The sequence below is a fragment of the Mobula birostris genome, chromosome 1, assembly GCF_030028105.1.
Source record: "Mobula birostris isolate sMobBir1 chromosome 1, sMobBir1.hap1, whole genome shotgun sequence".
In the NCBI taxonomy this organism is placed as follows: domain Eukaryota; kingdom Metazoa; phylum Chordata; class Chondrichthyes; order Myliobatiformes; family Myliobatidae; genus Mobula; species Mobula birostris.
Window position 1 is genome coordinate 157,998,674 of NC_092370.1, and position 144,179 is coordinate 158,142,852.

General features: G+C 43.4%; 1 protein-coding gene and 1 long non-coding RNA gene across 2 annotated transcripts; both read left to right on the plus strand.

Moving 5' to 3' along the window:
• The first annotated feature begins 9,844 nt into the window (after nt 1-9,844).
• Nucleotides 9,845-85,918, plus strand: LOC140201153 (uncharacterized). Its single transcript, XR_011886785.1, has 3 exons — nt 9,845-9,921; nt 26,656-26,733; nt 85,835-85,918. It is a non-coding gene; the product is annotated as an uncharacterized lncRNA (long non-coding RNA).
• A 10,384-nt stretch (nt 85,919-96,302) lies between these two features.
• LOC140201143 (regulator of microtubule dynamics protein 3-like) lies at nt 96,303-103,326 on the plus strand. The gene is made up of 4 exons (XM_072264793.1): nt 96,303-96,356; nt 97,648-97,701; nt 102,627-102,707; nt 103,040-103,326. Exons 1-4 carry the CDS (start codon nt 96,318-96,320, stop codon nt 103,097-103,099), a joined length of 234 nt encoding a protein of 77 aa, XP_072120894.1. The 5' UTR covers nt 96,303-96,317; the 3' UTR covers nt 103,100-103,326.
• The last annotated feature ends 40,853 nt before the right edge of the window (nt 103,327-144,179 follow it).

A 144,179-nucleotide genomic window follows, 5' to 3' on the forward strand; every position in this document is an offset into this window, starting at 1 on the left:
TAACTACTGCGACATTTCCTTTGCCACATGCCATTGTTAACTCCCTATTCAACTTGCACCCAATATCCATGCTACTGTTTGGGGGCCTGTAGATAACACCTATTAGGGTCTTTTTGCCCTTATTGTTCCTCAGTTCTATCCATACTAACTCTACTTCTCCTGATTCTATGTCCCCCCTTGCAAGGGACTGAATCTCATTCCTCACCAACAGGGCCACCCCACCCCCTCTGCCCACCTTTCTGTCCCTTCGATAGCACGTATACCCTTGTACATTCAATTCCCAGGTCTGATCCCCCTGCAGCCATGTCTCCGTTACCCCAACAACATCATAGTTACCCATTCACACCTGAGCTTCAAGCTCATCCGCCTTATTTCTGACACTTCATGCATTCAGATATAGAATTTTTAACCCATTTCTCCTGTCTCTGTTTAAATCGCTGCCTATTGTGCATAACCCAGCTCCCCGAACTCTCACCGGGCTATACGCCCCTTGAATTTTGTTGCCCTTCTTAAATTTACTTACTCTTTCTGCACATTTAACTCCATGCTCCGTCAGACCATCCCTCTGCACATGTATCCTCCTTATCACTCGTTCCGCCTCACCTTTCTCTACTTCACACAATATTCCGGAACCGTGTAGTTCCCACCTGTCCTTTATACTTCATCTCGCTATCCTCTCTCACATTCTGGATCCCTGCCCCCTGCAAATTTAGTTTAAACCCCCCCAAGCAGCACTAGCAAACTTTCCTGCAAGAATGTTAGTACCCCTCCATTTCAGGTGTAAGCCGTCCCGTCGGAACAGATTCCACCTTCCCTGGAACAAAGCCCAATTATCTAAAAACCTGAAGCTCTCCCTCCTGCACCATCCTCTCAGCCACGTATTGATCTGTATAATCCTTCTGTTCCTCGCCTCACTCGCACGTGGCACAGGTAGCAATCCTGAGATTGTTACCCTGGAGGTCCTGCCCTTCAACTTCGCACCTAACTCCCTGAACTCACTACGCAGGACCCCCTCACCCTTCCTATCCACGTCGTTGGTCCCTACATGGACCACAACATCTGGATTCTTGCCCTCCCTCTCGAGAATAACCTGCACCCGATCTGAGATGTCCCGGACCCCGGCACCAGGGAGGCAACATACCATCCGAGACTCCCGATCTCCCCCACAAAATCTCCTATCTGCCCCCCTGCCCCCATGATGCAGCTCTATAAAACTCTGGTTAAGTCACACTTGGAGTGCTGTGTCCAGTTCTGGTCGCCTCACTATAGGAAGGATGTGGAAGCATTGGAAAGGGTACAGAGGAGATTTACCAGGATGCTGCCTGGTTTAGAGAGTATGGATTATGATCAGAGATTAAGAGAGCTAGGGCTTTACTCTTTGGAGAGAAGGAGGATGAGAGGAGACATGATACAAGTGTACAAGATAATAAGAGGAATAGATAGAGTGGATAGCCAGCGCCTCTTCCCCAGGGCACCACTGCTCAATACAAGAGGACATGGCTTTAAGGTAAGGGGTGGGAAGTTCAAGGGAGATATTAGAGGAAGGTTTTTTACTCAGAGAGTGGTTGGTGTGTGGAATGCACTGCCTGAGTCAGTGGTGGAGGCAGATACACTAGTGAAGTTTAAGAGACTACTAGACAGGTATATGGAGGAATTTAAGGTGGGGGGTTATATGGGAGGCACTCCTTCCAAAAATGTAGCACAAGCTGAATGAACCAAATGATCTTCTGTACTCAGGTTCATTTCTATAAAATATAAATATGCTGCATTTCTACCACTTAGGAAATATGACATTGTTATTATCTGTTCTTCTGTATGCATTATTAGCATTACTGGCAAGCATTTCATTCTCATCTAGTCTCGTCAAGAAATAACAGTGCTATATCATCTTATTGTGTACAATATCATCAATATCATCTTATTATATATCATCAATATCATCTTATTGTGTACAAGATGGTTGATAGTTGCACCTACTGTATATAATAGTTATTATTACACTTCAAGGTTTTTGTGACGTATTAAGGAATTATTTTAAAATACTGATTCATTTTCATAGGGTAATTACCTGGTTACTGAAGGTTAATGAAAATCAATCTCATTTTCATGCAAAGCAAGTGCATTTTTTAAAAGCCTTATCTTCCCCCTTTGTGATTGTTGGCGATCTATTCTGGCAGCTCCTGTATCACAAAGAAACACAAGTTGTTGAATAAAAGAAGCATGATGTTTACCTTGGAAGAGAGTGTCACTACCATATTAGAGGTGCAAGACTATGGAGAGCAATATTTCTTGGACTTGGGCAGTCGGGGGTATAATAAAATGTGATCAGAACCAGTATGAAGGAAGTCAGCCAAAGTGCAAGCCTCAGAGTTCGGTAAAGTATATGGTACTGTAGGTCCCAGCTTTATAATCTAACAGACAGAGTGGCTCCTGCCTCCTTTCCTACCCCCAATATCCCCCCCCCAATTAACTCTATTGCAAAGGAAGTCATGGTAAAACTCCCTCCCCAGCTCCTTCATACTTTTTCCAATTTCTTTGTCTTTTCAAAGGAATGCAAAGGAAATTTCAGTTTCAGGAGAAGGGAATAGATGACCAGTTGTAGAACAAAATGTACCAGAGTAGGAAGATTACTACTGACATGATGCCAAAGTGTAATTAAATGCTTTCAGTTGTTTAGGGTTTTAGCTCTACCTTTTAAATGATAAATACCATGAGTTGTGCTCCAGTTGTTTAAGTTCAAAGTAAATTTATTGACAAAGTATGTATATGTTATTAATACTAACTGGTTTAACAGTATTTGTTTATTTTCTGTTCTACCCTTGTAACTTGTCACTATTTTGAAAGCTTGTTTGGCACTCTATACCTGTCTTTGTGGAGTTAATTCTACACAAACTTATGTGGTATATTTATATATACAGTGCATGTCCTTTACATATCCTTTACATATATCCATATATTTAGTCTTCCATCTATATTTGATATCTTTTTATTCATGTGTGCTGTGTCTCAAATTACTAACCAATTTTCTATCATAAGATGTATCTTTGAATGCAGATGCACATTTGTTTAAAAATATACATAATGAGAATTTGTTAATTCTGATTTGCTCTTGAAGCTAAGCTTTAACCAGAGTCCAATAGAAAATGAAAGATGCTGCAGTTTTCACACTAACATGGATAACTTCCTCAGATTCACTTTGTTTCCAACTGAGCATCATGATCCATGGAACTGTCTTGCAGTTGATCATTTATAGCTATAAGTTATGGTTCCCATTCAAAAGGAATTCACAGTTACAGATTCTTTTGATGTTAATAGGAGATGATGTTAGATGCCCTCAAAATGCACAAGGAGATTCGTTGGAGGGATTCACCGGTGTGCATAAAGAAGTTTTATTTGAAATGCTAAGACATTTTATGGACTCAGGAAAAAAAATCACTTAGCAACCTTTTCCCTGGCCAGGCTCTCAGGGTCATGACTAAATTCCAGTCCATTTCTATGGTTACTTATTTTATTAATGACCATATGTCTGATTTTATTGGCACTATTATACTTCATGAGGTTTTCCAACAAGATTAATTCAATATTGTTGTTGTGTCTGGTTTATATCAATATGCAAGACAGTAGGCCAAAATTAGAGAATCGGGTTGTAGAGTTTTCATCCAAGTAACAACTTCAGTAACAATCTACTGAAGAAACTCAACAAATTAAGCCGCATCTGTTGGAGTGGATGGGATTTTTGATATTTCAGGACAGCTTTGAATTTTATTTTCCAAAACTAATTTCCATTAATGTTGATCCAAGTAGCTAAGCAGATTAGTTCTTAATCGTATGCAGTATTTAAGAATAGTGCTAATGAAATTTTTGCACTTCTCAAGCCCAACATAAATCCATGTTAGGTAGAAAAGCTACTGGTGATTAACATTCAGAAGAGCAGCTACAGCATTAATACTTCTGTGCTATTGGTTCTATGGGTTGAATCAAAGACATCTCTCTACAATCTGTGTTCTATTTACAAACAAGTTTAAAGGTTCCATGAGTGCATTAAGCCCTTCGAATTGCCCTTGTCGTCTGTTGTAATCTACTGACAGATTGAACTAATCATAAAAATTAGGCTTTTCTTGGGATTGTGGAATAGTAGCACGGCTGGTAGAGCTGCTGCTTCATAGTTCCAGTAGCCCAGGTTTGAATCTGACCCAGTGCTGTCTGTGTCCACCTTCTCTCTGTGTTAATATGGGTTTCAGATTTATTTATCACATGTACATTGAAACATGTGTTGGAGGCAGCCCACAAATGTCACCACACATTCCTCCAGGTGTTCTAGTTTCTTCTGCGTTCTAAAGACATAAAAGTAGACAGGTAAATTGCCCAGCTGTAAATTGTTCTAAGTATGTGGATAAGTTATGGAATACAAGCTAATCTTACTCTAATGTGATTACCAGAACTGCCATGATGCCATTTCTACTCATTAATATCAAGACAGATTGTACTCATATAGCGGTGAAATAATCCATTAAATATTTGAGTAATATCTTACTATACTGTAGCTCCTAAACATTGCAACATGCAAGTCATATGTTAGCAGATCTTTTTATGTTGTGTACTTCTAATAAATGAGTTTACAGTGAAACTTTGATAATCCCCCATCCAAATTGAAATGGTCATAGTTCAGCATCTGTCTAACTCATCTGTATGGAGAATGAACTGGTAGTCCACAGTATAAATGGGGTCTGGACGATGGGCCAATTGTGACGCTAGAGATGGAGTTAGGGTCTAGGGCAAAGTTAATATTTATGGAAAATGAAAGTAAAACAGAGTTTGGCAAAAGATTTTATATTGCTCTTAATGCCATTAAGGGCTTTAGTAACTACTGAACTGATGTACTAGCTAGTGATGACTTTAAGATATAGGGTCTGGAATCAAATATGCTCTGGAATATGCTCTGTGACTCCATGGGAGCCTTCTGTGAAGAGTCACTGCTTTTAATAAGTAAATACAGAACATTATGACTGTGAATCTGGTGTTTAATTAACAAATGTTGTGCTTCATGTCAATAACCAAATACCTTTCTTTAAAAATGCAAACAACAGGAATTCTGCAGATGCTGGAAATTCAAGCAACACACATAAAAGTTGCTGGTGAACGCCGCAGGCCAGGCAGCATCTCTAGGAAGAGGTGCAGTCGACGTTTCAGGCCAAGACCCTTCGTCAGGACTAACTGAAGGAAGAGCTAGTAAGGGATTTGAAAGTTGGAGGGGGAGGGGGAGATCCAAAATGATAGGAGAAGACAGGAGGGGGAGGGATGGAGCCAAGAGCTGGACAGTTGATTGGCAAAAGGGATATGAGAGGATCATGGGACAGGAGGCCCAGGGAGAAAGAAAAGGGGGAGGGGGGGAAACCCAGAGGATGGGCAAGGGGTATAGTGAGAGGGACAGAGGGAGAAAAAGGAGAGTGAGAGAAAGAATGTGTGTATAAAAATAAGTAACAGATGGGGTATGAGGGGGAGGTGGGGCATTAGCAGAAGTTAGAGAAGTCGATGTTCATGCCATCAGGTTGGAGTCCCTACGTGACTCCCTTGTCCATTCGTCCCCCCCATCCCTCCCCACTGATCTCCTTCCTGGCACTTATCCGTGTAAGCGGAACAAGTGCTACACATGCCCTTACACTTCCTCCCTTACCACCATTCAGGGCCCCAAACAGTCCTTCCAGGTGAGGCAACACTTCACCTGTGAGTCGGCTGGGGTGATATACTGCATCCGGTGCTCCCGATGTGGCCTTTTATATATTGGCGAGACCCGACGCAGACTGGGAGACCGTTTTGCTGAACACCTACGCTCTGTCCGCCAGAGAAAGCAGGATCTCCCAGTGGCCACACATTTTAATTCCACATCCCATTCCCATTCTGACATGTCTATCCACGGCCTCCTCTACTGTAAAGATGAAGCCACACTCAGGTTGGAGGAACAACACCTTATATCCTGTCTGGGTAGCCTCCAACCTGATGGCATGAACATCGACTTCTCTAACTTCCGCTAATGCCCCACCTCCCCCTCGTACCTCATCTGTTACTTATTTTTACACACACGTTCTTTCTCTCACTTTCCTTTTTCTCCCTCTGTCCCTCTGAATATACCCCTTGCCCATCCTCTGGGTTCCCCCCACCCGCCCCTTGTCTTTCTTCCCTGACCTCCTGTCCCATGATCCTCTCATATCCCTTTTGCCAATCACCTGTCCAGCTCTTGGTTCCATCCCTCCCCCTCCTGTCTTCTCCTATCATTTTGGATCTCCCCCTCCCCCTCCAACTTTCAAATCCCTTACTCACTCTTCCTTCAGTTAGTCCTGACGAAGGGTTTCGGCCTGAAACGTCGACTGCACCTCTTCCTAGAGATGCTGCCTGGCCTGCTGCGTTCACCAGCAACTTTTATGTGTGTTACCTTTCTTTAAAATTATTTTCTATGTACAACAAAATCAATAGTTAGAATATGCTGATGAAATTGTTAAGACTGGTGAATCTCCGGTATGTTTACTCACATGATGAGTTTGAAGGAAAACTTGGGTATTTAATGTCCGAACTGATCTACTCTTTCTATTATGGTAAAGCAAAGTGGCTTACCTGTTACTAACATGTGTTCTTGAAATATTGAAAATGAAAAACAATGCATCTTGAAATGCCAAGATATGTTTAGTAGTATCATTGTGAAATGATCAAACTAAAATTGAAGTCATCATTTACCACATTTGAATAAATAAAATGATATGGTATTAATGAATTCAATGTAAAAACAATATCGTAAACAAAAAAATATTTCTCTTGATGAGGGAAGCCAAAGCAAGGGAAGCCCATCTGGATATATGGTTGAGGCAGTTGGAATTATAAGCCTGATCAGAATTAATTTAATAAAAATCACACTGGCAAATGCAAAAAATGGATGCTAAAGTAAATTGAAAACAATTATTTGCAATTCCAGTCCCTTATCCTATGATTTTCCTTCCAACCTCTGAACTTCATCTACCAGGGATAGTATCCTCAGAGAATGTATCTTGTTAAGCATAGACCTCAATGCTCTTATTCATTCACCCAACATTACTTACAAGAAAAGTGTAAATAAATTTTAAATGGAATTGAAGAGGGCTGAATTTTGTAAATGGCTATTTAAATTCAAAATATTTTTAGATTCCAAAATGTTGTTAACACGTGACTTAAATATTAAACATTGGTTTACTTTATTGGAAAGCACTTGGCAGAATGTTGTGTCACAGTAATCTGTATGAACTGAGAATATGCTAATAAATACACTAATAAATAATTTTGCATTATCTTATGGCTGAATTCCTCCAGCAATTCTTATGTTCTGATATTAGAAAACAGAATTTAATTATTTTGATAACTTCTACCATTCATCTTACTCATTCTGTACTTGTTTTTTCTATGTTTAAAGTTCGTGACCTTTATTTCATAGCTAGTGAACATCATTATCCCTCCCACATGGGTTCCTCCAGGTGGAAATGTTCTGTTTATTGTTTTAGATTGTAGCGATTACATACAGAGCTCTGACATTCCATTTAGAACATTTTTAATATCCATATAAGCAAACATAGTTTATCTCCTGATACCAGTGGAATTACCAGAAGGTTTTGTACTGATGTTATCTATTATCAGATTAAAAATGGATAAATAATAGTGCAGGGTGCATGGTAATGTAGCAGCTATAGTGACATTTTAGAGCCCCATTAACTGTGATTAAATTCCAGTCACTGCCTGTAAGGAGTTTGTATAGTTTCCCCACGAACACATGGGGAGTAAGCCGAACACATGGGGAGTAAGCTGGTGTTGGGGGAAAGCTATGTTGGTGCCAGAAGCATAGCAATAGTTGTGGGCTGCCCCCAACACATCTTTGGACTTTATCAGCCATTGATGCAAACAACACATTTCACTCTATGTTTCGATGTGCATGTGATAAATAAAGCTAGTCTTTATCTTTATGTAATATCTGCATTGAAAATTTTGGAAATAAGCAGAGCAAGGAGAAATTTGTATTAAGCAAGTTTGCATTAAGAGTAAACAGTTGGTGGATGTCATTTCATTTTACAACGGCTATTTCTGAAAATTGCACATTAATAATTAAGCTACAAACGTTAATAAAACACTCAAATTTCTGTAGTCTATTCTTACTTTTATTTTTAGATGCCATAAAACTTTATCAGATCATTTTGAAATGTCTATGTAGTTTGCCGTGTTCAAAAAATATCATACATTAGGCTGAATGTCAAAAAGCAATACATTTTTGATAAGATGCTTGAAGAATTTGGACCAGGTAGTGGCAAAATAATTTTCTACTCAGATTATAACTTTCCTTAGCGTCTGATTGCATATTGGTCGCACAACATCACACTAATGGTATATTGTATTACAAGGAATTTAGCAGAGCTTCTATAGTTTTCATCATTAACCCAATTAGTTATCATCCTATTATGCATAACTTTAAGTAATCATATCTTTATGAAAACAGTATTGATGATCACCTGATTATCAATTTTAAAAGTAATTTGGTACCTCCCAAATATCTGGAAATAAATGTGAGATCTTGTGAAGTTAGCTTTTGCTTCAGCCAGTTTGCAGTGATCAGCCTCATTTGTACTTTGGCATAATTAAAATTTTTGGTTAATGTCTGTTCTCATAATAAGTTGTTGCAAATGTAACTTTGACTATTAACTATTTCACTTTTATCACTTTACAAAATAATGAGTGATTCTGTTTCTTGTGTTAAGCAAAGCTTGATATGTTGGTTTTGGTAACTATGCCTGCAGCTTAGCTCCTAAAACAAATCCATATAGCTTATGTTCTTAACATGAATAAATAGCTGTTCAATATCCCCTCTCTAGATCTGTGGATTATATTTACTCAGACAACATGTAATGGTTTGAATTTTAAGAAACCAAATACATTGCCAATTTCTTTTTTGAAGAGTAAACTTTGCTCCTTTTCCTGAAGATATATTTCCAAGCTTGTTTTCTATTGCTCCCAGGCTGTGTGAACTTGTGTCAGGTTTCTAACTGGGAAAGTTCTGGAAAATCAACTTGTCAAATGTTGCAAAGGCTGACAGGTTAAGTCCATGCCTGAGAGTTTGTTATTCCTTTCATTCCCAAAATATTACACAGATGTGAAAATACAGAGATTATGAGACAGTAGGTGGCAAAACAAGCGGCACTGCAGTACATTTCAGAAGACACTTTATACTCTCTGAAATATAGGTGAAAGAATGTTTTTAGCTATGGTGGTTCTAATTATATTGTACTGATTCCAATCAGCTCACTGCAAAATAAACAATGGAAGTTTTATTGATTGTGCAAAGGAATGCAAAAATGCTTCTCAATGGGGCAACAAGCTAAGAGCAAAATGAGAAAACATTAAAGTTTCTAATCTAGAAAGAGAACATAATGGCATACCTCACGAGACACAGAATAAAAAATGTCAGAAAGCTGGATGACATCCATCTTGATAATGAGAAATAATTCTAAAATATTACTTCATATGTTTTTATAACTCACTAATATTTCAACAGCTAAAATTGAAAGTTGATATTATAATTCTAAGAAAGTTAGACCTGTGTTGTGTAAAATAATAGATCGTGTTGTAGAGGATTCAGGATACTGGAGCGGCGAGCTCTAATGGATCAAATGGCTGCCTCATATCCTAAGTCAAATTTGAAGTCCAGGTTCACTATAAAAATAGGCAAAACTTGTTTGATCTTACTTACCAACCTCTGCAAATGTGCATGTTATAATCCTTTATCAAGGTCTTGTTTGGATAGCTTTTCAGTACATATGATGTGATTCTTTTCATTTCAGGTATGCTATTATATCTGGCCAACAGGCTGACCGTGAGACTGTCCAGAATCGAATCAAAGCCGGATATACTTTCAAGGTAGGGCAAGTTATAACAGATGTTTTGTCCACAAAGAGAATGTGGTGTTTTTAGAGTAGTAACAATGATCTGCAAAACTAATTTCTGCCTTTTGGCAATACAGTAAACATCCTTGGCAGACAGCAGACCAAACTCATATGTTACTGCTGGATTTTGTGCTGTCCAAGGACATCATGAAGTGAGAAAAGTAGGTGAGGATTGCTGAACTGAATACCAAAAGCTATTCTTTACAATATTGCAGAGATATAATATCAAGAACATTGCCATGGAAGATTCTAGATCTTAAGCCAGTACACCATATTTATGCCAGGAGCTATTGCAGCTGTCCTTGAAGACTACTTTAATCCAAAAATATTACATGAGATATTAGTAAAAGTTCCAAACTCATCATGCCTTTATGTGACCAACCTTATTGCAGCTGATTACCAAAGTTCATTTGGAGCATTTACTTTCAATCAATTGGCTATGGTTATTCAGTTGTACCTTAAATCATCTGGAGCAATCGCCATGCCTCCGGGGACTATAGCTGCTCCTAAAACATAGTGAAACTAGTCTGTTAGAATAGAAGTCATTGCTTACCATTTCTCATTTGATAGTAATGTGTTGTTATACTACTTCATCAATATGCAATGGCAATCTTATGACATCACCTCCATCATACGCACTCAGTTTATTTATTATATCCTGGTTGCGGTGCAGTTTATTTTGTACATCTTTTAAATTCACAACACATCAATATCATTTAATGCCCACTTCCAGGTAAGGCAACCCTCCTTTTTGAAGGACTGCAGTCAGTTCTTGACTCAGTGATGGAGGATTAGTGACATACCTCCAAGTCATCGTAGGGGAACTCAGAGATTATAGTAGTCCCTTGTTCAGTCTGCCATTGTGTTTCCAATGTAAAGGTTAAAGACTTGTTTAATGCTCTAGCAGAAGTTTCTTCTATTCATTCTAAATGAAGCAACAATTGTGTGTCAATGGTGGAGGAGTGGTTGTTTAAGGTGGTGGATGGGTACCAATGAGTGCACGATGTCAAGTATCTCAGCTGCATGCATCTGTATTACATCACATTACTTGTGGGAATCAAGTAATGAACGGTATTTTCAGAATATCATATTTCAAAATGTTCCAGCACAGTATTTGAATTTCTGGTCTTTGAAGATCCACAGAATTTCTTGGGTAAATCAATACAAGCAAATGCCACTAAGAGTCAAAGATAGACGAATAATCCCTCTTTAATAACCATATAACAATTACAGCACGGAAACAGGCCATCTCGGCCCTTCTAGTCCGTGCCGAACTCTTACCCTGTCCTAGTCCCACCAACCTGCACTCAGCCCATAACCCTCCATTCCTTTCCTGTCCATATATCTATCCAATTTAACTTTAAATGACAACATAGAACCTGCTTCAACTACTTCTGCTGGAAGCTCATTCCACATAGCTACCACTTTCTGAGTAAAGAAGTTCCCCCTCATGTTACCCCTAAACTTTCGTCCTCTAATTCGCAATCCATGTCCTCTTGTTTGAATCTTCCCCACTCTCAATGGAAAAAGCCTGTCCATGTCAACTCTATCAATCCCCCTCATAATTTTAAACACCTCTATCAAGTCCCCCCTCAACCTTCTACGCTCCAAAGAATAAAGACCTAACTTGTTCAACCTTTCTCTGTAACTTAGGAGATGAAACCTAGGCAACAAACCTGAGGCACACCGCTACATGCCGTCCTCCAATCTGACACACAGTTATCCACCACTACTCTCTGATGTATCCCATCCAGCCACTGCTGAATCCATTTTACTACTTCCATATTAATGCCTAACAATTGAACCTCCCTAACTAACCTTCCGTGTGAAACCTTGTCAAAGGCCTTACTGAAGTCCATATAGACAACATCCACCGTTTTACCCTCGTCAACTTTCTTAGTAACCTCATCAAAAAATTTAATAAGGTTTGTCAAACATGACCTTCCACGCACAAATCCATGTTGACTGTTCCTAATCAGACCCTGTCTATCCAGAAAATTATATATACCATCTCTAAGAATACTTCCCATCAATTTACCCACTACTGACGTCAAACTCACAGGCCAATAATTGCCAGGTTTACTCTTAGAACCCTTTTTAAACAATGGAACCACATGAGCAATATGCCAATCCTCTGGCACCATTCCGTTTCTAATGACATTTGAAATATTTCTGTCAGAGCCCCTGCTATTTCTACACTAACTTCCCTCAAAGTCCTAGGGAATATCTTGTCCGGACCCTGAGACTTATCCACTTTTATATTCCTTAAAAGTGCCAGTACTTCCTCTTCTTTAATTGTCATACTTTCCATAACTACCCTACTTGTTTCCTTTACCTTACACAATTCAATATCCTTCTCCTTAGTGAATACCGAAGAAAAGAAATTGTTCAAAATCTCCCCCATCTCTTTTGGCTCCGCACATAGCCGTCCACTCTTATTCTCCAACAGACCAATTTTATCCCTCACTATCCTTTTGCCACTAACATAACTGTAGAAACCCTTTGGATTTATTTTCAACTTATTTGCCAAAGCAGCCTCGTATCTTCTTTTAGCTTTTCTAATTTCTTTCTTAAGATTCTTTTTACATTCTTTATATTCCTCGAGTACCTCATTAACTCCAAGCTGCCTATATTTATTGAAGATCCCTCTCTTTTTCTGAACCAAGTTTCTAATATCTCTTGAAAACCATGGCTCTCTCAAACTTTTAACTTTTCCTTTCAACTTAACAGGAACATAAAGATTCTGAACCCTCAAAATTTCACCTTTAAATGACCTCCATTTCTCTGCTACATCCTTCCCATAAAACAAATTTTCGCAATCCACTCCTTCTAAATCCTTTTGCATCTCCTCAAAGTTAGCCTTTCTCCAATCAAAAATCTCAATCCTAGGGCCAGCCCTATCCTTCTCCGTTATTACACTGAAACTAATTGTATTGTGATCACTGGACCCGAAGTGCTCCCCAACAAATACCTCCGTCATCTGCCCTGTCCCATTCCCTAACAGGAGATCCAACACTGCCCCTTTTCTAGTTGGTACCTCTATGTATTGCTTCAAAAAACTATTCTGCTCACATTTTACCAACTCCAAACCATGTCCTTGCTTATGACCAATGTGTCACAATAGTGAAAAAGGCCAAATCTTGAGATAATGCTTGTTGTAAATTAAAATAGAGATCACCTCAGTAATGGCTTAGCAGTTTCATACTTGGATCAAATCAGAAGGGATCAAAGCAGTCCCTTTGAATATTAACCACACTAGCTGTAGATTATTCAGTTGGTCTGAAGTTCAATCTAAAATCAACATGATCTAAATTGGTTATAGGTAGCGATTTACATAATGGGGAAATAGCGATAAATTCTGAGGAATCTTGAAAAATGATCTACATTAGATTCCAGTTAATTGGAGCAGATCGAGACCAGTACATTTTGGCCCAATTAAACAGCTGCCCTGATTAGTTGAAGTTTCATGGAAGTAATTAAAAAGGTATTAAAAAAAAAGAAACTACCATTTAAAAGAGTAATAAATTATGTATTTCAATAAAATACAGAACTAATTAGAGTTCTACAAATGTGATTACAGTGCTAAAAAATTGTGTATTAGCTCTTAATAATTATTGATGGAGGAACCTGGTGTACGCTGCTGTGTATGGGTATCCAGAGAGGGGTAGCAGCTCCAGTGAAAGGGCTAGTCGTGTCAATTCTTGGGTAGTTCACTCACATTTGGTCCCATTGGACACTCACCTCTCAACTGTGGCTCCAAGTAGCTATTGCATGCGACAATAGCCATACCCCAGTACACCACTTTGACAGGTGGGCTAAATCAGGTGAGGATAGCTGGCAGGTATCATACCCCAGTCAAATAGGGACATTTCAAGTAAAGTCAGCTCCAATGGACAGGGCAGAGGAGATCAATAGTGAGATCCAACAGCCAAGAAGGCGATGACAGTGAAACATGTGCATGGAGAGTGAAGTGCATGATAAGCACAGAAGAAGTCATGGTTGTCCAGTGTGACCGTGGAAGACGCCAGTTTGTGGTGATAACTCATACTACTGGACCCGGACATTCCGAGGTTGAAAGAGTAGAATTGTCCCAGTGCAATGGTTTTTTCACTTTTGAAAAATCTCCAGCACAGGTTTCGCTGTCAACGTTGGATACAACAGACAACCAACATACTGTTGTTCTTTTTAAAAACCAACAGGAGGAGTAATGATCTTTCAAGAATTGCTAGATTCTGCAATGGTTCCAGAGGGCTGAAAAATTGCTAATGTCACTCCATTCTTTAAGAAGGGAGGGAGGCAGAAGAAAGGAAATTATCGGTCTGTTAGCGGAAGCTGTTGGAGTCCTTTATTAAGGATGAGGTTTCAGGGTACTTGGAAGCGGGTGATAAATTAGGCCGAAGTCAGCATTGTTCCCTTAAGGGGAAATCTTGCCTGACAAACCTGTTGGAATTCTTTGGGGAAATAACAGGCAGGATAGACAAAGGAGAATATGTGGATGTTCAAGCAACACACATCAAAGTTGCTGGTGAACGCAGCAGGCCAGGCAGCATCTCTAGGAAGAGGTGCAGTCGACGTTTCAGGCCGAGACCCTTCGTCAGGACTAACTGAAGGAAGAGTGAGTAAGGGATTTGAAAGTTGGAAGGGGAGGGGGAGATCCAAAATGATAGGAGAAGACAGGAGGGGGAAGGATGGAGCCAAGAGCTGGACAGGTGATTGGCAAAAGGGGATACGAGAGGATCATGGGACAGGAGGTCCGAGAAGAAAGACGGGGGGGGGACGGGACCCAGAGGATGGGCAAGAGGTATATTCAGAGGGACAGAGGGAGAAAAAGGAGAGTGAGAGAAAGAATGTGTGCATAAAAATAAGTAACAGATGGGGTACAAGGGGGAGGTGGGGCCTAGCGGAAGTTAGAGAAGATGATGTTCATGCCATCAGGTTGGAGGCTACCCAGACGGAATATAAGGTGTTGTTCCTCCAACCTGATGTGGATGTTGTTTATTTAGATTTGCAGAAGGCCTTTAACAAGGTGCCACACATGAGGCTACTTAACAAGAGAAGAGCCCATGATATTACAGGAAAATTACTATCACAGATAGAAGATTGGCTGATTGGCAGGAGGCAAAGAGTCAGAAAAAAGGAATAAAGGGGGCCTATTCTGGTTGGCTGCCAGTGACAAGTGGTGTTCCACAATGGCGGGGGGGGTGGGGGGTGGAGGTGGTATTGGGACTGCTTCTTTTCAGGTTATATATCAATGATTTGAATGATGGAATTGATGACTTTGTGGCCAAGTTTTCCAAGGATACAAAGGTAAGCGGAGGGCATGTGGTGTTAAGGAAGTAAGGAGTCTGCAGAAAGATGGACAGATTGGGAGACGAAATGCAGTGTAAGTAAGTGTATGGTCATGCACTTTGATAGAAGGAATAAAGGCATAGACTATTTTCTAAATGGCAAGAAAATTCAAAAACCAGAGGTGCAAAGGGACTTGAAAGTGTTGGTACAGAATTTCCTAAAAGTTAACTTGCAGATTGAGTTGGTGGTAAGGTAAGCAAGTGCAATGTTAGCTTTTATTTCAAGAGGACTAGAGTATAAGAGCAAGGATGTGATGTTGAGGCTTTATAAGGCATTGATCAGACCACACTTGGAGTATTGTGAGTAGTTTTGGGCCTCTTATCTAAGAAAATATGTGCTGGCACTAGAGAGGATCCAGAGGATGTTCACAAGAATAATTCTGGGAACGACAGGGTTAACGCATCAGGACCGTTTGAATGCTCTGGACCTGTAGTTGCTGGAATTTAGAAGAATGAGGGGAGATCTATCAAATATCGAACGGCCTAGACAGAGTGGATGTGGTGAGGATGTTTTCTATAGTGGGTAAGACTGAGACCACAGGGCACAGCCTCAGAATAGAAGGACGTCCATTTAAAACAGAGATTGGAAGGAATTTCTTTAGCCAGCAGGTGATGAATCTGTGGAATTCATTGTCATGGACAATTGTGGAGGCTAAGTCATTAAGTATATTTAAATCAGAGGTTGATAGGTTCTTGGTTAGTCAGGGAGTCAAAGGTTAAGAGGAGAAATCAGGGGAATGGAGTGGAGAGGAATGATAAATCAGCCATGATGGAACAGCAGAGCAGACTTGATGGGTCAATTGGCCTAATTCTGCTCCTGTGTCTTATGGTGTTCTTTTGATAAACTGTAAATGAACAAAATAATGAACTTCCTTCAAACAATGCTTTCAATGATTGCATCCTCCAAATCTTCATTGTCATTGTAACATTCAAGGTGACTGTTAATACCTTCAAATTCTTCGTACCTCCTAATTTGTTTAAGTAGTGAAATCATTTCATTTTCATTCCTGGCCATTTCTTGCATCTCCAAGACTGAATACTTCAACACAAACATGAGCAAATTATGCTATTTATAAACTGCTTGCTCTAAGAACGGTCTTACGGCCACACAAGTTCATGCAACTGACGCTAGTTAGAAACAAATCAGCAACAGTCTTCTGTCCCAGTTAAGCAACATAGTATCTCAAATATACAAAGGGAATTCCAGCTATTTTCTCAATTAATTTTTGTTCTTTAAGAATTATCCCAAATAAGCAGCTGCCCTGATTAACTGATTTACTATTAACCAGAATTCACTGTATTTACATTACTGAAGGTAGTTTTTCCCCTAGCTCATTGACTTCAAGTTATTAAACTTTAAAGCAAAATTTATAAAATAACAGTTACTTGGATGATGAAATTATGAAATGTTACCAGCACTGCGAGAGGCCATCTGGTCTCTTGAAAGAGCTGTCCAATTTATTCTTTTATTTGCTGGTCTTTTTCCCATTTTCCTGTTAAAAGTTATTATTGAATCTGTTTCCACAAGCTTTTCAGGCATTGAATTCCCAGTCATTACCATTTACTGTTATTCTTCATATATGATATACTTCATATTCAGATTCTTTTGGCATAGAGCAAGTGAAATCGGCAATCGCCTCTGATCTGGGCCGACATTTACGTGCCAGGCAGCACCTAATTAATTAGCTTGTTTATTTTGGCTTTTTTCTTAAAGATGTGCTGAGTGCGTCCCAGCTACTACTGCACCACTGCATGCTTCGCGGCCCGGAGGCTGGGGACCACTGTCTTATACAACTTCAATATAAATTCCCCAACTCCTGTGCTCAATACTTTGATTTATGAAAGCCAATGAGCAAACATTTCTCTTTACAACTCTATCAACCTGTACTGGAGGGTCTTGGCCCGATACATCGACTGTACTCTTTTCCATAGATGCTGCCTGATCTGCTGAGATCCATCCACTGACTTTCCTTCATCAACTTTCCTGGTACCCTCCTCAAGAAACTCAATAGGATTGGTTAGGCACAACCTTCCATGTACAAAGCCATGTTGAATAACCCTAATCAGGCCCTGTCTATCCAAACACTTACTTATCTGGTCCCTTAGATGAGCAATTTTTTTAATTTGTCACTAACTTGATGTGGGAATGCACTAGTAAGCATTAGAATATATATTCTGCACTTGTAGTTTTCGGAATTGTACAAGGTAAGGTTTAATATGGTACCTGAAACCCCTGTAGTACATATTTACTATTGAACTGAACTTTAATGTTTATGGACAATTTAATACTTTAAATGACTGAAGGCTTTTCTGTATAAAGTACAATTATTTAAACTTCGTAACTAAAATGATATTTCCTCCTCTAGTCCCGTGCATAAATTCAACCTATTTTCATTGCAATTTAATACCATAATGTTCTTAAAAGACATTTGAAAAAAACTTCATAGCAACTTTTTTTGTGAAGAAAATTAATTGCCTGTTTCATTTGGCACAAGGCAAGTTACAAATATATTAACAAATCAAAGGCCGGTACAGCAGAACAACACATTTGTAGGACATTCCAGAGGCTCATGATTACACTGACAAGAAATAATGTTTTCAGCTGAAATTTGAAGACTAGCAAAAGATTATTAAATAAGCATCAGATAAAAGCATTAAATGGCCAAGCTGTCATATAATATGACATATAAAGTCTAAGTAAGAACATGTATTTCAAAATATAAAGACAAATTCAAATACCTTGCATTTTTAATTAAAAACATATGCAAAAAAGTGTAAATCTTTAAAATGTGTCTGTCACTAAAAGCGTAAATGCATTCAAAGTTATAAATAATAATTCAAATGTAGTCAGTTAAATTGTATGAGACTTTGGTGTAATAGCCTAGTCCAGCAGTTCTGAATTAACTATTAAGTTATGCAATATGACTAAATAATTTTACTTGGTCAACATTTGTAGACATGGTAATGTAGTTATGCTGCTGAGCTGGTACTCCAGGACACCTAATAATCCTGAGAGCCTGAGTTCAAATATGAGATTTTGAATAGAGTTTCTTTTCTCTAGTGTTTATTGTGGCTTAGTTTATAGCACCATTACCTCTTAGATCTTTGAGTGTAATAATCTAGGCAGGTGTTACTGTCATCAATGCCATCTTTCATGGGCTTCACAAGCTAAGCCAGCATTTACTTACCCATCTTGAGTTACTGTTTAGAAGGTAGTGGTGAACTGCCTTTTTGAACGGCTGTAGTTCTTGAAGTGTTGTCAGGGAGAGAATTCCAGGATTTTGGCCTGCAACACTAAAGAAATCATGGTGATATATAATTCCAAGTCTGGATAATGCGTGACTTGGTGGGAAACTTACAGTTTGTGGTGCTCCTCTTTTTAATACCCTTGCCCTTTTAGCTTATAGAGGTGGCAGATTTGGAAGGTGCTATCTAAGGAATCTTGGAGGGTTGCTGTAGTGCATCTGGTAGATGGTGCCAACTGCTTGTTTTTGCTGATTGTTGGGTGATAGAGTGAGTTCAATCTTTTATGATGTTGAGCTTCATCAGTATTGTTGAAGATGAACCTTAGGCAAGTGGAAAGGATTTTTTCACACTCCTGAGTTGTCTTGTAAATAATAGGCAGATCTTGGGGAGTTAGGAGATGAGTTGATCACTGCAAGATTCCTAGCCTCTGACTTGCTCTTATAGCCCATTGTATATATAGCTTCTCCAGTTCAGTTTCTGGTCGATGGACCCCACAAATACTGCTCAACCTATTGAACTCCTCTGGCAGATTGTTTGTTGCTCTAGATTCCAACAGCTACAGTCTCTTGTCTCTCCCTTTTGGTTTCTAAAATATTTTGTAACATGTGTTATATAAAAATACAGTACAAAGAAGAGTCTATCTTTTATGTTTGGCTGATTGTTGTGTCATCTCAAGCACTTTGAATCTAAGTTGGCACAATTCTTGAGAGTTTACTTTTCTTAGACAGTCAAATTATCCAGGACCACTCAAAAATTGTGAGATTTTTAACATGGTTGGTACTTGCCACGGTAACTCAAAAGGCAAAATGAAAGGCATCATTATTTTAATTGTATGAAATAAAATGAACTGCTCCAATGTAAAGACAATTTATTTTCTTATAAAATTCCCCATTCTGTAGAATATTACTTACTGTAATGTTCATGCACTGGGATGGCAAAAGAAGCACCAAAATGAATGATTTCAAAGTTAGAAAGACAGATTTATCTTCATTCATTCCTGTAAGTAGTTGAACAAATTTAATGTGAAGAACAGATTAGACTGGATCTGTTGTATCTCCGTACTTCATATCAGACTAAGTAGCCCAGCAGTGTCCAATTTCCCACAGTTTTCATTACATTAATTGTGACAAAGTAACAGCAGCATCTTGTCTATTTTTTTGGAACACCAATCTGTCAGCACATTAGGGCTGATAACTGCAAGACATTTGAGGCAAAGAGGAATCTTAGCAGAAAGTGCTAGTGGGGAAATTATAAATCTGTTATGCCTCATTTTCCTGTCATAGAACATAGAATAGTACAGCACAGTACAGGCCCTTCAGCCCACTATGTTGTGCTGACCCTCAAACCCTGCCTCCCATATAATCCCCCATATTAAATTCCTCCATATACCTGTCTAGTAGCCTCTTAAATTTCAAAAGTGTATCTGCCTCCACCACTGACTCAGGCAGTACATTCCACGCACCAACCACTCTGAGTAAAAAAACCTTCCTCTAATATCCCCCTCGAACTTCCCACCCCTTACCTTAAAGCCAAGTCCTCTTTTATTGAGCAGTGGTGCCCTGGGGAAGAGGCGCTGGCTATCCACTCTATCTATTCCTCTTATTATCTTGTACACCTCTATCATGTCTCCTCTCATCCTGCTTCTCTCCAAAAAGTAAAGCCCTAGCTCCCTTAATCTCTGATCATAATGCATACTCTCTAAACCAGGCAGCATCCTGGTAAATCTCCTCTGTACCCTTTCCAATGCTTCCACCTCCTTCCTATAGTGAGGCAACCAGAACTGGACACAGTACTCCAAGTGTGACCTAACCAGAGTTTTATAGAGCTGCACGACTCTTAAACTCTATTCCTTGACTTATGAAAGCTAACACCGCATAAGCTTTCTTAACTACCCTATTTACCTGTGAGGCAACTTTCAGGGATCTGTGGACATGTACCCCCAGATCCCTCTGCTCCTCCACACTACCAAGTATCCTGCCATTTACTTGGTACTCTGCCTTGGAGTTTGTCCTTCCAAAGTGTACCACCTCACACTTCTCTGGGTTAAACTCCATCTGCCACTTCTCAGCCCACTTCTGCATCCTATCAATGTCTCTCTGCAATCTTCGATAATCCTCTACACTATCTACAACACCACCAACCTTTGTGTCATCTGCGAACTTGCCAACCCACCCTTCTACCCCCACATCCAGGTCGTTAATAAAAATCACGAAAGGTAGAGGTCCCAGAACTGATCCTTGTGGGACACCACTAGTCACAACCCTCCAATCCGGATGTACTCCCTCCACCATAAACCTCTGCCTTCTGCAGACAAGCCAATTCTGAATCCACCTGGCCAAACTTCCCTGGATCCCATCCCTTCTGACTTCCTGAATAAGCCTACTGTGTGGAACCTTGTCAAATGCCTTACTAAAATCCATATAGATCACATCCACTGCACTACCCTCATAGATGCCTGGTCACCTCCTCAAAGAACTCTATCAGGCTTGTTAGACACAATCTGCCCTTCACAAAGCCATGCTGACTGTCCCTGATCAGACGATGTTTTTCTAAATGCCCATAGATCCTATCTCTAAGGATCTTTTCCAACAGCTTTCCCACCACAGATGTAAGGCTCACTGGTCTATAATCGCCTGGACTATCCCTACTACCTTTTTTGAACAAGGGTCAACATTCACCTCCCTCCAATCCTCCAGTACCATTCCCGTGGACAACGAGGACATAAAGATCCTAGTCAGAGGCTCAGCAATCTCTTCCCTCACCTCGTGGAGCAGCCTAGGGAATATTCCGTCAGGCCCCAGGGACTTATCCGTCCTAATGTATTTTAACAACTCCAACACCTCCTCTCCCTTAATATCAACATACTCCAGAACAACAACCTCACTCATATTGCCCTCACCGTCATCAAGTTCCCTCTCATTGGTGAATACCAAAGAGAAGTATTCATTGAGGACCTCGCTCACTTCCACAGCCTCCAGGCACAACTTCCACCTTTATCTCTAATCAGTCCTACCTTCACTCCTGTCATCCTTTTGTTCTTCACATAATTGAAGAATGCCTTGGGGTTTTCCTTTACCCTGCTCGCCAAAGCCTTCTCATGCCCCTTCTTGCTCTTCTCCGCGCCTCCTTAAGCTCCTTTCTTGCTACCCTATATTCCTCAATAGACCCATCTGATCCTTGCTTCCGAAACGTCATGTATACTGCCTTCTTCCACTTGACTAGATTCTCCACCTCACTTGTCACCCATGGTTCCTTCACCCTACCATTCTTTATCTTCCTCACTGGGACAAATTTATCCCTAACATCCTGCAAGAGATCCCTAAACATCGACCATATGTCCATAGTACATTTCCCTGCAAAAACATCATCCCAATTCACACCCACAAGTTCTAACCTTATAGCCTCATAAATTGCCCTTCCCCAATTAAAAATTTTCCTGTTCTCTCTGATTTTATCTTTTTCCATGATAATGCTAAAGGCAAGGGAGCAGTGGTCACTGTCCTCCAGATGCTCACCCACTAAGTGACCTGACCTGGTTCGTTACCTAATACTAGATCTAGAATGGCATTCCCCCTAGTTGGCCTGTCAACATACTGTGACAGGAATCCGTCCTGGACACACTTAACAAACTCTTCCCCGTCTAAACTCTTGGAACTAATCAGGTGCCAATCAATATTAGGGAAGTTAAAGTCACCCACGATAACGACACTGTTATTTTTGCACCTTTCCAAAATCTGCCTCCCAATCTGCTCCTCTGTATCTCTGCTGCTACCAGGGGGCCTATAGAATACCCCCAAGAGTAACTGCTCCATTCCTGTTCCTGACTTCCACCCATGCTGACTCAAAAGAGGATCCTGCGACATTACCCACCCTTTCTGTAGCTGTAATAGTATCCCTGACCAGTAATGCCACCCCTCCTCCCCTTTTTCCTCCCTCTCTATCCCTTTTAAAGCACTGAAATCCAGGAATATTGAGAATCCATTCCTGCCCTGTAATTGATCACACCAAAATGGAGACACTTTATCTTACCTTGTGAAAATATAAGGCAGGATGTCTGTGGCACTAATTGCTTTGATGTAAATAAAGTTGGGCCTAGAACTACTTTCAGATATTACACATTTTTATATACTACTTTAGCATAGGCCAGACTCTGCCTCATGGGTCAAATTCAGTTAGGGGCACTTCTTCTGCACTGCGCCCTGAAGGCCAGCATGGGGTCCAGAGTTGGTGCCATGAAATAGGATGTTATTTTGTCATGTTTGTTTCACGTTACTTTTTTCCAACTTCCTCTTTCTGTTTCTTCTCTCTCCTTTCTGTATTCCCAATAAAGCTACCAACACCCCTTCTGATTTTATTTAAACCTTCTACAAATCGTGCCTTCTCTATATCTATACACTTCTTCCCCCTTTGCTTTTGTCCTCATTTGCCTTCCCTCTCCCCATCCTCAATGCATACAGTTCACTGTTAGTATATTTAACACAGATATGTATTCATAACATTTCCACATAAATATCATAACTACAGGCATTTAGTACTTCTAAATTCAGACTCTTACTGTGGCTGCACTTGGTGAAAGCTTACAATCAATTGTGTAACACACATCAAAGTTGCTGGTGAACGCAGCAGGCCAGGCAGCATCTCTAGGAAGAGGTACAGTCGACGTTTCAGGCCGAGACCCTTCGCAGGACTAACTGAAGGAAAAGTTAGTAAGAGATTTGAAAGTGGGAGGGGGAGGGGGAGATCCAAAATGATAGGAGAAGACAGGAGGGGGAGGGATGGAGCCAAGAGCTGGACAGGTGATTGGCAAAGGGGATATGAGAGGATCATGGGACAGGAGGCCAAGGGAGAAAGACAAGGGGCGGGGAGAACCCAGGGGATGGGCAAGGAGTATACTGAAAGGAACAGAGGGAGAAAGAGGAGAGTGAGAGAAAGAATGTGTGTATAAAAATAAATAACGGATGAGGTACGAGAGGGAGGTGGGGCATTAGCGGAAGTTAGAGAAGTCAATGTTGATGCCATTATATCCCCGTTCGAATATAAGGTGTTGTTCCTCCAACCTGAGTGTGGCTTCATCTTTACAGTAGAGGAGGCCGTGGATAGACATGTCAGAATGGGAATGGGATATGGAATTAAAATGTGTGGCCACTGGGAGATCCTGCTTTCTCTGGCGGACAGAGCGTAGGTGTTCAGCAAAGCGATCTCCCAGTCTGCGTCGGGTCTCGCCAATATATAGAAGGCCACATCGGGAGCACTGGACGCAGTATATCACCCCAGCCGACTCACAGGTGAAGTGTCGCCTCACCTGGAAGGACTGTCTGGGGCCCTGAATGGTGGTAAGGGAGGAAGTGTAAGGGCATGTGTAGCACTTGTTCCACTTACAAGGAAAAGTGCCAGGAGGGAGATCAGTGGGGAGGAATAGGGGGGACGAATGGACAAGGGATTTGCGTAGGGAGCGATGCCTGCGGAAAGCGGGGCGGGGGGGAGCGAAAGATGTGCTTAGTGGTGGGTTCCCGTTGGAGGTGGCGGAAGTTACGGAGAATGATATGTTGGACCCAGAGGTGGGGTGGTAGGTGAGGACCAAGGGAACCCTATTCCTAGTGGGGTGGCGGGAGGATGGAGTGAGAGCAGATGTGCGTGAAATGGGGGGATGCATTTGAGAGCAGAGTTGATGGTGGAGGAAGGGAAGCCCCTTTCTTTAAAAAAGGAGGACATCTCCCTTGTCGTGGAATGAAAAGCCCCCTCCTGAGAGCAGATGCGGCGGAGATGGAGGAATTGCGAGAAGGGGATGGCATTTTTGCAATAGACAGGGTGAGAAGAGGAATAGTCCAGATAGCTGTGAGAGTCAGTAGGCTTATAGTAGACATCAGTGGATAAGCTGTCTCCAGAGACAGAGACAGAAAGATCTAGAAAGGGGAGGGAGGTGTCGGAAATGGATCAGGTAAACTTGAGGGCAGGGTGAAAGTTGGAGGCAAAGTTAATAAGTCAATGAGCTCAGCATGCGTGCAGGAAGCAGCGCCAATGCAGTCGTCAATGTAGCGAAGGAGAAGTGGCGGGCAGATACCAGAATAGGTACGGACATAGATTGTTCTACAAAGCCAACAAAAAGGCAGGCATAGCTAGGACCCATGCGGGTGCCCATAGCTACACCTTTAGTTTGGAGGAAGTGGGAGGAGCCAAAGGAGAAATTATTAAGAGTAAGGACTAATTCCGCTAGACGGAGCAGAGTGGTGGTAGAGGGGAACTGATTAGGTCTGGAATCCAAAAAGAAGCGGAGAGCTTTGAGACCTTCCTGATGGGGGATGGAAGTATATAGGGACTGGACATCCATGGTGAAATTAAAGCGGTGGGGGCCAGGGAACTTAAAATCATCGAGAAGTTTAAGAGCGTGAGAAGTGTCACGAACATAGGTAGGAAGGGATTGAACAAGGGGGGATAAAACCGTGTCGAGGTATGCAGAAACGAGTTCGGTGGGGCAGGAGCAAGCTGAGGGAATAGGTCTGCCAGGACAGGCAGGTTTGTGGATCTTGGGTAGGAGGTAGAAACGGGAAGTGCGAGGTGTGGGAACTATAAGGTTGGTAGCAGTGGATGGGAGATCCCCTGAACGGATAAAGTCGGTGATGGTGTGGGAGACAATGGCCTGGTGCTCCTCAGTGGAGTCACGATAGAGGGGTAAATATGAGGAGGTATCCTTGAGTTGTCGCTGTGCCTTGGCAAGGTAGGGGTCAGTACGCCAGACTACAACAGCACCCCCCTTATCGGCGGGTTTAATAGTAAGGTTAGGATTAGTGCGGAGGGAGTGGAGAGCAGAGCGTTCGGAAGTACTGAGGTTGGAATGGGAACAAGATGCGGTGAAGTCGAGACAGTTGATGTCCCGGCGGCAGTTAGCAATAAAGAGATCCAGAGCAGGCAGAAGACCAGAGCGGGGTGTCCATGAAGAAGAGGAGGGTTAAAGACGGGAGAAGGGGTCATCGGTGGGGGTGGAAGAGTCCTTGCCGAAGAAGTAGGCTCAGAGACGGAGACGGCGGAAGAAGAGTTCCGCATCATGGCGAACGCGGAAATCGCTGTGGTGTGAGTGAAGGGGGACAAAGGTGAGGCCCTTACCGAGGACAGAGCGTTCTGCCTCCGACAGTTGAAGGTCGGAGGGGATGGTAAAGACCCAGCAGGGACCAGGAGCTGACGATGGGATCTGAGGGAGACAGGATTGCAGAATATTGGTGGGGTAAGGGGAGACGGGAGTCACAATAGCAGCAATTATGTACTCAGTTTCATGGAAATGCACAGCTGATCTCGCCCTGCAATGAAAACTCTTGTCTCTTACAAACCTGTTCAGTAGCCGTAGCCAATCCCGACTCACTCTCTCTTATCTCTCAGCTCTCTAACAAGTGACAAGTGGTCCCTTAAAAGATACATAGAATACTTACAGAAAGATGCATGCTGAGGTAGAGATGCAAGTGTTTTCTTTCTGAGGCGTGCATGGTGCTGAGATTTAATATTTGAAGGTGAGTATTGTTGCAGCAACATCTTTTCAGGATTTCTGCAAAAAAGTGTGACAGAATAGAAGGTGAGCTATTTTCTTACGCTGGCATAAGTGAGCCCTGCAACAAGAAAGCATGTAAAGGAAGACTGTTGGATAAGTTCTCAAAAATAATTGAAGCAATGTTGGCCTGTCATTAAGTTAAGGAGTCACCATAGGAGTTCGTAATGACCAGAAGAACTTCATTCCCTCTTTGAAATTGCATTGTTCTTGCTGGCCAAATTGCTTTGGCGATGGAGAAGAAAATGTGCTTGTCTTTGTACTTCTCTAATAAATAACCTCCCAAATGGTGCCTTGGGATAAATCGTAGTTACCTGAACAAGCTTGAACAAGAGAAGCCACCTCTTACATTGGAGTCTTTGTTCAGCAAAGTATTGAGTATTAGCCTGGAAGTTGTGCAGAGGGCCTATGGAGAGGTAGAAAAACAAACTAGACCAAAGTACAAAATAGAGATGCCAGACTGAGATGCACTTAAATTTGTGTAGTAATTTCAATTAACCTATAGTGAAGTTATCAGATTCTGCTGATTCCTCAGCTGCAGCAGAAATTTACAGTCTCATTCCTATTATTATTTTTCTAGGAGCATATTGATAAGGCCATTAAACTGAAAAATGATGATCCTTCTTTATACTACCTGTTGGGAAGATGGTGCTATGAGGTAAAATTAGTTTATATCCTTCCTGTTTTCTCTTCCTTATCTGCAAAAATATTATGTTCTGTGACTTCATATCTTAAAGAGGATATCATTGCAAATTCAAGGTTCATTCGGATGAGTATTTGTTTTGCCTGCAGAGGTACCATGCATGATTCTGAGTTTTGTCAAAAAAGATTATGCTCATGCTACCGAACAAGCCTTTTCTCCACAGTCTCTGTTTATTTCTTCTTGCTATCTCAGTAAAGCGGCTAGCATAATCAAAGACCCCATCAACCCTGGATTTTCATTCTTCTCCCTCTGTATAGGGCAGGTGATACAAAGGTCTGAAAACATCTGCACCAGGCTCAAGGATTGCTTCCATCCCATTGTTATAAAACTATGGAATGGCTCCTAGCATAATGAAATGAACTCTTGATCTTCACAATCTACCTTATGATCTTGCACCTTATTGTCTATCTGCACTGCACTTTCTCTGTGACTATAATGCTTTCAATAGGTTTAATAGGTATATTTAATGTCAGAGAAATATATACAATATACATCCTGAAATTCTTTTTCTTCACAAACATCCACGAAAACAGGAGTGCCGCAAAGAATGAATGACAGTTAAATGTTAGAACCCCAAAGCCCCCTCCAGCTCCCCCCTCTCATGCACAAGCAGCAGCAGGGCAATGACCCCCACCTTCCTCACCTGCAAAAAAGCACCGCACCTCCACCAAGCACTCAAGCGTGCAGCAAGGCATCATTAAAAACACAGAATTGCAGTACACCAGAGTCTATTCGTTCACCTGGTATTTCAACATACCACAAGTTCTCTCTCTCCCTAATAAGGGAAAAAGAAGTGCATTATAATGCATTCTATTATTGTTTTACATTGTACTGCTTCAATGCATTTTGTAATGAATTGATCTGTATGAATAAGATACAAGGCAAGCGTTTTACTGTACCTCAGTAAGTGTAATAATAATAAACCAATTCCAAAACAGGAATGTTATACATAAGAACATAAGAAAATAGAAATAGGTATAGGTGAGTCAGGCTCTCAAGCCTTCCTTGCCATTCGTGATCATGGATGATTTATCAATGCTCAGAACTCAATTCTCTGATCTTCCAAAAAATTTAAACACCTCCAATGATCTAGCCTCCACAACCCTCTGACATAGAGATCCTCCGCTTTCTGTGAGATCTTCCTGAGTATTTCGTGTCTATTCTCTAATCTTATAATTGTGTTTCCTCATTTGAAAATCCTCCAATATTGGAAACATCTTGACTTTTGTACTGTCATGTCGAATTAGGCTCTTGTACATTTCCTTAAAATCACCCCTCATTCTTCTGAATTCCAAAAAATATTGATCAAATTCCCTTAGCTGCTCATGATAGAACAACTATCTCTTTCTAGGAATTAGCCTGGTAAATTTCTTTTGGAATTCCTCTTAATGCTAGTCTATCGTTAGGTAATCTGACCAAAATTTTGCAGAGTGCTACAGATGGTACTTCTCTAGTACCTTGTGTAAATATAACAATAATTCTTTGTTTCTATACCCCAACCTTTTTTAAATAAGGACCTATATGCCATTTGCCTTCATAACTTCTTGCTACACCTGCCAGCTAACTTAAACCATAAGACATAGAAGCAGAATTAGGCCATTCTGCCCATCAAGTCTGCTCCACCATTTCACTATAGCTCATTTATTATCCCTCTTAATCCTATTCTCCTGCCTTTTCCCCATAGCCTTTGACACTCTTACTATTCAAGAACTTAATCATATTCACTTTAAATATACCCATGACTTGGACTCCACAGCCATCTGTGGCAATAAATTCCACAGACTTACCACCCTCTGGCTAAAGAAATTCCTTTTCATCTCTGCTGTAAAGGAACATCCTTCTAATCTGAAGGGCCTCCTGGTCCTAATCCCTCCACCCCACTACAGTATAGGAAACATCCTCTCAACATCCACTCTATCTAGGTCTTTCTATATTCAATAGGCTTCAATGAGACCCCTACATATTCTTCTAAACTCCAGCGAGTACAGGTCCAGAGCCGTCAAATGTTCGTCATATGTTAATCCTTTCATTCCTGGGGTCATTCTTGTGAACTACTTCTGGACCCTCTCCAATGCTAGCATATCCTTTCTCAGATAAGGGGTCCAAAATGGCTCACAATACTCCATGTACATTCTGACCAATGCCTTAAAATGCTTCAGCATTACATCTTGCTTTTATATTCTAGTCCTCTCAAAATGAATGCTCACTTCTTCTGATTCAATGCACATAATCCTACAATTGTATACTCATCCATAATCTTTCTCCATTTATATAATCGTCTTTTTTCAGATTCTTCTTACCAAAGTGTGTGACCTTAATTTTTGCCACACTAGATTGTATTAACCATGTTTTTGCCTACTTACTCAACCTATTAATGTCTTGTTGCAGTTCATGTCTGTTCATCACAACATACTCTCTCATCTATTTTATGTCATTAGCGAACTTGGATACCTTACATTCTGTCTTTCCTCCAGGTCATAAATATTTGTAAATAACTAAATCGAACCTTGGCATACCTTGCAGCATTTGATGCCCTGTCTTTTGTGTGGTAGCTAATCTTCAGTCCATGCTAACACAGTCTCTCAATATCATATGGTTTTGTTCCTAAACTTTTATGCGCCAGCTTGTATACAATATATCGTTTCTTGGATCCTCATTTTAGACACAGTTTTATCTACTCAAATCCAACTTTTCGACAAAAAGAAGATTACCGTTTAAAATTTAAGAATGTAGCAAAGGAAAAAAAAATTTAAGTACTGAAATTCATGTAAAAATTCAAGGTATGATGGTTAAGTTACCAGACTTGTATCATGGATGCACAATCTAGAGACCCGACCACAGCAGCTATGGAATTTAAATTGATAATCTGAAATTTGGGATAGGGAAAAACAACTAACCTTAGTAATGAATGTTGTAAGAATGCAAGATGAAAATATAAAATACTAATAATACATCACAAGTCAGCCACATCTTTGAGCAGATAAATAGCATTAACATTTAAAGCCTTCAAACTGAAACATCAACTCTTGTTTCTCTTTCCATAAATGCTGCCTGACCTGCAGAATTTTTGGAATTTTCTGTTTTTATTTTGGATTACCAGCGCTGGCAGTTTTTTAAAAATATTTTTATTTATTGTACTGAAGTCCGTAAGAGGAGAACGGCTGCCAGCCTTTCTCTATCTGACTTCCTTGTGCTTCTAGGCACTTGTGTCATAGAGCCAAAACCCACAACAACAGGTCCTCAGCTCACCAACAAGTATTCATTTGTATCAGGGCTTCCCAACCCTTTTAACGCCATGGTCCCCTACTATTAATCAAGGAGTCCATGGACCTCAGGTTGGAAATCCCTGTTATATACCAATCCCATTTACCAGTGTTTTTACCTGTAACCTTTTACGGTGTAACCTTTTATCTGTAACCTTTCATTTCATCTCCAACAGTTTTTGACATCAGCACCTCTCTGTAAAGAAAGCAGTGTGTTGTGGCAATATCAGGATTTCCTTTTCTTTACAAAAAAAACAAAACCTCTCATGGAGCCAACCATTGATGGGGCATAATCAATACAAATGACAACACAGTTCCTTCAAGGCAGACCTTTTATTTTCAGACATGAAGACAAAACGTTAAATATATCTTGGCCTTTGCTTTGTTTCGAACAGTTCTTTGCAACAGAAGAAGTTTTCTTGAATTTCACCATCATTTACAAATCTTAGAAATGTTACAACATGACATTTATTGGTGAAATCTATTGACTCATCACCCTGGATAGAGAAGCTGTTGGTTTTCAGTTTAACACACAAAACCTCCTCAGCATCATGTGCCATGTCATCAATACAGTACATCGACTTATCGTACCATTTGAGAGTGGCCACCTTCTCACCCAAACAAAAGTCATGCGAGAGCCCATTCTTGAGCTACTATATACAGATGACTATGCTCTTCTCATGCACGCACAGGACATGCTACAGGCTGTGGTCATTCAGTTCGCCGAGGCTGCAAGGGCTTTCAGGTTAATGGTCAGTCTGAAGAAAACAATGATCCTCCATCAGAAGCCCCCTCATGGCACTTACAACCCACCTTGGATCACCATTGACAACCACCCGCTCACCATGGTTGAGCAGTTCACCTGCCCTGCCCGGGCGTCATGTCAAACAATGCTACGACAGTAAGGGACAATGACAATCAACTCACCAGAGCTAGTAGTGTCTTCGGGCACCTCCAGAAAAGTATGTGGAATAACCAACAGCTCTGTCTGTCCACAAAAATCCAGGTGTACAGGGCTGCTGTCATCACAACACTGCTATATGGCTCCGATGCCTGGGTCATGTACCACAAGCAAGTCCATTTGCCGGAGTACTTCTATCAGTGCTGATTCTGTTCCATCATGGGTATCAGCTGGCAGGATCGTGTTTCCTGGAGAAAGCTCAACTTCCAAGTATTGAAGACACTTTGCTGCTCAAGCAGTTACACTGATCAGGCCATGTGTCTCGCATGGACAACTCCAGGTTACTGAATGCAGTACTCTATGGAGAACTCTCTCAGGGCAAGAGAGATCGTGGCACCCTGTGCAAGAGGTACAAAAACTAACTTAAGCTGCAGCTCTCTCAGGCAAATATCGAAGTCAATGACTGGCAGCAGCTGGCTTGTGACAGAGACCGCTGGAGAATGCTGTTTCACGGTACAGCCAGTAATTTTGTGGAATCCAGAAGAGTGACTGCTGAAGAGAAGCAGAGGTGCAGGAAGGATCCTACTACCCAAGCACTCATGTTCCAGCTGTTCCTGTGTCCCTAATGCTCCAGAGACTGCAGGTCCAGAATTGGCCTCGACAGTTACCAACGATCACGCTGTCGTTCCTGAGGACTCTTCTTCCCTCCTGATCTTCGCAAGCAAAGAACCAGCTATCATCATCATCGAGCGTGAAAGCTTTTCAATTTCTTGTACTGCATCATGTCCTAACATTTTACCCACTATGATTTTACATTCTGGCATTATTAGGTTCTTAACAACTGTGTGACTTTTCCTTTTCTGGATAATAAGTTCTGCTACTAAATAACTTGCTTCCTGGGTCTTTTTACTGACTGTGACTTTATTAACAAAAGCTTTTTTTCTGTTTGTTTTGAGATTCCAATAACCATTTAAAATAATCAGCACTTTTATATGTCAACACAAGAAAATCTGCAGATTTTGGAAATTCAAGCAACACACACAAAATGCTGGTGGAACACAGCAGGCCAGGCAGTGGTTCAAATCTCTTACTATCTTTTTTCCGTTAGTCCTGATGAAGGGTCTGACCCAAATCGTCAACTGTACTTCTTCCTATAGATGCTGCCTGGTTTGCTGCGTTCCACCAGCATTTTGTGTGTGTTACTTTTATATGTCATATGGCTGTGATTTGTAGTTAAATGTCTTTTCAATTTTTCTGGAGCCAATCCTGCATTAAGTTGTTTGCCACAGACTAGGCACAATGGAATAGGACAACTTGGATCACCAGTCTATGTAAAACCCATTGATAAGTAGCCTTCATTGTAAAGACAGAACTTTTTTGTCTCCGTTGTTGCACTAGTGCAGTGAAATGACTCAGAAGATTGTAATTCAAAAATCGCCACATTGGACCGTCAGACATGTCCGCAAAACATAGGAGTTAATAAAGTATAAAAATGGGCAAGTCTATTCAATGCTCAGAAAATGCACTTCACACTTCTTATCAGACTACGGTCCTCCCCTGCATTCAGTACAGGGCTCACTAATCTCGCATCAAAAACTGAGAACAGACTCAACCAAATAAACATGGTCCGTCCTACTGTGCATTGCCATACTGGGCTGGGAGACCTCTAATGAGATTGTTAATGGGCTGCTTGGTCACTTTCCATCACTGCGAGTGCTAGCATCGTAGTTGTGCAAAGCTCAAAAAATGATGTTTTTTATCACTATCTCTCATGGAGCCCTGAGCAACCCCTCACGGAACCCTGGTTGAGAAACCCTGTTCTATTGTGTTATGTAGCATTACTAAGGCAGGATTCCTTAGGATCATTGGAGAGAAAAATCCAATTCTTTGGGATCTGGGCACATTGGGACCACAGTCTAAGATTTCGAAAGCGAGTGAGAAGATGCTGGAAAAAAATTCTTCTGCACCCAGCTTTAATCAAACAGCTATAGGGCAGAATATGGAAGAAGAGCTTGTAATCTCACAAAGTTCTTCATAGCCATTGACATTCCTAAAATCATTAATAGTATGGCACCTTTAAGGAATTCTTTATAAAATTCTTTACAGTAAAACAAAAATCCCATTTTTCTCTACTGGTCCTGTTATTAACCTTGAGCTAGGCACCATTTTTTGCAACCCTGAAGTTTGAAAAGTGTTCTGCTCATTTTCTGCCATACTGGCACATTTCCCCCAATCAGCAAATCTCAACCTAGAATCTGATCAAGTTCCTTATGAAAAGCTGATGTACGATATCCCTTTGTGGCTGTGCTGTGTGAAATCTGTTAAATTTGTTAGACGTGGCTCGTTTTACAAATTAGAATTCAAAAGTGTATTCTAAATTCACTCTGTATTCAAGTATCAAGAAAGATTCAGTCTGGAAGTTTAGGGCTGACTATAGTTACCTGGCTTCTTCAATGAACAGAATTTTGTATAGCCTGTCCTCTAGATGTTGAACGCAATCTCAAAAGAAATGTTGAAATAATGTAATCAGCACAACCACCTTTCTTCTCTGATTTCCTTAAGAATTAAGTACCTTACTATTCTGAGTTGTGTTTCTCCTCACTGCTACTTCTCCACACTTGCTTCATTACTTTCATTTGTCTCCAGTAAGTATGTTTCAAGTGAAAGTTGAAGTGCTCATGTAGAACTCTGCAATTGCTTATGCTTATTTCTTTTTATCGAGACAAATCTTTAATCATTTTAATCTTTTTAATAAAATTCACTTTATATTTCTTTTTGAACCAACTATTGCTCATAACATACCAGTTATAAGATTTCATAAGTGGAAATAATGAAGTGTGAAAAATACCCAAAGTGGAAAGGAATGATAATTAGAAACTGTAGTTATTTTTAAGCATATATCTAGAGCATAAAATAAAGTCTTGGTTTGCATTGACTGATAGCAAATGCTTGAGTAAGTATCATTTTCACCAAAATAAATATTCAAGTTTATTTGTTAACTGTGGTGAAAATATCAAGTACAGAAAATATTGTAAATTGAAGTTATCACGTGTGGCTTTAAATTTTTGCAGCTCGCAGCCGAACTTAAAAGACTCAATAATATACATGTTGAATTGTCATTTCCTAAACATCTCACATTATAAAATTGATGCCCTTGCTATTAGTTGAGGGTAATATAAAATTATAGAAAACTGATAGTATTCTTATTGTGGCCCTAGAGAGGCCCATAATTGGAGCACCACTTGTCTCTGCTTCTTTGTGTAACTGACAAATCATAAATTCGGAGCATTTTCTCAAAGGACATAAAATTACGTTGTTCTCAGAAGGCACAAATTCTGGAAAGATGAAACTCTTAGGCTTTTAGATCCTAAAATTATTCTTACTCATCTTGAGAACCTAGAGATTACAGCTGTGTTTTCTCTGGCCTGTATACTGATTTTGACAGTACATTGAAATCTACAGAGGAAAGAAATTTAAAACTGCAGTTTCTTATAATTTGAGTCAAAACAATGATTTGTGAAAGGCTATTTCTCTGGAGTAAGATTTAACCTAGTGTGCTCCATGATCATTAATGAAGTGCTATTGGCTTTTTAATTAGTTTAGTATTTCTTTTACATTTTGTTCCATGAAGTAAACTTTCTCCTTAGTTGAAGCTGCATCCAAGAAACCAAAGCTCCTCTTACTTTTAATTCTCTGTAAAGCCCAAGGCTATCGCTGTTACTACTAAATTTAGTAGGTCTTCTTTGTCCACTGATGTGGATTTTCCCTTCTCATGACCATACTGTACCCTCTTTATCTTGACTATATTTTATTTTTACCAACATGGTACAAATGTAGTTGTTAATTCTTCTGTGAGGTTTTTTCTTTAGTTCACCCTAAACTCTAAATATGCTGTTCTTCTTTCCCCTTTTTCTTCCTGTTTTGAAATTGAGGCTCACCATACACTTTGTCCTCAGTTACGGAATCTATAAATTGAATTTTCTGTTCCATCATGGCCATTCAATATTTTGTAATTATAAAGTTTTTAAAACCTGTCTTTATCAGGTTTGTTTCCTTAACAGCCTTCAATTATCATACCTCCCTTCTGAAAATCAACATGAGAAGACTTCTGAGTCCTGCAGATCAATAATTTTAGGAGCGCATTATTAATTTTGGAGAATGACTTGAACATTTCTTTGTCATATCTCAAGTGAGGTTCCTGGGATTATGTATGAGAATTGAGCCAAGTATTTCGATATAGAAATGAAGCACAAGGGAAGGGTACTTTTCCATGATTCAAAATTGTAGAAATGCATCTGACTTTTAGAACATGGTTTTGGGTCTCAGTTCTCTGCACAGTTTTTTTTTCTTGATCTTGGACAGCTGTTAGAGAAGTCCCAAGATGTGGAGAAAGCAAAAAAAGAGTAAAGTGTTTCGACATAGTCTTATGCATCTCTGCAAGTGCGTGAAGGTTAGGAGCAAATGGAACCTATCTACCTTTTTAATCATGGAATAATACGGAAGAGATGGTTTGAGATGCAATATAGAACCAATTGGTGCATTAGTGCATCAAAATCTTAAAAAAAAAACGGTATATGCTAAAAATCTGAACCCTTCACAAATCCAAATGGCTGACTGTTTCTCTTTCCATAAATGCTGCCTGACATGAAATTTCTAGAATTTTCCTTTCTTATTTATATGTGTTGGTACAACTGGTTGTTAAAAAGGATGAATTAAAGAAAATGTATTCTCATTCTTTGGCATTGTTGCAGAGTTGGATTGGCAATTTCACAAAGTTCACATAACTTTAAAAGCTTTCACTGCAGATGGACTACACAGCTGTATAATAAGCGCCATGAAACCCAACTTATTGCTTTTAAGATTTGTTTTAATGTTTTCCTTTATTGTTCAATGACTGGACCACTTTGACATTTGTCTTTCTGTGAAAGGCCAGATGGCATCCCTGTGGACTATCATAAGTTCAGCATGTGTAACTTGTACATGTGGCAATGCCAGAGCTTCTTAGGCCAAGTTGCAAGGAATTGATTCCTGCATGCTGGAGGCCAATTAACGCAATTATGCAACAATGCTAACTCTTCAACTTTAAGCACTGCTGAGATAGTTGAATCTTACCATATACCATACCTCCAAATTCCCCAGTGCATAGTTTCAAATATAAACAAGGATATTCTAAATGCAATTGCAGTTGTCACCAATATTTCAGTGCAATAATAATACTTTTAATAGTCAAAATTAGCTCTCTAAATGGCTTTGTGTGTCACAAAAGGGGGCATTGGGAACGGACCCAAATGCAAGACACAGACACTGAAGTACTGGGAACAGGACTTGACTAGAGTAGAGACGCGACAGGATACAGACAAGGAGCAGGGACAAGAATGCAGACTTGGGCTAGGACATGGACTAGACAGACAACCTGGACAAGGAGCTATGAACTAGGAGCCTGGGCTTGGGAAAATGGGACCAGGACTAGGAACCATGAACTAGGAGCCTGAGCTTGGAGTCCAAGCTAGAGACTGGGCAAGGACCCAGAACCTGGGTCTTGTCTCACGCTCGGACCCCAGAACCAGGCAAGGACATGACATGGCTATAGGACAGGACGTGGCTGGGGTCTTGAGGCTGCAGGCTGGGGCTTGGGTCTTGGGGCTGCAGGCTGGGGTCTTGGGTCTTGGGGATGCAGGCTGGGATCTTGGGGCTGGAGGCTGGAAGCTGGGATCTTGGGGCTGGAGGCTGGTAACTCGGAGGCTGGAGCTCGGAGACAGACTGGGAACCGTACATCAACATAGAGCCAGGACTTATCCTTTGAAAAGCCGGACTCATCTTTAACACGATTCTAACATGAGACTGGACAGTACATAGACATAAAGCCGGGTCTCAACTTTATCTCCACACCAAGGTGGGATAGGTCCATCTGTCGGATAATGGCAGAATGGCCGGACTTACTCAACAGAGGCAAAGACAAGACAAGACAGATCCCCCCACAGGGCAACAGCAGAACGGCCTGACTTACCCCACGGAGGTGAGGACAAGACAAGACAGATCCCCCCCGCAGGGCAACGGCAGAACAGCCTGACTTACCCCACGGAGGCGAGGACAAGACAAGACAGATCCCCCCACAGGGCAACAGCAGAACGGCCTGAGTTACCCCGTGGAGGCGAGGACAAGACAAGACAGATCCCCCCCGCAGGGCAACGGCAGAACGGCCTGACTTACCCCATGGAGGTGAGGACAAGAAGAGACAAACACCGAAGAACGACAGACAGTTCCATCTCTGCATCGGGGTTGCTCCGAGTTGCAGTTACGGCCAGCAACCTCGGCTGGCTACGGAAACAGCCGGATCCCTACCTAGCTCAGAGGGGCTGACGGCCACTCAGCTGGCCCGGGAAATGGCCAAATCCACACCGCAAAGACAGCTCCAACTACCGACAGCAAGGCTCCATGAAGCGATGGTTCTCCAACGTGGCCTAAAGATGGCAAGTGGCCGCTCTAGCCTTCCACTGGCAGGTTGCTCCCAGGGGATCTTGACAAGACAAACCAGCAGCCCACATTCAACCCCAAGGCTACTTATATTCCAAGCCCCAAGATGGGAATCAGGTGCCTATGATTAACCCAACCGAAATAAGGGACAGCTGGAAGACCCAGAGTCCTGAGTCCACGGACCGGACCATGAACCGGAATGTGGACTTTACGGACCGGACCATGACAGTAACCGCCCCCTCATGGGAGCCTCCGGGCGACCGAAGAGGCTTTCCAGGACTAAGGACGACTTGGGCGGGTGGGGGGGGGTCTTATTCAATCAGGAGGGAACCCGGGGTGAAGGGAGCTAGAGGATAGTGTCTGTGTTGCTGGGTCCATGAATGGCTGGTTCATTCTGTTACAAAGGGGAGCGTTGGGAACAGACCCAAATGCAAGACACAGACACTGAAGTACTACGAACAGGACTTGACTAGGGTAGGGACGTGACAGGATACAGACAAGGAGCAGGGACAAGAACGCAGACTTGGGCTAGGACATGGACTAGACAGGGAACCCAGACAAGGAGCTATGAACTAGGAGCCTGGGCTTGGGAAATCGGGACCAGAACTAGGAACCATGAACTAGGAGCTTGAGCTTGGAGTCCGAGCCAGAGACTGGACAAGGACCCAGAACCTGGGTCTTGCCTTGCGCTCGGACCCCAGAACCAGGCAAGGACATGACATGGCTACAGGACAGGACGTGGCTGGGGTCTTGAGGCTGCGGTCTGGGGTCCGGGGTCCAGGGTCTAGAGACTGTGGTCTGAGGTCCGGGATCTTGAGGCTGCGGTACGGGGTCCGGGGTCTTGAGGTTGCAGGCTGGGGTCTGGGGTCCAAGGTCCAGGGTCTTGAGGTTGCAGGCAGGGGTCTGGGGTCCGGGGTCTTGAGGCTGCGGTACGGGGTCCGGGGTCCGGGGCCTTGAGGTTGCAGGCTGGGGTCTGGGGTCCAAGGTCCAGGGTCTTGAGGCTGCAGGCAGGGGTCTGGGGTCCGGGGTCTTGAGGCTGCGGTCCTGGGTCCGGGGTCTTCAGGCTGCAGGCTGGGGTCTTGGGTCTTGAGAGTGCAGTCTGGTGTCCGGGGTCCAGGGTCTTGAGGCTGGGGTCTGGGGTCCGGGTCTTGAGTCTGGGGTCCGGGTTCCAGGGTCTTGAGGCTGCGGTCTGGGATCCGGCGTCTTGACACTGCGGTCTGGGATCCGGCGTCTTGAGGCTGCGGTCCAGGGTCCGGGGTCTTGAGGCGGCCAGCTGGGATCCAGGGTCCAGGGTCTTGAGGCTGCAGTCCGGGGTCCGGAGTCTTGAAGCTGCGGTCCAGGGTCGGAGGTCTTGAGGCTGCGGTCGAGGGTCGGGGGTCTTGAAGCTGCCGGCTGGGGTCCAGGGTCCGGCATCTTGAGGCTGCAGGCTGGGGTCTGATTTCCAGGGTCCGGGGTCTTGAGGCTGCGGTATGGGGTCCAGGGACTTGAGGCTGCAGTCTGGGGTCCAAGGTCTGGGGTCTTAAGGCTGGGATCCAGGGTCCGGGGTCTTGAGGCTGCGATCCGGGGTCTGGGGTCTTGAGGCTGCGGTCTGGGGTCCGGGGTCTTGAGGCTGCAGTCCAGGGTCCAAGGTCTTGAGGCTGCTGACTGGGGTCCAGGGTCCGGAGTCTTGATGCTAAAGTCTCAGGTCCGGGGTCCAGGAACTTGAGGCTGCAGGCTGGGGTCCGGGTTCCGGGGTCCATGGTCTTAAAGCTGCGGCCCTGGGTCCGGGGTCCAGGGTCTTGAGGCTGCGGTCCGAGTCCGGGGTCCGGGGTCTTGAGGCTGCGTTAGGGTCTTGAGGCTGCAGACAGGGGTCTGGGGTCTTGAGGCTGCGGTCTGGGTTCTGGGGTCTTGAGGCTGCCGGCTGGGTTCCGGGTTCCAGGGTCTGGGGTCTTAAGGCTGCGGTCCTGGGTCCAGGGTCCAGGGTCTTGAGGCTGCGGTCTGTGTTCCGGAGTCTTGAGGTGGCGGTCCGGGGTCTTGAGGCTACGGTCCGGGATCCGATGTCCTGAGGCTGTGGTCTGGGGTCCAGTGTCTTGAGGCTGCCGATTGGGGTCCAGGGTCCGTGGTCTTAAGGCTTCTGTCCTGGCTCCGGGATCCGGGGTCTTGAGACTGCGGTCCAGAGTCTGGGGTCTGGGGTCTTGAGGCTGCAGTCTGGGGTCTTGAAGCTGCGGTCCGGGGTCTGGGGTCTTGCAGCTGCAGGCTGAGGTCTGGGGTTCGGGGTCCAGGGTCTTGAGGCTGCAGGCAGGGGTCTGGGGTCCGGGATCTTGACCCTGGGGTCTGGGGTCCAGAGTCCAGGGTCTTGAGGCTGTAGGCTGGGGTCCAGGGTCCGGGGTCTTGAGGCTGCAGTCCGGAGTCTTGAGGCTGTGGTCCAGGGTCCAGGGTCTTGAGGCTGCGGTCTGGGGTCCGGGGTCTTGAGGCTGTGGTCTGGGGTCTTGAGGCTACAGTCCAGGGTCCACGGTCTTGAGGCTGCAGACCGGGGTGTTGAGGCTGCAGTCTGGTGTCGAGGGTCTTGAGTCTGCGGTTCAGGGTCCGGGGTCTTGAGGCTGCCGGCTGGGGTCCAGGGTCCGGGGTCTTGAGGCTACATTCTGGGGTCCGAGGTCTTGAGGCTGCAGGCTGGGTTCCTGGGTCTTGAGGCTGCAGGCTGGGGTCTGTGGTCCGGGGTCCGTGGTCTGGGGTCTTGAGGTTGCAGTCCAGGGTCCGGGGTCTTGAAGCTACATTCCGGGGTCTGAGGACTTGAGGCTGCAGGCTGGGTTCCTGGGTCTTGAGGCTGCAGGCTGGGGTCTGTGGGTCGGGGTCTGGGGTCTTGAGGTTGCAGTCCAGGGTCCGGGGTCTTGAGGCTGCTGGCTGGGGTCCAGGGTCCAGGATCTTGAGGCTGCGGTCCAGGGTCGGGGGTCTTGAGGTGGCCAGCTGGGATCCAGGGTCCGGGGTCTTGAGGCTGCCGGCTAGAATCCGGGGTCCAGCATCTTGAGGCTGCAGGCTGGGGTCTGATTTCCAGGGTCCGGGGTCTTGAGGCTGCGATATGGGGTCCAGGGACTTGAGGCTGCGGTCTGGGGTCCAGGGTCCGGGGTCTTAAGGCTGGGGTCCAGGGTCCGGGGTCTTGAGGCTGCAGTCCGGGGTCCAGGGTCTTGAGGCTGCGGTCTGGGGTCCGGGGTCTTGAGGCTGCAGTCCAGGGTCCAGGGTCTTGAGGCTGCTGGCTGAGGTCCAGGGTCCGGAGTCTTGATGCTGCAGTCTCGGGTCCGGGGTCCAGGGACTTGAGGCTGCGGTCTGGGGTCCAGGGTCCAGGGTCTTGAGGCTGCGGTCTGTGTTCTGGAGTCTTGAGGCTGCGGTCTGGGGTCCAGGGTCCGGGGTCTTAAGGCTGGGGTCCAGGGTCCGGGGTCTTGAGGCTGCAGTCCGGGGTCCAGGGTCTTGAGGCTGCGGTCTGGGGTCCGGGGTCTTGAGGCTGCAGTCCAGGGTCCAGGGTCTTGAGGCTGCTGGCTGAGGTCCAGGGTCCGGAGTCTTGATGCTGCAGTCTCGGGTCCGGGGTCCAAGAACTTGAGGCTGCAGGCTGGGGTCCAGGTTCCAGGGTCCGGGGTTTTAAAGCTGTGGCCCTAGGTCCGGGGTCCAGGGCCTTGAGGCTGCGGTCCGAGTCCGGGGTCCAGGGTCTTGAGGTTGCGGTCTGGGGTGCAGGGTCTTGAGGCTGCGGTCCGGGTTCTGGGGGCTTGAGGCTGCTGGCTGGGGTCCAGGGTCCGGGGTCTTGAGGCTGCCGGCTGGGTTCCGGGTTCCAGGGTCCGGAGTCTTAAGGCTGTGGTCCTGGGTCCAGGGTCCGGGATCTTGAGGCTGCGGTCCGGAGTTTTGAGGCTGTGGTCCAGGGTCGGGGCCTTGAGGCTTCCAGCTGTGGTCTGGGGTCCAGGGTCTTGAGGCTGCGGTCTGTGTTCCGGGGTCTTGAGGCTGCGGTCCGGGGTCTTGAGGCTACGGTCCGGGGTCTTGAGGCTACAGTCCGGGGTCCTGAGGCTGTGGTCCAGGGTCCGGGGTCTTGAGGCTACGGTCCGGGGTCTGGGGTCTTGAGGTTGCAGTCCAGGGTCCGGGGTCTTGAGGCTGCTGGCTGGGGTCCAGGGTCCGGGGTCTTGAGGCTGCCAGATGGGTTCCGGGTTCCCGGGTCCGGGGTCTTAAGGCTGCGGACCTGGGTCCGGGGTCCGAGATCTTGAGGCTGCAGTCCAGGGTCCGGGATCTTGAGGCTGTGGTCCGGGGTCCAAGGTCTTGAGGCTGCTGACTGTGGTCCGGAGACTTGAGGCTGTGGTCCAGGGTCTGGAGGCTACGGTCCGGGGTCCGGGGTCCTGAAGCTGTGGTCCTGGGTCCGGGGTCTTGTGGCTGCTGGTTGGGGTCTAGGGTCAGTGGTCTTAAGGCTGCTGTCTTGACTCCGGGGTCCGGGATCTTAAGGCTGCAGTCTGGAGTCTGGGGTCCAGGGTCTTGAGGCTGCATCCGGCGTCTGGGGTCTTGAGGCTGTGGTCCGGGGTCTTGCAGCTGCCAGCTGAGGTACAGGGTCCAGGGTCTTGCGGTTAAGGTCTGGGGTCCGGGGTCTTGAGGCTGCGGTATGGCGTCCGGGGTCTTGCAGCTGTGGTCTGGGGTCCGGGGTCTTGGGGCTGTGGTCTGGGGTCTGTGGTCTTGAGGCTGCTGTCCGGGGTCTGGGGTCTTGAGGCTGTTGTCTGGGGTCCGGGGTCTTGAAGCTGCGGTGCGGGGTCCGGGGTCATGCAGCTGCAGTCTGGGGTCTGGGGTTCAGGGTCTTGAGGCTGCAGGCAGGGGTACGGGGTCTTAAGGCTGGGGTCCAGGGTCCGGGGTCTTGAGGCTGCAGTCCGGAGTCTTGAGGCTGTGGTCCAGGGTCCAGGGTCTTGAGGCTGCGGTCCGGGGCCCAGGGTTTTGAGGCTGTGGTCTGGGGTCTTGAGGCTGCAGTCTGGGGTCTTGAGGCTGCGGTCCGGGGTCTGGGGTCTTGCGGCTGCAGGCTGAGGTCTGGGGTCCGGGGTCCAGGGTCTTGAGGCTGCAGGCAGGGGTCTGGGATCTTGAGGCTGCAGTCCAGGGTCTTGAGGCTGCGGTCTGGGGTCCGGGGTCTTGGGGCTGTGGTCCAGGGTCTTGAGACTGCGATCCGGGGTCCGGGGTCTTGAGGCTGCGGTCCGGGGTCCAGGGTCTTGAGGCTGCGGTCCGGGTTCTGGGGGCTTGAGGCTGCCAGCTGGGTTCCAGGTTCCAGGGTCCGGGGTCTTAAGGCTGCGGTCCTGGGTCCAGGGTACGGGGTCTTGAGGCTGCGGTCCGGGGTCTGGGGTCTTGCGGCTGCAGGCTGAGGTCTGGGGTCCGGGGTCCAGGGTCTTGAGGCTGCAGGCAGGGTTCTGGGGTCTGGGGTCCAGAGTCTGGGGTCTTGAGGCTGCAGGCTGGGGTCCAGGGTCCGGGGTCTTGAGGCTGTGGTCCAGGGTCCAGGGTCTTGAGGCTGCGGTCCGGGGTCCGGGGTCTTGAGGCTGTGGTCTGGGGTCTTGAGGCTGCCGGCTGAGGTCCGGGGTCCAGGGTCCACGGTCTTGAGGTTGCGGTCTGGGGTATGGGGTCTTGAGACTGCAGTCTGGGGTCTTGAGGCTGCGGTCCGGGATCTGGGGTCTTGCGGCTGCAGGCTGAGGTCTGGGGTCTGGGGTCCAGGGTCTTGAGGCTGCAGGCAGGGGTCTGGGTCTGGGGTCCAGAGTCCGGGGTCTTGAGGCTGCAGGCAGGGGTCTGGGGTCCGAGATCTTGACCCTGGGGTCTGGGGTCCAGAGTCCGGGGTCTTGAGGCTACAGGCTGGGGTCCAGGGTCCGGGGTCTTGAGGCTGTGGTCCAGGGTCCAGGGTCTTGAGGCTGCGGTCCGGGGTCTTGAGGCTGCAGGCTGGGGTCTGTGGTCCGGGGTCCGGGGTCTTGAGGCTACGGTCCGGGGTCTGGGGTGTTGAGGTTGCAGTCCGGGGTCCGGGGTCTTGAGGCTGCGGTCTGGGGTCCGGGATCTTGAGGCTGCAGTCCAGGGTCCAGGTTCTTGAGGCTGCTGGCTGGGGTCCAGGGTCCGGAGTCTTGATGCTGCAGTCTCGGGTCCGGGAACTTGAGGCTGCAGGCTGGGGTCCGGGGTCCAGGGTCTTGAGGCTGCGGTCCGGGGTCCGGGGTCTTGAGGCTGCGGTCTGGGGTGCAGGGTCTTGAGGCTGCGGTCCGGGTTCTGGGGGCTTGAGGCTGCCGGCTGGGTTCCAGGTTCCAGGGTCCGGGGTCTTAAGGCTGCGGTCCTGGGTCCAGGGTCCGGGATCTTGAGGCTGCGGTCCGGGGTCAGGGGTCCTGAGGCTGTGCTCCGGTGTCCGGGGTCTTGAGGCTACGGTCCGGGGTCTGTGGTCTTGAGGCTGCTGGCTGGGTACCGGGTTCCAGGGTCCGGGATCTTAAGGCTGCAGACCTGGGTCCGGGGTCCGAGATCTTGAGGCTGCAGTCCAGAGTCCGGGGTCTTGATGCTGCAGTTGGGGGTCCAGGGTTTTGAGGCTGCGGTCTGTGGTCGGCGTCTTGAGGCTGCAGTCCGGAGTCTTGAGGCTGCGGTCCAGGGTCCAGGGTCTTGAGGCTGCGGTCCGGGGTGTTGAGGCTGCAGTCTGGGGTCGAGGGTGTTGAGTCTGCGGTTCAGGGTCTTGAGGCTGCCAGCTGGGGTCCAGGGTCTGGGGTCTTGAGGCTACATTCCGGGGTCAAGATCTTGAGGCTGCAGGCTGGGGTCTGTGGTCCAGGGTCCGGGGTCTTGAGGCTACGGTCCGGGGTCTGGGGTCTTGAGGTTGCAGTCCAGGGTCCGGTGTCTTGAGGCGGCCAGCTGGGATCCAGGGTCCGGGGTCTTGAGGCTGCAGTCCAGGGTCCAGGGTCTGGAGGCTACGGTCTGTGGTCCAGGGTCCTGAAGCTGTGGTCCAGGGTCTGTGGTCTTATGGCTGCTGTCCTTGCTCCGGGGTCCGGGGTCTTGAGGCTGCGGTCTGGAGTCTGGGGTCCAGGGTCTTGAGGCTGCAATCCGGCATCTGGGGTCTTGAGGCTGCGGTCCGGGGTCTTGTGGCTGCCAGCTGAGGTACAGGGTCCAGGGTCTTGAGGTTAAGGTCTGGGGTCCGGGGTCTTGAGGCTGTGGTCCGGGGTCTGGGGTCTTGAGGCTGTTGTCTGGGGTCCAGGGTCTTGAAGCTGCGGTGTGGGGTCCAGGGTCTGGGGTCTTGAGGTTGCAATCTGGGGTGCAGGGTCCTGAGGCTGCGGTCCGGGGTCTGGGGTCTTGAGGCGGCTGGCTGGGGTCCAGGGTCCGGGGTCTTGAGGCTGCCAGCTGGGTTCCGGGTTCCCGGGTCCTGGGTCTTAAGGCTGCGGTCCGGGGTCTGGGATCTTGAGGCTGCAGTCCAGGGTCTTGAGACTGCGGTCTGTGGTCCAGGGTCTTGAGGCTACGGTCTGGGGTCCGGGGTCTTGGGGCTGCGGTCCAGGGTCTTGGGGCTGCAGTCCAGGGCCTTGAGGCCGGGGTCCGGGGTCTTGAGGCTGCGGTCCGGGGTCCAGGGTCTTGAGGCTGCGGTCTGTGGTCCAGAGTCTTGAGGCTGCGGTCCGGGGTCTGGAGGCTACGGTCCGGGGTCCGGGGTCCTGGGTCCTGGGTCCGGGGTCTTGTGGCTGCCGGTTGGGGTCCAGGGTCCGTGGTATTAAGGCTGCTGTTCTGGCTCTGGGGTCCGAGGTCTTGAGGCTGCGGTCTGGAGTCTGGGGTCCAGGGTCTTGAGGCTGCAATCCGGGGTCTGGGGTCTTGAGGCTGTGGTCCGGGGTCTTGCAGCTGCCGGCTGAGGTATAGAGTCCAGGGTCTTGCGGTTAAGGTCTGGGGTCCGGGGTCTTGAGACTGCGGTATGGGGTCCGGGGTCTTGAGACTGCGGTATGAGGTCCGGGGTCTTGCGGCTGTGGTCTGGGGTCCGGGGTCTTGGGGCTGCGGTCTGGGGTCTGTGGTCTTGAGGCTGCTGTCCGGGGTCTGGGGTCTTGAGGCTGTTGTCTGGGGTCCGGGGTCTTGAAGCTGCGGTGCAAGGTCCGGGTTCATGCGGCTGCAGGCTGGGGTCCAGGGTCCGGGGTCCTGAGGCTGCAGACTGGGGTACGGGGTCCGGGCTCTTGTGGCTGCGGTCTGGGGTCCGGGGTCTTGAGGCTGTGGTCTGGAGTCCAAGGTCTTGAGGCTGCGGTCCAGGGTCCGGGATCTTGAGGCTGCTGTCCAGTGTCTTGAGGCTGCCGGCTGGGGTCCAGGTTCCGGAGTCTTGAGGCTGCAGTCCCGGGTCCAGGAACTTGAGGCTGTAGGATGGGGTCCAGGTTCCAGGGTCTTGAGGCTGCGGTCCGGAGTCCGGGGTCCGGGGTCTTGTGGCTGCTGGCTGGGTTCCGGGTTCCAGGGTCTGGGGTCTTAAGGCAGCAGTCCTGGGTCCGGGGTCCGGGATTTTGAGGCTGCGGTCCAGGATCCAGGGTCTTCAGGCTGCGGTCTGGAGTCCGGGGTCCAGGGTCTTGAGGCTGCAGTCCGGGGTCTGGGGTCTTGAGGCTGCAGTCCGGGGTATTGCAGCTGCCGGCTGAGGTCCAGGGTCCAGGGTCTTGAGGTTGTGGTCTGGGGTCCGGGGTCTTGAGGCTGCGGTACGGGGTCCGGGGTCTTAAGGCTGCGGTCTGGGGTCCGGGATCTTGAGGCTGTAGTCCGGGGACTGGGGTTTTGAGGCTGTGGTCTGTGGTCCGGGGTCTTGAAGCTGCGGTGCGGGGTCCGGGGTCATGCGGCTGCAGGCTGGGGTCTGGGATCCGGAGTTCAGGGTCTTGAGGCTGCAGGCAGGGGTCTGGGGTCCGGGGTCTTGAGGCTAAGGTCTGGGGTCTGGGGTCTTGAGCCTGGGGTCTGGGGTCCAGGGTCTTGAGCCTGGGGTCTGGGGTCCAGGGTCTTGAGGCTGGCGTCTGGGGTCCGGGGTCTTGAGGCTGGGGTCTGGGGTCTGGGGTCTAGGGTCTTGAGTCTGCAGGCAAGAGTCTGGGGTCTGGGTTCTTGAGACTAGGGTCTAGGGTCCGGGGTCTTGACCCTGGGGTCTGGGATCCAGGGTCTTGAGGCTGGGGTCTGGGGTCCAACGTCTTGAGGCTGTGGTCCGGGGTCCAGGGTCTTGAGGCGGCAGTCCGGGGACTTGAGTCTGGGGTCTGGGGTCTTGAGGCTGCGGTCCAGGATCTTGCGGCTGCCGGCTGAGGTCCATGGTTAAGGGTCCAGGGTCTTGAGGTTGCGGTTTGGGGTCCGAGGTCTTGAGGTTGCAGTCTGGGGTCTGGTGTCTTGAGGCTGCTGTACGGGGTCTGGGGTCCGGGGTCCAGGGTCTTGAGGCTGCAGGCAGGGGTCTGGGGTCTGGAGTCTTGAGACTGGGGTCTGGGGTCCGGGGTCTTGACCCTGGGGTCTGGGGTCTGGGGTCTTGAGGCTGGGGTCTGGGGTCCAGGGTCTTGAGGCTGGGGTCTGGGGTCCACGGTCCAGGGTCTTGAGGCTGCGGTCCGGTGTCTTGAGGCTGCGGTCTGGTGTCCGGGGTCCGGGGTCCAGGGTCTTGATGCTGGAGCCCAGGGTCCAGGGTCTTAAGGCTGCAGTCCAGGGTCTTGAGGCTGCGTTCTGGGGTCCGAGGTCTTGAGGCTGCAGTCCGGTGTCTTGAGGCTGCGGTCTGGTGTCTTGAGGCTGCAGTCTGGTGTCCGGGGTCCGGGGACTTGATGCTGGAGTCCAGGGTCCGGGGTCTTGAGGCTGCAGACTGGGGTCCGGGGTCCGGGGTCTTGAGGCTGCAGTCTGGGGTCCAGGGTTTTGAGGCTGCGGTCCAGGGTCCGGGGCCTTGAGGCTGCAGTCCAGGGTCTTGAGGCTGCTGGCTGGGGTCCAGGATCCAGAGTCTTGAGGCTGCAGTCCGGGGTCTTGAGGCTGTGGTCTGGGGGTCGGGGTCTTGAGGCTGTGGTCCGGGGTCCTGGGTCTTGAGGCTGTGGTCCAGAGTCCGGGGTCTTGAAGCTGCCGGCTGAGGTCCAGGGTCCGGGGTCTTGATGCTGCAGTCCGGGGTCCGGGGTCTCGAGGCTGCAGTCTGGAGTCCGGGGTCCGGGGTCTTGAGGCTGCGGTCCAGAGTCCGGGGTCTTGAGGCTGCAGTCTGGGGTTCTGGGTCTTGAGGCTGCAGTCTGGGGCCCAGTGTCTTGAGGCTGCAGGCTGGGGTCCGGGTTCCAGGGTCTGGTGTCTTAAGGCTGCGGTTCAGGCTCCGGGGTTTTGAGGCTGCGGTCTGGGGTTTGGGGTCTTGAGGCTGCGGTCTGGGGTCCGAGGTCTTGAGGCTGAAGTCCGGAGTCCGGGGTCCGGGGTCTTGCGACTGCGGTCCAGGGTCTGGGGTCTTGAGGCTGCAGTCTGGGGTTCTGGGTCTTGAGGCTGCAGTCTGGGGTCCAGTGTCTTGAGGCTGTGGTCTGGGGTCTTGAGGCTGCAGTCTGGGGTCCAGGGTCTTGAGGCTGCGGTCCGGGGTCCTGAGTCTTGAGGCTACGGTATGGGGCCCAGCATCTTGAGGCTACCGTCCGGGGTCTTAAGGCTGCATTCTGGGGTCCGGGGTCTTGAGGCTACGGTCTGAGGTCCGGGGTCTTGAGGCTGCACTCTGGGGTTCTGGGTCTTGAGGCTGCAGTCTGGGGTCCAGTGTCTTGAGGCTGTGGTCTGGGGTCTTGAGGCTGCAGTCTGGGGTCCAGGGTCTTGAGGCTGCAGGCTGGGGGCCGGGTTCCAAGGTCTGGTGTCTTAAGGCTGCGGTCCGGGGTCTTGAGGCTGCGGTCTGGGGTTCGGGGTCTTGAGGCTGCGGTCTGGGGTTCAGGGTCTTGAGGCTGCGGTCCAGGGTCCTGGGTCTTGAGGCTACGGTCTGGGGCCCAGCATCTTGAGGCTACCATCCGGGGTCTTAAGGCTGCATTCTGGGGTCCGGGGTCTTGAGGCTACGGTCTGAGGTCCGGGGTCCTGAGGCTGCGGTACAGGGTCCGGGGTCTTGAAGCTGCGGTCTGGGGTCCAGGGTCTTGAGGTTGCGGTCCGTGGTCCAGGGTCTTGAGACTACGGTCTGTGGTCTGAGGTCTTGAGGCTGTGGTCCAGGGTCCAGGGTCTTGAGGCTGCGGTCTGGTGTCCGGGGTCCGAGGTCTTGAGGCTGAAGTCTGGGGTCTGGGGTCTTGAGGCCGCAGGCTGCAGTCTGGGGTCCGGGGTCTTGAGGCTGCGGTACGGGGTCGGGAGTCTTGATGCTGCGGTCCAGGGTTCGGGGTCTTGAGGCTGCCGGCTGAGGTCCGGGGCCAAGGAATGCCTCGCCCCAACCAGCACATATATAGTACATGTATACAGGTTCTATATTTATGGTAAAGATGAATATAAAGCAAAATATAACAAAAGTGTATATCTTCTAGTAATTCTCTGAGCATTTCGTGTGTTTTTTTTTGGTATCTTGTTTCACCAAGGGAATACTGTATATATGTCATAAACTTCCTTTGGAACAAAACTAAATAAAAGTGCTTCTAATGATTTAAATAAAATGAATGTATTTGCTAATTACTACCACATGATAAAAGTCAGTCTAATCTAGCAAGCACTAGGCATTTCTTACTGAATTGGAATTAACCAATTTGCATAATTGTAAAGTACCTTAGCATCTAAACAATTGTGTATAAATTGGACACAATTGGTAATATATTATACAGTTCTCTAACTTACATAGCTATTGTGTTGACCTGCTGGGGTTCAGATTGCAACAGTGGAGTAAATAAATGTTCCTATTTATTTAGTCCCTCATTGCAAACTGATTTGAATTTAGATATTTTAAAAATGATTTTGATGTGTTTAGATGCACGTGTTAGATTTTTGCCTTATTCGGTACAGCTTGAATTGAAGTTTAAATGCACAAATTAGACCATGGGAATCTAGCTAAGACATTGCTTCAGAATTCATCTAATTTTGTTAAATGTATTCCCAAATCAATTTACTTTCTGTCAGGAATAAATTGAAGTAAAAATGCTCTTCATTTACATTGGCAATATACAGTCTTGGGGAGATGTTAAGTCATTGCTAACTTATAAACAACTTAAGTGAAACATTGCGGAATTCCCTGGATCTCTCAAATTTGCTAAGTGATATATCACAGCAGAATGTTGGAACTGGTGAAACTTATTGTGATCTATTATTAAAGATTACTCTTACTTGGCACATGTTCATCGAAGCATTGGATTTTTGTCAAATCAAATTAGTGAGGATTCTGCTGGACAGCCTGCCAAATGTTGCCACACTTCCAGCACCAACATAGCATGCCCACAACTCATACATCTTTGAATATGAGAGGAACCTGGAACACCCACACACGCAGTCATGAGGAGAATGTACAAATTTCTCACAGGCACTGGCAGGAGTTGAACCCTGGTCGGTAATCGCTGGCACTATAAAGCGATATGCTAATAGCCACACTGCTTGCCAGCCCGTACCATGTCTGCAGGTCAAGGACATTAAGTGAACTGAACACTGCACCTTGGCTCCAGAATAACACTGTTTCATTGGTGGTATTCATGTATGATTGAATGACAGTTAAACTTGAACTTCAGTTGTAGGGCAAGTTCCAGCTGTTGTGGTCGATGTTCTGCTGCTGTAGGGCTGTAAGCAGTTAAGATATAAATTAAAAGCAGAACCACATAAGTAGCAAGCACTGAATTGGCATAGGATCAATAAGATTGGAGAGATTAATCAAAAATGAGAAAGGCTGAAAGACTGATGTGGGTGAAATGGGTTTCAACAGCACTAATGCCATGATGAAGGAAAGAGGAAGCTACTCCATTGGGATGAGCTTCATTTGGTAAGATTTTAAGCTAAGTTATTGAGGGAGAGATTTGAAGGAAGTTTTTAAAGATTAAAGAAAGAATACAGTGTAGTAAATTTGTCAACAAGTGACAGGATGTGCATATGCGTATTTCTAACTAGAAGTAAAAATAGTACAAAGACAAAATTTGAAGGCTCTTTATCAAAATGCATAAAGCATTCTTAACATGGTAGATGAAATAATGGTTCAGATACAAACAAATGAGTATGATTATGCGACATTACAGAGGTGTTACAAAGTGAAGGAGGCTGAATATTCTTAGATACTAGTACAAGAAGTAGGTAAATTAAAAATGGAAGCATATAAAAAAGGAATCATGGCTCAGCAAATCCAGAAGGTCAATTAAGTTGGAGTAAGGACCAGAAAATATTGGTGAAAGTTGCCCACCAATGAAGTCTTAATGAAAGGCACGGCATGAATGAATAAATTAAAAACGCAAACACGAGGAATTCTGCAGTTGCTGTAAATTCAAGCAACACACGTCAAAGTTGATTGTGAACGTAGCAGACCCTTCGTCAGGACTAACTGAAAGAAGAGCTAGTAAGAGATTTGAAAGTGGGGGGGGGAGGGGAGATCCAAAATGATAGGAGAAGACAGGAGGGGGAGGGATGGAGCCAAGAGCTGGACAGGTGATTGGCAAAAGGGATAAGAGAGGATCATGGGACAGGAGGTCCGGGAAGAAAGACAAGGGGGGGGGACCCAGAGGATGGGCAACGGGTATATTCAGAGGGACAGAGGGAGAAAAAGGAGAGTGAGAGAAAGAATGTGTGTATAATGTGTGTATATGTGTGCCTCCTGTCCCATGATCCTCTCATGTCTTTTCCTATCATTTTGGATCTCCCCCTCCCCCTCCCACTTTCAAATCTCTTACTAGCTCTTCTTTCAGTTAGTCCTGACGAAGGGTCTCGGCCCGAAACGTCGACTGTACCTCTTCCTAGAGATGTTGCCTGGCCTGCTGCATTCACCAGCAACTTTGATGTGTGTTCCTTGAAGAAATTAAAGGTGCATGTACCAAGTTTATTACAATAGGCAGAGACAATTTTAATCTACTCGAGTGTGGTCAAACCAAATTAGCAATAATAGTTGAAAAGGGGTACATCTCGGCATATGCTTGTGTATTTCACTTTACAGGAGTTTAAGAGAGAAATACACTAATTGTTAGTTAATTGTAAGTTGATTGGCTAAGTACCAATTAAAAATAAGGCAGGGTCAAGTAGTGGCCATTCTGAGAGTGAACCAATGGAAGAGTGGGGAGCTGAGTTTTTGGCATGAAGAGGCTTGTGTTGAGATTGAGAATGAATCTTTAGAAGGACTTTGGTGATGACGCCAGATAAAGTTTTATATTGCTGCTGCTCCTTACTACTTGATTAATTGTAAGCATGATAGTAGTTAGGGCAGTGGAATACTGCTCCTTCAAGATGACCTCATGGTCTCCCTGATGATGACTACATCTGTGGAAAATGCACCCAGGTCCAGCTCCTGGCAGACTGGGTCAAGGAACTAGAGCTGGGTTTGGATATACCCAGGATTATACAGGAACTGAGACCTCTAAGTACTTCTGCAGACACTGTGCTTCCTCAACATTACCTGCCCCTCCACCTATCTTCGTATCATCTGCAAGCTTGGCCAGGAACCCATCAATTCCTTCATCCAGATTATTGACATATAACACGAAAAGAAGTGGTCCCAACACCAATCCTTGCAGAACACCACTAGTCGCCAGCAGCCAACCAGAAAAGGCCTCCTTTATTCCGATGCTTTTCCTCCTGCCAGTCAGCCAATCTTCTATGCTAGTATCTTTCCTGTATTACCATGGGATCTTGTTAAGCAACCTCATGTGTGGCACCTTGTCAAAGGCCTTCTGAAAATCCAAATAAACAACATCCACAGATTCTTATTTATCTATCCTGCTTGTTATTTCCTCAAAGGATTCCAATAGGTATGTCAGGCAAGATTTCCATTTAAGGAAATTATGCTATTTTGTCATGTGCCCCCAAATATCCCAAAACCTCATCATTAATAATAGACTGCAACATCTTTCCAACCACTGAGATCAGGCTAGCTGGCCTATAATTTCCTTTCTTCTGCCTCCTTAAAAAGTACAGTGACATTTGCAAATTTCCAGTCCTCTGGAGTCATTCCAGAATCTAGTGATTCTTGAAAGATCATTACTAATGCCTGGACAATCTCTTCAGCTACCTCTTTCAGAACCCTAGTTCTATAGCCTGTCTGCTCCAGGGAACTTATCTATCTTCAGACTTTTCAGCTTCCCAAGCACCTTCTCCTTAGAAATCTCAATGACACTCACTTCTGTCCCCTGACACTCTCACATTTCTGGCATTCTAGTAATGTCTTCCACAATGAAGACTGATGCAAAATTACTATTATGTTTGTTAGTCATTTCTTTGTCCCTGTTACTACCTTTCAGCTTCATTTTCCAGTGGTCCAATATTCATTCTCTTCTCCCTTGCTCTGTACCGTATATCTGGAAAAAAACTTTTGTATTTTCTTTTATATTATTGCCTAGCTTACCTTCATATTTCCCTCCCCAACCCCCCCCCCCCCGCACTTTCCATGTTCCACAGGGATCGATCCCTACATGACTCACTTGTCCCTCCCCACTGATCTGCCTCATGGTACTTGTCCTTGCAAGCGGAACAAGTGCCACACTTCCCCCTACACCTCCTCCCTCACTACCATTCAGGGGCCCCAAACAGTCCTTACAGGTGAGGCGACATGTCACCTGTGAGTCTTTTGGGGTCATCTGTGGTATCCAATGCTCCCAGTGTGGTCTCCTGTATATCGGTGAGACCCGACATAGATGGGAGAGTGCTTCACCAAGCATCTATGCTCTGTCTGCCAGATAAAGTGGGATCTCCTTGTAGCTACCCATTTCAATTCCACTTCCCATTCCAATATGTCAGTCAATGGCTTCCTCTACTGCTGTGATGAAGCCACACTCAGGTTGGAAGCGCAACACCTTAGATCCCTTCTGGGTAACCTCCAACCTGATGGCATGAGCATCGATTTCTCAGATATGGGGTAATTACCCACCCCACCCACCCCCAACTTTCACCTCCATCATTTTATCTTTTTACCTGCTCATCTTCCCCCTCTGGTACAAATCGAAAAGGAGGAGGTCCTTGCTGTCTTGAGGAAAATTAAAGTGGATAAGTCCCCAGGACCTGACAGGGTGTTCCCTCGGACCTTGAAGGAGACTAGTGTTGAAATTGCAGGGGCCCTGGCAGAAATATTTAAAATGTCGCTGTCTACAGGTGAGGTGCCGGAGGATTGGAGAGTGGCTCATGTTGTTCTGTTGTTTAAAAAAGGTTCGAAAAGTAACCCGGGAAATTATAGGCCGGTAAGTTTAACGTCGGTAGTAGGTAAGTTATTGGAGGGAGTACTAAGAGACAGAATCTACAAGCATTTGGATAGACAGGGACTTATTAGGGAGAGTCAACATGGCTTTGTGCCTGGTAGGTCATGTTTGACCAATCTATTGGAGTTTTTCGAGGAGGTTACCGGGAAAGTGGATGAAGGGAAGGCAGTGGATATTGTCTACATGGACTTCAGTAAGGCCTTTGACAAGGTCCTGTATGGGAGGTTAGTTAGGAAAATTCAGTCGCTGGGTATACATGGAGAGGTGGTAAATTGGATTAGATGTTGGCTCAATGGAAGAAGCCAAAGAGTGGTAATAGAGAATTGCTTCTCCGAGTGGAGGCCTGTGAGTAGTGGTGTGCCACAGGGATCAGTGCTGGGTCCATTGTTATTTGTCACGGTGGTGGGGAAACTGCTGGAGTCAGTTATCAAGGATGTGATAACAGCACATTTGGAAAGCGGTGAAATGATCGGACAAAGTCAGCATGGATTTGTGAAAGGAAAATCATGTCTGACGAATCTCATAGAATTTTTTGAGGATGTAACTAGTAGAGTGGATAGGGGAGAACCAGTGGATGTGGTATATTTGGATTTTCAGAAGGCTTTTGACAAGGTCCCACACAGGAGATTAGTGTGCAAACTTAAAGCACACGGTATTGGGGGTAAGGTATTGGTGTGGGTGGAGAGTTGGTTAGCAGACAGGAAGCAAAGAGTGCGAATAAACGGGACCTTTTCAGAATGGCAGGCGGTGACTAGTGGGGTACCGCAAGGCTCAGTGCTGGGACCCCAGTTGTTTACAATATATATTAATGACTTGGATGAGGGAATTAAATGCAGCATCTCCAAGTTTGCGGATGACACGAAGCTGGGTGGCAGTGTTAGCTGTGAGGAGGATGCTAAGAGGATGCAGGGTGACTTGGATAGGTTGGGTGAGTGGGCAAATTCATGGCAGATGCAATTTAATGTGGATAAATGTGAAGTTATCCACTTTGGTGGCAAAAATAGGAAAATAGATTATTATCTGAATGGTGGCCGATTAGGAAAAGGGGAGGTGCAACGAGACCTGGGTGTCATTATACACCAGTCATTGAAAGTGGGCATGCAGGTACAGCAGGCGGTGAAAAAGGCGAATGGTATGCTGGCATTTATAGCGAGAGGATTTGAGTACAGGAGCAGGGAGGTACTACTGCAGTTGTACAAGGCCTTGGTGAGACCACACCTGGAGTATTGTGTGCAGTTTTGGTCCCCTAATCTGAGGAAAGACATCCTTGCCATAGAGGGAGTACAGAGAAGGTTCACCAGATTGATTCCTGGGATGGCAGGACTTTCATATGAAGAAAGACTGGATGAACTGGGCTTGTACTCGTTGGAATTTAGAAAATTGAGGGGGGATCTGATTGAAACGTATAAGATCCTAAAGGGATTGGACAGGCTAGATGCAGGAAGATTGTTCCCGATGTTGGGGAAGTCCAGAACGAGGGGTCACAGTTTGAGGATAGAGGGGAAGCCTTTTAGGACCGAGATTAGGAAAAACTTCTTCACACAGAGAGTGGTGAATCTGTGGAATTCTCTGCCACAGGAAACAGTTGAGGCCAGTTCATTGGCTATATTTAAGAGGGAGTTAGATATGGCCCTTGTGGCTACGGGGGTCAGGGGGTATGGAGGGAAGGCTGGGGTGGTGTTCTGAGTTGGATGATCAGCCATGATCATAATAAATGGCGGTGCAGGCTCGAAGGGCCGAATGGCCTACTCCTGCACCTATTTTCTATGTTTCTATGTTTCTATCTATATCAATGATCTGGATGATAATGTGGTAAATTGGATCAGCAAATTTGCTGATGATACAAAGATTGGAGGTGTAGTAGACAGTGAGGGAGGTTTTCAGAGCCTGCAGAGGGATTTGGACCAGCTGGAAAAATGGGCTGAAAAATGGCAGATGGAGTTTAATACAGACAAGTGTGAGGTATTGCATGTTGGAAGGACAAACCAAGGTAGAACATACAGGGTTAATGGTAAGGCACTGAGGAGTGCAGTAGAACAGAGGGACCTGGGAATACAGATACAAAATTCCCTAAAAGTGGCGTCACAGGTAGATAGGGTTGTAAAGAGAGCTTTTGGTACATTAGCCTTTATTAATCAAAGTATTGAGTATAAGAGCTGGAATGTTATGATGAGGTTGTATAAGGCATTGGTGAGGCCGAATCTGGAGTATTGTGTTCAGTTTTGGTCACCAAATTACAGGAAGGATATAAATAAGGTTGAAAGAGTGCAGACCGGGACTTGAGAAACTCAGTTACGGAGAAAGGTTGAATAGGTTAGGACTTTATTCCCTGGAGCCTAGAAGAATGACGGGAGATTTGATAGAGGTATATAAAATTATGATGGGTATAGATAGGGTGAATGCAAGCAGGCTTTTTCCACTGAGGCAAGGGGAGAAAAAAACCAGAGGACATGGGTTAAGGGTGAGGGGGGAAAAGTTTAAAGGGAACATTAGTGGGGGCTTCTTCACACAGAGAGTGGTGGGAGTATGGAATGAGCTGCCAGACGAGGTGGTAAATGCGGGTTCTTTTTTAACATTTAAGAATAAATTGGACAGATACATGGATGGGAGGTGCATGGAGGGATATGGTCCGTGTGCAGGTCAGTGGGACTAGGCAGAAAATGGTTCGGCACAGCCAAGAAGGGCCAAAAGGCCTGTTTCTGTGCTGTAGGTTCTATGGTTCTATGGTGGTCCACCCCCTTCCAATTCCTCCATGGTCTTCTATCCTCTCCAATTAGATTCCCCCTTCACCTGCTCTTTATCTCTTTCACCAATCAACTTTGTAGCTCTTTACTTCCCCGGCACCCTCTCTGAGTTTCACTTATCAACTACCACCTTGTACTTCTTCCTCCCCTCCCCCCACCTCTTACTCTGCCTTCACCCCTTCCTTCCAATCCTGAAAAAGGGATTCATCTCAGAACATTGATTATTTACTCCTTTCCATAGATGCTGCCTGGCCTGCTGAGTTCCTCCAGCATTTTTGAAATCTCTTTTTGGGTTTTTTAGTTGGCTTTGGTTGGTTTTTAAGGACTTCCCAATCCTCTAACTTCCCACTATTTTTTCTATATTATATGCCCTCACTTTTACTTTTATGCTGTCTTTGACTTCCCTTGTCAGCCACGGTTGCTTCCTCCCTTTAGAATACTTCTTCATCTTTGGAATGTCTTTTTCCTGCACCTTCCAAATTGCTCCCAGAAACTCCAGCCATTGCTGTCCTGACAAACATCCCTGCCACTGTCCCTTTCCAATCAACTTAGGCCAGCTGCTCTCTCATGGCTCTTTAATTCCCTTTACTGCACTGTAATACTGATACATTCAATTTTAGCTTCTCCTTCTCAAACTGCAGGGTGAATTCGATCATATTATGATCACTACCTCCTAAGACTTCCTTTACTTTAAGCTCCCTAATCAAATCTGGGTCATTAGATAACACCCAGTCCACAATTTCTGTTCCCTTAGTGGGCACTGTTCTGAAAAGCCATCTTGTAGGCATCTACAAATTCTCTTCTCAACACCAACCTGATTTTCCCAATCTAATTCCATATTGAAATTCCCCATGACTATCGCAACATTGCACTTTTTACATATCTTTTTTATCTCCTGTTGTAATTTGTAGTCGACATCTTGGCTATGGTTTGGAGTCCTGTATATACTGTAACTCCCATCAGTGTTTTTTACCCTTGCAGTTTCTTAACTCTACCCAAAAGAATTCCATAATTTCTGATCCTATGTCACCTCTTTATAAGGCTTTGATTTAATCAAATATAACACCTTCAGTCCTGTATTCATCACCCTTTTTAATTTTGGCCCCTGTTATACTTTAACTCATCCCAGTGAATGCAATTTTGCCCTATCATCTGCCTGTACTTCCTCTGCACTCCACTCTGAAAGCCAAGGATATTTCAGACCAGCTGCAGAAAATTCTTAAGGGGTAGGGTGAACAGCCAGAGGAAGTGGTTGAAGCAGGTCCAAAAGCATCATTTTTCAAAGCATTTGGATAGGTATGGCTAGAGGGATATGTGCCAAACATAGGAAATTGGGACTAACTACATGGAAGACTAATTCATGTCACGTATAAATAATGATTTTAGAAACAGACTCAATGAAAAGTCTATGAATTTTGGAAATCTTAAAGAAAATATTGATGGAAAGACTTGTAAGGTAGCAGTTTGAGTGGAAAAGAAAGCATGTGAAAATTTCATATCCGATTAATGGTCATTGATGTGAAATGTTAACTGTTTCTCTCTTCACAGATGTTAACTGACATACTGAGTACCTCCACAATTTTATGTTTTTATTTGGGCACAGTTAGTATGGACTTGTAAAAGGCAAATGATGTTTGAGAAATCTATTTTTTAAAGTTGTAACTAGGAGAATAAATTACGGGGAGTTAGAGGGTATGGTGTACTTCGACTTTCAGAAGAGGCTAAACGAAGTTTAGAAAATATAAGATTGGATGTGGACAAATCACAAACAAGAGAAAATCTGCAACACAAACAAAATGCTAGAGCCAGGCAGCATCTATGGAAAAGAGTAAACAGTCAACGTTTCAGGTCAAGACCTTTCATCAGATTGGAAGTTGGTACGGATTTGATTATTGGTTGTGAGTTCACCATCTGTCAGTGATTTGAATGTGGAGACCAGGGGTAATATCTGCAAATTTGCTAAGGATGCATTATTGTGTGGCCATGTAAGTTGTGAGGAGAGTGTTAAAGGCTTCAGAATCACATAGACAGATGAAGCAAGCAGGCCAGGACTTGCAGGTAGAATATAATACTACAAAAACAGAAGACCCTACATTGGTAGTAATAGGAGAAAAGTGAAGTATTTTTATTAAGTGGTTTGAGATTGAAAGGTATTAATTTTCAGATGTCTTTATCCACTAAACACTGAAAACTAAGGTACATTAGCCTTAATTACAAGAAGATTTGGACACAAGAGTAAACATGTTTTGCTGCAATTATAAAGCGAGTCTGAGCTGCATCAGGAATATTGTGTTCAGCTCTAGTCTTCCTGCATAAATACAGATATAACTACAAAAGAGAGGATGCAATAAAAATTCACTTGAATAACTCCTGGGATTGAGTGTCCATCCATTGAGGAGAAGTTAAGTACAGTGCCTCTACTGTCTAGTGTTTAAAAGAAAGAACTGTGATCTCAATAAAACATACAAGATTCTTACAAAGCTTGAAAAGGATAAATGCGGAGATGCTGCCTCCCTTGACCAGGATTGCAATCTAATGATAAAGGGTCAACTACTCAGAAGAGAGATTCGAACAAGTTTCTTCATTCTGAGGGTAGTGAATCTTTGCAGTTCTTTACCCAGCAATGTCATCAAGTATCCTACCCATCCTGCTCATGGACTGTTAGTTCCATTCCCAACAGGGAGGAGGCTACATAGCATCCACACTAGGACCACCAGACTCAAGAATAGTTACTTTCACTAAGCCACAAGGCTGATGAACATCTCCACCCACTAATCCACCATGCCACAGTCCCCACAACCGCTACTTTATCATTTCCTGTCAAAGTCACCTTATGTGCAAACACTGCTGTACCAAGCTTAACTTTACTGTAAATCCAGTACATATCATCAATCTATGTATATCAGCTATCTTATGTATTAATTGTGTTTTTATTATCGTGTTCTTTACCTTAGTTTAGTTTTTATATATTGCATCAGATCCAGAGTAACAATTATTTTGTTCTCCTTTACACCTGTATACTGGAGATGACATCAAACAATCTTAAAGATAGTTTTGTAGGTTCAGTTACTGAATATATTTAAGAGTTTGATAGATTTTTTGATACTAATATCATTAGTGCAGGCAAGTGATGCTAATGTTATAAAAAAATAGCCTGACTCTTACAGAATAGCTGGGCAGCATCAGAGGCCGAAAAGCCCCTTCTTGCATCTGTTTCTTATGTCTTTAGGTCATTTTCAAGCAGCAAAAATTACAAGCCTATGATTACATTTGCCACAATATGAATTTGGGGCTAGTTCCAGTTAGTGTCTCAAGCTGTTACTGCCGATTATTGAGACCATGCTTCACCTATGCCTTATCTCTTTTCTTTTGAACTATGAAATTATCTAACAAAAAAATCTCAACCTCAGTCTTAAGTTTTGCTTTGCCAAGTAACACTGCCTTTCCAAATTTCTGCTATCATTTGAATTTTTTTCCTGCTTTCATGTATAAAACTTGTGCTTGCTCTTGAATCCTTAATAGAGTAATTCATTCTTTTGGCTGTATTGTAAATGTGGGTTGTTTTGGGCCATCAGCATTTTTCAGCCTGTCACTGTTTTAAATAATACATGTTTCTAACATAAGGAAACATAGAAACATAAAAAACCTACAGCACAATACAGGCCCCTCGGCCCACAATGCTGCGTCGAACATGTACTTACTTTAGAAATTACCAAGGGTTACCCGCAGCCATCCATTTTCCTAAGCACCATGTACCTATCCGGGAGTTTTTTTAAAAGACCCTATCACATTCGCCTCCACCACCGTTGCCGGCAGCCCATTCCACGCACTCACCACTCTCTGCATAAAAAAACTTACCAGTGATGTCCCCTATGTACCTACTTCCAAGCACCTTAAAACTGTGCCCTCTCATGTTAGCCATTTCAGCCCTGGGAAAAAACTTCTGACTATCCACATGATCAATGCCTTTCATCATCTTATACACCTCTGTCAGGTCACCTTTCATTCTCCGCCGCTCCAAGCAGAAAAGGCCGAGTTCATTCAACCTATTTTCATAAGGGATGCTCCCCAAACCAGGCAACATCCTTGTAAATCTCCTCTGCACCCTTTCTATGGTTTCCACATCCTTCCTGTAGTGAGGTGACCAGAACTGAGCACAGTACTCCAAGTGGGGTCTGACCAGGGTCCTATATAGCTGTAACATTACCTCACAGCTCTGAAATTCAATCCATGCCTTCTTAACCACAGAGTCAACCTGCACAGCAGCTTTGAGTGTCCTAGGGACTCGGACCCCAAGATCCCTCTGATCCTTCACACTGCCAAGAGTCTTAACATTAATACTATATTCTGCCATCATATTTGACCTACCAGAATGAACCACCTCACACTTATTTGTGTTGAACTCCATCTGCCACTTCTCAGCCCAGTTTTGCATCTTAATGATGTCCCACTGTAACCTCTAACAAAGTTCCACACTATCCACAACACCCCCAACCTATGTATCATCAGCAAATTTACTAACCCATCCCTCCACTTCCTCATCCAAGTCATTTATAAAAATCATGAAGAGAAGTGGGTCCCAGAACAGATCCCTGAGGCACAGCACTGGTCACCGACCTCAATGCAGAATATGACCCATCTACAACCACTCTTTGCCTTCTGTGAGCAAGCCAGTTCTGGATCCACAAAGCAAGGACCCCTTGGATCTCATGCCTCCATACTTTCTCAATAAGCCTGGCATGGGGTACCTTATCAAATGCCTTGCTGAAATCCATATACACTACATCTATTGCTCTACCTTCATCAACGTGTTTAGTCGCATCCTCAAAAAATTCAATCAGGCTCGTAAGGCACGACCTGCCTTTCACAAAGCCATGCTGACTATTCCTAATCATATTATGCCTCTCCAAATGTTCATAAATCCTGCCTTTCAAGATCTTTTCCATCAACTTACCAACCACTGAAGTAAGAGTCACTGGTCTATAATTTCCTGGGCTATCTCTACTCCCTTTCTCAAATATGGGTAAAAATATACGCAACCTTCCAATCCTCCGAAACCTCTCCTGTCTGCATTGATGATGCAAAGATCATTGCCAGAGATTCACCTTGCCTCCCACAGTAGCCTGGGGTACATCTCATCCGGTCCTGGAGACTTATCCAACTTGATGCTTTCCAAAAGCTCTAGCACATCCTCTTTCCTAATGTCTATATGCTCAAGCTTTTCAATCCGCTGTAACTTATTGTTAAGGGGGATAGCCACAGGGGTACTCTCTAGTACAGGGGTCCCCAACCTTTTTTGCACCCTGGACCAGTTTATTATTGACAATATTCTTGCGGACTGGCCGACTGGCGGGGGGGGAGTAGGGTTGCCAACGGACAAGAGTAGCAGTCAAATACGTAGTGTTTACCCCGAGAGAGACTACCATGACCATGAAGCCTTGCGCGGGCACCAGTGCGCATGAATGACTTGCACATGCATGTACGTGCCAATTTTTTCTACAAATCGTTTTTGGCGATTCTGTTCGGGGGGGGGGGGGGTGTTAATCCCGACCAGAATATAGGTGATAAGTGGCTAATAGACTTAATTTAGTTTCTAAAAGGGTTTATCTAACAAATCTAATATTAAACACACAGCGCATATTTTCCTCGCATGAATATAGTGATAAATCAATTATAAGTCACTTATAAGTCAATAACATCATAACATTTTAAGTAACATTTGGATATTAAACACACAGCACATATTTTCCCCGTATGAACATATAAAATCATTGCAACACACCAATATCGCTGAATCATTGGGAGCCCTGGGCTTGTTTCCCTGCAACAAGACGGTACCATCGAGGGGTGATGGGAGACAGCGATACTCAAAGGGGGTTCCTTGTGTCCAGCCTATTCCACAATTTAGTTTTCGTTGCATTCATCGCAGAGATATGTTGGAAATGGAAGCAACGTTTTCAGTGCTTTCGTGGCTATGTCAGGATATTTAGCCTTGACTTTGATCCAGAATGCTGGCAGATGTGTTATGTCAAACATACTTTTCAGCCCGCCGTCATTTGCAAGCTTGAGGAGTTGATCTTCTTCCCGCGCTGACATGGATGACGTGTGGGTAATGACCTTGCGTGCGTTCTAGCTCAACAGTGGGCATGACAGGGAATGAGGAAAGGTGCAGCTGACTCATATCACCAAATCATATCGTTTCCTTGCGGCCCGGTAGCACATGCTTTGCGGCCCGGTAGCACATGCTTTGCAGCCCGGTACCGGTCCGCGGCCTGGTGGTTGGGGACCACTGTTCTAGTACGTAACTCTAGCCCCTCCCTCCCCTGACTGTTACCCACTTATCTGTCTCCTTAGAACCCGATATGACTACTTGCCTATAGCTCCTCTCTAGCACCTCCTCACTTTCCCTGACCAGACGAAAGTCATAGAGCTGCATCCCCAGTTCCCTAACGTGGTCCCTAAGAAGCTGCAGTTCGCTGCCCCGGCACAGATGTGACCATCTGGGAGGCTGGGAGGCTCCTGGACATCCTACATCTGACACCCAATACCTAACACTGGCCTCACAGACATACTTCCTGTTTCTATTCCTCATAGGTAACTAACCTCGCCTCGACCTGTTATCGCCGAAGCTCCCTTTTTAAATAACCACTTGGTAAATAACCACTTGGAAATCCCTCTTGGTAAAGCTCTTTTGACACCATTGATAGACCATGTACAAACATCACACTCTGCCTGGTAAATTAGAAAATAAGCTAGCCAATTAATCAACAAATACTACATGCTAATCACACTTGGGAAGCCTGGCTTTTAATTCTTTCAAGTATACTTTCCCAGCATTAGCCACCTGACCCCCATCCCATTGTATAATGTCTGTGTAATGTAAAGGGATCCTCAAGGACCTGTAGTTTTGTAATGATTGAGTGAGAAGAAAGAACTTCATTCATTTATTAGGTTAAGGAGGAACATTCTGTTATTCTTACAGGCCATGCACTGGCTTGGATCTCTGTTTATACCTTTGAACAGGTCTTTTTATTGACCCCAAAGGATGTATTGGTATCCATTCCAGCAAGACTCCAAAATTATAGTGGGGAGAGAAGAGCAATGGAACTGCATGACAGAGAAAATGTCATAGAAAAGGCAGGAGGTAAAGGAGGACTGTCCAAAAGTCGTCTTCACCTAGAGTGTAAAGGGGTGGAACTTTATACCTAGCAACACTAGGAGTTTGAGAAAGTGGCTTCTCACCACATTCTCAAAAACAAAGTAAGGTTGTTTAAAGCTACCTGGCAGCAACACACAATTAATGTGTGAATTCAAAACAAAACACTACAGTATATCGTGTATGCTTTTTGTTGATGATTACTTTGGTGTCTTTTGACAACTTGACGAAATCAAGACCAAACCAAAAGATCAATACAAGTCAAATTCATACTTTCAACAGACAATAAAATGTACAATGAGCATTAGTACATGTCTTCCACTAGCATTATTTGACTGTTCAACTATTTGAACAGTGTTTTCGCCTAGGCAGTGTCTCTGGATCAAGGATGGCTTGCTTCCAATCCAGTTCTGTGGATACTGAGATGATTGAAACCAATGGGGTAACTATAGACATTGCCACAGATGGACAGGTGGAGCCTACTGAAATAGGCAGATAAGAACTTTGTGAGATGCAGTGTTTCTTCAGCTGTTTACCCTACGCTGTATGATCTTGGTGCCATATTTCCATGTCTCCTTAAACATATGCCATTTTAGTCTATCAAATCCATACTGCAATCCTATTCTCCCAGCAAATCACACCTGTAACCCATTTGCATTTTCATTTTCCTATTCCACAACCATTTTCAGCCCCCTACCCTACGACCACTATCATTACCTGACACACATGGGTTGATTGACCACTGTAGATTGTCTCTATCTTAAATGTTTTTTCTTCCCTTTGAGCAGTCATGGGCTTGGGATTCCCAAGACATATTTTTTCATGGAGGTCTTGAGACATTCCTCAATCTTTTCCTCTGATTATTCTTTTCCTCTGATCATTCTTTTCCCATAGCAGAGCTTGTAAGGATAGACTGTTTTATGAGTTTGGTGCAAGACAGGAAGATGGTGTGACCTACCCTCCAGAGATGACTAAGTATAATTAGAGCCTCAGTTTTGAGGATTTTGGCTGGGGAGTGGCAATTGATATTGGTTTGCTTACCTTCTCAGTGAATTTGAAGGATTTTGCAGCACTGATGGCACCTTTCATGTTCCTTGGTAAACCAGCTCTAGATTATCCAAATCTCACATGCTGAGCAGAAGACCAATAGCTTTCGATATGGTCCCCTTTTTCACACTCTTCCATGGTGTTGCCTATGTACTACAGTCTAACTACTGAAGTTGGTTTGATGTTAGTAGTGTAGATGCCATTCCCTAGTTAGAATAGCTTCCTATTAGCTCCATTCCAGTTTAATGGAGGGGCATGCAGCAGTGAAAAATAAATCAGTGAGCTGGCATAGCTTTGCTTGTTGTCAATCTTCATTGAAGGTAGTTATTCACCAGTTGGTCAGGATCATGACTTCCATACCATTGTGAAGCAAATGTAAGATGAAGACATTTTTCTGCAGCACCTGAGTTTGTTTCACAATTGCTCTTAGTTGATGTAGTCACAACTTAAGTGAGGCTGAGGGAAGCCACGTATAGTAGTTGATGTTTCTTGCTTTCCTGTCACATGGTCTCTCCCTCAATAGCAGCAACATGGTTGGAGGAGGCAGCATATATGCAGAAAGCTGACACAATCCAAGGATATCCATTGTATCAAAAGGACTGGAGGGTAGGGATGGGTTGGTTCTGTTAGTAAAAAAAACTCAAATCAAATTCTTAGAAAGAGGTCACAAAGGATAGGAAAATGTAGGATCCCTGTGGGTAGAGTTAAGAAACTGAAAGGATAAAAAGACCTGTTGGGAGTTATATACAAGTCTCTGAACAGTAGCCAGGATGATGGGTACAAATTAAAACAGGATAAGCAAAGGCATGAAAAAGGGGAATGTTATGATAGTCATGGGGGATTTCAATATGAAAATTAGGTTGGTGCTGGATCCCAAGAGAAGGAACTTGTAGAATGCCTACAAGATGTTTCAAAAAGGGCAGGGAGGGTAGCAAAAAAGGTGGGAGTATGGCACTGCTAATCAGGGATAGTATCACGGCTGCAGAAAAGGAGGAAGTCATGGAGGGATTGTCTACTGAGTCATTGTGGGTAGAAGTCAGAAACGGGAAGGGAACAATAACTCTACTGGGTGTTTTTGTAGATACCCCAATAACAACAGAGACATCGAGGAGCAGATAGGGAGGCAGATTCTGGAACATACGATAATAATAGGGTTGTTGTGATGTGTGATTTTAACTTTCCTAATATTGACTGGCATCTCCTTAGAGCAAGGGAGTTAGTTGGGATGGAGTTTGTTAGGTGTGTTCAGGAAAGTTTCCTGACGCAATATGTAGATAAGCCAATTAGGGGAGAGGCTGTACTTGATTTGGTATTGGGAAATGAACCTGGTCTGGTGTCAGATCTCTTGGTGGGAGAGCATTTTGGAGGTAGTGATCACAACTCTATCTCCTTTACCATCGCATTGGAGAGGGATAGGAGCAGAAAATTTGGGAAAACATTTCATTGGGGTAGGGGAAATATGATGCTATTAGGCAGGAACTTGGGAACATAAATTGGGAGCAGATGTTCTCAGGGAAATGCATGGCAGAAATATGGGAAATGTTCAGGGACCATTTGCATGACATTCTGCATTGGTATGTTCCATTGAGGCAGGGAAAGAATGGTAGGGTAAAAGAACCATGGTGTACAAAGGATGTAGAATATCTAGTTAAGAAGAAAAGAAGAACTTACAAAAGGTTCAAGAAGGAGGAGGAGGAGCGAGGGGCTCGGGAGAGCGCTGAGTGCTGGGAAGCAACTGAGGAGCTGAGGTGAGTGTGCTTTAAAAGGAGCACAGAGCAGAGACTCAGGACAGTGTGATAGCAGGACTGTTACAGCAGGAGGAGGAGCGAGGGGCTCGGGAGAGCACTGAGTGCTGGGAAGCAGCTGAGGAGCTGAGGTGAGTGTGCTTTAAAAGGAGTGTGGAGGGCAACTGAAGGGCTAAACAGAGTTGATTAGTTGATGAGAGGGAGTGAGTACTTGAGATAATTGGCAGAAACAAATAAAAGGAGGGGTAACTGAAGAGGAGCGGCCAGTATGTGAGTGGCTCAGGGTAGGAGTAGAGCTTTGAGGGCTTTGGCTCGAGAGGCTTCAGCGACCGGAGGCTGTGGATGAGCCTGCTCCCAGTGAGGTAAGGCCGGGTAAGTACCTTTAATTAATTTAATTAACTTAGGAGTAGGTAATGGAGGCAGCAGTTAGGGCAGTCGAGTGTTCTGTATGCAGTATGTGGGAAGTCAGGGACAGCACAATTGTCCCAGATGCCTACACCTGCAAAAGGTGCATCCAGCTGCAGCTCCTGACAAACCGAGTTAGGGAACTGGAGATGGAGCTAAATGAACTTCGGATCATTCATGAGGCAGAGGCAGAAATAGACAGGAGTTTCAGGGAGACAGTCACCCCTAAAAGTCAGGAGGCAGGTAGCTGGGTGACTGTCAGGAGAGGGAAGGGGAATAGACAGAAAGAGCAGAACGCCCCTGTGGCCGTTCCCAACAACAATAAGTATACTGTTTTGGATACTGTTGGTGGGGACGACCTACCAGGGACAAGTTGTAGTGGTCGCGTCTCTGGCACCAAGACTGGACCCTCAGCTCAGAAAGGAAGGAGGAAAAAGAGGAGAGCAGTAGTGATAGGGGATTCAATAGTTAGGGGGACAGATAAGAGGTTCTGTGGGAGAGATAGAGAATCCCAATGGTCTGTTGCTTCCCTGGTGCCAGAGTCCATGATATCACAGATCGAGTTCTCGGTATTCTCAGGAGGGAGGGTGAGCAGCCAGATGTCATGGTTTATGTGGGCACCAATGACATGGATAGGAAGGAAGAGGAGGTCCTGCAAAGAGAGTTTAGGGAGTTAGGTGCAAACCTGAAGGACAGGACAGTAGTGTATATGGATTTCAGCAAGGCATTTGATAAGGTACCCCATGCAAGGCTCATTGAAAAAGTAAGGAGGCATGGGATCCAAGGTGACATTGCTTTGTGGATCCAGAACTGGCTTGCCCACAGAAGGCAAAGAGTGGTTGTGGACAGGTCATATTCTACATGGAGTTCGGTCACCAGTGGAGTGCCTCAGGGATCTGTTCTGGGACCCTTACTCTTCGTGATTTTTATAAATGACCTGGATGAGGAAGTGGAGGGATGGGTTAGTAAGTTTGCTGATGACACAAAGGTTGGAGGTGTTGTGGATAGTGTGGAGGGTTGTCAGAGGTTACAGCGGGACATTGATAGGATGCAAAACTGGGCTGAGAAGTGGCAGATGGAATTCAACCTAGATAAGTATGAAGTGGTTCATTTTGGTAGGGCAAATATGATGTCAGAATATAGTAGTAATGGTAAGACTCTTGGCAGTGTGGAGGATCAGAGGGATCTTGGGGTCCGAGTCCCTAGGATACTCAAAGCAGCTGCATAGGTTGACTCTGTGGTTAAGAAAGCGTGCAGTGTATTGGCCTTCATCAATCGTGGAATTGAATTTAGGAGCCGAGAGGTAATGTTGCAGCTATATGGGACCCTGGTCAGACCCCACTTGGAGTACTGTGCTCAGTTATGGTTGCCTCACTACAGGAAGGATGTGGAAACCATAGAAAGGGTGCAGAGGAGATTTACAAGGATGTTGCCTGGATTGGGGAGCATGCCTTATGAAAATAGGTTGAGTGAACTCGGCCTGTTCTCCTTGGAGCGACGGAGGATGAGAGGTGACCTGATAGAGGTGTATAAGATGATGAGAGGCATTGATTGTGTGGATAGTCAGAGGCTTTTTCCCAGGGCTGAAATGGTTGCCACAAGAGAACATAGGTGTAAGGTGCTGGAGAGTAGGTACAGAGGAGATGTCAGGGGTAAGTTTTTTACTCGGAGAGTGGTGAGTACGTGGAATGGGCTGCCGGCAACAGTGGTGGAGGCGGATATGATAGGGTCTTTTAGGAGACTTTTGCATAGGTACATGGGGCTTAGAAAAATAGAGGGCTATAGGTAAGCCCAGTAATTTCTTTTTTTTTAATTTTTTATTTTTATTTGGATAAGGAATTCACAAGTATCATGTACTTTTTTCACATGTATAACCTTTTCCATTTTTTTAATATATGTATAAAACTATAATTATTTATACATTCCTACGTACACATTAAGATGATATAAAAAGAAATTAGATACTTAAATAGATAATTATGTACAGTTGAAATTCTAATCTAATAGGCTAAGTAATGATATTAGTTGTTAAGAAAAATAGTAATAATAGTGGATTAATAATAATTTCCATATATCTCTTCTGGACCATTTCTTCTGGTCCAAAATGTTGTATGTAAGCCTATGTAACAACCATTGTAGGTGTATATATCCTAACTTGTTCATGTTTGCTCCTACCCCCAAACATAATTATCCAGTCCCTATGTACTTATTTACTTAATTTTATCATTTTTTATCCCTTTCCCAAATCTTTTCCTTAACTTGTGTTAAATCTCTATTTTCCAAAAAAAAAACAAAAACGGTAAACATTTAGAGCAGGGGTGCTTACGTTCGCAATATTACTGTGTTGATGAAAAGAGCAGTATAAATCAGGAGTCATCTAAAGTCTGCTCACATTGGGGTTATATATTCAATCCATTTATTCCAGATTTGATAAAATTTTTCTTTTTGAATTCTCAGGGAGTAAATCAACTTTTCCATTTTAAATATTTCCAAGATAATTTCATGCCAATCTTCTAATGTAGGTGGTATTGGATTTAGCCACTTTCTAGTGATTGATTTCTTACTTGCCGCTAAGAGGGCCTGCAGCAACTTTATATCTTCCTTCTGTTCAAGAAGCAATACATGCCCCAAATAGAGCGTCTCAAAGTTCAGATGTATCTGGGACCTAAGTACCTTAACTAATGTTCTATGAATACTTTTCCAATATAGACTTAATTTAGGGCAATCCCAGAAAATATGAAAATGATTGGCCTCCTTGGAGCCGCACCTTCTCCAACACGTCACGTTTCTATCTTTATATTTTTCCTGATATGGGGTCTTGAAGTATCTTATGATGTTTTTCCAACAATGGTCTCTCCAAGTCAAAGAATTAGTCGAGGACCATTGAAAGCTGCAGATTTTCCCCCAAGCATCCTCTGAAAGTACCAACCCCGCTTCTTTCTCCCACTTCTCTTTAATATACAGTGTATTTACATTTTTAGCATGGGAGAGTGCATTATATACTCGAGAAACTGATTTACTAGGTATTGAACTGCAAGCCAAATTCAGAATCTTGAAAAATTCTAATTCTACTGTTGATAGGTCTGTATATCTACAACTCTGGTTAACATAGTTTCGTACTTGAAGGTACCTAAGAAAGTCATTATGTTCTAGGCCATGTTTGTCCTGCAGGAATTGGAAACTTTGTAATACTCTGTTATGTATAAATGAGAGGTAGGTTGTAAGACCTTTCTTTATCCATAGTTCAAATCTTTTATCTCCTCTGTTGGGAAGGAATTCGGTATCATATGCACACCATCTGAAAAGTTTTAACATGTTATTGATTCCACATGAATTAACCACCTTCTGCCATATCTTTAGTGTAAGATTTATCCAACTGTTTTTAAACTTTTCCAATTGGGCCATCAATCCTTTGTCAGCTATTGAGGCCTGTAGAGGAAAACTGTCTACCAATCCAAATTCTATTTCCTTCCATCTAGCCTTATATTCTCTATTACACCAATATAACAGAGGGGTTATCTGTGAAGCATAAAAATAATTTCTCAAGCAAGGAAGTACCATACCTCCTCCTTCCTTCCCTAACTGTAAGGTGTTATATCGAATTCTAGGTTTCTCTCCTTGCCAGATAAAGCGGGAAATCCATTTGTCCCATTCCCTGAATTGATTATCATCCACCTCCACAGGTAAAGTCTGAAAAAGATATAGTAACCGAGGAAGAATATTCATTTTTATGGTATTTATCCTTGAATTTAAACTTAAAAAGGGGATAAGATTCCATCTACGCATATCTGCTTTTATCTCTGAAATTAATGGCCCATAATTTACCTGTGACAGCATTGAAAGATCCTTCGGCAGGGTTATTCCTAAATATTTTAATCATTTAGCTTCCCACTTAAGATCATATGTATCCTGCAGTTTTTTGGATGGTGTATAATTTAGGGACATAACCTGCCTTCTCTGTACATTTTATAACCTGATATTTTCCCAAAGTCATCCAACAGTGTAAACCAGTGGTCCCCAACCACCGGGCCGCGGACCAGTACTGGGCCGCAAAGCATGAGCTACCGGGCCGCGAGGAAACGATATGATTTAGCGATATTGGTCAGCTGCACCTTTCCTCATTCCCTGTCACGGCCACTGTTGAGCTTGAATGCACGCGAGCTCATTACCCACGCGTCACCCATGTCAGCGCGGGAAGAATATCAACTCCTCGAGCTTGCAAATGATGGCGGGCTGAAAAGTATGTTTGACATAACATCTCTGCCAGCATTCTGGATCAAAGTCAAGGCTGAATATCCTGAGATTGCCACGAAAGCACTGAAAACGTTGCTTCCATTTCCAACATTATATCGCTGCGAAGTGGAGTTTTCTGCGATGAATGCAATGAAAACAAAATTGCGGAATAGACTGAACATAAGCAACCCCTTCGAGTATCGCTGTCTCCCATCACCCCTCGATGGGACCGTGCTGTTGCAGGGCAACAAGCCCAGGGCTCCCACTGATTCAGCGATATTGGTGTGTTGCAATGATTTTATATGTTCATACGGGGAAAATATGTGCTGTGCATTTAATATCCAAACGTTACTCAAAATGTTACGATGCTATTGACTTATAAGTGACTTATATAACCATATAACAATTACAGCAGAGAAACAGACGATCGCAGCCCTTCTAGTCCGTGCGGAACGCTGCTCTCACCTAGTCCCACCGACCTGCACTCAGCCCATAACCCTCCGTTCCTTTGATATACCTATCCAATTTTTCTTTAAATGATAATATCGAACCTGCCTCTACCACTTGTACTGGAAGTTCGTTCAACACTTACTTCAAGTTCCCCTGATAATTGACCTATCACTATATTCATGGGAGGAAAATATGCGCTGTGTTTAATATTAAATTCGTTAGAAAAACCCTTTTAGAAACGAAATTGAGTGTATTAGCCACTTATCACCTGTATTCCGGTCGTGATTAACACCCCACCCCCCGAACAGAATCGCCAAAAACGATCTGTAGAAAAAAATGGGCACATACACACATACGCGAGTCGCGCATGCGCACTGGTGCCCGCGCAAGGCTCCATGGTCATTGTAGTCTTTCTCGGGGTAAACACAATGTAATCAACTGCTACTCTTGTCCGTCGGCAACCCTACTCCCCCCCCCACCACCACCGGGTCTGCCGGTCCCCTGGTGTAAACAATCCTATAAATGATTTTTCTGGTACGCTCAGATAGACTAAAACATCATCTGCAAATAACGCCACTTTCTGTTCAATCCCTGCCACCTTGATACCTTTTACGATTTTGCTCTGTCTTATTAGTTGGGTAAGCGGTTCAATACATAGCGCAAAAAAGGAGAGGAGAAATTGGGCATCCCTGTCTAGTGCCTCTCTCTAAAATAAAGGAGTCAGAGAGGTCCCCATTTATCTTAATTCGAGCTGTAGGGCTGTCATATAGAGTCTGAATCACTTTAATAAACTTTTCTTGAAAGCCAAATCTTCCTAACACTCTGTATAGGAATACCCAACTTTCTCAGCGTCTAATCCCACTACCATTGTCTCTGTCTCATTCTTAATAACCTGTTTTAGTATGTGTAGAGTTCTCCTTATGTTGTCCTGTGTTTGTCTTTGTTGAATAAATCCAGTCTGGTCTAAATGGATTAGGCCAGGTAAAAGCTTTTCCAATCTGCGCGCTAATATAGATGTAAATATTTTGTAATCTAAATCAAGAACACTAATTGGCTGATAATTACCACATTCTAGTTTATCTTTACCCTCTTTAGGAATAACTGAAATAATCGCTTCTCTCCAGGAAGGTGGAGTTTCTCCTCTCTGCAAGATCCAATTAAAGGTGTTAAGTAGTAATGGGGCTAACTGTGACTTCAGCGATCTGTATCACTCTGAGGTAAACCCACAGAACCTGGAGACTTTCCAGCCTTTAATCTAGAGATGGCCACATTCAGTTCTTTGGCAGTTACTGGTTCTAATAGGCATTCATTTTGTAAATCTGTAAGTTTAGGTAGATCTAAAGAATTCAATAAAGTGTCTATAGAGGGCTCATTGGAGGCCCGGGGTTGGGAGTACAGCTCTCGATAATATGTTTCAAAACTCTCTTGAATTTTCCCCATTGTATTCTCCACAAGCTTTGTCTTTGCATTCTTTATTTTATGAATTGTATTGTCTGCTTGTTGTTTTCGTAATTTATATGCTAATAATCTAGCTGATTTACCTTCTACTTCATAATTCTTTTGTCTCAGGTAAAGAAAATTTCTTTGAGTTTCCAATGTATAAATATCATCAATTTCACTTTGCAATTTCCTAATTTCCTGTTTTAAATTAGAATTACTTTAATAGCTATCTACAACTTGAAGTTGTTTTAATTTTCCTTGAAGGTCTGCTAATTTTTGTGCATTGATTTTTTTCATGTGAGTGGTAATGGAAATAATTTTTCCTCTCAGTACAGCTTTCAATGTATCCCATAAGATCACTGGTGATGTTTCTCCCATGTCATTAAGGTCTAGGTATTCTTTGATTTCTCCCCTTAATCTCTCCATTACTTTCGGGTTATTGAGTATATGTGAATTTAACCTCCATAGTGTTTTCCTCATTTTCCTTTCCAGGATTAGAGACATAGAGACTGGGCTATGATCCGACAGATCAATTGTTGCAATATTACAGTTTTTTATCCTGAGTCTATCTGTATTAAAGATAAAGAAATAGTCTATCCTTGAATAGGCTGAATGAGGGAAAGAGTAATGTGTATAATCTTTACTAATGGGGTGTAATTCCCTCCACACATCCATAATTCCCAACTCCTCCATCAATAAATTCATTTTCCGAGTCAGAGGTTTATTCTGAGTAACTATTCTTGAAGAATCTAATGCAGGATTTAACCTAATATTAAAATCCCCTCCGCAGATTACTACCCCTTGAGAACTGACCATTAGGTCAAAAATGTGTCTATAGAATGACCATTCACAACCTGGTGGAGCATGAACATTCAACAATGTTATTTCTGTACCTTCTATTCTTCCTGTAATTTTTACAAATCGTCCATCTTTGTCTTTAGTCTCTGAAATATGTTCATAATTAAGAGTACTTGATATTAAAGTAGCTACCCCTCTTTTGTGGCTCAATTTATATGATGAATAAAATACGTGCTTAAAGCCCATTCTTTTTAATTTTCCATGTTCGGATTGGCTCATATGTGTTTCCTGGAGGAAAGCTATTTGTGCCCTCTCTTTTTTCAATTTAGACATAATCTTATTTCTTTTAATTGGATTCAAAACCCCATAAACATTATAGGAAATTATTTTTACCAAATCAATTTGCATTTTTCTCTAGTAGAAAAAAAACACTCTCCTTTTCTAAACCAACAGTAAGCAATCCCTTCTCAACAGTAAACCAAAACATATAACGACACCCTAGATATTTTTGAACGTACAACATTTGAAAATTTTTCCCAACTTCCCACAGTGAGGCCTGAGCACCAACCCGCCTCAGTTCAGAGGGATAACCTCTATCTTCACCCTGTGTTAGAGGGCCCTCAGCAGTTTGAATAATCATAGAGAATTTTCTCCTATTTATGTCTCAACCATATTGCTATCATTCAAGTTATTCCGTCTAGTTTATTTTCAGTTACCAGCTTTCATTTTACCTTTAAGTCCGATTTACTCTTTTCAGTCATTTCTCTTAATTAACCTGTATTCTCTGTACATTCGCGTCTGAATATTTGCAGCTTTTCCTTGTAGTTTGACACTCTGGGTCGTGTGGAGAGTCCTTGCCGCACTGGCTGCCACGACTTCTGCCGAATCCTCTCCAGTAACGACTCCGGTTGGGTGATAACTTTAATAGGTAGTCCCCGGTCCGCCAGGTCCAACGTTGCCTCCTCCGCCGTAGCGTAAGTTTTTGTCCCTTCGTCATAAAAGACTCTCAGCCGAGCTGGATACGGGGTCTGAAATCTGATGTTGTTTTCCTTCAGGACCCTCCGTGTTTCCACATATTCCTTCCGTCTGGCAAGGATCCCCGGTGCATAATCGTGGCCTAAACTGATTTTACAGTTGATCCACATGAAACCTTTCTTTTGCCATGCCCGTTTAAGCACCTCTTCCTTCATTCTGTAACTGAGAAATCTGACTAGGATCGATCTGGGCCGGACGCCTGCCGGAGGCTGTGGTGCCAACGCACGGTGAGCCCTTTCTATCTGTAGGTCTTTTGCGGCCAGTATATCAAGGTTCTCTCTAAGCAGCTGCTCCATGAAGGGAATCATCAATCCGGGTTTACCTTCAGTTCCTTCAGGAACTCCGTAGATCCTCACATTCTCCCTTCTTGAGCAGCCTTCTTGGTCTATTAGCTTCCACTGGAGCTGGTCTTGTAGCTTTAGCATTTCTGCTATCACTTCCTCTGCGTTTTGTAGCTTCTCCTCAATTCCTACAATCCTCGCTTTGGCTTCATCTATCCTCGAATTAGTTTTTACTATTTCTCCTTTAATATCTTCCAGCTGTTTGTTGTTATCTTGTCGGAACTCGCGAATCTCTCTGAGAATCAAAGACAGATTCACCGATTCCTCCTCATTATCTCCGTCCTGGCTTGCCGTGGGGGAGCTAGGCCCGTTGCCTTACTGCGTCTCTGTGTTTATCAGCCTTCTGAGCGGACTTTTTAATCTTGTTCTTAGACATCATCCTTGCCCCTTTTATTAATATAGTTATACAATATTAAGTATTTGTCTAAATTTGATTTTGGGGCAGCTTACCTTCTTTTTTGTCGAGAGACCTTTTCCTTACACCGCCCTTCCTTTGATGACCCGGAAGTCCTCTTCAAGCGCAGTAATTTCTAAGGTAGGGACATGTTCGGCACAACTTTGTGGACCAAAGGGCCTGTATTGTGCTGAAGGTTTTCTATGTTTCTATGTTTTAGAACCTCCAGGGTTGCAATCTCAGGTTTGTTACCTGTGCCACGTGCTAGTGAGGCTAGAAATAGGAAGATAATGCAGCTAAATATGTGGCTAAGGAGATGGTGCAGGAGGGAGGGCTTCATGTTTCTGGACAATTGGGCTTTGTTCCAGGGAAAGTGGGACCTGGAAAGTCGGGCTGGTTTGCACCTGAACTGGAGGGGGACTAACATCCTTGCAGGTAGATTTGCTAGTGCTGCTCCGGGGGGTTTAAACTAGATTTTCAGGGGGAGGGGAACCAGAGTGTTGGAGCAGATAGTGAGGTGGAGGAGGATAAAGGTCATGTGAGGACTGCATATATAGACGGAAATCAAAAGTTTGTACATGATAGAAATGTGCTCAGATGCATCTATTTCAATGCAAGGAGTATTGTAGGTAAGGCAAATGAGCTTCGGGTGTGGATTGGCACGTGGGATTACGACATTATTGCTATTAGTGAGACTTGGTTGCAGGAGGGGCAGCTTAATGTTCTGGGGTTCCGTTGTTTCAGACGTGACAGAGGGGGAGGGATGAAAGGGGGAGGAGTGGCATTACTAGTCAGGGAAAATATCACAGCTGTGCATAGACAGGACAGCACGGAGGGTTTGTCTACAGAGGCCATATGAGTGGAGCTGAGGAACGGGAAAGGTGTGACCACACTAATAGTGTTGTATTATAGACCTCCCAATAGTTAGAGAATTGGAGGAGCAGATCTGTAGAGTGATAGCAGGCCAATGTAAGAAACAGAAAGTTGTAATAGTAGGGGATTTTAACTTTCCACATTTACTGGGAGTCCCACACTGTGAAAGGGCTAGATGGCTTGGAGTTTGTCAAATGTGTTCGGGAAAGTTTTCTAAATCAATATATAGAGGTACCTACGAGAGAAAATGCAATACTTGATCTCCTATTAGGGAGCCAGACAGGTCAGGTGACAGAGGTATGTGTAGGCGAATATTTTGGGTCAAGTGACCAAAATGTCATTAGTTTCAAGTTAATTATGGTAAGGATAGGTCTGGTCCTCGAGTTAAGGTTCTAAATTGGAGAAGAGCCAATTTTGTGGAAATGAGAAAGATTCTAGGAAGAGTGGATTGGGATAAGTTGTTTTCTGACAAGGATGTGTTCAGTAAGTGGAAGGCCTACAAAGGCGAAATTTTGAGAGTGCAGAGTTTGCATGTTCCTACCGGGATTAAAGGCAAAGTTAACAGGCATAGAGAACCTTGGTTTTCAAGGAATATTGGCGATCTGGTTAAGAAAAAGAGAGAGGTGTATAGCAGGTATAGGCAACAAGGAACAAATGAGGTACTTCAAGAGTATAGAAAATGTAAGAAAATACTAAAGAAGGAAATCAGGAAGGCAAAAAGAAGACATGAGGTTGCTTTGGCAGATAATGTGAAGGTAAACCCAAAGGGTTTCTACAATTATATTAAGAGTAAAGAGATAGTAAGGGACAAAATTGGTCCCCTAGAAGATCAGAGTGGTCGTCTATGTGTGGAGCCTCACTAGATGGGGGAGATCTTAAACAGTTTTTTGCATCAGTATTTACTCAGGAAACTGGCATAGTGTATATGGAAGGAAGGGAAACAAGCAATAATGTTATGGAACATATAAAGATTAAAGAGGAGGAGGTGCTTGCTGCCTTACAGCGAATAAAGGTAGATAATTCCCCGGGCCTGACGTGATATTTCCTCGGACCTTGAGAGAGACTAGTGTAGAAATTGCAGGGGCCCTGGCAGAAATATTTAAAATGTCCTTAAGCCACAGGTGTGGTGCCAGAGGATTGGGGGGTAGCTCATGTTGTTCCGTTGTTTAAAAAAGGCTCCAAAAGTAAACCAGGTAATTACAAATCGGTGAGCCTGACATCAGTTGTAGGTGAATTATTGGAAGGTGTTCTGAGAGATCGGATATACAAGTATTTGGACAGCCAAGGGCTGATTAAGGATAGTCAGCATGGCCTTGTGCTTGGTAGATTGTGTTTAACGAATCTTGTAGAATTTTTCAAGGAGGTTACCAGGAAAGTAGATGAAGGAAAGGCTGTGGATGTTGTCTACATGGACTTTAGTAAGGCCTTTGACAAGGTCCCTCGTGGGAGGTTAGTTCAGCAGGTTCAGACACTAGGTATCCATGGAGAAGTTGTAAACTGGATTCCAAATTGGCTGTGTGGGAGAAGACAGAGAGTGGTAGTGGATGATTGCTTCTCAGACTGGAGGCCTGTGACTAGTGGTGTTCCTCTGGGATCTGTGCTTGGGACCATTGTTGTTTGTTGTCTGTATCAATGATCTAGATGATAATGTGGTAAATTTGGATCAGCAAGTTTGCAGATGACACTAAGATTGGAGGCGTTGTGGATAGCGAGGAAGGCTTTCAAAGCTTGCAGAGGGATCTGGACCAACTGGAAAAATGGGCCAGAAAATGGCAGATGGAATTTAATGCAGACAAGTGTGAGGTGTTGCATTTTGGAAGGACAAAGGAAGGTAGGACATACACAGTAAATGGTAGGGCACTGAGGAGTGCGGAGGAACAAAGGGATCTGGGAGTTCAGATACATAATTCCCTGAAAGTGGCATCACAGGTAGACAGGGTTGTAAAGAAGGCTTTTGGCATCCTGGCATTCATAAATCAAAGTATTGAGTGTAGGAGTTGGGATGTTATGGTGAGGTTGTATAAGACATTGGTAAGGCCAAATTTGGAGTATTGTGTGCAGTTCTGGTCACCTAACTGTAGGAAGGATATCAGTAAGATTGAAAGACTGCCGAGGAGATTTACTAGGATGTTGCTGGATCTTCAGGAGTTGAGTTACAGGGAAAGATTGAACAGGCTGGGACTTTATTCCTTGGAGCATAGAAGAATGAGGGGGGATTTCATAGAAGTTTACAAAATTATGAGGGGTATAGACAGAGTAAATGTGAGTAGGTTCTTTCCACTAGATTAGGAGAGATAAATATGAGAGGACATGGCTTTAGAGTGAAAGGGGAAAGGTTTAGGGGAACTTCTTCACTCAGAGAGTGGTGGGAGTATGGAAGGAGCTGCCACCTGACCTGGTAAATGCGGGCTCACTCTTAAGTTTTAAGAATAAGTTGGATAGATACATGGATGGGAGAGGTCCGGAGCCTTATTGACTGGGTGCAGGTCAATGGGACTAGCGGAATAAAGTTTTGGCACAGACTAGAAGGGCCAAATGGCCTGTTTTCTGTACTGTAGTGTTCTATGTTTCTATGGTTCTAAGAAATTGGATACTGTTAAAGCTCAAAAAATTACAAGGGTGCCAGGAAGGAGCTCAAGAATGAAATTAGGAAAGCTAGAAAGGGTCATGAAAAGGTCTTGACGAGCAGAATTATGGAAACCTCCGTGGCATTCTATAAGTATGTGAAGAGCAAGTGGATGAGCCATGTGAGAATAGGAGCAATCAAGAGTGAGAGTGGAAACGTGCGTGGAGCCAGAGGAGGTAGTGGAGGTCTTAAGAAATACTTTGCTTCAGTATTCACCAGTGAAAAGGACCTTGACAATTGTGGGGATTACTTAAAGCAGACTGAAATGCTTGAATGTATAGACATTAAGAAAGAGGATGTGCTAGAGCTTTTGAAAGCTATTCAGTTAGATAAGTCGCCGGACTGGACGATACTGTGGGAGGCAAAGGAGAAGATTGCTGAGGTTTTGGTGATGATCTTTGCATCATCAATAGGGATGGGAGCAGTACCAGAGGACCGGAAGGTTGTCAACGTTCCCTTGTTCAAGAAAGGGAGTAGAGATAACCCAAGAAATTATAGACCAATGAGTCTTACCTCAGTGGTGGGCAAGTTGTTTGAGAAGATCCTGAGAGGTAGGATTTATGAGCATTTGGAGTGACATCAAATTATGTCAGCATGGCTTTGTCAAGGGCCTTAAAAACCTGATTGAATTCTTTGAGTATGTGGCAAAGCACATTGATGAAGGTAGAGCAGTGGATGTAGTGTATATAGATTTCAGTAAGGCATTTGATAAGGTTCCCCATATGAGGCTCATTCAGAAAGTAATGAGGCATGGGATCCAAAGAGACCTTGCTTTGTGGATCCAGAACTGGCTTGACCACAGAAGCAAAGGGTAGTCATAGTCATAGTCATACTTTATTAATCCCGGGGGAAATTGGTTTTCGTTACAGTTGCTCCATAAATAATAAATAGTAATAGAACCATAAATAGTTAAATAGTAACATGTAAATTACACCAGTAAATTATGAAATAAATCCAGGACCAGCCTATTGGCTCAGGGTGTCTGACCCTCCAAGGGAGGAGTTGTAAAGTTTGATGGCCGCAGGCAGGAATGACTTCCTATGACGTTTAGTGCTGTATCTCCGTGGAATGAGTCTCTGGCTGAATGTACTCCTGTGCCCACCCAGTACATTATGTAGTGGATGGGAGACATTGACCAAGATGGCATGCAACTTAGACAGCATCCTCTTTTCAGACACCACCGTGAGAGAGTCCAGTTCCATCCCTACAACATAACTGGCCTTACGAATGAGTTTGTTGATTCTGTTGGTGTCTGCCACCCTCAGCCTGCTGCCCCAGCACACAACAGCAAACATGATAGCACTGGCCACCACAGACTCGTAGAACATCCTCAGCATCGTCCAGCAGATGTTAAAGGACCTCAGTCTCCTCAGGAAATAGAGACGGCTCTGGCCCTTCTTGTAGACAGCCTCAGTGTTCTTTGACCAGTCCAGTTTATTGTCAATTCGTATCCCCAGGTATTTGTAATCCTCCACCATGTCCACACTGACCCCCTGGATGGAAACAGGGGTCACCGGTACCTTAGCTCTCCTCAGGTCTACCACCAGCTCCTTAGTCTTTTTCACATTAAGCTGCAGATAATTCTGCTCACACCATGTAACAAAGTTTCCTACCGTAGCCCTGTACTCAGCCTCATCTCCCTTGCTGATGCATCCAACTATGGCAGAGTCATCCGAAAGCTTCGAAGATGACAAGACTCTGTGCAGTAGTTGAAGTCCGAGGTGTAAATGGTGAAGAGAAAGGGAGACAAGACAGTCCCCTGTGGAGCCCCAGTGCTGCTGATCACTCTGTCGGACACACAGTGTTGCAAGCACACGTACTGTGGTCTGCCAGTCAGGTAATCAAGAATCCATGATATCAGGGAAGCATCCACCTGCATTGCTGTCAGCTTCTCCCCCAGCAGAGCAGGGCGGATGGTGTTGAACGCACTGGAGAAGTCAAAAAACATGACCCTCACAGTGCTCGCTGGCTTGTCCAGGTGGGCGTAGACACGGTTCAGCAGGAAGACAATGGCATCCTCAACTCCTAGTCAGGGCTGGTAGGCAAACTGGAGGGGATCTAAGTGTGGCCTGACCATAGGCCAGAGCAGCTCCAGAACGAGTCTCTCCAGGGTCTTCATGATGTTGTGGATGGTTCATATTCTGCATGGAGGACAGTGACCAGTGGTGTTCCACAGGCATCTATTCTGGGATCCCTCCTCCTTGTAACTTTATAATGACCTAGATGGAGGAAGTAGAAGGGTGGGTTAGTAAGTTTGCTGATGATACAAAAGTTGGGGGTGTTGTGGATAGTCTGGAGGATTGTCAGAGGTTACAGTGTGACATCAGTAGGTTGCAGAACTAGACTGAGAAGTGGCAGATGGAGTTCAAACCAGGTAAGTGTGAATTGGTTCATTTTGGTAGGTCAAATTTGAAGACAGACTATCAATATTAATGGTAAGACTCTTGGCAGTGTTGAGGATAAGCAAGATCTTGGGGTCCGTGTCCATAGGAAACTCAAAGCTGCTGCGCAGATTGACAGTGTTGTTAAGAAGGCCTATGGTGTGCTGGCCTTCATCAACCGTGGGATTGAGTTCAAGAGCCATGAGGTAATATTACAGCTGTAGAAGACCTTAGTTAGACCCCACTTGATGTTCTGTGTTCAGTCCTGGTCATCTCATTACAGGAAGGATGTGGATGCTATAGAGATAGTGCAGAGGAGATTTACAAGGATGTTGCCTGGATTGGAGAGCATGCCTTATGAGAATAGGTTGAGTGAACTTGGCCTTTTATCCTTGGAGCAATGGGGGATGAAAGGTGACCTGATAGAGGTGTATAAGATGATGAGAGGCATTGACCGAGTGGATAGCTTTTTCCCAGGGCTGAAATGGTTAACACGAGGGGGCATAGTTTTAAGGTGCTTGGAAGTAGGTACAAGGGGGATGTCAGAGGAAGTTTTTCACACAGAGAGTGGTGGGTACATGGAATGCACTGCCAGTGAAAGTGGTAAAGTCAGATATAATAGGGTCTTTTAAGAAACTCTTAGATTGGTACATGGAGCTTAGAAAACCAGAGGGCTATGAGGTAGGGAAGTTCTAGGCAGTTTCTGGAGTACATGGTCAGCACAACATTGTGGGCCAAAGGGCCTGTAATGTGCTGTATCTTTCTATGTCCTATGGCTCTTTAGTGCAGCTTGTGGTTGAACCCACAACAGAAAAGACAATTCTGAATTGGGTGTTGTGTCATGAACCAGATTTGATTACAGAACTTAAGGTAAAGGAACCCTTTGGGACTCATGATCATAACATGGTATTCACTGTGCAATTTAAGAGGGAGGATTTAAAATCAAATGTATCAGTATTACAGTGGAGTAAAGGGAGTTACAGGGGTATGAGAGAGGATTGAAAGGGGACACTAGCCGAGATGACAGCAAAACAGCAATGGCTGAAGTTTCTGGGAGCAATTTAGAAGGCGCAGGGTAGAAACATCCCAAAGAAGAAGTATTCTAAAGGGCAGATGAGGCAAATGTGGCTGACAAGGGGAAGTCAAAGACAAAGAGCAAAAGAGAGAGCTTACAGTAGAGCAATAATTAGTTAAAAGCTAGAGGATTGGGAAGCTTGTAAAAACAACAGAAAGCAATGAAAAAAACAGTAAGTAAAAAAAGATGAAATATGAAGGTAAGCTAGCAATTGAGGATACTGTCATGGTCCAGTCTGTGAAGTCCGCATTCCGGTTCACGGTCCTGTCCATCGACCCTTGTTCCAGGTTTTCCTGTCTACCCTGTTTCTGTTCCTCTTGAGCACTAATTGAGGCAGCTGATTCTCATTGGGGCTGGCTGCATGAATACCTCCAGAGACCAGGGCGTGGATGCTGGATTGTTCTTGTCCTTACTCCTTGTATTCCTTCCCCTGCCTTCTGTTTCCTCACCTGAAGCCTTGCCTTGTCTTGCTGGTAACTCTCGCCTTGTCTCACCTGAAGTCTTGTCTTGGAGCCACACTGTATCTAGGTCCCTTCCTGTCCCTTGCCTCTGTCGGGTATGCCAGGCCATATTGCCGTTACCCTGCGGTGGGTTCTGTCCCTTCCTGTCCCTTGCCCCCGTCGGGTAAGCCAGGCCAGATTGCCATTACCCTGCGGTGGGTTCTGTCCCTTCCTGTCCCTTGCCTCCGTCGGGTAAACCAGGCCAGATTACCGTTACCCTGCGGTGGGTTCTGTCCCTTCCTGTCCCTTGCCTCCGTCGGGTAAGCCAGGCCAGATTGCCGTTACCCTGCGGTGGGTCCTGTCCCTTCCTGTGCCTTGCCTCCGTCGGGTGGAGATCCACGCCCTGCCCAGGAGGAGCTTCAAGACCCCAAGCCTCTAGCCAAGCCTTGCCTCGCCTCAAGCCAAGCTTCAAGACCCCAAGCCTCAAGCCTCTAGTCTCCAACCTCGCCTCAAGTCTCTGGTCCCAAGCTTCGCCTCAAGTCTCTGGTCCCAAGCCTCGTCCTGCCTGCCAGCCAAGCTTCGTCCTTGCCTAGTTCTGGGGTCCGAGCCAGAGGCAAGACCCAGGTTATGGGTCCTTGTCCAGTCTCTGGCTCGGAGTCCAAGCCCGGGCTCCTAGCCCTCTTGTCCAGTCCTGTTCCGGGTTCCCAGCTTTCGTGTCCATGTCCTAGCCCTCACCCTGTATCCTAGTCCTGTCCCTAGTACTTCAGTATCTGTGTCTTGCACTTGGGTCCGTTCTCAGCCATCTCCCTATGGACAGATACCAAAAGTAAAAAATGATAGGTCAAATCCTGAGCTTGTCATGAAACTATAGATGCCATTAATGTCAGCTGCTTTTCTAGGTTGACATCATTGGGTTTATCAATGCATTAGCCCTTGGCTACTCCATTAATTAAAGAATTACATTTTTCCCACATATGCATGCTCAGTTTTGGCATCCCATGAGGTGCTTTCAAGCCAGCACCAGTTGTCACCAGCTGAGAATGCAGTTTTCAGCCAAGCCATAGGCATATTCTAAACAGTTACATTGACTTGTGTTTTCTCACTGAACGAGTAACCACTGTTGTCAGATTTGACAGACAACAGATTCCCTGCTTAATGGAGCCATCTGATCTTTTATCTAAACTGACTGCCAACAACAACACTGTTTATAGCAAAAACATTCAACCTTCTTTTTCTCAGTATTTTTTCAGTAAAGTTTCATCTTATTTTCTCTTCAGTATCATTAAGGACAGAAATACCTTAGTTTTCTTTTTTAATTGCTTTCATGATCTAATATTGATATTCAGTGTCCCGCAAAAAAGGTGAGATGGAGAAGGGGATCTTATTGGTTTGATGGGGGAGGTAGAGGCACTGGGTCTTGAGACAGTGATGTGGTGACTATATTTCCTCTTGTGGGAAATCTAGAGCTAGGGATATTTTTTCTAGAAGTAGCAGGTCAGAGATGAAGTTATCTTTTTTCCTCTCAGCATCATTGAAACTCTCTTCCTCAAAGGACTGTGAAGCAGAGTGTTTGAAAAGTAGATAGATACATGTTGAGGTTTCAAAGGTACATTTAACGTCAGAGAAATGTATACAATATACATCCTGAAATTCTTTTTCTTCGCAACCATCCACAAAAACAGAGGTGTGCCCCAAAGAATGAATGACAGTTAAATGTTAGAACCCCAAAACTTCCCCAGCTCCCCCTCCCACACATTAACAGCAGCAAAGCAACAATCCCCCCTCCCCATCAGCAAAAAAGCATCGGTGCCTCCCACCAAGCACTCAAGCATGCAGCGAAGCATCAATAAAGACAAAGACTTGCAATACCCCAAAGACTCTCGTTCATCCAGTAATTTTGACATACCACAGGCTCCCTCTCTCCTTAATAAGGGAAAAAGAGATGTCTCCATTTCACAGCGAGAGGGGAGACATAACAAACAACTCGCTGATTTACAATGTTAAAAGTCCATTGAATCGCTTTTTCTGAGCTCTGTGCCCAAAGAACTCAGGTCTCTGGGCACACAGTCAGAGATCTTCCGTCTTCCACGACACACCGATTTCCTGCAGAGGCACCGACCTTGAGTCGGCCCGCCTCCAGAGCCACGAAATCCCAAAGCAACAAAGGCGAGCTAATCTTCTAGGCCGCATCCTTGGTATATCGAATAAAAGCCAGTTATGAGACCTCGAGAGCAGGTCGCATTCCCACAAGAACCGAAGTCAGCGTGTAACTCCAGGTCAGGGTCTTCAAAAGAACCCTGAAAAGGAAAAATAGAGATATTAAAGATAGAAATAGAGCTATTTCCGAAGATACAAGCAAAGGAGTTGCCGTTAGCAGGCAGAACCTTCCACATACACGTGGAAATGTGGATCTTATTAAAGATATGGCTAAGTAGCTTATTACTGCTAATTTGTATATTTGCAGTTATGCAAGTTTGTTGAAATATATTCCTTATTTTGTTAGTTGCCTCATATGACACAAGTATATTAGTAATTCCTATCAGAGTTATAATCAAAGTGAAAATAAATCAATAGGAGTTGTATTTTACAGCTGCCCTGTCACTGTGCTAAGGTTATGAGAAGCAGAAATGTGGTAAACAAGTTATAAAAATCGAAGCAACAAACTAGGTGCAGGAAAACTCCGAAGATCATGTAGCATCTGTGGGAGGAAAGGCATTATCAAGATTTCAGGACAAAACCGACAGATTGAGTGTTGTCCATTCTAGAACTTAATCCTGCATTTCCATGGATATCCTTGTTGGGAGTGTAATTCAAAATAATATGAACTCTCAGCATGTTAGACTGAAGTGTTTTTACATTGATCAGTTTTAGGAAGGTAGCATTTAGCATTGTTTTAAATGTAGAATCTGTAAAGAGACATGATGGTGTCATGAACTGGAGTTTAGAGGACAGATTGGATGAGAAATGTTAAGTTTAATTTATAGTAATGTTGCTATATCCTTTAACTTTCCCTTGAAGGTAGCACAATTAGGATGGATCGAAAGGAAGGCGGCAGCCACTTTCTATGGAACACCTCCAAGATCCACCATTGATGAAGCTCTGAAGAATTTCTTAAAGGTGAGATCTGATTTAAAGTTACCGAGGGCAGCTGACTATGCTCGAAGTCCACCTCATGGAGTTTGCTCTTGAAAAAGATAAGGAGTACTTTGCTTGCACTTACGCTCTGAGCATGCTGCAAAGGACAGTGTCAGATGCAAAAACACATAGCTGGCTTTTGAATGAGAGTTTCTTAAAGTGAAAAGACTTTAGCTTCATATTTTTTTAATCTTAATCTCCTACCTTTATAAAGTTCTAATGCACTGTTATGTTAGATTTTGTAAGTGTTTAAAATGTTTGGAAGTATTAGAGCTTTCAAAGCTAACTTCTACATGTTTTTATTATTTCCTTTTAATTTCTTTCCTCAGGCAAGAAACATACAAATAAGGAATTTCTCTACATCCTAGCATTAATGTTGTTTTTACCCAATCTATATTAGAATAATTGAAGCCATACCTAATATTATTATTAATTGTTTACACCTCTTTCCAAATTTGCTTGCAGATTTGCTCCACAATAACTTTCCCATGATTTAGTGGTTCCATAGAATATAACAGCAATCTAAAAAGCACAGTCTTATTTCTTGACTGTAACCACGGAGTCTATGTTTGAATCTTCAAGTACTATAGTAGGATTTTTTATACTACTTCTCCTGAATAGATTGTAGCCACCAGTGGTAAATTTTGTTTCACCTCCTTTGACCCAGGTTTCACTTGCCACAAAGCCGCAAGTAATAGGTTTTTGGAAACTTACTTTTTGATGCCTTTTTTGATTTTGGGCCGCACTACCTGATATCTTCAATACCTTTGCAACATTGCTTTCCTTTATCTTTCACAAAATATTCGTCAACTTATTCTCAATCCACCAACAAATGGAATTCAAAATTCATATGATTATTCATTCAATGGTCTCCCAGCTCCTGTTAATCTAAACATAGTAGATGTACACTTGTGATTTTGCATTCAGTGGCCACTTTATTAGGTACACCTGTACACCTTGTTAATGCAAATATTTGATCAGCCAATCACATGGCAGCAACTCAGCACATAACATGGCCAAGAGGTTCATGTTGTTCAGGCCAATCAGAACTGGGAAGAAATGTGACCTAAGTGGTTTTAACTGTGGAATGATTGGTGGTGCCAGACAAAGTAGTTTGAGTGTCACAGAAGCTGCTGATCTCCTGGAACTTTCACACTCAACATCTCTGGAATTTACAGACCATGGTGTGCAAAACAAAAATCGTCCTGTGAGCAGCAGTTCTATGGGTGAAAAAGCCTTGTTAATGAGAGAGGTCAGAGGAGAATGGCCAGACTAGTTCAAGCTCACAGAAAAGCGACCGTAACCTCTAATAACACACGTTACAAGAGTCATGTGCAGAAGAGCATCTCTGAACACACAGCATGTTGAACATGGAAGTAGATGGGCTACAGCAGCAGAAAATTGCAAACAAACCACTTACCTCCTGTACCTAATAAAATGGCTACTGAGTGTATATGCAGTTCTGCCATTTCCATCCCCACTAATATCTGAGCTTTGAATCCTATGCTAACCCTTGCTCCCAGCCTCACTGTCAATAAGACCATAAGACATAGGAGCAGAATTAGGCCATTCAACCCATCGAGTCTGCTCTGCCATTTCATCATGGCTGATCCCAGATCCCACTCAACCCTATGCACTTGCCTTCTCACCATATCCTTTGATGCCCTGACCGATCAGGAATCTATTAACTTCCACATTAAATATACCCACAGATTTGGCCTCCACCGCAGTCTGTGGCAGAGCATTCCACAGATTAACCACTGTCTGGCTAAAAAAATTCCTCCTTACCTTTGTTCTAAAATATCGCCCCTCAATTTTGAGGCTGTGCCCTCTGGTTCTGGATACCCCCACCATAGGAAACACCCTGTCCATATCCACCTTATCTAATCCTTTCAATGTTCGGTAAGTTTCAATGAGATTCCCCCTGCCCCCACCACATTCTTCTAAATTCCAATGAGCACAGGCTCAAAGGTGCCAAACGCTATTGATATGTTAACCCTTTCATTCCCAGTAGTAGAATTAAATGTGAAGACTGTTTTCTAAACAGGAAGAAAAATCCAAACATCTGAGATGCAAAGTGACTTGGGAGTCCTCATGCAGAACACCCTAAAGGTTAATTTGTAGGCTGAGTCGGTGGTGAGCGCAACAAATACGTTAGCTTTCGTTTCAAGACGTCTAGAATACAAGAGCAGGGATATAATGCTGAGGCTTTATAAGGCACTGGTGAGGACTCACCTTGAGTATTGTGAACACTTTTGGGTTCCTTATCAAAGAAAGGATGTGCTGTCATTAAAGAGACAATAGACAATAGGTGCAGGAGTAGACCATTCAGCCCTTCGAGCCAGCACCACCATTCACTGTGATCATGGCTGATCATCCACAATCAATACCCTTTTCCTGCCTTCTCCCCATATCCCTTCACTCCACTATCTTTAAGAGCTCTATCTAACTTTCTTGAAAGAATCCAGAGAATTGGCCTCCACTGCCTTCTGAGGCAGAGCATTCCACGGAACCACAACCCTCTGTGTGAAAAAGTTTTTCCTCAACTCTGTTCTAAATTGTCTACCCCTTATTCTTAAACTGTGGCCTCTGGTTCTGGACTCCTCCAACATCGGGAATATATTTCCTGCTTCTAGCGTGTCCAATCCCTTAATAATCTTACATGTTTCAATCAGATCCCCTCTCATCCTTCTAAATTCCAGTGTATACAACCCCAGTCGCTCCAATCTTTCAACATATGACAGTCCCGCCATCCCGGGAATTAACCTCGTGAACCTATGCTGCACTCCCCCAATAACTAGAATGTCCTTCCTCAAATTTGGAGACCAAAACTGCACACAATACTCCAGGTGTGGTTTCACCAGGGCCCTGTACAACTGCAGAAGGACCTCTTTGTTCCTATACTCAATTCCCCTTGTTATGAAGGCCAGCATGCCATTAGCTTTCTTCACTGCCTGTTGTACCTGCATGCTTACTTTCAGTGACTGATGAACAAGGACACCTAGATCTCGCTGTACTTCCCCTTTTCCTAACTTGACACCATTCAGATAGTCATCTGCCTTCTTGTTCTTGCCACCAAAGTGGATAACCTCACATTTATCTACATTAAACTGCATCTGCCCACTCACCCAACCTGTCCAAGTCTCCCTGCATTCTCATAACATCCTCCTCACATTTCACACTGCCACCCAGCTTTGTGTCATCTGCAAATTTGCTAATGTTACTTTTAACCCCTTTATCTAAATCATGAATGTATATTGTAAATAGCTGCGGTCCCAACACCGAGCCTTGCGGTACCCCACTAGTCACTGCCTGCCATTCTGAAAAGGACCCATTAATTCCTACTCTTTGTTTCCTGTCTGCCAACCAATTTTCTATCTATGTCAGTACCCTACCCCCAATACCATTTGCTCTAATTTTGCACACTAACCTCCTATGTGGGACCTTATCAAATGCTTTCTGAAAGTCCAGGTACACTACATCCACTGGCTTTCCCATGTCCATTTTCATACTTACATTCTCAAAAAATTCCAGAAGATTAGTCAAGCATGATTTCCCCTTCATAAATCCATGCTGACTGGGACCAATCCTGCCACTGCTATCCAAATATGCCGCTATTACATCTTTTATAATTGATTCCAGCATCTTCCCCACCACTGATGTCAGACTAACTGGTCTATAATTGCCTGTTTTCTCTCTCCCTCCCTTCTTAAAAAGTGGGATAACATTAGCTACCCTCCAATCCGCAGGAACTGATCCTGCATCTATAGAACACTGGAAAGTGATTATCAATGCGTCCACGATTTCTAGAGCCACCTCCTTAAGTACCCTGGGATGCAGACCATCAGGCCCTGGGGATTTATCAACCTTCAGTCCCATCAGTTTACCCAACACCATTTTGTGCCTGATGCGAATTTCCTTCAGTTCCTCTGTTACCCTAGGTCCTCTGGCCACTGTTACATCTGGGAGATGGTTTGTGTCTTCCCTAGTGAAGACAGATCCAAAGTACCTGTTCAGGTCAACTGCCATTTCCTTGTTCCCCATAATAATTTCACCGGCTTCTGTCTTCAAGGGCCCTACTTTGGTCTTAACTAATTTTTTCCTCTTCACATACCTAAAGAAGCTTTTACTATCCTCCTTTATATTTTTGGCTAGCTTACCTTCGTACCTCATCTTTTCCCCCCGTATTGCCTTTTTAGTTATCTTCTGTTGCTCCTTAAAGGTCTCCCAATCCATTGGCTTCCCACTCATCCTTGCTATGTTATACTTCCTCTCCTTTATTTTTATACTGTCCTTGACTTCCCTTATCATCCACGGTCGCCCCTTACTCCCCTTAGGATCTTTCTTCCTCTTTGCAATGAACTGATCCTGCACCTTCTGTATTATTCCCAGAAATGCCTGCCATTGTTGTTCCGTTGTCATCCCTGCTAGGGTATCTTTCCAGTCAGCTTTTGCCAGCTCCTCCCTCATGGCTCCATAGTCCCCCTTGTTCAACTGCAATACTGACACTTCCGATTTTCCCTTCTCCCTCTCAAATTGTAGTTTAAAACTTATCGTATTATGGTCACTACCTCCTAATGGCTCCTTTACCTCGAGTTCCTTTATCAAATCTGGCTCATTACACAACACTAAATCCAGAATTGCCTTCTCCCTGGTAGGCTCTAATACAAGCTGCTCTAAGAATCCACCTCTGAGGCATTCCACAAACTCCTTTTCTTGGGGTCCAGTACCAACCTGATTTCCCCAGTCTACCTGCATGTTAAAATCCCCCATAACAACCGTAGAATTACCTTTGCGACATGCCAGTTTTAACTCTTGATTTAACCTGCAGCCTCTATCCAGGCTACTGTTTGGGGGCCTGTAGATAACTCCCATCAGGGTCTTTTTGCCCTTACAGTTTCTCAGTTCTATCCATACTGACTCTACATCTCCTGATTCTATGTCCCCCCTCACAAGTGACTGAATTTCATTCCTCACCAACAGAACCACCCCACCCCCTCTGCCAACCTGTCTGTCCTTTCGATAGGATGTATACCCTGAATATTCATTTCCCAGCCCTGGTCCTCTTGCAGCCATGTCTCTGTTATTCCCACAACATCATACTTGCCAATTTCCAGCTGAGCCTCAAGCTCATCCACTTTATTTCTTATACTCCGTGCATTCATATATAATACTTTTAATCCTTTTAAAGTAATACTTTTACTCCCCTCACCTTTCACATCAATTCCTATTGCGCTTTGCCATACTCTCCAATCCCTTCTTGAGCTTTCTGCCCCTTTAATTCTGTGGTCTCTTAATTTTTCTCATTCTCTCTTTCCCTTTAACTCCATTCTTATATTTCCAGTTCATCCCCTCCTCCCCCCCCACTACTTAGTTTAAACACACTCGTGTAGCAGTGGCAAACCTGCCTGCCAGAACGCTGGTCCCTCGTCTGTTAAGGTGCAACCCGTCCCTTCTGTACAATTCATCCTTACCCCAAAACAGATCTCAGTGGTCCAAGAATCTAAATCCCTGCTCCCCGCACCGGCTCCTCAGCCACACATTCAGATCCCCTACCTCCCTGTTCATGTCCCCTCCAACACAAGGAACTGGAAGCAAACTCGAGATAACCACCCTGGATGTCCTGCTTTTCAGCCTTCTTCCGAGTTCTCTGAAGTCACGCTGCAAAATGTCTCTCATCTTCTTCCCGACATCATTTGTGCCGACAAGCACCATCACCTCCGGCTGATCACCTTCTCCCTTGAGGATGCCCTGCAATCGGTCTGTGATGTCCTTGATCCTGGCACCAGGGAGGTAACACACCATCCTTAAATCTCACCTGTTGCTGCAGAAACCCCTGTCTGTACCTCTCACTATGGAGTTCCCTACTACCACGGCTCTGCCTGACGGTCTATCTCTTCTGCTTTATTTCAGCACCAATTTTTGACTTGCAGACCCGTCCACCTCTCAGACTGGCACTGTCTTCTGTCCCGACAGCTTCCAAGAGGGTGAACCTGTTTTCAAGAGGCACATCCGCCGGGTTATCCTGTACTCCAAGCATCCATCCCTTCCTCATAGTCGCCCCCCCTCTCTCTTCCCGTATCTTCGGTGTAACGATGTCGCTGTAGGTCCTGTCCAGAAAACTCCCGTTTGCTTCTCCATTGTCTCAACACAGTCCTTCAGGAGCTGAACCTGGACACACTTTCCACATTTGTAGCAGCCAGAGGCACCATCAACGTCCCTGACCTCCCATATCATGCAAGCAGCACACTGAATCAGTTGACCTGTCATTTCTTCACCACTTCTCACCCTCTCCAACTGTGGCGTAGTCTCCTCCCTCAGCCTCCTCGCCAAAGACTCTCGAGCCAAAGACTCGCACTTTTCTCACAAGACACTTCCCTCAACAAGGCCGCTCCCCGACAGGCCACTCCCCTAGAGCAAACCTTGATTATATTGGCTGATATTTGACTAATTCGTTTCACTTGTCACACCTCGGCCAACCTCGAACGTTTGTCTTGCAGGCTGGTCTCGACTGGGTTTTAAGTCAACTGCTCCTTCTCAGCCAATGCCCTCACTCACTCCTTCAGTTGTTGCACCTTGGCCGACCTCGAACATTTGTCTTACAGGCTGGTCTCGACCGGGTTTTAAATCAACCGCTCCTTCTCAGCCAATGCCCTCACTCACTCCTTCAGTTGTCGCACCTTGGCCAACCTCGAACGTTTATAAAGAGGGTTCACAGGAGGTTCACAAGGATGAATCTGGGAATGAGAGGGTTATCATACAAGGAACATTTGATGGCTCTGGGTCTGTAGTCACTGGAATTTAGATGGATGTGGCAGGGAGGATCTCACTGAAACCTGTCGAATATTGAAAAGCTTAGACAAAGTAGATATGGAAAGAATGTTTCCCATGGTGGGGGACTCTAGGACAAGAAGGCACAGCCTCAGGACAGAGGGGCGTCCATTTAAAACAGAGATGTGGAGAAATTTCTTTAGCCAGAGGGTAGTGTATTTGTGGAATATGTTACCTCAGGCAGCTGTGGAGGCCAGGTCGTTGGGTGTATTTAAGGCAGAACTTGATATGTTCTTGATTGGACATGGCATCAAAGATTATGGGGAGAAGCTGGGGAACGGGGATGGGGGGGAAAAAGGGATCAGCCATGATTGAATAGTGGAGCAGACTCGATGGGCCAAGTGGCCTAATTCTGCTCCTTTGTCTTATGGCCTTATGGTCTTATGGAATCATCCTCATGAACCCCCTCTGGATTCTCTCCAATGACAATAGATCCTTTCTGAGATACGGGGCCCAAAACTGTTGACAGTACTCCAAGTGCAGACTGACCAGTGTTCTATAAAGCTTCATCATTATCTCCTTGCTTTTATATTCTATTCCCTTTTAAATAAATGCCAACCATGCATATATCTTCTTTACCACAGACTTAACCTATAAATTAATCTTCTGGTAGTCTTGCAAGAGGACTCCCAAGTCTCTTTGCACCTCTGATGTTTGAATTTTCTCCCCATTTAGATAATAGTCTGCACTATTATTCCTTTTAGCAAAATGCATTATCATGCATTTCCCAACACTGTATTCCATCTGCCACTTTTTTGCCCATTCTTCCAATTTGTCTAAGTCCTGCTGCAATCACATTGCCTCCTCAGTACTACCTACCCCTCCACCTATCTTCGTATCATCTGCAAACTTTGCCACAAAGTAATCAATTCCATTATCTAAATCATTGACAAACAATGTGAAAAGTAGCAGTCTCAATATTGACCCCTGAGGAACACCACTAGTCACTGGCAGCCAACCAGAAAAGGTCCCCTTTATTCTCACTCGCTGCCTCCTGCCTGTCAGCCATTCCTCTATCCTTGCCAGTGTCCTTCCTGTAACGCTGTAGGATTTTATCTTGTTAAGCAGCCTCATGCATGGCACCTTATCAAATGCCTTCTGAAAATCCAAGTAAATGACATCCAGTGCCTCTCCTTTGTCCACCCTGCTTGTTACTTCCCCCTTGCAGATTCACCATGTCTTCCTCAGTTTACATTTTTATTTTATAATCTCCAGTCCTATTTGCTCTGTATCCACCTCCTATTTCTGGAAGATTATATTTTCAAGTTGTTTTCAAAGTATGTAGATGAAATGTATGAATTATGCTTTCTTATTCCATGTTTCTACATATTTAAGTGCATAATAATTTCATTTTGATTAACCCCGAGAACTGACTGAAGATTACTGATTGCTGACAATATTGAACAGTTGTATATATTTTTACATGCTTAATTGTTTTACCCATACAATTGGCTGAAGAGCTTTTCTCTGGTTAAAAAAAACAATTAGTTTAAGAAATGAAGAAGCTAGGTGAGGGAATATGAAATCAACAAGGGGAAGCAAAGGATAAAATTGCATCCATTTGATAAATCATCACTGTTCAGTATGACAGACTGCTGGAAGGGTATTGGAAAAGAAATTCAAAAATCAATTTTAGTAGGACTAACGTCATTGTCTTAATACAAGTATTATACTTTATATTATAGCTGCAAAGTTAGGATAGAGAAACTGGAATTGGTCTCCTTGGAGCAACGGCAATTGAGAGGAGTATAAAATCATAACCGGTTTAGACAGGTTAAATGAAGAGGAACTGTTCAAGGACGAAGGAGCACAGATCTAAATATACAAGAGGATGTGATAAAAGAAAAACATTTTTATGCAGTGAGAAATTATGATCTGGAGCTCACTGCCATCGTGGCTGGCAGGAATAGAATCTGTCAGACAGGGCTTTCAAAATGGAATAGGATAGAGTGAACAGTTTGCAGGGCTATGGGAGAAGTAGTGAATAATTGATAGGATTTCTCTCCTCAGTGCCAGAACTGGTTTGGTAAACCAAGTATTTTCATGTGATTGATTGTTATTGAATGTTGCGTAAATAATGAGCAAAATAAGTAAGTTATTGCTTTTATCTATAGGAATCTTCATGAGAAGTATATGTGATATTTAAAATTAGTTATTGATAAAGAGAAACAAGAGACTATTAAAATTGTGCAGCATGGTGATGCAACATGTGGCTGACGTCCTCAGTAAGGTTCTGTTTTGCCTAACTTTGGGAACGGACCCAAGTGCAAGACACAGACACTGAAGTACTAGGGACAGGACTAGGATACAGGGTGAGGGCAAGGACATGGACACGAAAACCGGGAACACGGAACAGGACTGGACAAGAGAGCTAGGAGCCCGGGCTTGGACTCCGAGCCAGAGACTGGACAAAGACCCAGTACCTGGGTCTTGCCTGTGGCTCGGATCCCAGAACTAGGCAAGGGCGAGGCTTGGCAGGCAGGCAGGACGAGGCTGGAGTCTTCAGGCTTGAGCTAGAGGCGAGGCTTGGCAGGAGGCTGGAGTCTTCAGGCTTGAGGCTAGGCAGGAGGCTGGAGTCTTCAGGCTTGAGGCTAGGCAGGCTCCTCCTGGGCAGGGTGCAGATCACCACCCGACGGAGGCATGGAATAGGAAGGGACAGAACCAACCGCAGGTAACGACAAGGCGGCCTGGCTTACCCGATGGAGGCAAGGAACAGAACCAACCGCAGGTAACGGCAAGACGGCCTGGCTTGCCTGAGCGGAGGCAAGGGACAGGAAGGGAGCTAGGTACAGGGTGGCTCCAGGACAAGACTGCAGGTGAGACGAGGTGAGAGCTACCAGCAAGACCAGGCAAGGCTTCAGGCATTGCAAGGCGAAACGAGAACTTCAGGTGAGGCGAAAGTTACTAGCAAAACAAGGCAATGCAAGGTGAAACGAGAACTTCAGGCGAGGCGAGAGTTACCGGCAAAACAAGGCAAGGCTTCAGGCAATGCAAGGCGAAACGAGAACTTCAGGCGAGGCCAGAGTTACCGGCAAGGCTTCAAGCGAGGAAACAGAAGGCAGAGGAAGGGATACAAGGAGTAAGGACAAGAACAATCCAGCAGCCGCACCCTGGTCTCTGAAGGTATTTAAGCAGCCAGCCCCAACGAGCATCAGCTGCCTCAATTAGAGCTCAACAAGAACACAGACAGGGTAGACAGGAAAACCTGGAGCAAGGGTCGATGGACCGGACCGTGAACCGGAATACGGACTTCACAGACCGGACCATGACAAACTTGTTGAGTATTTAGCATTACTAATTTGCTTTATTGTCTGATTTTTATTTTTTGCCAACCATGAATCATTTTTGTTTCAGCACAGGATCCAAAAAGCATGACTGAATGCTAGTTTGTTAACTGTTACAGTTTAAACAAAGCTGTGTTCCCTGCCTTTTCACCATATCCTCTTTTCTTCTTCAACTTCCAAGAATATGTACCTTAAACATGGAACCAATTAAACAACAAATTTATTATGTAATCTTACTTGTACTGTGGCAGATGGCAGCAGATCCTCCTGGAATTCATTCAGTCTCTAGTGTATGTATATTGCTTGATACCAAGTTGCACTTGGAGATACAGTACTTTGTAAACATCTCAGCTACAGTATATATATACGTATATCATATATGGACTGAGAGTGGGATGGGGCAGGGAAAGGGGAATCGTGGTTGGGAAAATGAGAAAGGAGTGGGAAGCACCAGAGACATCCTGTAATAATCAATAAACCTATTGTTTGGAATCAAATGATTCCACCCACACCACCCGCTGACCCTGGCATTCCTCTGCCACCTGCCCCATACCCTTCCCGCAGCGCTCCACCCTCACCGTTCTCAACATCCTTTGCTCCCGCCAGATTTAGAAACACACTGTCTGCTCCACATTGATAAACACAGTACTGTGCAAAAGTTTTAGACACCCTAGACATATACAATATATAGCTTTTATTTTGTGGCAGTGGTACAGTGCAATACATAAAATTACTGCAGTACTGTGAAAAGGTCTTAGACATTTTATATATATATATATGCCTAAGACTTTTGCACAGTACTGTATATGGAATGCCAGATACTCAAATCTGTGAGCAAAGTCTTAACCACTCTTCAAAAAGAAAAGCAACTGAAATATACCAGTTAGGTACACATAAGCTACATACAAAATGCAAATGATTTACTGAGACTTTTGGAGAATTATTTACACCCAAATGTCAAGGAGTACATTAATTTTACAATATTGCTCAGCAACTAGATGAAATGCTGATAATAACCCAACATTGGTATGAACCAAGAAAGTTATCCCTTAGTTAAGAAGTTCTTTGTTTGTTCTCCCTCTACTTGAGTACTGAGTTTAAAAGCTGGCCCAGACATTTTAAAAGAAGATGTTAATACAAGGAAAATAAATTGATTACATTATGAGAGTAAATACTATACAGCGCTTGTTACTAAGTGAAACAGTCTGTTAGAATACCTTATTTTCAACGAGTGAGAGTGACTTAAATTCACATAAACTAATTGGGTTAAGTCATAGATTTCCCAGTGGGATCAGTGTCAAACTGGAAATCTGATGGGTCCATAGCATGAAACTGCCTTTAGTTCAAGGCAAAGAAATTACGAAAGTTCATTAGTGCCATTCTGTAATTGGGATTAAAGTACATTGTTTAAACAATAACTACATTTTCCTCGTATGATTTTGAGCTGGGATTAATACAATAGTGAAAATATCTGTCATGACATTTTTCAATGAACTTAAACTAATTCCATTAAAAGAAAAGTAGCAGTTGTAATCCATGTAAAATAAACAATATCGTTACTCTTAACCAATTGTTTTACAGGCTGAAGAGTTGAATCCAGGGTACTCCAAATCCAACTCTGTCTACATTGCAAAGGTATTTTTGTTGCCATTGCCTTGTTAGGTTTACCTTTAGGTTTAGATTTTTTTCTGACAATGCCTCATTATTCAGGAAGATCCATTGCTGAATTATCTCACCATCTTCCTCAGAACTCTCCCTAAACATTGTTTATATTAAACTAGGCAGGTTACTGTAATCCATAAGTAAGTTATCATTGTGAATAAAGTTTAAGGATAAAATGTAACTAAGTGCATTCTTTGATTCCATGTGCCCTATTTTATGTCCTTCTTTATAGAGTTCTATATAGGTTTGCAACAGTCATTAGTAGAAAAGCGATGATGGATGAAGCTATTTTAACTAATGCGATTAACTATTCTAAGAAGTAGAGATTTTGTAGAACAATGATAAACATAGGAACATAGAGGGACATGTTCGGCATGGCTTTGTGGGCCGAAGAGCCTGTATTGTGCTGTATGTTTTCTATGTTTCTATACAGTTTTATCATATCTGGCCATGGAGGTGAAAAGATTGGCCAGACTTAACACTCCTGATCACTAAGTGCCATCCTGATTTAGCAACAGCATTCTCATCTCAGTCAAAAGATCATGCCTTCAAATCCTGTTTAAGAATATTTTGGGGCAGCATCATGGCTCAGCAAAGCATCACAGCTTTAACTATCCTTGTTTGATTCTGACATCTGATGCTGTCTTTGTGGAGTTTGTATATTCTCCCTATAACAGTGTGGATTTTCCCCTCGGTGCTCTAGTTCACTCCATAATCCAAGCTGCATGCTTCTAGATTAATTGGTAGCTGTAAATCACTCCTAGTATAGTTGACTGGTGGGAGAGAGAATGTGGTGCAGGAGTGTGTTGAACAGCGCAGGAGGTATCATTATCATAAGAAATATAATTTAGGTTAGCACTCAAGGGAGAAGTGCTGCACTGATGGTGCTGTTAATGGGAAAAGGTATGAATACACTCTTCTAATTGCAGTTCTTTGTACAAATCAAAGAACGGTAGAAGAGCCCAGTTTGCTCTGTCAGACAATCTAAGCCAAAATATGTTTGTTCCCATTCTCCTGAAGAGTCGTCAGCTTCTAATTCTGCCAAGTTCCAGTGGTTCGGTGACAGTCATTATACTCTTGGTTCAGTGGTTCAGTTCAAAAAATTCCCACAGGTGTGTGAACTTTCAAAAATATGTACCCTGTTTTGAATGGGGTGATCAACCAAGACCCCTCTGCTTAAGATACAGGTTTGAAAAAATCTCATGGCATTTTTTGAGGAAGGGCAAAGGAGTTAGTGTCCTATTAATTTCTCAAATAACATCATCAAAACAATTTTCCTGTTGTTTACCCAGTTGTTGTCGATGATACCTTGCCATACATAAACTGATTACATAGTTTGTTTGCATTTACAGTGGTGCTGGAAAGTTTGTGAACCCTGTAGAATCTTCTCTATTTTGGCATAAATATGATTTAAAATGTGATCGGATCTTCACATGTCCAAAAACTAGATAAAGAGAACCCAATTAAATAAATTACACAAAATATGTTATAGTTATTCATTTATTGAAAAAAAAATGATCCATATTACATATATTTGTTGGAAAAGTATGTAAACCTTTGCATTCAGTAATTAGTGTGCCCCACTGGCACAGCAAAAACTTCAACCAAACGTTTCTGGTAACTATTGATCAGTCCTGCACTTCGGCTTAGGGGAATTTTAGGCCATTCCTCCTTACAGGACTGCTTCAGCTTTGGGATGTTGGTGGGCTTCATTGCATGCACTGCTTGCTTCAGGTCCTTCCACAACATTTCTATCAGATTAAGTTCAGGACTTTGACTCAGCCATTCCAAAACACAAATTTTCTTTATAGCATTCTGTTTTTGATTCACCCTTGTCTTTCAGATCATTATCTTTTTTGCGTTATCCAACTTCTATTAAGTTTCAGGTGACGGACTACTACCCTGACATTCTCCTGTAAAATGTCTTAATACAATTTTGAATTCATTGTTCCCTCAACAATTACAAGCTGTCCAGGCCCTGAGACAGCAAAGCACCCCCAAACCATGATGCTCCTTCCACCATGCTTCACAGTTGATGATGGTATGCAGTTCCCTTTTTCTTTCAAACATAGCAATCTGTATTTCTATCAAAAAGTTCAACTTCTGTCTCAACTGTCCTCAGAAGATTGTCCTAGAAGTGTTGTAGAAAATCCAGGTGGTCTTTTGCAAACTTGAGACGTGCAGCAATTTTTTTTTTGGAGATCAGTGGTTTCCTCTGCGGTGTCCTTCTTGTTCAGTGTTTTTCTTATAGTGGACACATGAACAGGGACTTTTGCAAGTTCTAGAGACTTCTGCAGGTCTTTTTGCTGTTACCCTTGGGTTCTTTTTCACTTCCTTCAGTATTGTGCGTTGTGCTCTTGGTGTGACCTTTGCAGGATGCCCTCTCCTAGGGAATGCAGCAACAGCCAACTTCTCTTACTGTGGACTGATGTACACTCTGGTCTTTTGTAACCTTTTCCAGCTTCATGCATCTCTACAATTCTAAGGTCCTCTGAAAGTTGTTTTGATTGAGACAGGGTGCACATAAATGGATCTTTCTTGAGAAGAGCAGACTCTGTCAGAAACCTGACTTTGTGTGTCTTTTTTATAGGGCAGGGGACCTCGATAAACCGCACCTCCAATCTCATCTCATTGATTGGAACACCTGACTCCAAAAAGCTTTTGTAAAAGGCATTACCCCAGAGGTTCACATACTTTTTCCAACAAGTACATGAAATATTGGATCATTTTTTCTCAATAAGCAAATGAACAAGTATAATGATTTTTGTGTTATATATTTAGTTGAGTTCTCTTTATTTAGTTTTAGGATTTGCGTGAAGATCTGATCACATTTTACGTAATATTAATGCAGAAATAGAGAAAATTATACAGGGTTCACAAACTTTCTAGCACCACTATAAGTGGTAACTGCTTGTGAAGCCCTTTGATGTTCTGAAATGCTGGTTTTTAATTCTGCGACCTATTTTAGAAAGGTTATTTGCAAGGGTATTAGTTAAGTACAAGATCAGTCTAGGTTGTCAGTTTTTATGACTAAAGGGTGCTGTGCAGTACAAGTAATTTAGTTTGTTGACCCATGCCTTGGTCAAAAAGATTAGGTAAATTATGGCGCAAATGTACTTAATTCGAAACTCACACTTTATTGTACCTATGCAAATATCTCTGTGAATTATGTTGTCCCCAGGTCAACAACTGTTCCCCTTGTACCAATGCTCATTCAGGCTACCACTCCAACTTATTAAGTATAGGATCTCCTGTTGGCCAAATAATTGAAATTCCTGGCATGGAGTCTTTCTTGTGAGTGTCCAGATTTTGCACTGCTTATCTGGCTAACCTGTATTAGTTTCTCACTGGATCTGACCCAACCCTATAAGTAATATTAGTTTATTGCTCTTTGACTAGACTTGTTCTCCCTGAGTCATGCCAACTCAAACCAGTTTAGCCAGATCAGCCAGTGGCTGGCCTCAGGTAACTTCAGGTCTGAGTCACACTCTGCCCTTTTCATAGGCCTGCACCTTCTATCTTACCAAATAAAACCTCACTAACAACTTTATATTTGGAATTGTTCTCTGGTTTATCAGATTATCAGTGGGGATATCATTGTGTTCACTTATAGTTGATTTGATTAAGTCATCTCTGAACAAGAACAATTTCAAAAAATGGGAATTGTTGTGTTAAGCAAGGGTTATGTGATAGAATCCGGTGGGGATGATAAGAAGCCTAGATAATAAACAATTAAAAAAAATAGGAAGTGTATCATGTACCCTGTAGTATTTGTGGCTGCCTAGTTTCTCAATTCCCTGGAAGGGTCATGTGATTGAATCCAGTGGGGTCGATAAGAGAGTGAGCAATAAAGAAAACAGGAAATGTATCATGTACCTAATAGCATTTTTGGCTGCCTGGTTTCTCAATTCCCTAGAAAGCCCAGAACATTCTGCTATATATTGGTAAAGCCAATGAATTCCTCTTGAGTTCTACAAGACCAAAAATAACATTTCATCCTCTTTGGTTAACAACACTATTCTTTTTTGTACACTGCATACCAAGCCGTTGATGTAACTTTGCATAATACTATTGAATACTTTCACTGAGGAAGTAACAGTTATTTTTGTCAAAAATAGGAATAAAAATGCTGGAAATAAAAGACTTGTTAGGTAGTATCTGTAATGTAAAATCGCAAAGTAGAGGATTTGGGTGTGCATCTTCATCTACTGATAACAAGATTAACACCTTATATTCCATCTGACTACACTCCACCTGATGGCTTGAATATTGATTTCTCCTTCTGGTGAACAAATTTCCCCTCCCCCTCTTCTAATCCCCACTCTAACCTTTTACTTCTTCGCACCCGCCTATTACTTCTCCCTGGGTCCCCTCCTCCTTCCCCTTCTCTTATTGTCCACTCTGCTCTCCTATCAGATTCTTCTTCTCCAGGTCTTGACTGTTCCTACCCACTTGGCTTCATCTATCACTTTCTAGCTTGCCTCTTTCCTCTCCCCTCCCTTTTTATTCTGGCATTTCCCACTTCCTTATGAGTCCTGAAGAAGGGCTTCGGCCTAAATGGTGACTGTACACTTTTCCATAGATGCTACCTTACCTGTTGAGTTCCTCGAGCATTTTGTGTGTGTTGCTTTTTATCTCCTGATGATTGCATACCCCAACCTTGTTCGTACTCTACTGGGATTCTATTTTATCTTTTTGAACATAATTACATAATTTCTGTTCCTATATCAGTGTTCTTTATCTATTTTTCATACAGTGATTCTGCTTATTTCTCAACAATTAAATGTGTAAACTAATTCAAATAAATGCTGGCTGAATCTTGAAATTTAATATTAATGAAGAAGTCCATTTGATTTGATGTGTTGGATGTAATCTGGAACTGTTTTGGTACTCAACAGTGCTACAGGGACCTTGGCAACAATGCAACAGCCCTACATTGGCTAGACTTGGCATCTGAATTGCCTATCAAATCAAAAGACGTAAGTGCAGTTCAACAAAGAATTAGTATCATGTCTGCATGAGACTACTTTCTAAAAACTCTTCTATATTGTCGAGTTGACTAAAAATCCCTGTTTATCAATAGGTTGAACTAATTACATAAATAAAAAGCAATTTTTGGACCTTAGTAATACTAGATATCATTTTAAAATTATCTATAAAAACAGTATTAAAACACTAACATGACCACTCTACTAATAGTTTTGTATTAAGGCTTATCATTATTGAAACAGTATTCAGATATTTAGCATAGCTCCCACCTTCACTCAAAGATAATGATTTACACTAAATCCAATTTTTTCTCTTAATATAGGACACAGAAGCCCAGAAAAATTTGGAAGCAATACGAAATACCCTCGTCAAAAGGAGCTAAGCCCAGTGCTGTTAACCAGAAGAAGCTTAGAGGGCTTTTATCTTGCTACAGAATGTCTTTCTGTTGCGTTGTCAATCTAACTTTGAATACAACATCTCTTACTGTGGTATTTTATTCTGTTGTTTAATAACCACAAAATATCATAAATCATGACAGACTGGTGGTAAAAGGTTAAAATTTTCACCAAGTTACAAAAGATCACTCCTTATTCAAATACATTTGAAGAGACAGACTTTAGACACTAATAAGCTGGCAGTTTTATTCCCTTTAGCAGTAACATTTTCTATTTCATGTAAAGAAACTGACATCTCCAAGAAAACTATAATTTCTTTTCATAGCACCAATTCACATTCTTTTCACAATAGCTTGAAATGTGTTGAGTTTTATAGGTATTCTTTGCTATTTATTTGGGCTAATGTGTATGATCTATAGATGTACTGAATTCCTTTACTGAACTTTCAGGGTTAATTGCATACAAGTTTCCAAAATCAGAATCACTGTATCAGAAGTCTGTCTTAGAGAGTTTGTATTATTTCAGTGTGTTTTACTTATTAGTAGATAAAGTCCTCATACACAGTATAGTTAGCAAACTCGATATTTAGCATTGTCCTGATTATTCATGTGCTTCCTTTGGCTTTGCAGTGAATAGACTTAATTGGTGGCAGTGATGAAACCTGCCCATGACTGCTGAAGTGAAAGTGTTAGCAATCATTAGAGCATGATAACAGGTTGGTTTCTCGATCCCTTTTTCATCAATTCTCGTATCAGAACTAGTAATGTGTGACCTTCAGTGAGGCAAAGAAAGAAGTCAAGATTTATGATGACCACATGACCTTGTGTACAGAATTATAGTAGGAACATCACTGTCATAGGCTATTGTATCTAAGAGGAATTGTGGGCCGGTCATTTAGGAGAACCACAGGATGCTTTCATGGAACTGCCCAAGTCAAGTCCGATATTTCATAATGTAAACATGACCTTCATCCAAATGTTGCTTATCTACATTAGTTTATGCAAGTCTTGCTCATCGATATTGCACTATTTTTATCTTGTAGCATCATAATATGAGAAATAGAAACAGAAATGCTAATAAGCCCCTTGGATCTGTTGTGTCTTTCAAAAAAGATGATGGATTCTCTGTCTTATTCACTATTCCTCTCAATTACAATGTCCTCAGTGCTCAAAAGGCTATCTTTCTCATGGTCTTAGGCTTGACCAGCTACAGCCTCCGAGTCAGAAAATTCCAGTGATATACTGTTTTCTGCAGAAACAAATTTCTCAAGGGACACAGGAAACAACAGCGCCTCAATGAGATCACCTCCCATTCTTCTAAATTCCAGAGAGGGTAGGCTGGCATTACTTGGTGTCTCTTCTTTGGATGACTCACACCTCTTGGGGTTCAGTTTAATAAATTTACCTGGCACTCATTCCAAGGCGAGAGTATTCTCCTTTAGGTACAGAAACCAAACCTCCACTGGCAATATTAGATGAGATCTTACAAAAGTCCTGTAAAATTCAGCAAGGCACACTTCCTTTTGTAAAGACCAATGTACCAGTAAATTGCTACCTAGCTGATACAATACTAGAATTCTACCATCTGCCCTGATCCATAATGAAAAAAAATGGAAGATATTAGCGGGGGATGAAAAATGTCTTCTTATTGGGTATATTTGAAGTATAGTAGAGAAAAGAGGGCTTTGTAAAATGTCAAGCAGGTTCGTACATGAGTTCTAAATATTCTTTGCAGCTGTTCAAATCTGTCTGCCACATAATAACTGAACAGAGAAAAAATATTCAAAGAAGTTCTCGTGGCCACATTGAGAACAATATCTTCACTGACTCTTGGGAGTTCCTGCCCCACAACCACTCAAAGAAGAGAAAGATTGTTCAGGATGGCCCTGAGGACTTTGAGTCAAGGTGTCAGGAAGTCATAGAAGTCCAGAATAAAGAATGGAAGGAGTGTACCACCTCCCAATTACCCACCAACTTTGTCACCTATAGCAGACACTGCAGGTCCATGTTGACACATCAGTTACTCAGAAAGTGGAGCAGAAGCAATTCAAGCCTGATCCCAAGGGAATACCTAAGAGGAGAAGCATCAGAATGTGTCTCTACTTTCATTCAGTTATGGGTATTTGTGGAATCCTACATTATCATGTTTTTTTACGAACAAATTAATTAACCATGTAAATAGGCACCATCTGGAAATGTTGATAGAGTCTGAAAAAGTAAATAATCAAAAAAAGTCCAGTTTATAGGATTTTCATCTCTGTTCAGTTCACCTTTCACATCTTGTCCCAAAACAACTACATACCTTTATTGTGAATTCATTCAAATAAGAGTGCATATAGTACCTTTTCTCTTTGCAGTGCAGTATTATTAACTTGCAGCTCCTGCTATGTATATAATGATAATCATCGTGCATTCTTCCTGACCTACTGCATATATTGCAACACTATTAACCTACTCATTCTATGACCAAAAATTATTACAGAAAAGATATCATGCTCAAGAGAAACTGGAAAGCTGAAATTTGATTTTCTTTCTTCAGTACCTTTTAAACTAAGATTTATTTTTGGATTGCAGCTCTTAAACTTTCCAATTAATCTGCGATCCCTTTATATTCCCAAGTTGGTTCAAGTTGTTCTACTGCAAAGAACAACCAAAGAAGAGTAAATATTTGATATTCCCATTTGTGGTTCTTTATTTGATATCCCCACATGTACTATCTGTAGATGTGCTCTAACCAAAAGCTTGATTGAATGGGGCATATAAAGATTGTGCCCACAGTAGCAATTCAGAAATAATTATGAACTCTGCTTCCAACTTCCAAAAATGACTCCATCATCTACAGATCCAAGGTTAAGGATATGGTAAGATACTCTTTGCTTGTCTAGATGAAAGCAGCTTTAGCAGCACTTAAGGAGCTTCATATCATTGCTTCTGCCATCACCAATGAATGATTTAAAAATCTGTAGAGCATTATATGCCTACCACAATCTAGGGGCAAAAAACCTTGAAATCTCTTTCAGACCATATTATTGCCCAGCTCTCTATTGGGATTTGCAATTCTGAGCAACAGGTGAAGAACAAATATAAATATATTATTCTTTTTTCCTCTCCAAAGTTTAATAATGTGATTTAAAACAAAAGCACTGTTGATGCTAGAAATCTAAAGTAAGCTTAAAATGCTGGAAATACTCAGCGGGTCTGGCAGCATCTGGAAGGAAAAACAGGGTTAACTAACTCATGTAATTGGTGGTTTGTAGTAAATTTACATAACAAACTTTATATTTATGTAATATGTCATAACATTTAAAATTAATTACATTTAACAAGTAATACGTGATACAATTACATTTGTAAATGTAGTATGTGAATTATCATGAATTTACACAAAAACCATCCCTTTTATGTTTTTTTACCCAGTTGAACAGGAAAATAACTGTCGTTAGACCATAGTTGATGCCTCCAAGGAGAGAGCCCACTGCTAACTGCAGTGAGAGAAACAGTATGTTAAGTGACATAGAGCTACATACAATGTCAAGTATTGGCCCTCCATTTTAATTCCTTTGCTATGTTCTCTGCACATAAGCTCAGGTGCAACAGTGGCCTGCTCAGTTATGACATGGTAATTAACTTTTCCTAGTTGTACTGCCATGTATTGGGAATATTGCACAGTCGTTAGCTTTAAAATCTGTGCAAATGGTGAGGTGGGAGGGTGGGGAGGGGGTAATATGCTCATGATCACTTATTATGCATCAGCCATAAGCAGTGCAAATTCAGAATATTTCCCTATGCATGTTCAAAGCATCAAGTAGTTGTTAATTTTAAAAGCAATAGAATATGATATTATGCCTCCTGTAATATATTATGTTGAAGGACAAGAACCTACTGACATCTTCTAAAATGCATTATGTTTAGTTTAGCATTATATCTTCATAAAGTACTGCTATGCCAACAAAATAGTTCCCTCAATCAATGTTGGGATTAACTTGTAAAATGTGGGTGCAAAGATAGTGGGGGAGAGTGCAAAGCTTGTTATGCAAGGCTCGAGTCTGATGTGAAAGTACTTCAGAACTTCCTTTCTTAATCAACAGAAGAATACTGGCTTATTGTTTTTTTTTAACTCAACAGTTACAAACAAACTACAACCCATTACTCTTTCCTCTGTAGAACTTGGTATAAAGTCTCTCACATTTTTTTCTGTTAGAATAAGTGGATGCAAAAATTGCAGACTCTGAATTGTATGCAGAAATTAAATGTAATAGCATCACTGTATTGTCAATCTAGAGTAGAAGTAGTAAATAATTGATTAGTTATCTCAGCAAAGCAGCTGATACATTAGTTGTATCACATAAATTTAGAGTGATGTACACCAAACATGGGCAAATGGAACTAGTTTAGATGGACATCTTGATGGGCAAGGACAAATTGGGCTGAAGGCCTCTTCCGTTCCGGATTAGTCTATGAATAGGTCTCCCCTCACTTTATAACATACTGTAGGGGTTATTATGTGGCCACATAGTAGAACATTCTGTATTATATATAATAGATGCTTTGATATGCAGTGTAAGAGAAACATGCCTTTGTACAAAGGAGTGCAGATAACACATGTTAAGAGACTGTTCATCCAATGTTTCAACCCACCAGTTCTTGGTAAACATGTCAGTAAATTGTCCAGAGAATGCTTTAACTGCATAAAAACACATGGCATTGAATCTTAACTTTGAGTGGGTAATGCCTTGGAGAATAGCTAATAGTGTGTCTCAAGAGCCTTCAGTGCTTCAGTAAGAAAGTTGGGCATTATATCCTTAAAAAGAAACCACACAACAAGGTGTTTCTTTCCTAAAAATCCCCAATGATGCAAGTTTTATGCTCTCTGGTAAATTAATGGAGCCAAAGTCCAAACGATAGCATGGAAATGGGAAATCTCCAATATGAGGCTATAAAGTGCTAAGTGGTGGGGAGGAAGTTGAGGTGAAAGTTTAAATAAAACTAATTCTAAAATTCAAATGAAAATTCCATTTGATAACACTTTGAGTGAAGACTTGTGACTGTTAAGTTATTCAAATGATATTTTAATAAACTGTTCATAATTTTAATCTGCCTTCTTATAAGTAACTTGATGCCAGGCATAAATTGTTGTACTATTAGCCCTAATAAAAGGGAAAGTAATTCTGTGCCACAGTCAGGATTAACTGTGTTTAAAAAGGGCACAAATTGTAATCATTACCTGATGTTCTAATGCTCCTGCATTCACACCCATAAAGACTCTGAAACTTGAATGAACTGATACAGAGTAGAAATAATCATAGACTGGAGAATGGAAATAGTACTTTGATTGTAGAGTAGCAGCAGAGTTGTTATGAAAGTTTGCTTTTGCAAAAATTTCTTTAGTGATCTATTATTTTATAAGGGTTAGAATTAACACTCAGTATTTATATTTCCAGTTTATTTATTAAAGGAGGAGAGCCTGTATTACTAATTGAAGCTGTGATGTTTGTAGTACATAAAGTGGTATGTGTAATTTCTACCTTCTTTTCACTTGTGTGAAACACTCACCAGAACAATCTAAATCATCCTTTATACAATGGGTTGAAGTAATTGCCAGTAGTGTCTGAAATACAAAATGTTCATTTTGCTATCTTGTAATGCACTGTTTAAAGCACTTTTATATAACTGATTACTCTGTTTATTGAGGATGCTGAGTGTAACAGATTGTGAAATCTTGTCTCTAAACACTTGTGAGATTCTAGCTGTGCATTGTCATAAGAAGTAAATGTAAAGGCACCTTCTATTTAACACTCTGAATTTCCCAGCCCCTTTTCTTCCAAGCATTAAATTCCAACATTCCTGTTTCTTGAAAGGGAACTTCTAGTCCTTTAATGATATTATTCAGTTGCATATTAATATTGTTGACATGAGCAGGTTATATCTAAATGGATATTTAGATTTCACAGTAGCACACACAAAATGCTGAAGGAACTCAGCAGTTCAGCAGGTTTCACAATGTTTTATTTCCAGATGAAATCAGATCAACTATTTTACAGAATGTAATCATGACTTTTCCTTCTTTTTAATAAGCTTTGAATGTTTTTGTATAGTAACTTACATTCCACTTTCAGCAAGAAAGATTTTTTATGAATGTTTATTTATATATTTATTTATTGAACTACTGTGTGGAATAGACCCTTCTAGCTCTTTGAGCTATGCCACCCGGCAACCCATGATTTAACACTAGCCTAAACACAGGGCAATTTAAAATGACCAATTAACCCACCAACCAGTACATCTTTGGACTATGGGAGGAAACTAGAGCACCTGGAGAAAACTGACACAGTCACACAAACTCCTTACAGACAGCAGCAGAAAATCAACCCAGATCACTGGTACATTAAAGCATTGTGCTAACCACTACATTACTGTGTCACCCAAATACTCATCCAAGTTGTTTGTATTTTTATTAAATGTAATTACAACAAATTATTGTGTTGTTTTTCTTTATAGTGTAATATCCTCACTATCTAGTACTACTGAATAGAGAGAGACTTTGTTAAATTTATAATTAGTGTTAAAGGAACAAGGAGAAAATATCCTAACCTGTTTGCAGTTAAATACTCGATATTTGTTACTGATGTTTCAGGACATCTAACTACCTGTTACCTATTATTTAACATTCAAAGAAATGTTATGCTGCCTGATGCCTCATTTTCCTCCTCAGTTTCATGAATCATGTCCAATCCTTTAAATTCATTTTTATGTGTTCAGAAAACTAAAGGGGCTGGGGGCGGTGGGCGAGGGGGATTGTTCAGGACATTGTGAAGTGAGTGGATATCCATAGCCTTTTCTAGCATAATCCCCAAATAGAATATGCTCCTAACACCTTCTCAGTAAAGAGTAATGTAATACACTCAATAAGCATTCAATCTTGTGCACTACACAATGTATGATTTTTACTATGCTAGTGTGCTATAAAGATTTATAACTATGAGAATGAAAACATTTAAGCAGACTCCCATTAACTTCCTAATGTATTGAATAAACACTGTGTAGCTTTGTGGTGTGATAACTTTAAGAACAGGAATACAACTTGCTGCTAAGTTTTTGTTTTCCTATGTCATTATTGTATTGAAACTTTGTTATTTTTTACTTGGACACAGTTATTCAATAAATCTGATGATCACATGCAACTTGATAGTCTGATTTCATGGCCTAAAGGCTTCCAATCAATCAGCCCATGGCTTTCATTAATATTTTGTGTGAGCTGACGACATCGGTCATATGTTAGAGGTGCAAGAAGATAGTGCTGTTTGCTTTACTGCTGCACCAGAAAGAAAAGGAGATAATGGTGACAACTGGAATTGGAAGACTTATTTCTGGGTCGATAGGGTTACAGATTGAAACTATATCTATAATTAATAGCAACATAAGAATTGTGAGTCTGCTAAGCCAGTCAGCACACCTGTTCACACAATATTTCCCTAAGTGGCATTAAAATAGGTCAGCCCCCACCCATGCTCCATTTCAAAGGTACATTTAATGCCAGAGAAATATATACAATTTACATCCTGAAATGCTTTTTCCTTGCAACCATCCAGGAAAATGGAGTGCCCCTAAAGAATGAATGACAGTTAAATGTTAGAACCCCAAAATCCCCCTCCCCTCCTGTCTGTAAGGGGCAGCAAGTAATGATCCCCCTCCCCCCACCAGCAGAAAAAGAGCATTGGCACCTGCCACCAGGCACAAGGCAACAGCAAAGACACAGACTTGCAGTACTCCAAAGACTACTTGTTCACCCGGTATTCAAGATACCACAGGCTCTCTCTCTACATAATAAGGGAGAAAGGGATGTCTCCGTTTCACAGCGAGAGGGGAGACATAACAAACAACTCGCTGGTTTATGATGTTAAAAGTCTGTTGTGTCACTTTTTTTCAAGTTCTGTGCCCAAAGATCTCTGGTCTTCCATCTCAGATCTTCCATCTGCCCCGACACCGACCTTCGATCCGCCCGTCTCCAGAGCCATGCGATCTCGGCCCTCCGAAGGCAAGCTGAGCTCTTAGGCCAAGCCCTTGGCATGCCGAATAATGGCCAGTCATGAAACCCCGAGAGGGGGTCCCATTCCCGCAAAGAACCATAGTCAGTGTGCAACTCCAGGTCAAGGTCTTCAAAAGAACCCTGAAAGGGAAAAATAGAAATATTGAAGGTGGAAATAGAGCTGTTTCCAAGGATTCAAGCAAAGGAGTCACCGTTAGGCGCCATTAATCCTTCTAAGCTCCTCCTCCATTTATATATTTAAGGAATATTATGTTTACGTACATGCCAGCTACTCCTGAAGAATGGCCCAGTTCAAATTTAGATTGTTTTAGACATCCTTGTATGCAAGATATTGTACCTGAAATTTTGTCTAATTGAGCCTGATTTAAATGGAATCAATGGATTACATTACATTACAATTCTTCCCTCTACTGATAATGCAAAACAACCAAGAATTACAAAGAAGACTACTACCAGCTGATAAGCACTACTGTATATGTAGACCTAAAGCTGTTAAGAGGTAATTATTCTCAAGAATAGGGAAGTTAGTCACAATTTAATTACATTTCAGTTCTCAGCAAATCCAGATTCCATAGGTAAACTTCAGTAACCCATTAAATGGCTAAGTAGCCCCAGAGATGCATCATATCTATCATAAGGTTTAAGCCTCATAACAGGCCACAATCTCAGTAATAGCTGTTCACATTTTGTTCTGTTCAGTCTTCTATGCACAAATGTCTAGCTACTCTTCTCAAACCCCAAGGTGAGAGAGAGGGGCAAAAGGCAGATAGTCACACCAGGGCCTGGGGAGTCAGATAAGTGGGTAACAGTCAGGAGAGGGAAGGGGAGCAGTCAGAGGCTAGAGAGCACCCTTGTGGCTGTACCCCTTGACAATAGGAAGTCCTGCTTGAGTAATGTTTGGGGGGGATGGCCTACCTGGGGGAAGCAACAGTGTCCGCACCTCTGGCACAGAGCCTGGTCCTGTGGCTCAGAAAGGTAGGGAAAGGAAGAGGATGGCAGCAGTGTTAGGGGGTCAGACAGGCGATTCTGTGGACGCAGGAAAGAAGTATGGATGGTAGTTTGCATCCCAGGTGCCAGGGTCCGGGATGTTTCTGATCACATCCAAAATATCCTGAAGTGGGATGGAGAACAGCCAGAGGTTGTGGTACATACTGGTACCAACAAATTAGGGAGGAGGACCTGAAAGCAGACTACGGGGAGTTAGGAAGGAAGTTAAGAAGCAGGACCACAAAGGTAGTAATCTCGGGATTACTGCCTGTGCCACGTGACAGTGAGTATAGGAATACAGTGAGATGGAGGATAAATGCGTGGTTGGGGGATTGGAGCAGGGGGCAGGGATTCAGATTTCTGGATTATTTGGACCCCCTTTAGGGCAGGAGTGACCTGTACAAAAGGGACTTGTTGCACTTGAATCCCAGGGGGACAAATATTCCTGGCAGGGAGATTTGCAAAGGCTACTGGGGAGAGTTTAGACTAGAATTGCTGGGGGATGGGCACCAAACTGAAGAGACGGAGGAAGAGGCAGTTGGCTCACAAATAGAGAAAGCTTGAAGACAGTGCGAGAGGGAGGATAGGCAAGTGATAGAGAAGGGACACGCTCAGACCGATGGTTTGAGGTGTGTCTATTTTAATGCAAGGAGTATAATGAACAAAGTGGATGAGCTTAGAGCATGGATCAGTACTTGGACCTATGATGTTGTGGCCATTACAGAGACTTGGAAGGCTCAGGGGCGGGAATGGTGACTTAGAGTGCCAGGCTTTAGATGTTTCAGAAAGGACAGGGAGGGAGGCAAAAGAGGTGGGGGTGTGGCACTGTTGATCAGAGATAGTGTCACGGCTGCAAAAAAGGAGGAAGATGTGGACAGATTGTCTACAGAGTCTCTGTGGGTAAAAGTTAGGAACAGTAAGGGGTCAATAACTCCACTGGGTGTTTTTTATAGACCAGCCAATAGTAACAGGGACATCAAGGAGCAGATGGGGAGACAGATTCTGGAAAGGAGTAATAATAACAGGGTTGTTGTGGTGGGTGATTTTAATTTCCCAAATATTAATTGTCATGTCCCTAGAGCAAGGGGTTTAGATGGGATGGAGTTTGTTCGGTGTGTTCAGGAAGGTTTCTTGGCACAATATGTAGATAAGCCTACAAGAGGAGAGGTTGTACTTGATCTGGTATTTGGGAAATGAACCTGGTCAGGTGTCAGATCTCGGTGGGAGAGCATTTTGGAGATAGTGATCACAATTTTATCTCCTTTGCCATAGCATTAGAGAGGGATAGGAACAGACAAGTTAGGGAAACGTGTAATTGGAGTAAGGGGAAATACGAGGCTATCAGGCAGGAACTTGGAAGCATAAATTGGAAACATGTTCTCAGGGAAATGTACAGAAGAAATGTGGCAAATGTTCAGGGGATATTTGCGTGGAGTTTTGCATAGGTACGTTCCAATGAGACAGGAAAAGGATGGTAGGGTACAGGAACCATAGTGTACAAAGTCTGTTGTAAATCTAGTCAAGAAGAAAAGAAGAGCTTACAAAAGGTTCAAAAAACTAGGTAATGATAGAGAACTGGAAGATTATATGGCTAGCAGGAAGGAGCTTAAGAAAGAAATTAGGAGAGCCAGAAGGGACCATAAGAAGGCCTTGGCAGAAGGATTAAGGAAAACCCCAAGGTATTCTACAAGTATGTGAAGAGCAAGAGGATAAGACGTCAGAGAATAGGACCAATCAAGTGTGACAGTGGAGAAGTGTGTATGGAACTGGGGAACCGGAAGAGATAGCAGAGGTACCTAATGAGTACTTTGCTTCAGTATTCACTACAGAAAAGGATCTTGGTGATTATAGGGATGACTTACAGCAGACTGAAAAGCTTGAGCATATAGATATTAAGAAAGATGTGCTGGAGCTTTTGGAAAGCATCAAGTTAGGTAAGTCACCGGGGCCAGATGAGATGTACCCCAGGCTACTGTGGGAGGCGAGGGAGGAGATTGTTGAGCCTCTGGCAATGATCTTTGGATCACCAGTGAGGACGGAAGAGGTTCTGGAGGGTTGCAGATGTTGTTCCCTTATTCGAGAAAGGGAGTAGAGAAAGCCCAGGAAATTACAGACCAGTGAGTCTTACTTCGGTGGCTGGTAAGTTGAATGAGGAGATCCTGAGAGGCAGGATGTATGAACATTTGAAGAGGCATAATATGATTAGGAATAGTCGGCATGGCTTTGTCAAAGGCACACCATGCCTTACGAGCCTGATTAAATTTTTTGAGGATGTGACTAAACGCATTGATGAAGGTAGAGCCATAGATGTAGTGTATATGGATTTCAGCAAGGCATTTGACAAGGTACCCTGTGCAAGGCTTATTGAGAAAGTAAGGAGGCAGGGGATCCAAGGGGACATTGCTTAGTGGATCCAGAACTAACTTGCTCACAGAAGGCAAAGAATGGTTGTAGATGGGTTATAGTCTGCATGGAGGTTGGTCACCAGTGGTGTGCCTCAGGGATCTATTCTGGGACCACTACTCTTCGTGATTTTTATAAACTACCTAGATGAGGAAATGGAGGGATGGGTTAGTAAATTTGATGATGACACAAAGGTTGGGGGTGTTGTGGATAGTATGGAGGGCTGTCAGAGGTTAAACTGGGCTGAGAAGTGGCAGATGGAGTTCAACCCAGGTAAGTATGAGGTGGTTCATTTTGGTAGGTCAAATATGATGGTAGAATATAGTATTAATGGTAAGACTCTTGGTAGTGCAGAGGATCAGAGAGATCTTGGGGTACGAGTCCATAGAACATTCAAAGCTGCTGTGGAGGTTGACTCTGGTTGAGAAAGCATACAGTGCATTGGCCTTCATCAATCATGGAATTGAGTTTAGGAACCAAGAGGCAATGTTGCAGCTATATAGGACCCTGGTCAGACCCTACTTGGAGGACTGTGCTCACTTCTGGTCACCTCAGTATAGGAAGGATGTGGAAACCATAGAAAGGGTGATTTACAAGGATGTTGCCTGGATTAGGGAGCATGCCTTATGAGAATAGGTTGAATGAACTCGGCCTTTTTTCCTTGGAGGGACAAAGGATGAGAGGTGACCTGATAGAGGTGTATAAGATGATGAGAGGCATTGATCATGTGGATAGGCAGAGGCTGTTTCCCAGGACTGAAACGGCTAACACAAGAGGGCACAGTTTTAATGTGCTTGTAAGTAGGTACAGAGGAGATGTCAGGGGTAAGTTTTTTTTACGCAGAGAGTCGCTCCAACCAAACGCCAGGGCTAACCGCGCAGGTGCGTGCGCTGCTGAGGACCCGAGACTCCGCCTTCAGAGCAGGTGACAAGGCAGCCTTAACAACAGCGAGGGCCATCGGAGAAGCAAAGCGTGCACCGCCCAGCGAATCCACAGCCACTTCCAGGACAGCGGCGACACGCCGCGCATGTGGAAGGGCATTCAGGACAACATCACCTGCCTGTGCTGGTGATGCCTCCCTTCCAGATGCCCTGAACAACTTCTACGCTTGTTTTGAAAATGACGTGGTGGCCTGGAAGACCACTCCTCCTCCCAATGACCAAGTGCTGTGTCTTACCGTGGCCGATGTGAGGAGAATCCTGTGCAGGGTCAACCCACCGAAGGCTGCTGGACCAGACAGTATTCTGGCAGAGTGCTCAGAGGATGTGCAGACCAGCTGGCAGATATTCTTACTGACATCTTCAACATCTCCCTGAGCAGCGCCGTCATTCCAATGTGCTTCTAGGCTGCCACCATCGTCCCCGTGCCGAAGAAGTCTTCAATGTCCTGCCTCAACGACTACCGTCCCGTTGCACTCACATCCATCATCATGAAATGTTTCGAGTGGCTTGTCATGAGGCACATCAAGACCCTGCTGCCCCCCTCACTGGACCCCCTGCAGTTCGCGTACCGTCCCAACCGCTCGACAGACGACACCATTGCCATCACCCTCCACCTGGCCCTCACCCACCTGGACAAAAAAGACACGTACGTTCGAATGCTTTTCACAGATTTCAGTTCAGCATTCAACACAATCATTCCTCAGCACCTGATTGGAAAGCTGAGCCTGCTGAGCTTGAACACCTCCCTCTGCAACTGGATTCTAGACTTCCTGACTGGGAGACCTCAGTCAGTCCGGATCGGGAGCAGCATCTCTAACACCACGACACTGAGCATGGCCCCCCCCCCCCCCGCCCCCCCAGGGCTGTGTGCTCAGTCCACTGCTGTTCACTCTGCTGACCCATGACTGCGCTGCAACACACAGCTCGAATCACATCATCAAGTTCACCGATGACACCACCGTGGCGGATCTCATCTGCAAGAATGATGAGTCAGCATACAGAGAGGGGATGCAGCGGCTAACGGACTGGTGCAGAGCCAACAACCTGTCTCTGAATGTGAACAAAACAAAAGAGATGGTTGTTGACTTCAGGAGAGCACGGAGCGACTACTCTCCTCTGAACATCGACAGCTCCTCCATTGAGTTCGTTAAGAGCACCAAATTTCTTGGTGTTCACCTGGCAGAGAATCTCACCTGATCCCTCAACACCAGCTCCATAGCCAAGAAAGCCCAGCAGCGTCTCTACTTTCTGAGAAGACTGCGAAAAGTCCACCTCCCACCCCCCATCCTCACCACATTCTACAGAGGTTGTATTAAGAGTACCCTGAGAGGCTGCATTACTGCCTGGTTCGGAAATTGCACCTCCTCAGATCACAAGACCCAGCAGCAGATAGTGAGGTCAGCTGAGATGATTATCGGGGTCCCTCTTCCCGCCATTACACCATTTACACCACACGCTGCATCCGCAAATCTAACAGCATTGTGAAGGACCCCACGCACCCCTCATACAAACTCTTCTCCCTCCTGCCGTCTGGAAAAAGGTACCGAAGCAGTCAGGCTCTCACGACCGGACTACGTAACAGTTTCTTCCCCCAAGTCATTAGACTCCTCAATTTCCAGTCTAGTCCGATGCTAACCTGCGCGCGCGCACACACACCTGAACACCACTCCAACTCACTTTGCAAATTTTGCTCATTTCTTTCTCAATTCCTGCTAAAACATTGTTTACATTTACATTTCCATCATTTATTATTATATTGTAATTTGTCCTTTACTGTGCCTATTGTCTTGTTTATTAATTATTGTACTGTCTTGCACTGTTTTGTGCATTTTCTGTAGTCTCGTGCAGGCCTGAAGTCTAGTGTAGTTTTGCGCTGTTTCATGTAGCGCCATAGTCCTGGAGGATCATTGTTTCGTTTTTACTCTGTACTATACCAGCAGTCATGGTTGAAATGACAATAAAAGCGACTTGACTTGACAACTTGAATGCGTGGAACGGGCTGCCAGCGATGGTGGTGGAGGCGGAAACGACAGGGTCTTTTAAGAGACTCCTGGATAGGTACATGGAGCTCAGAAAAACAGAGGGCTATGGGTAACCCTAGGTAATTTCTAAGGTAAGGATGTGTTCGGCACAGCTTTGTGGGCCGAATGGCCTGTATCGTGCTGTAGGTTTTCTATGTTCCTATGGCTCCATTGCTGCATCTGAAACAACAGAATCTTCCTCGTGGACATGCTAGTCATAGACAACGATTCAAGAAGAGCTTCTTCCTCTCCACTGTCACATTTCTGAACAGGCCGTGAACACTACCTTGTTATTCCTTTTTTAACTATTTATTTATTTTAGTAATATACACATTTTTACGATCTTTGCACGGCACTACTTTCACCAAAAAATCATTCACTTTACTTGTCAATGGTAATAAACATAATTCTGATTCTTGGCACCATCCCAAGTTGGTTTTTGTAGCCGAACAAAGCAACAATGTTGCACTTCTTTAAGAAGGTACAGGTTGATTTTAATCAGTGCGGGCCGGCACAAACTTGCACTCTCCGCTCATGAAACTGGGCTCCTGGTGAGGTGTGTGGCCAATTAACTATACACTAAGGCTGCACCAGACAGTCAAGTGGTCAGGAGAAATTAGATTATCATGCTGCCTGCATCAGAAGCAATTGGTACAGATTTCTCACACATGATTACCCCCTGGCTGTTTTGGAATAAGTATCTTATTTAGATCCCTCTAACTTGCACCTCTATAATTTCTTGGAGGGTCATTGAAATTGAAGTAATTAGGTCTGTATTAAACTGTATGTGGAGAAATTTTGGGCTACAGATGCTATTGAAGAAGCATTCAACTTTTACCCAGCTATTTAGAGTATATCAGTAATGGTCTTAATACCCGGTGCTGTGTTTAGTTGAGATTTACGTAAATAATTAACAGATGTGGTCTCTAACTGCCATCTGTTGAGAGTATGTCCAGTTGATAAATCACAGGGCAGACATGAGCTTCCATTTCTCACAAAAAAGGGATATCATAACATCTCTTCACCTTCAGCCCTCCTACCTTGTTCTAAACAGACTGATAAATAAGAAGAAATGAACCAAAATAAATTGTGTAATCCCTTGCACTAGCATAGAATGTATTTTAAAACTCTCTTTAAAACTAATTGAAATATAAACCATTGTTCCTGAATCTGAAAGTATTAACTAAAATATGGGCATAATCAATACAGCAATCAGTGCTTTACAGAAAAAAATCCATTTGCTTTTTTATATTGGAGTTTTAGCTGCCAATCTCAAGGCATTTTCAGTGCTGATTAACAGGACAAGGTTGCTTCCACAGGAACATTTCCCCGGGATGATGGCAACAACATGGGTAATCCTGTCTTTCATGTATAACCTTCTTTCCCTGACCCCCTTGTCTGCCGGTCACCAATTTAGGGAACTTCGGCTGCCCCAAGCACATCTGCCTGTAACTCAATGAGCCGTATCTTGCTGAAAAAGCAGTTTTCTGTTAATTAAGCATGCCATTATTATTCTGCAAATCAGCTAGTAAATTCAGGAGATTTAATGATCCATCCTGGGTTGTGAATACCCAGAACTTCCTGGTTGATTTGGACTACTCTGTCATTTTCTTCACATTAGTAGTTGCATGTATGGATTGTTTGCAAATCACACAGAACAAAATATCAAGTGTAGTAATTAATATCAGAAGTAACTTGGTAGTCATTAACGCAATGCCAATTCAATTCTCTGGCCCAGAAATGTAATAACTTAAATTGTTTAGTTTCAATCCTGCAAATAGTGATCTTATTTTCATTTTTTAACTGTTTAACATTTCATTTTTCTTATTCAGATTTTTCACCCTCTCCCCTTAATCTTCCTTCATTATCTGGTTTGATTTTAGTTCACTCTCTTCAGGAATTCTGTTTCTTACTCAATCATTAGAGTTAATCATTTCCAGTATTTACTTAAAAAAATTTCATTGCCTATAGTCAGTCAACACATTACACAAGTTACAAAATATTTTTGAGGTTAAGCATATAAAGAAAGCCTGCTAATAAAGCCCATTTCCAGAAAGGTGTAGCACAGTACAGGGCCTAGAAATTGTGCTGTTATCTTGGAGTTTCCCTACACTGATTATTTGTTTTAACCTACCTCATGTGATTTTTTTTTTTGGAGAGAGTACCAGCAAGGCTGAAAAGTGGAAGTAAGCCAAGCCAGCAAGTCATTTCTTGCATGAAGTAAGCCGAGCCAGCAAGTCATTTCTTGCAATTGAATATCAGACATCCCACCCAGCAAAAACTCATTTCAGGGAGGCAGCATCATCAATTTGCGGGAGATTTCCGGGAGAGGTGGGATGTCTGCAATAGAGCAGCTCCTTAGCAGCTAGCCAGCTAGTTTAAATAATGTTAGCTATGCTAATGAATGAATGACACCTGTTAAACTCACCTCAACATGTCTTTTACATTTTAACCCACCATGGGAAATAGAAAAGTCACTGTTGCAAACAGTGCAGCTAGCAACAGTGTCATTATTTTTGACCCCTATTAGGCCGGGGTACACTTTAGTGTAGTCTGGGGTGATGTACGTTTTATATTTTCTCTTTTTGGAACACTCTCCCATGGTGCACTCTCTCTCTCTCTCTCTCTCTCTCTCTCTCTCTCTCTCTCTCTCTCTCTTGCGGTCGCTCTTGCGCTTTCTCTTTTGCTTTCTCTCTCGCTTGCTCGTTCTCTCTCTCGCTCTCGCTCTCAAAAAAATTGATTTCCGTGATATTGTATATAATTTTCGGGCATCAGGGAGCCACTATTCATATGCAGGAGACTCCCGGAAGATCCGGGAGAGGTGGGATGTCTGGAACATTCATGAAACCTGTACATTTGTTTCTATTGTAATTGTTTATTTTGCCGATGGTACCTCCACAATGTTCAGTTAGAACTACAGTGGTGCTAGAAAGTTTGCAAACCCTGTAGAATTTTCTCTATTTCTGCATAAATGTGACATGAAATGTGATCAGTTCTTCATGTGTCCTAAAACTACATAAAGAGAACCCAATTAAATAAATAACACATAAAAAGCAAGATACTTGTTCATTTATTTATTGAGAAAAAATGATCCAATATTTCACATATTTGTTGGAAAACGTATGTGAACCTCTGCAGTAATGCCTTCTACAAAAGCCTTTTGGAGTCAGGTGTTCCAATCAATGAGCTGAGATTGGAGGTGTGGGTTGCAGAGGTGCCCTGCTCTATAAAAGAGACACACAAAATCAGGTTACTGACAGAGCCTGCTCTTCTCAAAAAAAGAAAACCATGCCTCGATCAAAACAACTTTCAGAGGACATTAGAAGAAGAATTGTAGGAATGCACGAAGCTGGAAAAGGCTAAAAAAGCATTTCTAAAGACCTGAGCGTTCATCAGCCCACAGTAAGAGAAATTGCTTACAAATGGAGGAAACTCAGTACTATTGTTACTCTCCCTAGGAGTGAGCATCCTGCAAAGATCACACCAAGAGCACAACGTGCATTGCTGAAGGAGGTGAAAAAGAACCCAAGGGTAACAGCAAAATGCCTGCAGAAATCTGTAGAACTTGCTAAAGTCGCTGTTCATGTGTCCTCTATAAGAAAAATACTGAACAAAAATGCCATTTGTGGAAGGACACCACGGAGGAAACCACTCCTCTCAAAAAAAAAGACCACCTGGATGTTCTACAACACTTCTGGGACAATGTTCTGTGAACAGATGAGACAAAAGTTGAACTTTTTGGCAGGAATTCACATTGCTATATTTGGAGAAAAAAGGGCACTGCACACCAACACCAAAACCTCATCTCAACTGGAGCATCATGCTTTAGGGCTGCTTTACTGTCTCGGGGCCTGAACAGCTTGTAATTGTTGAGGGAACAATGAATTCAAAATTGTATCAAGACATTTTACAGGAGAATGTCAGGGTAGCAGTCCATCACCTGAAGCTTAATAGAAGTTGGATAATGCAGCAAGACAGTGATCCGAAAGACAAGAATAAATCAACAACATAATAGTTTAAAAAGAAGAAAATTTGTGTTTTGGGTTGGCCATATCGAAGTTCTAAACTTAATCCTGAAGCAAGCAGTTCATGCAAGGAAACCCACCAGTTGAAGCAATTTTGTAAGGAGGAATGCCTAAAATTCCTCCAAGCCGATGTTCAAGACTGATCAACAGTTACCAAAAATGTTTGGTTGAAGTTATCACTGTACAAGTGGGTCACACCAGTTACTGAAAGCAAAGGTTCACATACTTTTTCCAACAAATACATGTAATATTGGATCATTTTTCTCAATAAGTAAATGAACAAGTGTAATGTTTTTGTAGCAACACAGATGAAAGTTGCTGGTGAATGCAGCAGGCCAGGCAGCATCTCTAGGAAGAAGTACAGTCGACGTTTTGGGCTAAGACCCTTCGTCAGGACTAACTGAAAGAAGAGATAGTAAGAGATTTGAAAGTGGGAGGGGAAGGGGGAGATCCGAAATGATAGAAGAAGACAGGAGGAGGAGGGATGGAACTAAGAGCTAGAAAGTTGATTGGCAAAAGGGATATGAGAGGATCATGGGATCAAGCAACACACATAAAAGTTGCTGGAGAACACAGCAGGCAAGGCAGCATGTCTAGGAAGAGGCACAGTCGACGTTTCGGGCCGAGACCCTTCGTCAGGACTAACTGCAAGAAGAGCTAGTAACTTTTATGTGTGTTGCTTGAAATTCCAGCACCCGCAGATTTCCTCGTGTTTGCGGATCATGGGATCAATGTTTTTGTATTATTTATTTAATTGGGTTCTCTTTATCTAATTTTAGCACTTGTGTGAAGATCTGATCATATTTTAGGTCATATTTATGCAGAAATAGAGAAAGTTCTACAGGGTTCACAAACTTTATAGCACCACTGTGGCTGGGTGAGTGTGACAGATTACTAAAACATGTTGATCTAACGTACATCATCTATTCATTTCAATCCCTGCTGCAAAGCACCAAAAACAACTATGGCCATCCCTGGGATCATGAAATTTATGTCCCAATTTCTTTAATACATTATCTACCTATTTAAAACATTTTTAAAAAATTTTCTCTGGCCTACTAATTTAAAATCCTCCCCACTCACTTGCTTGCCAAATTCCATGTTATAAGTAACTCTATAATTGGCAGGGTACCACAATGCATCATTGTTAGATGTTTACAGAGACCTCCCACTTCATGTGCTCCTCACCTTAGCCAAAGTCTGCATTACATGCTGATGCATCCAGTCTGGTGTTGAATGATCTTGACTTGGTGGGAGTGAGGACTATTTCCCTCATTCCACTGCAACCAGACCATTATGCAGGGAATGCAGCCAAGAAAGTCATTTACTGAAAGAGCAAAATTCCAGTAATGCAGCAGCCCTAGAAATAAACTATATCATCGTGTCAGAAAGAGGAAGAAAGAAATACTTTGAGGCATTGAAGTATCTAAGATGCCTTTAAGATGTTAAAATGTAAAGGAATCTCTGTTACATCCTTATCCTCAGCAAACATAATGTCTCTGAGACCCCATTTTAATACCAAATCCCAGGAAAAAAGCCAGGAGCAACCTCATACTTTAAGATAGGCATTTGTCCTCAAATCCATCTTGTCATGGTCTTGCACTTTTTGTCTACCTGCTCTGCACTTTCTCTAACTGTAACACAATATTCTGCATTTTAGAAACATAGAAAACCTGCAGCACAATACAGGCCCTTTGGCCCACAAAGCTGTGCCAGACATGTCCTTACCTTAGAAATTACCTAGGTTTACCCATAGCCCTCTACTTCTCTGAGCTCTATGTACCTGTCCAGGAGCCTTTTAAAAGACCCTATCGTTTCTGCTTCCACCATTGTTGCCAGCAGTCCATTCCACGCACTCACCACTCTCCGCGTAAAAAACTTACCCCTGACATCTACTCTGTTCCTGCTTCCAAGCACCTTAAAACTGTGCCCTCTCATGTTGGCTACTCCAGCCCTGGGGAAAAAGCCTCTGACTATCCACACAATCAATGCCTCTCATTATCTTGTACACCTCTATCAGGTCACCTCTCATACTCCGTTGCTCCAAGGAGAAAAGGCCGAGTTAACTCAACCTATTCTCATAAGGCATGCTCCCCAATCCAGGCAACATCCTTGTAAATCTCCTCTGCACCCTTTCTATGGTTTCCACATCCTTCCTGTAGTGAGGCGACCAGAAATGAGCACAGTACTCCAAGTGGGGTCTGACCAGGGTCCTATATACAAGCAACATTACCTCTTGGCTCCTAAACTCAATCCCATGGTTGATGAAGGCCAATGCACCGTATGCCTTCTTAACCACAGAGTCAACCTGCGCAGCAGCTTTGAGTGTCCTATGGATTCGGACCCCAAGATCCCTCTGATCCTCCACACTGTCAAGAGTCTTGTACTAAATGCCATCATATTTGACCTACCAAAATAAACCACCTCACACTTAACTGGGTTGAACTCCATCTGCCACTTCTCAGCCCAGTTTTGCATTCTATCAATGTCCTGCTGTAACCTCTGACAGCCCTCCACACTATCCACAACACCCCCAACCTTTGTCATCAGCAGATTTACTAACCCATCCCTCCACTTCCTCATCCAGGTCATTTATGAAAATCACAAAGAGCAGGGGTCCCAGAACAGATCCCTGAGGCACACCACTGGTCACCGACCTCCATGCAGAATATGACCTGTCTACAACCACTCTTTGCCTTCTGTAGGCAAGCCAGTTCTGGATCCACAAAGCAATGTCCCCTTGGATCCCATGCCTCCTTACTGTCTCAATAAGCCTTGCATGGGGTACCTTATCAAATGCCTTGCTAAAATCCATATACACAACATCTACAACTTTACTTTCATCAATGTGTTTAGTCACATCCTTAAAAAATTCAGTCAGGCTCATAAGGCATGACCTGCCTTTGACAAAACCAGCTGACTATTCCTAATGATATTATGCCTCTCCAAATGTTCATAAATCCTGCCTCTCAGGATCTTCTCCATCAAATTACCAACCACTGAATTAAGACTCACTGGTCTATAATTTCCTGGGCTATCTCTACTCCCTTTCTCAAATAAGGGAACAACATCCGCAACCCTCCAATCCTCCAGAACCTCTCCCGTCCTCACTGATGATGCCAGAGGCTCAGCAATCTCCTCCCTCGCTTCCCACAGTAGGTCCCAGTGACTTATCCAACTTGATGCTTTCCAAAAGCTCCAGCACATCCTCTTCCTTAATAACTACATGCTCAAGCTTTTCAGTCTGCTAAAAGTCATCCCTACAATTGCCAAGATCCTTTTCTGTAGTGAATGCTGAAGCAAAGTATTCATTAAGTACCTCTGCTATCTCCTCAGGTTCCATACACACTATTCCACTGTCACACTTAATTGGTCCTATTGTCTCACGTCTTATCCTCTTGCTCTTCACATATTTGTAGAATGCCTTGGGGTTTTCCTTAATCCTGTCCGCCAAGGCCTTCTCATGGCCCCTTCTGGCTCTAATAATTTCACTCTTAGGCTCTTTCCTGCTAGCCTTATAATCTTCTAGATCTCTATCATTACTTAATTTTTTGAACCTTTCATAAGCTCTTCTTTTCTTCTTGACTAGATTTACAGCACCCTTTGTACACCACAGTTCCTGTACCCTACCATCCTTTCCCTGTCTCATTGGAACGTACCTACGCAGAACACCACACAAATATCCCCTGAACATTTGCCACATTTCTTCTGTATGTTTCCCTGAGAACATCTGTTTCCAATTTATGCTTCCAAGTTCCTGCCTGATAGCCTCATATTTCCCCTTACTCCAATTAAACATTTCCCTAGCTTGTCTGTTCCTACCCCTCTCCAATGCTATGGTAAAGGTGATAGAACTGTGATCACCATCTCCAAAACGTTCTCCCACTGAGAGAGCTGACACCTAACCAGGTTCATTTCCCAATACCAGATCAGGTACAGCCTCTCCTCTTGTAGGCATATTGTGTCAAGAAACCTTCCTGAACACACCTAACAAACTCCACCCCATCTAAACTGCTCACTCTAGGGAAATGCCAATCAATATCCGGGAAATTAAAATCACCCCCCACAACAAACCTATTATTATTACTCCTTTCCAGAATCTGTTCCCTATCTGTTCCTCAATGTCCCTGTTACTGTTGGGTGGTCTATAAAAAAACACTCAGTAGAGTTATTGATCCCTTCCTGTTCCTAACTTTCATCCACAGAGACTCTGTAGACAATCCCTCCCATGACTTCCTCCTTTTCTGCAGCCGTGACACCATCTCTAATCAGCAATGCCACACCCCCACCTCCTTTGCCTCCCTCCCTGTCCTTTCTGAAACATCTAAAGCCTGGCACTCTAACTAACCATTCCTGCCCCTGAGGCATCCAAGTCTCTGTAATGTCTCATATTAGTTATTTTAATCCCACAAAAAGTAGTGGATTTGGCCCAGTACATCACAGCTAAAGCCATCCCAATCATTGAGCACATCCACATGAAACCCTGTCACATGCAAGCAGCATCCATCATCAGGGATTCCCTCCACCCAGGACATGCTCTCTTCTTGCAGCTGCCATCAGGAAGAATGTGGAAGAGCGTCAGGGCTCATAGTACCAGGCTCAAGAACAGTTACTATCCCTCAACCATCAGTCTCTTGAACCAAACTTCACTGAACACATCCTGCTGAAGGGTCTCAGTCCGAAACGTCAGCTGTACTCTTTTCCATAGATCCTGCCTGGCCTGCTCAGTTCTTCCAGCATTTTCTGTGATTGCTCGGATTTCCAGCATCTGCAGATTTTCTCTTGTTTGTAACCTCACTGGGCTTCGCTTGCCCCATCACTGAACAGTTCCTACAACCGATGGACTCACCTTCAAGGATGCTTCATCTCATGTTCTCAATATGTATTGCTTATTTATTTAGCACTGTTGCTTCTTCTTCTTGTTTTTGCTCAATTTGTTGCCTTCTGCACTCTGATTGAATGGTGGTCTTTCATTGATTCTGTTATAGCTATTACTCTGTAGATTTGTTGAGTATGCCCACAAGAAAATGAATCTCGGGGTTGTATATATGACATATATGTACTTTGATAATAAGATTTACTTTGAGCCTTGAACTTTGAACTTATTATCCTCAGTGTCCTAGTGGATATTTATCCACAAATCAACTGAAACAAATGATCCAGACGTTAGAAGCTAGTATTGAATCTACGGGTGGAAAATGTTGGTGAGGTTATCTCAGCAGTGGTGTTGTATTGGATTGAATTAAATAGGAAAATAGAGATGCCTGCAAGAATGATACAGATGTTATCATGGACTTTAATCTACATAGAGATTCCTCACATCAAATTAGTCTTAGTACCATGGAGAAGGATTTTCTACTTACATGATTACGTTTAAAAAAATACTTTGAGGCACCAACTCACATATAGGCTACCTTTGACTAGGCATTGTGGAATGAGAAGAGAATAAATTTTCAATCTGATTCTTTATCACCCTTTCAGGAAGAGTAACCGCAACACGTCTGAGTTCTGCATTATAGTGGAAAGTGAATTGTAAGAGGACTGAATCTGAGGATAGAAGTGGTATGAGGGGTGATTGATAAGTTCGTGGCCTAAGGTAGACGGAGTCAATTTTAGAAAACCTAGCACATTTATTTTTCAACATAGTCCCCTCCTACATGTACACACTTAGTCCAGCGGTCGTGGAGCATACGGATCTTGGACCTCCAGAAAGTGTCCACAGCAGTGGTGATTGATAAGTTTGTGGCCTAAGGTAGAAGGAGATGAGTTATTAACTTCAAACTTTCTGCATAATCGCTCAAAGAGTTGAACTGTGCGTGCATGTAACGAGAGCTGTATAACTCATCTTCTTCTACCTTAGGCCACGAACTTATCAATCACTGCTGCTGTGGACCTCTTTCTGGAGGTCCAAGATGCCGACTTCTACAAAGAAAGGATCCGTATGCTCCGCGACCGCTGGACTAAGTGTGTAAATGTAGGAAAAATAAATGTGCTAGGATTTCTAAAACTGACTCTTAGGCCACGAACTTATCAATCACCCTTCGTTATGATGCAAGTTGGTCATGATAGATCAGGTGACTTTATTAGTTAGGTTGCTAGTAGGTGGGCAATGGATAATATCTAATGAATGCATACATGAATTACAACCAAATCTTAGTCCTGTCTGCTGCAAAACCATCTGGAAAGAAGTCTCATCAGTCCTTACTAGGAGGAAATAGCATATAATCCAAAAAGATCTTTATTAACTTGCCAATAAAAGCAATTCTGATTGGAGCAGTTTAGAATTCAGCAAAGGAGGACAAAAAAATAAAGATGGAGAAGATGGATTATAAGAGTAAGCTTGCAGAGAGTAGTGGAGGGAGCAGTGAAGGAATGTGTCAGGGAAATGAATGGGGATAAAGATCGGCAAAGCCCCAGGGCCTAATAATCTGTATTTCAGAGAAATGAGTGAATGAAGGGGCCCTGAATGCACTGGAGGCCATCTTCCAATATTCCTTTTACAGATTGGAGAGTGGTGAATGTAACTCAATTCTCTTTTTTTTAAAAAAAGGAAGGAAGAACACAAGTTTTTTCAAACCAATAACCTTAATGTCATCAAGAGGAAAATGTTAAATTTTGTTGTAAAAGATACAATAGCAGGAAATGTGGAAAAACATTCTTGGGATTGGGAAAAGTCAGCAGAGGTTTATGAAGCAAGATTATGCTTTTATCTACTGGAGAATGTACCAGCAAATTAAATAAGGAAGAACCAGTGGAAATGATCTACTTACTTTCAGGAGGCTTTTATTTTAGGACAGACATAAAATTAAATTAAAGCATGTGGGATTAGGCATGAAATGCTTCTCTAAGTTTGCAAATGACACAAGTGGGTTTGGAAGGAAGAATATGAGCTGGGAGAAGGATGTAAAGAGCCTCCAAAGACAACTTGAAGGTAGGGGAAGGTGGTCAGATGTATGAGAGAGATAGTTCAAGTGAAAAAATATGAAGTTATCCACTTGGGGTCTATACACAGAAGGAGAGATTGCAGCATCAAATGAATGGTAACAAACTCAGAAAGGAAATGACATTTGAGTGTCCTTTCACACTCATCACTGCAAGCAGGTACTCAGACACAACAACCGTTTAGGAAGGCAAATTGGGTTTTTGCTTCACAGCAAAAGGATTTGAGTACAGAAGCAATGATGTCTCATGACAGGATCTTAATCAGACCCCATATGAAGTTTTATCATTGTTTTGACTTCCTTATCTGAGGAAAGATGTTGTTGCTGTGAGAATGGGGGCCAAGTTTACTAGACTGGTCCTTGGGCTGACAGGGCCGGCATATGAGGAGAGATTGAATCTATAGGAGAAGAATGAGAGTGTCACCTACAGCCTTGTTGAAAGGTTCTTGTTGAAATCGATGAAATTCTAACAGAACTACTTGCACCAGGAGCAGGGAAGATGTTCCCAGTAACTGGGGAGCACTGAACCAGAGGTTGCAGTCCCAGCATCTGGGGTGTGCCATTTAGAACCTTAAAGATAAATGACTTCACCCACAGGATGATGAACTTATGGATTTCTCCACCAAAGAAAAAAGTGGCAGACAGATCACACTGGACAACAAAGATTTTGCTCTCTGAATACTTTTGGCTGAATCTTATGGATTTTGGGTTGCTGATCGTAAAAATCACCATGAAATTTCCCTATAATGCACTAAATAGCCTATGCTTGGTATTTCCATTCGTAATTCAAGTCAGAATAACTGATGCCGCGATTAAGGAATGTACTCTTGTTGGTCCACAAATCAAAATAGGTCATCAGTGGCCGGCATTTTGAAGAAGGCTACTGTGGGAAGTGAGGAAGGAGATGGCTGAGCCTCTGGTGATGATCTTTGCATCATCAATGAGGACGGGAGAGGTTCCGGAGGATTAGAGGGTTGCGGATCTTGTTCCCTTATTCAAGAAAGGGAGTAGAGATAGCCCAGGAGATTATAGAACAATGAGTCTTACTTCAGTGGTTGGTGAGTTGATGGAGAAGATCCTGAGAGGCAGGATTTATGAACATTTGGAGAGACATAATATGATTAAGAATTGTCAGCATGGCTTTGTCAAAGGCAGGTCATGCCTTACGAACCTGATTGAATTTTTTGAGAATGTGACTGAACACATTGATGAAGGTAGAGCAGTAGATGTAGTGTATATGGATTTTAGCAAGGCATTGATAAAGTACCCCATGCAAGGCTTATTGAGAAAGTAAGGAGGCATGGGATCCAAGGGGACATTGCTTTGTGGATCCAGAACTGGCTTGCTCACAGAAGGCAAAGAGTGGTTGTAGACAGGTCATATTCTGCATGGAGGCTGGTGACCAGTGGTGTGTCTCAGGGATCTGTTCTGGGACCCCTACTCCTTGTGATTTTTATAACTGACCTGGATGAGGAAGTGAAGGGATGGGTTAGTAAATTTGCTGAATACACAAAGGTTGGGGGTGTTGTGGATAGTGTGGAGGGCTGTCAGAGGTTACAGCTGGACATTGATAGGATGTAAAACTGGGCTGAGAAGTAGCAGATGGAGTTCAACCCAGATAAGTGTGAGGTGGTTCATTTTGGTAGGTCAAATATGATGGCAAAATATAGCATTAATGGTAAGACTCTTGGCAGTGTGGAGGATCAGAGGGATCTTGGGGTCCAAGTCCACAAGACACTCAAAACTGCTGCTCAAGTTGATTCTATGGTTAAGAAGACACACACACAGTGCATTGGCCTTCATCAATGGTGGGATTGAATTTAAGAGCTGAGAGATAATGTTGCAGCTATATAGGACCCTGGTCAGACCCCACTTGGAATATTGTGCTCAGTTCTGGTCACCTCACTACAGGAAGTATGTAGAAACCATAGAAAAGGTGCAGAGGAGATTTACAAGTATGTTGCCTGGATTGGGGAGCATGCCTTATGAGAACAGGTTGAGTGAACTCGGCCTTTTTCTCCTTGGAGCGATGGAGGATGAGAGGTGACCTGATAGAGGTGTACAAGATAATGAAAGGCATTGATCATGTGGGTAGTCAAAGGCTTTTTCCCAGGGCTAAAATGGCTAGCACCAGAGGGCATAGTTTTAAGGTGCTTGGAAGTAGGTACAGAGGAGATATCAGGGGTAAGTTTTTTTATGCAGAGAGTGGTGAGTGCGTGGAATGGGCTGTAGGTGGCAATGGTGGAGGAGGAAACGATAGGGTCTTTTAAGAGACTCCTGAATGGATACATGGAGCTTAGAAAACTAGAGAGCTTTGGGTAACCCTAGGTAGTTCTAAGGTAAGGACATGTTCAGCACAGCTTTCTGAGCCGAAGGGCCTGTATTGTGTTGTAGGTTTTCTATGTTTCTATGTTTCTAACTTCTAGTGCGACCAGAGAAAATTGCACGGAAGGCATTCAAGGATGTTGTTGAAAATTCTCTTGGCAACTACAGAGCTGGCTGAAAACATGTTTCAAGCATATAAATCCATGAAGTGCTACATGTCACTGAAGATTCATTTTCTGCATTCCCATTTAGACTTCTTCCCTGCAAATCTTGGCACAGTCAGTGATGAGCACAGTGAAAGGTTTCACCAGGACATTGAGGTCAGAGAGAAACAGTATCAGGGCAACTGGAATCCATCAATGGTGGTTGATTATTGTTGGACACCTAAGCAAGAAACCTCAGACACTGAGCACAAATGAAAATCATCAACAAAACATTTTTAGCTTTGTTGAACTATTGCAAAGCGTCAGCACTGCTATGCTATTAAACACATTATATTCAATGAAAGTGTATTTCTTGTTTCTCCAAATATTGATTCATGATACAAGTAGTCTTAAATCATATTTGTGTTTCAATTTCAAGCGGTCTGAGGGAGCAAAACTTTCAAAAAAATTGTTGTCCAGTGTCATTAAATGTTGAAAGGATTATGGAATATGGGAAAAAAGTGGGAGTAGGGTATCAAAGTGGGTGGTCAGCCATGATCATATTAAATGGTGGAGCTGATCCAAATCCTGAATGGACTACTCCTGAACAAAAACAACAGGAATTCTGCAGATGCTGGAAATTCAAGCAACACACATCAAAGTTGCTGGTGAACGCAGCAGGCCAGGCAGCATCTCTAGGAAGAGGTACAGTCAACGTTTCAGGCCAAGACCCTTCGTCAGTCCTGCAAGTGTTTTTTAGTATAGTCTGAACCGTTGGCTTGGCATCAAGTGTCCTTTACTCGCATGGCCACCCGTCTGAGGTTCACCGGGCCGCATTAATCTTACACTGCATGATCTTGGGGTGGAGGTTGTAGCTCCATAGATTGTGGTAGCTTTCTATAATGAGAGATAATCTGGACCATGTCATTTCGTGTTCAGATGTTATTGATGGGAAAGCCTATCATTAATTGAATCACAACGGTTAGATTGTAATGTTTTATTGGGTTCTGGTGGTTTGAGGCTGATGTTTAATGGATGTCCATTTTTCAATTTGTGTCTAGCAATGAGAGAGTTACTAGGAATCTGGTGAAGAACCCATAAAATGGAATCTCGGGTGAAGAGACAATATTTAATGGGTATTTGAGATTTGAGCCCTCTTCAAAATATGTGAGTTGCCAGAATTAAAAGGGAATTTGCCATTTTGAAATTGAATGGAAGTGTAATACACAACATGCAATTACACTTTCTTTTGCTGATGGATTAGTTTTTATTTCAATATGTGTAAGCTCAAATCTAGTGTTGTGGTTTAGGATGTGACAGGAGTCTGGTGATTGGCTCACATTTAGCTCTCAACATACCCTCTTCCACCTGTCCCCCTCTATTGGCCAGTGTCTGTACTATGGCCCACTGCTGCCCCCTGCTGTCCAGAGTTTGCACTACACCTTGGAAAACATTTGACACCAACACTTTAGAACAGAGATGAGGAAGAACTTCTTTAGCCAGAAGTTGGTGAATCTCTGAAATTCATTGCCACAGACTGCTGTGGAGACCAAATCATTGGTATATTCAAAGCGGAGGCTGATAAGTTCTTGATTATTAAGGGCATCAAAGTTACCGGGGAAAGGTAGGAGAATGCAGTTTAAAGGGATAATAAATCAGCCATGAATGGAAAGCAGACTCAATGGGCCAAATGGCTTAATCCTGCTCCTGTGTTTTATGATCTTAAGGAAAGAAATGCGACTAAGTTTACAGCCAGAAAAATATCCTTGGATAATTTAATGGATTTTATTTTGTAACAGGCTGGCAAGTATATAGCCTCTATGTCTGAACTGTTTAATCCTCCCACATATAGAACCCATGCATCATGCTGCCTCATTTATCTTCCCTTCAAGCTGAACTGACACACAGGAGATAGCAATCCAGCTCCCCCAAGGGCAAGTTATGAGACTGATTTCAACAGCACCCTCCTGCCCTCCCAGACCACATCAACCCCCCAAAGACACAGCACCCACATACTGTCAGAACCCTACAATATGCATACCACCGCTTTACATCCCATTCCCCATCATCCAGTAAAAGACACCTTGTAAACATCAGCTTTTCACTGCAGTAACGTTTTGAGGATGCTGATGTTAACTCTTTGTCTCCAAAGATGCTATTGGATGAGAATACTGCCCACCAAAGTTGAATTCTATGCCTAACCTGATAAATATTAGGAGCAAGAAAGAATTTGACTTATAAGAGTTTGTCCTTTCACTTGCATATAAAATTAAAGGATTTGTTTTACAGGAAATCTATTAAAAATATTCTGACCTCTTGTGCGATGAAGAACATTTTACATTGCTGGATATCCGATAAGGCCCCTGGACTTCCTGGTTGGCGTAAAATAATCATGGAATACATTCCTTTGGATTTTTTAACATGTATGGTACATTCAAAAACAAATAGTTTTCATAAAACATGGCAACCTTTTCTGAAATATGTAGATGTAAACCTGTCTGCTATACTAAGAAGGGCTTTTGTATAGGATGTGGTGGTGATGTCTATATTTTGATGGAAGTATTCTGATAGCTGATATCTGTGAGAGGAAGAAATGTACTTGGAAATTGAAAGTTTTGTCATGCTGAGCAAAAAAAAAATTTGAATTTTTTAAAAACATACACACATGAAAGCTTATGCAAAGTCAGAGAACACTTTACATTTTCATCTCTTTACATCTAATACATTCTTGATGCAGGTCAATCTCATTTCACACCACACTGACAACAACGACCTATGCATTAGAATGTTGGCATTAGTACCCTTTACCTGTAAGTTCCACTTCCAGTGAGTGCATCCCCAGCACGCACGACAGAGTGTGGTGCTTGATCATGGATAGTTCCTTCCGCAGGAGAGTGGGCAGACTTCTGGCAAGCCACAGGACCCCTTTCATGAGGTGATAGTCAAGGTTCCCTCTAATTTTTTTTTACAGCTGTGTGGATCAACCATTGCTTGGAGCAGGAAATTTTTACACTGTCTGAAAAATGCACGGTATTTTATGGGGGTTTTTTGTAATATGCACTATGAATAATTAGAATGAAAATTAAAAAATCACATACTTTTGATTTTTTTTAAAATTAATTGAAGGGTATAATGAAATACAGCACAACAAAGAAAATCTTTCACATTTTGTAAATTTTTCTTGTCTGTCTCCATTACGAATCCATTGTCTATAAACACTATCCAGATTAATTCTGCATCCAGATGGAAGATGCTTCTCATTAGATCATCCAGATGTTCCACTTCTAGTCTGTTTCTGCTTTTACCTTTGACTGGTTTCATAAGACTGAATCCATGTTCACAATCAGAACTAGAAGCTTGACATATTCCAACGATGTCAATGAGAATTGACAATTCCACATATCAGTGGGCATCTTAATTGAACCAGTCTTAACTTTCTCAGAAACGACAAGTTTCAAATCACAGTATTGCTGCGATATTTTTGAGAAATGCTTTCATCCTATTTGCAATAGCTGTTGTTGTTCCTCTCCTCACCTTGTGGCACATCAGACAGTAACCCTGCTGTTTCTTTACCATTTGTCTGTTTTTCACGAGGCCGAGCCGTTAGCTCGATGCTCAACCCGGCAGGGATGGATGGCGTGCTAGGACCCAGCTGGACCACTCACATTAATGTCTGGTCAGATGCCACCACCAGCACCACCAGCCGACATAGTTCATATTGGCTGAGTACCTTTTGTAGGCATTTTGTGGTTTTTGTCAGTATTAAGAATGAGCTACTGATTTCCATTCAGTTCCATTCAGTTAATTACAGGGTATTTCAAAATTATATTAGCATAATTTCAAAATTATATTAACATATTTTCAAAACTATATTAGCATTATATAAAAGAAAATTCCAGCTGTGCAGCAACAAAGGTTATGTGCGTGGGAACATTTCAGTTACTGCACAGTCACCATACCTGTGCAGCTTGGAGGGAACAGGAGTGATAGGGCTGAGGATGGGGCAGTTGATATACAACTAGATGCAGTGTGTAGTGAGACTGTGAGGAAGGACAGGCAGATTATAAGGAAAAATTGCAGTCAGTGGAATAAGTTTAAGTGTAAAAACAGGGGGCCAAAATCAAAAATGCTGATGATTACAGGACTGAAGGTGTTATATTTGGATTCACTCAGTAGACAGAATAAGGTAGATGATCTTGTAGCACATTACAGATTGGCAGGTATGACATTGTGGGCAGCACTGAATCGTGGCTGAAAGAAGATCATCGTTGGGAGCCTAACATCCAAAGATACACATTGTATCAACTGGACAGGCAGGTAGGCAGAGGGGGTGGTGTGGCTGTGTTGGTAAAAACTGAAATCAAAGGCTTATAAAGAGGTGACATAAGATCAGAAGAGGTAGAATCCCTGTAGGTAGAGCTAAGAAACTGCAGAAGTAAAAATACCCTGATGGGAGTTGTTTACAGGCTTCCGAACAATGTGGGCTACCAATTACAATGGGCGATAGAAAAGCCATGTAAAAAGGGCAATGTTGCAATAGTCATAGGGAATTTCAAAGTTGAGGTAGATTGGGAAAATGCGGTTAGTGCTGAATCCCAAAAGAGGGAATTTGTAGATTGCCTATGAGGTGTCTTTTTAGAGCAGCTTGTGGTTGAGCCCACAGGCGAATGGCAATTCTGGACTGCGTGTTGTGTAGTGAATCACATTTGATTAGGGAGTTTGAGGTAAAGGAACCCTTAGGGGCCATTGGTCACAATGTGATAGAATTCTCCCTGCAGTTTGAGAAGGAGATGCTAAAATCAGATGTACCAGTATTACAGTGGAGTAAAGGGAATTACAGAAGCATGAGAGAGGAGCTGGTCAAAGTTGACTGGAAGGGGATACTAGCAGGGATGATGGCACAATAGCAATGGCTGGTGTTTAAAAAACCATAGAAACCATAGAAAAACTACAGCACAGAAACAGGCCTTTTGGCCCTTTTTGGCTGTGCCGAACCATTTTCTGCCTAGTCCCACTGACCTGCACACGGACCATATCCCTCCATGCACCTCCCATCCATGTATCTGTCCAATTTATTCTTAAATGTTAAAAAAGAACCCACATTTACCACTTCGTCTGGCAGCTCATTCCATACTCCCACCACTCTCTGTGTGAAGAAGCCCCCACTAATGTTCCCTTTAAACTTTTCCCCCCTCACCCTTAACCCATGTCCTCTGGTTTTTTTCTCCCCTTGCCTCAGTGGAAAAAGCCTGCTTGCATTCACCCCATCTATACCCATCATAATTTTATATACCTCTATCAAATCTCCCCTCATTCTTCTACGCTCCAGGGAATAAAGTCCTAACCTATTCAACCTTCTCTGTAACTGAGTTTCTCAAGTCCCGGTCTGCACTCTTTCAACCTTATTTATATCCTTCCTGTAATTTGGTGACCAAAACTGAACACAATACTCCAAATTCGGCCTCACCAATGCCTTATACAACCTCATCATAACATTCCAGCTCTTATACTCAATACTTTGATTAATAAAGGCCAATGTACCAAAAGCTCTCTTTACGACCCTATCTACCTGTGACGCCACTTTTAGGGAATTTTGTATCTGTATTCCCAGATACCTCTGTTCTACTGCACTCCTCAGTGCCTTACCATTAACCCTGTATGTTCTACCTTGGTTTGTCCTTCCAACATGCAATACCTCACACTTGTCTGTATTAAACTCCATCTGCCACTTTTCAGCCCATTTTTCCAGCTGGTCCAAGTCCCTCTGCAGGCTCTGAAAAACTTCCTCACTGTCTACTACACCTTCAATCTTTGTATCATCAGCAAATTTGCTGATCCAATTTACCACATTATCATCCAGATCATTGCTATAGATGATAAATAACAATGGACCCTGCACTGATCCCTGTGGCACACCACTAGTCACAGGCCTCCACTCGGAGAAGCAATTCTCTACTACCACTCTTTGGCTTCTACCATTGAGCCAACATCTAATCCAATTTACCACCTCTCCATGTATACCTAGCGACTGAATTTTCCTAACTAACCTCCCATGCGGGACCTTCTCAAAGGCTTTACTGAAGTCCATGTAGACAATATCCACTGCCTTCCCTTCATCCACTTTCCTGGTAACCTCGTCGAAAAACACCAATAAATTGGTCAAACATGACCTACCACACACAAAGCCATGTTGACTGTCCCTAATAAGTCCCTGTCTATCCAAATGCTTGTAGATTCTGTCTCTTAGTACTCCCTCCAATAACTTACCTACTACCGACATTAAACTTACCGGCCTATAATTTCCCGGGTTACTTTTCGATCCTTTTTTTAAACAACAGAACAACATGAGCCACTCTCCAATCCTTCAGCACCTCACCTGTAGACAGCGACATTTTAAATATTTCTGCCAGGGCCCCTTCAATTTCAACACTAGTCTCCTTCAAGGTCTGAGGGAATACACTGTCAGGTTCCGGGGATTTATCCACTTTAATTTTCCACAAGACAGCAAGCACCTCCTCCTTTTCAATCTGTACATTTTCCATGATCTCACTACTTGTTTCCCTTAATTCCATAGACTTCATGTCAGTTTCCTTAGTAAATACAGATGCAAAAAACCTATTTAAGATCTCCCCCATTTCCTTTGGTTCCGCACATAGCCGACCACTCTGATCTTCAAGAAGACCAATTTTATCCCTTACAATCCTTTTGCTCTTAACATACCTGTAAAAGCTCTTTGGATTATCCTTAACTTTGACTGCCAAGGCAACCTCATGTCTTCTTTTAGCCCTCCTGATTTCCTTCTTAAGTATTTTCTTGCACTTCTTATACTCCTCAAGCACCTTATTTACTCCCTGCTTCCTATACGTGTCATATAACTCCCTCTTCTTCTTTATCAGAGTTGCAATATCCCTTGAGAACCAAGGTTCCTTATTCCTATTCACTTTGCCTTTAATCCTGACAGGAACATATAAACTCTGTACTCTCAAAATTTCTCCTTTGAAGGCTTCCCACCTACCGATCACACCTTTGCCAGAGAACAACCTGTCCCAATTCACGCTTTTTAGATCCTTTCTCATTTCTTCAAATTTGGCCTTCTTCCAGTTCAGAACCTCAACCCTAGGACCAGATCTATCCTTGTCCATGATCAAGTTGAAACTAATGGTGTTAAGATCACTGGAACCAAAGTGCTCCCCTACACAGAGTTCCGTCACTTGTCCTCACTCGTTTCCTAACAGGAGATCCAATATTGCATCCCCTCTAGATGGTCCCTCTATATATTGATTTAGAAAACTTTGCTGAACACATTTTACAAACTCTAAACCATCTAGACCCCTAACAGTATGGGAGTCCCAATCAATATATGGAAAATTAAAATCCCCTACCACCACAACTTTATGTTTCCTGCAGTTGCCTGCTATCTCTCTGCAGATTTGCTCTTCCAATTCTCGTTGACTATTGGGTGGTCTGTAATACAATCCCACTAATGTGAGCATACCTTTCCTGTTTCTCAGCTCCACCCATAAGGACTCTGGGGGAAATTCAGGGAAAGCTACATCCCAAAGATGAAAAAGTATTCTAAAGGCAGGATGAGAAACCATGGTTGACAAGGGGAGTCAAAGGCAGCATAAAAGCAAAACAGGGGGCATATAATATAGCAAAACTTAGTGGGAAATTTTTAAAAATCAACAGAAGGCAACTAAAAAGCCATTTAAAGAGAAAAGATTAAATATAAATATAAGCTAGCCAATAATATAAAAGAGGATACAAAAAGCTTTTTCAGGTATATGAGGAGTAAAAGAGAGAAGAGAGTAGATATCATACCACTGGAAAATGATAATGGAGAGGTAGTAACGGGGGACAAAGAAATGGCAGAAGAACTTACTAAATATTTTGTGTCAGCCTTCACTGTGGAGTACACTAGCGGAATGCCAGAAATGTGAGAGTGTCAGAGGACAGAAGTGAGTGTCATTGCTGTTACTAAGGAGAAGCTGCTTGGGAAGCTGAGAAGTCTGGAAGTAGAAGAATGAGGGGGGATCTTATTGAAACCTATCGAATATTGAAAGGGCTGGTTGGAGTGGATGTGCAGCGGGATGTTTCCTATAATGAGGGAGACTAGAACCAGAGGGCACAGCCTCATACTTGAGGGATGTCCATTTAGAACAGAGATGAGGAGAAATTTCGTTAGCCAGAGAAATTTCTTTGATCTGTGGAATTATTTGCCACAGACAGCCGTGCAGACCAAGTCATTTCATATATTTAAGGTGCAGGTTGATTAGTTGTTGATTAATCAAGACGTCAAGGGTGACAGGAAGAAGGCAGGAGAATGGAGGTTGAGAGTGATAATAAATCAGCCATGATGGAATGCCAGACCAGATTCAATGGGCCAAGTGGCCTAATTCTGCTTCTAGGTCATATGACCTTAACAGTGGTAGTCTTTCAACAGCTTTGTCCTGTGCACTACCTTTGAAATATTGATCTTATCCTCAGTATGCAAGCCCAAGAGGAGTGTCCACCTGGAAAGTGAACCTACGAGTGGCCATAACATGAAACTACAGCCCACCAGAATTTCAAGGCAAACAGTAAACATTGGTTTCTGAATTGATGGTCAAATTGGAAGTGTACCTTCTCTCAGTAACTTTATTTCTGGAAATTAATTCACAGATTTCTATAAGTGACTCATTAGATAATGATGTCTATTAAGTCTAAGGACATACCTTTGTGATCTTTTCCCATCTGAACCACTAGGAACAATGCACGTAAAATGATGGAGGAACTCAGCATCTGTGGAAGGGAATAAACAGTGAACACTTCAGGCTGAGACCCTTATCAGGACTAGAAATGAAGGGGGAAGAAACCAGTCCTGATGAAGTGTTTCAGCCCGAAACATCTGCTGTTTATTCCCCTCCATAGGTGCTGCCTGACCTACTGAGTTCCTTCAGCATTCTGTGTGTGTTACCTTGGATTTCCAGCACCTATAGAATCTCTTGTGTTTATGTACCACCATGAATCTGTTTGTATGTCTCCTGCCAGGATAGATTTCACTCAGCACAGGACCCAGCTTCTAGCAACTTCACCCCAGTTAGAATGGCACAGATTAGATAAATGCTTAATCCATGCCCTGTAAATGGACAGAAAATGATGAGAATATAGCTTAATGTACAAAGACATTTAAAATGAAAGAACAGAGACAAAATCTGATTTACATATTCCAGTGGATAGAAAGAAGCTGCTTCTGCAATAGGTAGTTGATCACCAGATCAGTTGAAGGTTATTCGCAAGATCGAGATGAGACAATTTCTTGGGCATTGGATTATTGCAATTTGAATGTAATTGGTAACTGGATTTTCACACGCTCTCAGATAAAGTGAAGAATTTTTGTTTTGCATGTCATCTATGCAGATCATTTCATCACATCGGTACAGCGGGGTGGGTAGTAAATGGAAATAGAAACAGCAGGGTGTGAAATACAGGGCTGCAGTTACAGAGAAAGTGCAGAGCAAGCAGGCCATAATGTGCCATGACAAGGCGGCTAATGAAATAAGAGAGCACCTTATTGTACAAAAGCTCCACTCACTATAACAGCAGGATGGAAATTGTCCTTGATTCCAGTGGCATGTATCTGTTGGGCTGGGTTGTTGGCAGAGAAGAGAGAATGTCTGGGGTTAGAGGAGTTTTTAACTATGATGCAACAAAGGCAGACAAAAAACAGTCTTCCCTCCACAGAAAGAGTCCAAGGAAGGGAGAATGGTTTTCCTGATGTGTTGAGCAGTGTTCACAACTCCATGCAGTTTCTTGTGGAGAATGTGTAATGTACTGCCTAAGAAAAGTAATGAAGTCAACAGTTATTTTCAAATGTAAGTTATATATACTGTTGAAACAGAAACTACAAAAACTTTTCCTCGTAAAAACAGGATAATTTCAGGATAAAAAGTGCAATGTGGGGGGGATAGTTACAAATAATTTGTATGCAAGAAGGCATTTTCTGTCAATTATTATCCGTGGCACCCAACGGATTTCAATCGAGCAGTTATGACTACGTGCTGTCATACTTGTACATGAAAGTGCAGCTTCATAAGGAGGTCGTAGGGAATTGATTGGATAACACTCCCCATTTCACTGAATGGTCTGCAATATTTGATGATAGTTAAGTACAAGATATATCAACATAATGAAGCATAAAAGCTACTGGACAGTGACTAGAAACACTAGCAGTCGGTCTACTGAGTGTGACGGGGGGGCGTCTGGTCATCCAGTGAATTTAGTGCTTATTGCTGAGGAGCTTAAGAAATGCCGGGGACACTAAAATAGGTGAGGGGGAGGAGAGCTGGTGTTCCTGTGTACAGCCAACAAGGCAAGGGACAGAAAACAGAATGAACGGGGAACACGGTCCAGAAACATTAGAAGCTTTGCTTCCTCTAGGGCTCCACAATTGTCACTCATCTCGGCTTAGGAGTTGGCTCTTCTTACCTGCCTGTTTTCTGACAAGAAAGGCGTGATAAGACATCTGAATGTGAATAGTGATGCTCTTGTTCCACCAGTAACCAAAAGCCCCCATGAAACATTGTTTACCAATTAAATCTTATACTGAAATTCCAATCATCTCAAGGATTTGACCATTTGTCAATTCAACTTGCTGACCCTGATCAGAGTTGCAAAATAAAATTCCAGCCCTTTACTGAAATAGTGATTATTGCATAGTGATTTCTTCACATTCTGTGTATAAAATGACAGAACACATAACAACTTCAGACTCATATACCACTAGTTGTAATTGGCACTTCTATTAGTCTCATTAGGTGACTGTGAATCTTCGATATCATCCTACTCTCAGCAATTTATTTTTCTTTGCAAGTTCCTAGAATAGGTTGCACTGGCAGTGACTGGAGTATAAATCATTGGATTATACCAAAGTTAGTAGGGGTTCTTTTTTTCTTTTCTTTTTTCCAAAAAAAATATTCTTAACACTTTATTTTTTCTTATTATTATTGATATATTGTTTAGCTTTGTTAATCAGTTATTTGGTAATTTAATTCCTCATTGTACATACAGTATTGACATGTTGTCTTGATTACTTTAATGTACTTTCTTTTGCTGATCTCGATAATAATCAATAAAAAAGAATGAAAAATGAAATGATTATACCGAAGTTTGACAAAGTTTATCTGTCAATCTTCATGTTTAGAATGTGAAACCTGGTCGTGATGTCAAAGCGAGGTTAAGCCTAACGATGCAAAGGGTGGAGGAGACCCTTGTTCAGCAGATAGACCAATAAATGCAGAAAAAGACCAAGTATTCCACTTTAATTGATAAGAATAGAGAAATAACATCCAGGTTTAAATTTAGAAAGGGGGAGCAGATACAAAGTTTATAAAAGGTGTAAGGACCAGATAATTAATGGGGCAAAGTGTAGATTATGAAAGTAAGAATGTTGCTGGGTTTCTGCAGGACCTGAAGCTATATTTTGTGTTTGCTGTCCTCCACTGGGGTGGATGGGGTGTCCAGGGAGGGGTAGCACCTCTGGTGAAGGGGCTTGTTGTGTCCATTCCGGGCAGCTCTCTCACCTTTGGTCCCCACCAGACACTGATCTCTCACCTGTGGCTCCAGGTAGCTGTTTGCATGCAACAGCGACCTCACCCCGGTACACCACTTCAACAGGCGGTCTCATATTCCAGTGACGTAGGGACATGCCTGTCCTAGTGTGTGAAGTCAGCTCCAGCAGACTGGCGGATGAGAATGAATGGCTAGGATGGAGGTACTGCAATGCTCCGTGCAGAGCGAGGGACATGACAAGGTGCAGAAGATGTCATGGTCATCCACTGAAGCCAAGGAAGACCCCAGTTTGTGAGCTTGGTTGTACCACTGGACCTGGACTTCTGAGGTCAAGAGAGTGGAAATGCCCCAGTGCAACAGCTAAAAGCTGTCCCACACAGACTTTCTGTCATTGTTGGACACAATGGACACTCACCAAAACCAAAGTTCTCCATTATGCACAGAGGATAACACTATAGAAAGCACACAGATGATACATAGATGGACAGTAGTTGATATGAAGAGACACTGAGCAAATAGGCTAATCTGTTAGTGATTTTCAATATATTAAATGTTTTGGTCAACAATGACCCAGTTATCTCCACTGATCTCAGAAAAAGATTAACAAGAATGTGCAGAACCATGTCTTTGGAGGAAAGTGGGCTGAAAGTAATATTCTCTGTGACTTTTACATCATGTCTGGAAGTTAGATATCTAGCTGAACCAAAGAGCCGGGTGAATGGGATTATGTTGTATTGATCTAAAGTAAAACACACGCTGGGCTCAAGGGGCTCCTAAACTGTTGTACAGATGTATGAGTGATGAATGGCCTCAGTAGTGCAGATAGGCCATATCACAAGAGCGTGACATGGCAATTGCCAGGTGTCTGCAGGTGGGCAGCTGCTGACTCAGAGCTCCAGTGACCCAGGTTCAATCTCGACCCGTGTAGGAGTCCGCATGGATTTGCCTCGTGCTCGATTTTCATGCCATATGTGTGCTTTGGGGTGGGTTCATTGAACTGTGTCCCAGTTAAATCAAACTGGACTATAACATCAGCTAGAAAATGGAATGCACTTGGGTGCTGATAAGAAACAGGAATGTTCACTGATTTGTGTTAGCCATTTGTAATAGCAGCTGAAGACAATCAATATACAAGGAATCCAACCTTAAGACACAGGAGATGCTGGAAATCCAGAGTAACAGACACAAAATGGTGACCTGCCCTGCTGGAGGAACTCAGCAGGTCAGGCAGCATCTATGGACAATGAATAAGCAGTTGAAGCTTCGGGCCAATTCACTTCTTCGGGACTGGAAAGGAAGGTGAAAGACAGCAGAATAAAAGGTGGGGATGGGGGGGAGGAGGATATCTCATTGGTGATAGGTGAAGCTAGGTGTCTAGGAAAGGTCAAGGGCTGGAGAGGAAGGAATCTGATAACAGAGGAGAGTGGACCATAGGAGGAAGGGCGGAGCACCAGAGGGAGGTGATAGGCAAGTGAGAAGAGATAAGATGCCAGAGTGGAGAATAGAAGAGGAGGGGAGGGTGAGGGATTTTTTTATATCAGAAGGAGAAATCAATATTCATGACATCAGATTGGAGGCTACCCAGAATACAAGGTGTTGCTCCTCCACCATGAGGGTGGCCTCGTTGGGGCACAAGAGGACCCACATGTTAGAATGGGTATGGGAATTGGAATTAAAATGTTTGG

Coding starts and splice junctions, on each gene's coding strand:
- LOC140201143 (XM_072264793.1), top strand. CDS start 96,318: ATGGCAGCAGATCCTCCTGGAATTCATTCAGTCTCTAGT. Junction 96,357..97,647: donor GAATTCATTCAGTCTCTAGT/GTATGTATATTG, acceptor ATTGTTTTACAG/GCTGAAGAGTTGAATCCAGG. Junction 102,708..103,039: donor TGCCTATCAAATCAAAAGAC/GTAAGTGCAGTT, acceptor CTCTTAATATAG/GACACAGAAGCCCAGAAAAA.